The sequence below is a fragment of the Bombus pyrosoma genome, linkage group LG16 (assembly GCF_014825855.1).
Source record: "Bombus pyrosoma isolate SC7728 linkage group LG16, ASM1482585v1, whole genome shotgun sequence".
Taxonomy (NCBI): domain Eukaryota; kingdom Metazoa; phylum Arthropoda; class Insecta; order Hymenoptera; family Apidae; genus Bombus; species Bombus pyrosoma.
Window position 1 is genome coordinate 2,421,299 of NC_057785.1, and position 144,179 is coordinate 2,565,477.

Sequence of the window (144,179 nt, forward strand, 5' to 3'; positions counted from 1 at the left end):
ATGAGATTGGAAAATCAGTGGCATTAGCCGAGAACCCTGCACGAGCTATCCCTAACAACTGATCTTCTTTCTTGCTTTTCGCAACGCTAGGATCGCCGACTGAATGGCCGAATAAAATGTCCCAGCGAATTGCGACCGTGTTACCGGGGATATCCGATCGACGAGTTGCTGTACGCGGTGCGAGTGCAGTGTATCGCGCGAAATGGTCATTAGAGCGACGCATAGAGCAGTCAATAGAGTAATCGTTAGAGGTGTGATTTAATCGTAGCGCAGCAGACCGAAAACGAACTCTCGCGGTCGACAAATAATTCGATCGAACTTTATTCGCGACCGCTGCCGGCCAAATGAGTTTCCGAACACATTTAACGATAATGAGCTTCGACCCCGGTGAGAGGCGGGATTATTTCGCGCGCCGCTTATTCCAAAGGCTGCTTTCGCTAAATCTGGATTATCAGGTGGAGGGTGAGGCAGAAGGGGGATGGTTGTGGTTAAAATACGCGCTCGGTGAAAGTGCAAGTAGTCGCGATAACGTGGCAACCCGATGAACCTAAGGTCACGCGCGTACAGAGACAGAAAATTATCGGCCAATTGCTGCTCTATCGGGTGAAACCCTGATAATAAAGCGAGGATAGAAGCTAGGAATATCGGATAATTATTGAGAAAAAGCTACCGATTTCGTAACCTAAATTCCTATTATTACTCGCTCACCAACCGAACGCGTACGTTAAAAACAGCGTATAATTAGAAACTTTAAGTAGCTGTACGTAACTAAATATTCCGAATGATATTTGTGACGGCACTCGACCACGCAACTTTCCAGTAGCTTCGCGACACAAAGCGCTGTACCTTCAAAACGTGAGGTCGACATGTCTAACGTACCATCGATATCCCTACGGTTCTTTCGCCGAATATTCGGAAGAATGCACATGCGGCAACCGTCGCCGACATCTAATGAACGCGTGCGTAGTGGGGATATCGAGGGGCAACAAAGAAAAGAATCCGTTTGGTTTCGAACAAAATTTTCATTCCGCCCCGAGCTGCGAAGTGCGACAGGTTTAGAGTCATAGCGATGCAAACACAATTCGAGAGACTCTTGATTTTTATTCGTTGATCGTTAATTGTTGTTGATAGTTAATCGTTAATCGTTGATGGTAATTTGTTGATTGTTGATTGTTGATAGTTTAATAAATTCTTTTGTTGATCATCAAGAGTATTTCTTGTGGGCACCTTCACCAGTGACTACCTCACGTTGATCGTTTATTGTTGTTGATAGTTGATCGTTAATCGTTAATCGTTGATGGTAAATTGTTGATTGTTGATTATTAATAGTTTAATAAATTCTTTTGTTGATCATCAAGAGTATTTCTTGTGGGCACCTTCACCAACGACTAGCTCACGTTGATCGTTAATTGTTGTTGATAGTTGATCGTTAATTATTGTTGATAGTTAATCGTTAATTGTTGATGGTAAATCGTTGATGGTAAATAGTTGANCTGTTGATTGCTAATATTTTAATGAATCCTTTTTGTTGAACATGAAGAGTATTTTTTGTGGACACCTTCACCAACGACTACTTCATGTTGATCGTTAATTGTTGATGGTAAATTGTTGACTGTTGATTGCTAATAGTTTAATGTACCTTTTTTGTTGAACATCGAGAATGTTTCTTGTGGGCACCTTCACCAACGACTACCTCACATTGATCGTTAATTGTTGATGGTAAATTGTTGACTGTTGATTGCTAATATTTTTATGAATCCTTTTTGTTGAACATGAAGAGTATTTTTTGTGGACATCTTCACCAACGACTACTTCATGTTGATCATTAATAGTTGATGGTAAATTGTTGACTGTTGATTGCTAATAGTTTAATGAATCTTTTTTGTTGAACATCGAGAGTGTTTCTTGTGGACAGCTTCACCAACAACCGCGGTACTTTGAAAAATACGTTCGCCCGTAAAGTAGCAACCCGAACGACAGAATAAAAATAGGTAGATACCCACTTAGGCGTTTTTGCGCCTAGGTACGTGGGAGACTAAGATCGAGTCGAGATTACAGAGTCGTTTGGACGTTCGGTTCTTGGTACATCGACCTGTTTCACAGTTTTCCAATTCGGTGAGTTGTAATTAGCGAATATCGTGGCTCGCTCGCGTCATAACTCGCAGCTACTTGGAATCAATGGCCGGAGCGCGTCTTCCAGCCGATTTTTATTCGGCTCGCCAGCGGATAAAGTTAGGAGAATGGCCATAGATCAGGTAGCTACGTGAGTCTTCCTGGAGCAAAGATATCGACGCCGATTTATTATTCCGGATGAAGGAGTACGCGGGACGAATAGCTAAGCGCCGCTGGTCGAGCTACTCCATGGGAAACGGAGAATGGACAGGTCAGCGTGGACAAATTACAAGGTCGGATTATCGTTAGGACTATTAGTGGCAATTAGGGGCTAAACGAAGGCCAATTTGGAGAATAGAAAGTCACTCGGAAGCGTATTATCCCGGAAGAATATCCGGCGCTTAGATGATTCACCCTCGTTATCCTCCATCTCCGAACGATCTCTACGATATTTTCCATTTCCGATTTTCCAGATCGAATAACCGCTGGAAATCGAGACGCACGGCCCGTATGTCGGTCGAAGATCCCGAGACTCCTCGGGAAGACGGGAGAACGGCAAAGAGAGAGAGAGAGAGAGAGAGAGAGACAAACAGACACAGAGACAGAACACAGGGGGGAAACAGAGAGAGAGGGGAAGAGAGGGGAAACAAGAGCGGTAAAAATGAATCGATAGGCGGAGTTTTTCATGACGCGGCGCTGGAGGCGCCAGAGGGTGGGGGTCGCGATAGGCGGAGTCTGGCTGATTTAGGGCCGCCATTTTGTGACAATGGACGAGAGGGGGGGTATGCCTATCTGATTGGCTGATCTACGGACTTCTCTCGTCCCGAACAAGCTTCTACAGATTGTTCGGTTGTACTCTCCGTCGGTACTCCAGCCACCCGGCGACCCGGCAACGCCGCCAACCCGTCCACGTCCCTTTCCCCCACCACCGCCACACGCACACCGCGCTTTTACCCCCACCCAGCCGACCCGCAACGCCGTGAAAGCGAGACACGCGTCCTTCCCGCCACGGAATCGAACCGACTTGGCCCGACCACAGAATCACCGAACCCTTTCCTCGCCGAGATGCTTCTTTCGGTAAAGCGCCTATTACGTTGTTCTCGCGATTAGCCGAAAGGCCGAGAGCTTTTTTCGCATCGTCGATCCTAGTTCCGATGGTCGATAACGCAACGAAGGGATATCGTTCGTTGTAAATGGAATTTACATTCCGCCGTTTACGTTATCGTCTCGAGATTATTTATTTTCGATATGTTGGACGATTCTCGCTGTAGCTTTCGGCGAAACTCGTCGTCTATCGCGATGATCGAGTACGCTATCGTCGTATGAGGCAGGAGCGCGATTAACAAGTTGCCTGGAAGGTTGCTACGCGTACGTGTCGCGTACTTGCGTCACAGAGAAGAGAGGCAAGAGAATAAAAGTGTAAGGTGTAGAGATAAGAAAATACGCAGGCACACGTATAAATGGAGAAAAATAGGCGAATACGTGCTACAAAATACAGGGAAATTCCGTCTGAAAGCTAATGTCCCTCGAGAATTTTCCCCAGCCTCGGAGGTAGAAAGCGATCCGGGGAGCGATCGTCGCGTCGAAGGTCGTTGGGCCGTGAACAGATCCCGCGAATCGGATCCGAATCGCAGCGTTTAAAACGCTTTTAGATGGAAGACGAGTCCGAATAGCGGATTGCGTGTAGAGGTTCGAGAGGACAACGTCGAAACCGGTGCAGTAACGTGCGGGTTGTTAACGATCTCACGGAGGAAGCATAAATCAACGATCGGCCTTTTTCCATTCCCATAGAAATGAACTTTGCTAGGAAAAGTATTTCGCCGCAGACTATATTCTTTGGAATTTGAACTGGTTTGGAATTGCGCGATAGGACGAAAGAAAGCTGACGCGTTATCGATGCCTATCGATCGTCAGAGTCAATCGGTTACTCGTTAACGCCGTTTGGCGACGTTATCGACGAGTTCTCGCGGCTGCATCGCGATAGAGCGGATCGGAAAAGTCAGCCGCTATCGGATCGCCCGACCTGGGCCAACTTGTAACGCCAGTCGGTGCACTCTTGTCGTCTCATCTCTCGTTGCTTTCCGGCCTCTGGTTTTCGGAGGAGGGGCGTGTATCTTAATCGTCGTATCTCATCTAGATAGGCCGCCGGCATCGAGATCGGCTCACGGAAACGCGTGCACGCGTGTACCTGTATCTAGGTAGACACGTAAGCTGTGTATGGTCGCCCGACCCGCTCCAAAACCGAGCAACGTACCATCGAATTACCAGCCGATCTCCAACCTGATTCTGTCGCTCGTCATTTTATCGGTCCACATCTCCGACCTACGAAAATTACAATAGCGAATTTGAGTCTCTAACACGTCGACGATCGATCTTTACCTCTCACGATGTCGCGTGGCAGCAAGATTTTCCTACGATACCTGTCTTTCGCGAAATTCAACTTTACCCGCGTGTTTGACACGAGTGCATCACGATACATGTGTCCTGGTAATTTTGGCGTTGTTCGGCCACGTTCGGGGTCGCCGATAATTTAAAATTACGCGTCATGCCGAAGCTGAATCGGCGGATGAAAAATTGGAAGAAACGGCGGGCGAGATTTCTTCGAACGGCACGCGGAATCGCGCAATTATCGGCGGCACGCGGTGAATATCCGCGGCGATAGAACGGGCGCCAGTGGAAAATTCAATGTTCCCGAGCGAATTTAATGCAGTTCTCACCACCGATTGGCAGATACTGCGGCTCGACGCTGCCAAATCGTTCCATCAGACCGTGCACGTACCATATGCTCGTACGGCCTGCTTTGAATACATTAATAACCCCCGGCGACTCGGAATATTTGCACGACAAATTTGCGTAGATCGCCGATAACCGCGCGTCTAACCTAACGTGCAAAGTGTTTTACAATGGAACGCCGGGGAAATTTACAAATGTTTGCTCGTTATAAATATTTCGGCACGTTACCCCTTCGCTACGTGTCTTCAACAGTTTTCGCCAGATCCAGGGACCGCGTTCCATCGTTTTAAGGTCCGTCAAAAAAGAAAAAAAAAATCGTCCAAACTGGCCGAGTCGCGTTGCTGTTACACGGATTTCTACGAGTTTTATCCTACACTCCAACTAACTTTTGTAACAATTTTTGCAATAATTCGCGTGGACAGATACAAAGATCAACCGTGCTAACCCTCGGTGTATTTCTCGTTGCAGTTGATCGAGAGAATCGTTCGCCGAACGAGGGAAACTCAAGTGCGATGGAGACGTACGAACATCTGACAGCGTACGAGGAAGGTGTTCGTACGTCTCCTACGAGAACATCTGGACGAATACCAGGAAGAAATCGAGCCGGGAAACAACGCGAACATCCGAGACTAGGAAATGTGACTGGGAAACGTGGACACCATGGATGATGACGAACACGGTATGGATGATGTTGATACCTAAACTGTTAGGTATAAAACTATAGTAACCAATACGGGTGCGTTGCACGGCCTACACACGGAAACAACATTGCACGGTTCTGTACAAAAAGCACTTTTGTTGCGCGTTGCGTGTTATTCCATACAAATATCTACACACGCGACATGTACCCGTTTTCTAAGAGTCTAGTGCTGCCTCTTGCGATTTAAACGCGCGACCAGATGTTCAGTCGTATAGATACAGATACAGTCCTTTGGTGGTTGACGCGCACTTCGATGAAAATTGAAAGATTTTCCGGTGGTCCGTCGACCGAGCGCCGGCTAACTTGAAATACGTGCAGTGAATCTTTCCAACTTTCGTACTAGAAGTTTATTAGTAAATATAACTCCATGCCACGAAATGATCTTTTTATAATTCTCGTTTGATGAAGTTCCTCTCGATCGGCCACTGTGTATCCGCGTACCTAAGGGAGCGAGAAAATAACAATGAAAAGTGCAGAATCATTCGGCTGAACTAGCTAATTCTCGACCAACAGATAGCAACCGAGCAGCGTTCGACGAGGATTATTGAAAACTCGGTCTGGCGGAAGGCAAAGTGCAAGGGCGAGTGGCTTGCCGGTTCCTAGACTTTGCAAGTACCGTAAAGATGTCCGCCGGTGAAATCCAGCTTATCGAACGAACGAATATCATGTAGATGCGGCCGCTAGCCAGGGAGGTGTTGAATAATTCCGTCGGATCAGTGCGCTGATTTCATCGTTCTCTGTCGCGAGCGTGTGCGAGCGCGTGCCTTTACGCAGGTGTACGCGCGCCTGTGTGCGTTTGTGGCGATGAAAGAGATGCCTTGCGCGATCGGTCGACCCAAATTTAGATCGGATCGAGGAAAACGGGAGGCACGGCGCGTGCCCCGCGCGAAGATCATCGCTCAGATAGACGCTTTCACGCACACTGTCCCTAGCAATGCGATTGAAAAATTTGCTCCGTTAATCGGCCACCTACTCGCCGCTATCCTTCACCGAACCTCCGATCCAGATTCGTCTGCGATGGATTTTCCAGCGCTGTTTTTTTTTTTTTTTCAAATAATGTAGGTATGTAGGTAGATAGCGTGTTTCGATAATAGGTTACTATGGATACGACGTTTGGCCGCGGTTCGCACTGGCAATATTAATTAAGCACACGTCTCTCGTTTACGACGTTCGTGACAAGAAAAAGGAAAAACACGTGTAACCGTTATCGGTCGCTGAAGAGAGTCTGTCACGTGCGTACGCGCGTTCACACACAGACGTCGCGATTATGCTAATTGCGATTCATTTTCCGACAGTTCGTCCCGCTCGTTGTGCGCTCAATCTGCCCGACGTTAAGAAAGTATCGAGCAACTGCGACAGGATCGTGGTCGGTGTGCACGATTTCTCGGCGTATCGATTTCCTCTGATATATCTCGCTGAAGGGTAACTGAGTCCTTTTGCGAGGGAGAAAGGCGGAGATGAAAAGATTGGGGAACGTCGCTAAAGGAGCATAGGGATGTTTCAGCCGGGTACGTAAATTTGCCGGCTGCTGTTGACGGATCGACCGGAAAGCAAGAAACTGGAATCGCAAACTCGTTAGCGGCTCTGTCAAACGTATTAACCGCGAATCCTCGGATTCCGTGCACATCGTCGATTCGGCAAACGAGTGTAAAGAGGGCAGCCCTAGAACGAACAAGGGAAAGAAAAAAAGGTGAAATCGCGGTTGGAAAAACAAGAGGCTAGGCACCGCGGAAAAAGGAGCGCCGCTAGGGTCCTGCTGGAAAGAAGGGAGAGGCTCGGTGTTGACAGGAGAAGCAACACGAACGCTGCTGGGTCGTTCTCGTTGGTTCTATGGTGGGGAGGGAGTAAACGCCCGCTAGTAGGTTGGTCCGTGGCGGTGGGCGTGACCGGGTCGTGCCGAGTCGTGCCGAACGCTGGCGAACGCTAACGAACGCTGGTGAACGCGAGGGGAACGCCGAGACCGGTGTTTTCGTTCGCCTTAGTTCCGCGCCGGGTGCCACGACAGTCGCATCGACTCGAGTTTACGTGCGCGCGCGCGCGTGCTTCCAAAAATCTTTCTCTCTCTTTCTCTCTCTCTCTCTCTATCTGTCTCCCCTCCCAACGCGGATCGAGCAGTCGAGCGAGAGGAAAACAGACGGCAGAAGGAAAGCCAGGGGAACTCGCGGAGACACGCGAACCTGACATCCCGACGACCCGGTTCGAGCACCAAGCCCAGCAGCTTTCCGTGCACGATTCACCGTGCTCGTTTTCCCTGTGCATCGGTTTCGTTACATCGTACTGTTGTTTCTCACGAACGGCTCGGCCACGACTTGGACGACGACTTGGACGACGACTTGGACGACGCGCGCGATACACAGGGGCCCAGCTATCGACGCGGGCAACCATCCGAACGCCACGATGTGCTGTGTGTGTGTACTGTGCAGTGTCTTCTTGGTGCTAACTTAGTGATAACGATATTGAAACACGCCCACAGAGCGACGAGACGCCGCGCGGCGACATACCGCGCCACTCGGAATTCATAACTGTTCAGGTAAGCGTGTTTGGCTCGTAACGATCGCGAACCGCCGCTCCACCGACCGCCCACTCATTTCCAGAGAGGAGCAGCGTGTGCCACTTTGTTCCGCGGTCCACGTTCCATCCTTTTATCGGTGTAACGAACGCCAAGTCGAATTTCCACTGGATTCCCTGACAATTTCCAGCGAATACCTGCTAAGAGCCAGATCGCCGCACGCTTTTCCTCTGGCGCCTCCATTCGATCGTCCTCCGAGTGTGCAATAGTTCGATAGTCGGTTGTTTTTTCTTCCACTGTACAGGGTCGTTGTAGAGGGTCGTTGTACATCGCCCAAGGAGAGATGTTTCTGTTCGTGTTTCTCAGTGCGATGGACGGACAAACGGAGTCGAGAGCGGAGTGAAAATCCGGTCGCTGTGGAGAAAAATCGGCGTCGTAGCGTCGACGTATCGCGATAGAGTTGCGATCGGTCCGTAGGTCGAATTCTCTTAGGATCGAACGTCGGAGAAATCGGAATTGTAGAGATCCGTGTGACAGAGTTTTCGGAGTCGTAGCGATACTCCGGTTCCCTTTTTGGTAGAGAAAGTACGACTTTGGAATTTAGGAAGTCTCAGATCCTTACACAGGTGAAATTCAAGTTGTCGGTAGGTTGCTTTCGAAGTTCGTCCCTCTGACGTTTACCTGCCTTTGCGTGGAAAATGTAACGGCTTAGAATCGAGCGCCCGCGATTCCATACAAAAACAGCGGCGCCTTTTTATTCGGATAGGTCGTTGACTTCGGTCTATTTAGAGGTCGAAGGAATTGCTTGTTTGCTCGCGGCAGTGGGACGAAAAGATGGCGCCGACGGTCGCTAATTCTCTTTCACGTTCCGCTGTTTATCTTCAGCTTGCGTACACACCACCCTACGAAACTAAAAGTTAACTCGAATCTTAGGAAAATTCGCTTGGCGTTACGATCTCGCGGTCGGAGAGCGACAGAAACTTCCTATTCGATTCGGAATTTTAGGTTCCCAGGGGAAACCGCGGCATAGGAGAGTCGAGTTTTTCCGATCGATCGGGTTACCGGCTTTCCATGGCAAATTAGAAACCCGATGCACGAATAATACTCGTGTAACTCGTTACGGTTGATTGCGTAACAGTTTCATTTCCACGAAAACAGGCAGAAAGATAGAGTCGGTGTGTGTGTGTGTGTGTGTGTATTAGGCTACCGGAGTCGATCGAACTCCGACGGCGCAGGTAGATCGACCAATTCACCGGAAGAAACCCGGCGAGAACGCGTGGTGAGTCAGGACTTTCCGCGACTCAGGATTTTCCTTTGTTCTTGCAACGGCCGTTTGCCTGGCCTAGCTAAATCTGTTGAATTGCGGAAATGAAAATTACGAGCGTCGTTAGTGCCTGTCGTAGGTATCGTCTTTGAGAAGCAAACAACTCCGTTTGAAAAATTGCTCCGTTGTTGCTAGCTCTTTTCCGATCGATTGGCGAGTAAAGGACGATCGATTCGTGGATGACGTCAGCGGAATGATTTAAAATTGCTATAGCTAAATCCCTGCAGGGACATAGCGTGACGATTCGCCGCTTCGTAAACGAAGACAATCGTCTCTCAAATTTATCAAAATCTCTACGATGGCGAGGAGTTGGGACTCGAAAGAGTCGAATATTCGTGGCTTTCCGAGTGCAAGTTTCATCGTATCGCCATCGATTCGTGTCGTTTACGCGGCTCGACCAGTTGCGTTTAGTTTCCATGTACGTTCCACTTAGCAGCTTATTAACATACGTTAACGTCAATCATATTTTCTTTCCAACCATCAAGTTGACAACTGCGGCGACCAATTGTCACGTCGGGTCGATTGCATTCTCCGTAAACACAGGCCGTCGTTCGTCTCCTTTCAAATTGTAAATATGTCGTTCGGTACGCGTTTGTAGAATTCCATTGAGTGAGGATGTCGAGTAAACAGGGAAAAAATCGCAGGTCAAAGCATAATCTGTGTGTTGCCACCGTTTCCAATTTGCCAGTCGGACGCTGGCAATTGAATTTTTCGGAGCGACAGGTAGAAAATTGGAGGACAGGACGACGAGTCGGCGAGAAAGTGGATGATTTTCAAAGGGAATTCACCCCTTGCAGAAGGGAGGCGATATCGGCCGATGGTTTGCGCGCGGCCTATAATTGCTAATTTGCAAGTATAATAAACGACCGTCGGTTTCTGTTTTCATTTATTAGCCGCGAAATGCCTCCGCTTATTAGCGCAACCATGCATTCGAAGCAATTCGCTCGTTTCTTCGCGATAAACATTCTCTTCGCCGACGAAACGCCGGCTGCGTTGCTTCCTCCTCTTCGTCCTCATCCTCCTTCTCTTCCTCCTCCCGCCTCACCATCCATCGATTCTCCTTACTCGAATTTTTATTTAATTATTCTTCGTCCTTCGTTCCTTCTATGGAGCTGCGTATTTAATGGAAAATCACGACGGTGCTTTGCGATGGAATTTTTCCAGCGGATTTCGCGTCCTACCATCTTTAAACGCAAGGAATCGACTCCGTCATCGATAGACCGCGCATTTTCCCTCGATTTCGTATCTCTGCCAATTGCTGCAACTGAAAAGGAATAGAAGAAGACGAGAAACAGCGTGGAAACAGGCGTTTGATTTATTAAATATCGCGATGAGTATTCTACTTTGGGTATCTCGCGCATCTTCCAGACATCGCGCACGAATTGTGTGCAGTGTTCTACACCCTCGAATTTCTTGTAAACGTGCAAGAAGCCGCGGTCTAGTCATCGATAAATCGAACGATATCGTAGATCACGAACGTGTGCTCCATTGTTTCTGTAATGAACAATCGAATTATTGGCCGACACGATATCGAACAAGATCTTCGTATTGCGAAAATTCTTGGTAACGTTGCCTCCAAGCATCTACGCGTTTTTCTGTTCATCGGAAATCATCGAATCCGGTATTTCCCATTTATCAGCTTCGATGTGAATTACGAGATCGGAGAATTCTTCGTAAAGACGACCGACGTTGGATTCTGCTTGCCACTCGTCGTCGTCGTCGTCGTCGTCCACTTTGCAACAAACGTACAGTGTTTTATTCGACAAATTTCGCCTCCAGAGGATCGCAGGTCTGCGAGCATCGCGTTTCCCTGTTGCAGCCTCGATCCGACGGCTGAGAATCGCACGCGCGTCGACCATCTCCATCGTCGTCGAGTTTCCACTCCTTGCGACTTCTCTGCCAATCCGAATCTGCAGCTACCGCATTATCAAAATTCGCGCTCGATTTTGTAGTGGCTGGGCAAGTGGCGAACGAAAGGAAAGTTTCTAAGACGAAAGATACAAAAAGACATTGTAGTTTTGCGAAACGTACTTGGCAAGAGCAACGAGTAAACGTAATACGTACGTAGCAAACGATTGTTGTTTTTATGGTGAAGCTACCGATAAGAAACTTACGGTGTATCAACGTGAAACTTTCTTTCATCCGACGATGAAAGTCGAATTTCGGTCAACAGCGTAGCATTTTCTGCGTCGCTGTTTTTCGCTCACGTTTCTGAAACGTCCAAACCAATTCTACTTCCTCGCTGATCCCTCAACAGAGATTCTAACAGCATATCGGAAATCTATAACACCTGATGCGATCTTCCGTGGTAATTTAAATATTATTCCATTACCGTAATACTTGCGATTCCGACTTACGCTGCTTCGTCAGAGAATGAATTTTCCGATCTCGGTCGGACCGATGTGACTCGAAACGGATGCTACGCTTCCACAGACGCCGTTCGAATACGCGCAGTTTCCAAATATTTGCTTTTTCCATGCGATACGATTTTCTGTTTGCGACCGAAATAAAGTAGCAGAAAGAAAGAAGATCTGGAAAGAGACGAGCGAGCAGCGGTCCGAGAGGCGCGCGATTAATTCAGGCTCGTGAAAAGATCGGCCGGAAAAGGACAAAGATACGTTTCGCGATGCTTCGGGGACGATTAATCCGGCTGGATACATTTTTTTCCACGTTGAACGCGAGTCTTTGGTGGACTTTGGTCCAAGTTCGAGGCCGCCGATTAACGATTTTCGACGCGGTGTCACGAAATTGGCGGCGATTTGCTCGCACGTGCAACGCGACGCCGTTCTTTTTTTTTTTTCGGACGGAACAAGATTAACAAATCTCGATAAGATTAGTCTACGCGATACGTGATCGGCCGGCTCGCTTCGATGGAGGTGTTTTTTTCGCCGCGATGATGTAACGTCGTCACCTCTTGCGATAAATCGTGGAACGTCGCGTCGCCGCGATTTTCACGCCGATGACGCGGCGATGACCACGATGGAAGTTAACCAGGTTCTATGCCGAACCTTCCGGGCAAAAATCTTATCTCTGCCTCGCTGATAAAACCAGATAAGATCCATTGCCTTGCATCTTTTCGCGATTTTTCGAAATATCGTCGTTCTTGCACGAATTCGCCACATTTGATAACAACAGAGTTGGACTATGAACTGCCAACGACTTGAACTTCGACGATTCCACCGTCCGTCGAACTTCACCTTCTCCAGCGACGTCCTTCGAGCTTTAAACCTTCATTTCGTCTCTGTATCTCTCGAGATACCTGGACTTTTTTCAATTATTCTATCGATAAAAGGAGATATAGTACACGAGAGGTGGAGAAATTACGTGGTTAGGTTCTGCATTCCAACTGCTGCGTCTATGATTGAAGATTCAGGTTGGAAAAGGTGCGACGAAAAATGCGTAAAACGCAGCAGCGTAGATTCTCTTGGGTTATTTTCGACTCGTCTAATCTCGTCTAAAGTCATTTGGTAGTTTTCTTATCGGCTGGCGAGGTTGCTTATCTCGATGGTCGGAACATTCAGGCCCACCTCACGATTTTAAGGAGTGATCAGCCGAAAATATCGACGCCGGCGATCGCGATCGCCTTTCCGCTTGTCTCCCGCCATCTCTGGTGTTTGCTTTCGCGCGATCCGCTTTCTCCAGCGACCCTTCGTCGTCGCGCAAACGGAAAAACCGCAGTTGGGCCGGCGAGTTCTCTCGTTTCTCCATCCTCCGCTCCACCCGTTTCCACGAGCCCCGCAATTTTTCTTATCTTTCGGTAGAATCACCGCAAGACTCTGGGTATCTTTAGATTTTAGTCGGAATTTATGCAAATGCTTCAGATATTAAGCATCGTCCGAGACACTTGGCCGTACAGTTTTTCGATTTTCCAAACGCAAAGTTTGACGAATAGCCGCGAGAAAAGTAGCCGTCGATCGACGCGCTTTTCCCTTGCATTTGCGACCGAGTACTGTGGACGTGCAATAACTCGAACAGGAGGATCGCCTCGCGTATTTGCCTGCAGTTTCGATATCAACGATATCGCAGACGATCATTGCTCGCAGGTTACAAACTGGAACGTTGTGCGATTTTCCCTAAATAGTGGAAAAATTGGCGATAATCACGAGCGTAATTATTGAGTTACAATTAGCGTAGAAAGTAGCGGGAGGCACGAAGAATTATTGGTACCGCGTAGAGGCCGATTTCGTGCTGTTAATCTTATCGCCAGGCTTTTTTGTGTATATCTTATCGGATCTCGTTCTCGAGTATTTTGTTTGGCCTGGACATGTAATTTTGAAAACGCCTCGTCCCTCTGTCATCGACTACCTGTACGTACGTAATATATTTTTCTAGCATTTCTACCGACCGTTAAAAACGTCTATTTCCACGAATTTTTATCAAACCCGCCGCGTTTCCGAGGGACCACGAAGGAGGGACGATCCTCTGTGACGATCTTACCGAGAAGGAGCCAAGTTCTTGAAACCGGCGTATTATCATTTTCACGCGTAATATGTACAGTTACGTATCGTTGCCTACAGCCGACTGGCCGCAATCGAATTTTCCAGCAAACGGTTCTACAGCTGTAAATAAATAGACGAAAAAAGACATTGTCCATTGCGGTGGTTTTCCGATCGTTCAACGCTCTATCGATATCGGGCGATCGGTCCTTTTGGTTACGTCATCCACGACCTTGATCATCGACTGTGTACCCGGGCCGATTGATAAATCATTTGGAGGCACTCGATGGTCGAGTGGGCCGAGCACACATCAGTGTCGCCTGGCTGAAGCGCGCAGATCGGGAGCTAATTAACCGAGATCTGTCGGAGCGATCGGCTATCGTGATCGCGGACGGGTGAGTCTGGCCGCGAATTTCTTGGTTTGTTCGCGCGTTTATCTGCGAAGATCTGGCCGAGAGATCGACCCGCCACCCCTGCCGCAGCCGGCCGGAAGGAAGAGCCGTGGAAATTGGCCGGTCGATCGACGCCACTGCGACCAACATCCGATTACCATGTTGCGCGCGCGGCATCTCAGATCGGTTGTTCGCTCTGCTAGTGCCTTTTCCCTCTCGTTATCTCGCTCCTTTTCACGAAATTCGCCGAGGACCGCGTGCATCCTGGCGCGTATTTGCACGCGGCAGAAGAAAACGGCGACGTTTCTGTGTCTTCGATCATCCGCGTCTAATCGCCTAACCAGATAAACCGACTGTTCGCAACCGGATCCCGCGGTTTTCGACGGCCACGTCCCCAGTTTCGGTGATGTTCGTGTTACGTAACCCGCGAATGACATGTTTTTTTTTTAGTAGCAGCCGGAGCGGAGTTACGCGTGCACGCGTAATTTTCGACGAAACGACGTACGGCAACTTTGACCTTGCGCAATTTCAACGTTTCGCGCCAATGCCTCGCTTCGTTTCGCGATACACGCGGCCTCGTAGTTTCGTAAAATCGTTCGCGAACGAGTAAGAAAATCGACGTACGTTGCCACGAACGAAGTGAGCGACTAACTTACGGACCACGCTGTGTACGTACCTTTCCTCCGTCCACTAACCGCACACGCTTTTCTTCTTTGTCGTTGCAGAAGGCGGGGTCAGAGACAGATTTTCCTCGCGATCGTGAACGAAGCGCCAGGATTACCTATGACCTGGCCGAGCGTCTTCAGTAGGACCACGCTTCCGGCAGAGAGGCGTTTTTGGCAGCGTTCCTAATCCTCTTTCCATCTCCCTTCCCCCTTCGCGTCCCCCTACCACCGTGCATCCTTCCTGGTTCTCCCCCTGCTGGAGCAACCCCCTCTGAACGATCCGATCGTCGACCTTTCACCCTTCCGCTAGTCGCAAGAACAGCATTCTCGACAGGATGGACATGAGCAGCGAGTCGAGCGCGGCTAGGTGGTACGAGCCCCCTAGGTCCACGCTGGAGCCGCCCTCGGGGGGCGCAGGAGTCGCCGGAGTCGTCGGCAATCCCACCGATTACAGGGGTTACTACCCCCACGCAGGACCAACCGCCCATCACCCCGCAGCCGCCGCACATTACGCTCACAGTAAGTGTAATCATTTTGTTCTTTTTCTCAGAAGAGCTTCGAGTACGCTTCGTTGCCGGACTGCGAATTTTCACGCGAATTCACATTTTCGACAGTGTAACGAAGCGTCCTCACCGAAGCGAGTATTTACAGAAAACGACGTACTATCAGGTTGTCGGAAAAGCGTCTTTTGCAACGTGAAACCAAGTGCGTGAAATATCGCGGTGTTTATCGTACGGTAATTCGAGAAAATGATATAAAAGAAACAACATTGTGCGTCTATTATTTCCTCACAAAACGAAAGACAGTTTTCGGCCAACCTAATAGTTCAGACGTCCATGTGTCTTCGATATTTCGTTGGTTCGGGTCGCGCGCTTTCCAGTTTCGCGCGGTGTATTCGACGAAGGCGATTTTCGGGTGTTTTTTTTTTTTTTTTTTTTTTGAGACTAGCGCTGCCGAGTTACAGTCAGTTGATCCAATTAACGAGTCATTAGCGATCCTATTTTACGATTTATACACTGTACGAGCGTCTCTGCGAATATAGCGAGTACACAAATTTATCATTCCAAATATATCGGACGGTTCAACAGGAAGCAACGATATTTAATAAATCTGACGATCAAACATTCTCCACACAAGTCCTGTACATTGGAAGGTTGGAATTATTCCGCTTCTTTGGGCAAGATCGTGCAGGGTGCTGGCCGAATTTACAGATAAGATATCGTTACGTTTGCTTAGGCAAATACACCCGCGGCACGTAACCTGTATCTTATCGTCGTCTTCGCCGAATTCTTCTCGCTTTTCGGTGAAAAGAGACACTCGATTTCCAGTTGATCGATCGATAGATAAAGCTAAAGGAAGCTTCTTTATCGCGGCCGATCCTACTCGAATCTGGATTTCTTCTTCTTTTTTTTTTTTTTTTTTGCACGTTAACCTTCGGTGTAATCGACGAAAATGTTCAAACGGCCTATTCGCGAAACGCCAGATGTACAGCGATAATTCTGCTCTCAATTTTCCCTTACCGTAACGAGTACCGTCTCGACGTATCAGCTCGAGCGAAAAGTCATTCGAAATTGCGATATAATTTCACGATGAAGTCGATGGTTCTTTCGCGTACGTGCGTGACACGCATTGCTACGCGTTCACCTTGCCTCTTCCGTCGTTGCTTGGTAATTGTAATTTATTCTATCGATAATTGCTATATAATACATACATATATATATATGTATATGTAATAATTATTACGTTAATGATTATAATTCGTAGCTTGGACGCTAATAAACAAGTAGCTCCGGAACGCGACACTTTGTATAATCTCGTAAAACTTCCCTTCGTAACTCCAACCATAATTTACTCCGTATGGGATAAGTGTATGGGGTAGCCGGTTAACCGCTTGTGTAAAGAGCGTCGGTATAAATAAGTTTGTCAAGCTTCGTTATACAAAATATTTTGCATACGTTCTTCTCGAAAGGAACGAGGAGGAAACGTTGTTTCACGATATTTTTGAACGTTGACGATTGTCCAAGGGAATGTGAAAATTGCTTATCCACACACAGGGGTTAAGGATTAAAAATTGGCGGAGGGAAGGGGTTGCCGCTGGCGTGCGGCGGTGTTTCCACCCCCAACAGTCGTAAAGCTGGCCGACATACTCGCACGGGGTAGAGTACGCGGGTCGCGTCGGCTGGTTTTTTCGCGTGTCTCTCGTGACTCGGTTCAACGATCGGCTAATGGCGTCTTGGTCTAGCTCGTTAATTACCACGCGGATATTTAATTATGTCGTCGTGTCCAGGCTGCCCTCCGGGGCACTAAAAAATTCCTGGAAATTTTGCAAAACATCAGCCCGGCTGCACGAAACTCTCTCCTCTTAAATTCTTTCGGCGGCGTTCTTTTTTCGCGGTTAACGATTCCCATGGTCGACGGCTTCTTTCGAAACTGTTGGCCATCGTTTCACGCTAAGGCGGACGATCGCGTACTCGCCGGAAGTGGATGGTACGCCGGCGTCGAATTAGAGGCGAGTACGGCGATTGAAAACTAACATGCTGCTTCTTAACCTCGAGGCCGGCATCTCGGTGCGCAATCGAGCCTCGATTATCCACTTTCGAGCACGCGAGCGCGTACGCCGAAACGGCGGCTCTCTTTCTCTCTGTCTGCTGGTCGCCGGTTCTCTCCAACCCTGCACACCTTTGGCAAATGACTTTTCGTTTCCAGTCGACTATTTCACCGCGGTCGTCAGAACGACCTCTACCCGGTTAACTCAACCCTGCGGCGATCCTCGAAATTTTATGTCGCGGTTCTACCATCGGCGAAAACACCTTTAAAACACGTTGACTGCCGCGGCACCCATATTCGGCTGACAGCAAAGTTTCCGGTAGGACCGCGTCACTCGTATTCGGGTGGCGCTTATTCGACTACTTGCGAAGGATCGTCGTAAGTTTTTGAAGATAACAAAATAACAAAGTTATTGAATTGTTGTAAAAATAATGTGGCGGCACTCGACAACAAATACCACCGGACGACACCAACCAGTGTCGAACGACGACAGCGCAGTGGTTAGCGCTTTAGGTTACGAACGCTGGGGACCTGGGTTCAAATCCCGACACCCGTAGTCCGATTTTTCTTGCGCGAGAAAATGAGAAGAAAAGCAGCAATATCCCAGCAGTGACATCTACACCAAAGCAGCTACAACTATCACGACCTTACCCATCTGAGTAATACGGAAATTGTTTATTAAAAATATTATTTACTCGCATTGCTAAAATATGGATGGGATCAGCTACTAAAACACGCGTGTGCCAGTCGACGTGTTAACCTTCAAAAATCGAAAGAAGAATTCACACGCGTGTATCGATAACGATTCTCTGGTATTTCGCTGAAGACTGTGACACACAGGTGATAGTTCTCCATATCGAAGGAAATAGAATAATCTGAGCGAAAGAACGCCGGGTTAACCAAGCCTGGCGAAGTTTGAACGGGGCTCCATTCTCTCGTCGTTGGTTGTCTGTTTGCGCGTCGCTTTTCGCCCGTGTGTGTAACGACGAGGCCGAGAAAAAGCGATAGCGCGTACGGTCTAGGTAACGCCGATAGTTCTCGGTTCTCCGTCGCTGGCCAAGCATGAAAAAGCAGAGAAGAGAGAGAGAGAGAGAAGGGGGAGAAGCTGAGAGAAAAAGAGCGCAAAAGGGACAGAGAGATGGCGGTGGGACAGAGGAGGGAAAGGAGCCAAAAAGTGCACGAAGAGGCACGAAACTCGATACAGCCGGTCGGATCTCGAGGCCCTGGAACGCGATATCCCTGATTCTTGCCGACGTGCATGGATCATACTCGGTCCTCTGTTAACTCGTGCTGCGCTAAAAAACCAGCGCCCTAATCGGAATCAAATCTCTATCTGTCGTTGGAGCCGCGGCTGCTCGCCATCCCTGCGACTTCTTTACGACTTCTCTCCGCTCTTCTTTCCCTCTTTCCTCCTTCTTGCGCTGGCTACGTCGGTGCTTGACCCCCTGACACCGCCGGCCACGGTCCTCAGGAATTCCTGCTGGCCGTGTGAGAACGTGTTTCCAGAGCAAGCAGAGTCGTTTCTCCGTCTTACCAACCTCTGATTATCGCCTCCGATTGAAACGTCACTACCTGTATCCTCCCCGTCATCCATCAGTGTACCAGTCGCTGTTTTGACAGCCGAAGCCTCGCCAACCTCGCGAGCAACAGACTCGAGCACGCGTATCGTCCCACACGGATTCTTCCACTCGATCGAATCGAATCCTGTTTCACGAAACGACTGCCACGCCAGGAATTTCTTGCAGGGAATGTGGTCGTTGAGAATTTTTGACGAAAGTTTGACGCGTTTTTAGCGAAAATCCTCTTCGTGCACGATTAACGCCAGATCCTGCACCCCTCTATGTCTGTGGGAAATGTATTATATTTCAATTACCTGGGCATATTTTATTGCTCGAAAGTGAGTTTAACTTGTTTAATATTAGCATAACGCTAGAGCTACCGATTGAAACGTGTAACGATTGCATAGGGAGAAAATTAGCGTGGAAGATAGGCAGGAAAATAGGCGAATAATCGAAGACAGAAGGCAAAAAAGTTGTCCGTTTATTTTACAAAGAATCGTTCAAAGTTTCAAATCGTCGTTGCGAGCCTACGAAACTCCCGTGAAAAATCGCAAGTTGATCGCTTTGACCAGCCTCTGGCGTATACCTGGTTGCGCTAAATGACGCGAAAGGACGAGGTAACATAATATCTCTGCTCTCTGTAACAGTTGTTGGGTAGAACAACTGCGTATCAGTGGCACCACTTGTTCCATCGCTATTTTAAAAAAGTACTTGTCGGCGTAAAAAATGCGCAGTCCGGTCGTTGGAAACGTACGATCGCTTGCAATGTCGGGTCGTCCGAATCTGCCAGCCTGCAGACTCGTTAGAGAAACGGTTCCCGGAGGATGTTTCTGTCCGCGAGTGATCGATCGAGGAAAGTGCCACGCGGATCGGGGGCGTGCAGGGCGATGGGTAAAAAATAAACAAGACAGGCGGACGCTCGCGCTCCCCGGGATGCATAATACACACAGTGGTTGCGGCAGACAGGAAGGAAGCGCAGCCAACCGCGAAGCCCACGGGCTCTCAGAGAGGTGCATACGTAATTGCAGGCCACGCGGGAGGCGCTGCTTTTGTAGGTTACCCTCTCCTCTCTTTCTTTCTCACTCTCTCTTTCTGTCTTTTTCCCTCTTTCTGACTCCCTCCCTGTCCTCCTCCTCCTCTCTCTCTCTCTCTCTCTCTCTATTCCTCCATCTCTTCCTATCTCCGTTCTCGACCTGCCGATCCTCCCGCTGCGCTCTTCTCGTGCGTGTTTATCTCGGTCGTTTTATCTGGCTGGCGTTGCACCGCGCGTTTTTCCGTCTATCCGCTCCGTCTCTCGCATTTTTCCTTCTCGCTTTCCTTCGTCTACCTGCGGCCGCTTAATTGCTCTATTTACCCCCTGCTCGCTTCGGTCTCCTGGCTGCGTACGACCCCGTCGAAAGTTTCGCCGTGCAACAACGAGCGCGGAGTCTCGTTTCGTGCGAGCAAACTGTGGAGGCCCGCCGCGACGAACAAGCCGGAGGATCCGCCGGTCGAACACGGCGCACAGGTCGTGCAAAACTCGCGACCGCCGCCATCTTGCGCAAATGCACACGCCAACCGAAGGCGGAGCCTCTCCCGGGGCTCTCTCTTTCTCTCTTTCCCGGTTGCGTCTGTCTTGCTGGCCTCTCTCTCCCCCGGAGAGACCAGAGTCTCGCGAAGCAGATGCAACTCGCGATGCAGCTTCGCCGCGATCAATCTTCCTCCTCGTTGTTGCTTCTCTCTCTCTCTCTCTCTTTCTCTCTCTCTCTCGCCCGCCTCTGGCTAAGAGGGTTCCTCCGGAGTCTCGAGTCGAGTGCAGCGAGTCGGTAGCCCCCTCTCGGTGTCACGATTCGACGGCGCGCAGGCTACGCTCGCCCTCCGCCTGGCAGATTTTTTACTTTTATCCAGAGGTCAGCCAGTTTCCTGGACCCGCGGCCCGTTTTCTTTCGAGCTGTCGCGAGCGCTCGGGGCTTCTCGACGTGGATTTTCGATTTCCAGCTGCGCTCCGTTTACCCGTCGGTGACGGCGACCAGAAAATAAGAGACGAAAAATCGATCTCGTGGTTTCTTCTTGCGAATAATTGGCGAGCGCTTAAGACAGCTCGCGGCGAGGAAAAAAGAATCGATAAAGCCGGGGCAAGCGTATGGGGTGAAATTGCATGTTATTACGAGAAAGCCGCTGGTGGCGGTCGACGACCAAATGAGACGTTATTTTCTCCTGGAATTTCGTACACGCCGTGAATCTTATTACGACCGAGGCGCGGTCTCCCTCCGCCCCTCCCTGCTTCCGCCGCTCCGTCTCTGGCCTTTTTCTTTTTCCCTTTGTTTGCCATCGTAATTCGGCGATTTACGACGTGCCGTGCCGAAGTATTTTCGCGAAAATAACTATGCTTAATCTTTACGTGTCTTTAATGATGGCAGATAAGTCGCGTTTCGTCGGTAGCGTTCGATGAACTCGAAAACTCTGCCTGCCAGCTGTTGCCAACGAAAATCGCGTGAAAAATCGCCAGACGATTACGTCGGTTAAACGAGTGGTCGGTGGATTCGTGGAATCGCGGACTGTTAAGGGCGATAGATGGCTTAATCGCGGAACGGTGCGCGACGATTGCTCGATGACTTACTCGAGCAAAGAAGAGGCGACGTAACGAGGGAATAATTAGCTGGGACTGTAGAAACTTGGAGGCGACGGGGCCTTTCCTTGAAATAGCGACGAGAGCGGCGCATAATTCACGCGATTTCCTTTCTCGACGCGATTTTCTCCTGGCTGGCTCGCAGTGAATGAAATGGCCGCGCTCGTTATCCGCCGCGATCTCTCGCCTGAATGGAAAACAAGCGTCCGCGAAATGGCCGCCAGAAATCAATTTCCACGCATTGGCCGGTGTTGAATCAGCGTGGTTAAAAATTCGTGCATCGACAGGCTTCCTTGCTCTCTCGTTACGTCTTTTTATACCTTTGTACACGTCGATAGGGAAAGCCTCGTCCTTTGAAAGCGACGGCTCGACGCTTTGAATCCTTTCCAGCCTTTCACACTCGTCGCTCGTTCACGACGCCTGTGCACAAAAGCGACGCGGCCACAGCCAACGCGGTCACCTCGGGGCGGCTAATTATTTGGAGTGCAGCCGCTTTGATGTCGAATGCCGACCCAAAACGGAGATACCACGCGTGTCGCGGCGCTTTCCATTCACCGGATAAATCGCGCAGAGAAGATTTCGCGCCTTTGGAAACTCCACCGATGAATGAGAGAATCTTCCGCTTTTTCCATCGCGCCGCTCGCGCGAATCTCGCAGTCGCCCGCAAGGATCCCGGCGCTTGGTGCAATCCAATTAAAAGATTGATATCTTTATTGTATTTTCAAGCTTATGGAGATCGTATACGTAATGTCGGATATCCGCCGGCTTGCGAGATCGCACCGCGTTCGACCTTGAAACGTCTCATCACGCGCTAACTTGTCTTCTTCTCTTGCGTGGTAAACTCGTATCGCTTCTGACCGAAGCCACCGTGCGCGAGTATTTGGACACCCGGTGCAGCGATCCGATCGAACGACCTGGTACTTTTGTCACATTTTCCACGTTAGGAAAATCGTCGTGTACGTAACGTGGGACACGCTGGCTCGCGAGATTGCACCGCGTTGGACATCGAGACGTCTCATCTCGCGCTGATTTATCTTCTCTTCGGGGAATAAATTCAATAAACTCGACGTACCGCGTTGCTTCTGACACGTATAATCGCGCGGAGGTATTAGAACACTTGGTACAATTTAATCGGCAGATTGGTCTTTGTTGAAGTGGGTTCCACTTTGAGGAAAGCTTCACGTCTTTTCTAAAGTTTGGTTTTCTTGGCCCGAGAACCCATTGAGTATTTTTTGGCACTAAATCAATTTGATGGGTTTCTTGGTGTCGTAGTTTTCTAGCAACATGCGTTGCACGGATGATGCAACGGGGTATAGACAGGTCAGTTTTCCGTAATTTTATAAACACCCATAGACCCCCATGGCTTTGAAGCTCTTTCGTAAAGCAACGCTCTGCAAGCAACATTCTACTTGCAATTAGACTATTATTCAATTTGTATTTTACAATTTGTCCAGCTGGACACTTGGTAAATTTGTATAGTTTAGTTGATAAATAAGACGCAAGCTACCCCCAACGGGATGCCATTTTCACACCAGTCAAATCGACTAGTTTTACAATTTTATTTTAAAATTCCTGCTTCGTGTTATATGTTTTTCCACAATGATGTAATGACTTTCGCAAGGATAACTAAAAGAATAATGTAATGAATTTTATTTTGCTTTCTGTGTATTCAAACTGAAAATAATTTCGTATCGAGGCTACTTGTACCAATAGCAGTCAAAATGTCTGGTACTTGCCAAAGTGTAAAAGGGTGCTGCAGTCTGTTTATCGAACCCCAATTAACCAGTTTCCTCGTTTCTACAATTTGCCATAATTTTTCAAATTTTTACCGCGTATCATTCGATATGACGATATCAGTTATCAGGAAAATTCCAGATCGATCGCTAGATGCTAACGATAGAAATACCACAGCAGTTAAAATGACTGGTTCTACAATTTTATAAATATGCCAACCCTCGTTTAGAGATCCCAGATGGATTAATAATAGCAAAAATGTACCACACAACGTGGAATTGCTTCTGTAAGAAAGCAATAAATCAATAAATATAAAAATATTATTTATTATCGCTTAGTCCGTACCTTTCGGTTTTGGACGAGCTTTAGGTTTTACATCTCGTTCACCTATTTCGCTTCTTATTTATCTACCTCCCCTCTTATCCACTCTATTATATTGTACTCCCTTAATTATTCTGTCTGCAAAACTATGGCAACTTTTGGGCTTTTGCCTCCTTGCTGCGCTTCCTTATTGTCGTTCCTCCCCGTCTTGTATCGCCCTTCTCTTCTCTATTATTGTTTTTAGTTCTGCCAGTCCTTCTCCAGTCTCGTTTAGTATCTTTTCTGCGTCCTGTGGTCCTCCCGTTATTTCGCATTCTTCCATTACACGTGTCAGGTCTTCCTCTTTCCTTTTACATAGCCTGCATCTTTTTCCTCCCTCCTCTTTCCAGTATTCCCTTGCTTTGGTCTCGTTTCCACATCAGAATCTCGCTAATATCTTTCTGTCTTTCCACCTCATCCTCCCTTCTAAGTATTTTGGTGACTCTTCTTTGGCGTGTAAAAAGATTCCATTATTAGGTACTTTTGAAAGACCAGTCGTTTTCACTGGTTTCGGTAGAAATAGCTTCGTCTTCATCCACGTATTTCCTCTCTCTCTCTCTCCCTTTCTCTCTATCTATTACAAGATAAAAGCTTAACAATATTTCTATCAGATAGGTTCGCGACTCTTCGTTAGAAGAATCTTCCTCTGCTGCTAATTCCTCGCTTCTTGCCATAACCGCGATATTAACTGCTGCTCTGAATTGCAAGTAAAACGTGCGGTATCGATCAAGTTCCGTATTTATCTTTGATAAATAGCCGACACTTGATCGAATCTGCAAGAACTTGCGGAACGTGGTTGGAAACACATAAGTATTCCACTTATTCCAAGATCTCGGCATTCAACAAATACGTTCATATTCGCTGAATTTAGATATTTCCGTGCAACCAATGTTATCCACTTTCGATTATCGCTTGCTTATTTATAGCAATTAACACGAGCTATTTATTTCTATGAATGTTATTAACCGTATCTATTAGTTTGGCAACTAAGTGATTGCGGGTTTTGTCATTAGTTGGCAATCACTTAGTTGCCAACCCGATAGATATGATCTACGTACGTGACGCGTACGAGATGAGAAGATGAGAAAATCAGCGCTGTATAAAAGTATCTGCTTAAAACTACGGAAAACTCTTATGCACACATCGCACGCGTTATATAACACGTTTTGCAATTTCATTAACACTGCAACGACTCGCACGACTGTCGTGATTCATCGAACTTGAAATCGACGTTAGTTGAAAAAGTGTACAGAAATTGCAAGCTGTTTATTGCCGACGTGAATTTACTACAAAATTCTCAAACAGCGCGAATAATCATCTTGTAACATGAATATCGAATATTATCCTACTAAATAAATTTACAGATTTATCAACATGACGATTGGCCGAATCGTTTGAATTAAATTAAACATCTTTAGTCCAGGTATACTTATCGATAGTTTCCACGTGACCAGCTATAGTTATGCGCGTTCTGTACGCGGAAACGTCGGAATTAGGAGCGAAAGTCTGGAAAAGAGGCAGGCGTGATCGTTCTAATTAATCTCGGTTCGAATTAGTATGCGCATAGTGCGCGATATTCGCATCTATAGGTGCGCATCTATGCCACGTAGGAAACGAGCTGTGGAAAAGTGCGCTCGAGGGCCAGCAACAATCGCACGCAAATTCGTCTGCTCGAATCGAAAGGAACACAGCGGCGAGCTATGCCGATCCGGTTGCTAGATATTCAGCCGACGAGTCAATTATCATATTAACAGCCGGAATGTCGTATCGCGACCGGTGTGACTTATTGCATCGAATATTTTCAACGCGCGTGGGCGTAGTCTGGCGAGGAGTCGTCGCGATCGAGTAAGCGATTAATGGATCCGATCTAGATTGCGCGTAGATCTGGCCGCTTTATCGCCGACCGATCGTGTAGCAGTAGCCACGGCTCTAGTCGAGAACGTACGTCGCGTCGTTCGAGGACGTCGAATTCCTTCCGCGAAAACAGGTTTCCACCGAGAGACGAACGAACCACGTTCTTTTCCCCTTTTCCATTATTCCTGCCATTTCGTGCTTTTCAAAAGAGTTTTAAAAAGATCCACCGCCATCGCAAATCCACCGACGCACCGACGTTCTCTCGCCGGTGTATCCTGTCGCCCATTAGCTCCGATAGCAATTCTTCTATCCCTAAGGTGCGGGTGTCTAAGGTGCGGATTTGCCAGCTTAGCTTAACCGACGATTCCTCTAGCGGACTATGTCCGTTTATCGCGCTCTTTACATTTGGCGTGGAAAAGTGCCCAGTACATTTGCACGCTGACGACTCGTGGTATTTTGTATTTCATTGTTATCTTGTCAGTAATTTTTATCGAAGAAAACTTGGAATATTCATAAAATAATAGCACGCATATTTAATAATGTAGACGTATTTGACAAAGTATGAAATATGACGAATGTTATCGCGTCGCTTGTTGCTCTTCGCAATCGATTAAGACGATTAATCGATTAACGTTACCGCGCTGTTCAGAATTTTTCGAGCCTGTTTCTTCAAAGACCCCCGGAACCCAAACGGATATTCTGCCTCACGCTGGGGTTTTTCCTGGGTTTTCGGTCTTCTCAGCGACTGCCTCTGGCTCGTTGTGTTTTACGCTTTTGTCCGATTGACGATGGCTTAGCTATATCTTACGTCTATCCTATTTCACCATGCACTTGTCTCTCTATTCTACGTTTTACCGTTTTCGTGTAGCCGATGGCGTCCGACCTTGCAGCTTCCCGGACTATCTTCTTCGGTTTCCGTGTCTGTACGTAGTTTCCAGTATCGCAGGTTTCGCTTGTTCACTTTCCACGCGTTTTCCTTGCTTTTCCCGACGCTCTTCTCCGACATTCGAGTGTCAGCCCCATGGGAGGTTCTTCGTTGCAGTTCGGCGAAAAAATTCGTTAGCATAACGCGAATAACGCGTGCAAGTTGGGCATCGGGAAAAAGGAAAAAAGGCACCGTGCGAGGTGGAAAAGCGGCGCCATATTAGAAGCGACCTGTTTCCGAACGACCGCCTTGGGAATCGACGCCTAAGCAGCTCCTCGCGACTGCCTTAACGAGACCTCTTCGCCTTTTTCTTCTTTTCCCGGCGTCGCGACGTTTGCCAATCTCGTTGCCGGTGAAATTCACGCGTCGATCGCTCGCCCCACAGAAAAACTTACGCTCGGCCGTGGGTGGAGGAGAAGCGAGCGTGAACGTGAATGAGAATGTCTCGGGGATAACGAGAGACGCGGCAGCTTGCGAGATGGCGGCCGCAAAAAGCGGAGAGGACCGGCGCGCAAACGAGCGAAAAAGAGCGAACGTCTCGCGGAGAAAGGAGAGGCAGCGGCATGATAAATATCCCTTAGCGCGAAAGTTTTTACCGAAGGAAGTGCGAACTGGCTTCTGTCCCTCGTTCCATCCGCCACGTTGCAAAAATTAACCCGTGAAAATGACGGATTTCCGATTTCCCGTTCTTCCAGCTGCTGCAGACATCGACGTATTTCTGCAGCAACATTTTCATCATGAATTATAATGATTTACGCGTGGAATGTTTAACACTAGGTTTACGGGACCCGTCAATTTGACAGGAAATATCTTAAAAACCACAGCACCAATTTCAACCATTTTGCATCGTAAATTAATCGTTTCATCTGAAGAATTTATACACAAAATTATTTCTTCCTAGGCTTTCTAAATAGGTATTTTAGTTTAAAATGTCGATTTATTTGAATTAAGTCTGAAAGGGACAATATTAGGCTTCACGTTTAAATCAATTGTTAATAAATAGAAAGTCTTTCTTCTTTAATTATCATTAAAAAAATAACGATATCATTAAATTACACGTATCCGGACACTCATTTGCTGATCTTGCCGGTTTAGTTTCTTTCGTGAATTTATCGCGTCGTTCCACGATCTCGTTGTTATTTTTGTACGACTTTTGTAATTGATGTTGATTAACAAACAACGTTGATGAAACTATATCTAGAGATGTGTCGCTACGTAGAGTAAAATTATCTGAACGTCTGCATCGCTCTGCTTTCTGCTTTTCTGCTGTGAAAAGGCACAGAAATGCGTTGAAAGGTACAGAATCGGACTTTACGACAAGCGAACGTATCAAATGGATTGCACGGTGGAAAAAAGGCAGATAAAATCAGCTGAGAGCTTCTTGTATCGTTTGCATACCTTCGTGTCTCTCCTATAGGCACCTCTTCGCTTACCTGCCTTTATGATAATTAACCCTTTGCACTCCTATGTCGAGTGCGACTCGATATCAGTTTTTATCTGTGGAGCTCCTTTGTCGAGTCCCACTCGACATCCTTTCATGTCCAAATCGATAGATGTCCTAGAAAAGCAGGATTGCATCCTGGAAATTGTTTCAGGATATATCGTACACTTAAAAATTACAAAATATAACGATAGAATAAAACTATTATTTAAGTGAATTTGTTTCTTCCTTTATTTACTTAAAATTGTTTCATTTTTTAGTTGAAGTAAATTTCAAATAAAACACTTAAAAGCGTTGGGGGTTGCTGGTAACGAAATTGAAATGAAATTCGCAGTGCAAAGGGTTAATCATTGCATCCTGGAAATTCTTTCAGGATATATCGTACACTTAAAAATTACAAAATACAACGATAGAATAAAACTGGTATTTGAGAGAATTTCTTTCTTTATTTATTTATTTAAAATTGTCTTATTTTTTAGTTGAAGTAAATTTCAAATGAAACGATTAAAACCTGCTGGTAAGGAAATTGAAATAAAATTCGCGGTGCAAAGGGTTAATTATATGTACGTGCGAAGGAAAAGCAGGATTGCATCCTGGAAATTGTTTCAGGATACATCGTACACTTGAAAATTACAAAATTCAACGATAGAATAAAACTGGTATTTAAGTGAATTTGTTTCTTCCTTTATTTACTTAAAACTGTCTTATTTTTTAGTTGAAGTAAACTTCAAATAAAACACTTAAAAGCGTTGGGGGTTGCTGGTAACGAAATTGAAATGAAATTCGCAGTGCAAAGGGTTAATCATTGCATCCTGGAAATTGTTTCAGGATATATCGTACACTTGAAAATTACAAAATACAACGATAGAATAAAACTGGTATTTAAGTGAATTTCTTTCTTTATTTATTTACTTAAAATTGTCTCATTTTCGAGTTGAAGTAAATTTCAAATAAAACACTTAAAAGCGTTGGGGGTTGCTGGCAGCGAAATTGAAACAAAATTCAGAGTGCAAAGGGTTAATATCAACATCTGTCGATTTCTTCTCGAAAAATAACTCAGAAATGGCGAGGCGACATGGGAAATGCGTAAAACAAAGTACCGAATACAAAGGTGCAGATATTGACGAACAGCAACGAAGAATGTGGCGCGAGGTATTTTGCAAAATCGGCGATCGCGAGCTTTCACCGAAATCTTGCTCTCTTGTTTACTTTCCATCTAATGCACGAGATCCAATTACAGGCGGGGCATCGCTGCATTCGATTAATTGCATGACGCTGCAGCTGCTCGTCCCGTGCTCTCCCCCTTGATATTACGTTTCATGCTCCTAAATTTAGACGACTTTCCACAGCAGAACCACGTGCATCTTCAACTCGTCGTTCGTTCCCAACTAAAACGATCATCTCGATACGATCTCTGCCGATTCTCGATGATTTCGGCCCACTTCCCTTCTGTCGGACGACAAAATTTCTGACGACCAAGTGGCGGCTACGAGAACCGTAAGGCCACAGGTAGAGTCGTAAGTTCAGCGAGGAATACGGAGCGTGACGTCGACTCGAAGCTCGAATTAACGGTCGTAATTCAGCTGCGCTAAGGGGTGCAACGGGGTGGAGTTTGGCAAAACATTCGCTCGTTATCAGCGTATGCCGCCGAGGTGGCGGAGCAACGCCGGCAAGAACCATTCGATATATCGATCGTGTTCGTGCAACTTGCACCCGACGTAAGCAGGCTTGCGCCCGAGTCACGAATTTGCACGAAACGATTCCTTTTCGCGGAACCGGGCGGAGGCAATGGTTGGAGGAAACGCGAATCCTGGATAGGCAACGTTGCAACGTTGAAATCGTTAATGAACGTCTAATTATACCTAGCCAGAGGCGGAGTCAATCTTCTCTCTCTCTCTCTCTCTCTCTCTTTCTGGTATAAGGATGCACGGAATATAAGGGTGAATGCACGATGGCGTACGTTAGAGGGTGGAAAAAAGGGGGAGAAGCGATGATAGCGCGCGTGTCAAGCGAGAGCGGGCTTTGCGCGCGTAATTAAGATATCCTCGGCAATTAGCCGCCTTTACGATCGACGTAAAAGCCGATCATTCCGCGCACGCACGAATCAGGTTCTTCTCTCGGGCGCAGCAAACGATCGCGTCGTTACGAGACTCGTGGAGCACGTCGCGTCGCGACCGTCTCTGTCTTTAGGCGTGCAATTGGCGCGTTTGATAGTAGATCGACCTCGTGCAACGATGAGTTTGCGGTTGAAACTGGAACGCGAATACGATCGTGTTTTGCTCCCAACGAGATATCGTGCGAGGTATCGTCGATTCTTTTCTTTTCTCGTCGAGATATCTGCGGTGTTTCGTACGAGGCACAGCTTAGATCTATGTAGATAGGCTGCCTGTACATAGAAGATTGAGAAGGAAAAGAGCGAAGAGTCGTTTAACCAATCCGTTTGCGTGCGTTCTTTCAGCAAGGATGTCGAGCAGCGGCGTGACGAGCGGACCGGTGAGCCAGGTCTGTCGGCCGCACTTCCACAGTTCCGTGCTGCATCCGTGGCTATCGGGCAGCGGGGCGGACACCTCGAAGACGCCCTGGGGATTCCCGACGACGACAGGCTCGAGCGGCGGCGGCGCGGTCAGCGACGATAAACCGCAGAGCCCCCTGGGCTCGTCCCTGCCGCCGACCACCGGCAGCCTGTCGAGTCACGGCGGTGCCGGGGCTGGCCACCATCTGTTTTCCTTCCCGCCGACGCCGCCGAAGGACGCCACCCCCGACAGCATCACCGCCAGCACCACCTCCAGCACTACCAACAACAATAACAACAACACCAGTAGCGCAAACAACAACAACAACACGAGCAATCCTCTGTCAGGGTTAGGTGGCGGAGCGAGCAGCGAGTATCAGGCGGCGGTGGCCCACGCGGCGGCGATGGGCGTGTTCATGCACCATCAGGACGCGCTGGGTGCAGGGGGTGCGAGCTCCTGCGACGTAAAACCGAGCGTGATGCTAGGCCACCATCACGGAGCACCATCGCCGCCGCATCAGCAACACAACGGGACGACGAACACAGGAAACGCTGGGAACGGGACGAACGGCGGAGCGACCGGTCAGGTGAAGCAACGAGAAGGTAATAACCAGTCGGGCAGCGTGTCCGGCAGCCAACAGGCGAGCACCACGCAACAGCAACAGCAGCAGCAGCAACAGCAACAACAGCAACAAGAGGCTGCGTATCAGGGGAACAACGTGGCGGCGGGCGGTGGTGGCGGTGGTGGCGGTGGTGCGAGTTCACCGTCGTGTAGGGACAGTTACGCGGCCGCTGCCGCCGCCGCCGCCGCAGCCGCGGCCGCGGCTGCCTCCAACACCCACCATGCCACCTCCGGATCCCAGTACGACCCGGCAACCAGCGCGTATAACATGTACCAGCACCTGCAGTATCCTAGTACCACCCACCACCATCACCATCACCATCATCACGGCGCCTCCTCGTCGTCTTCTTCGTCTTCGTCCCACAACCCGCACAACGGGACCGCGGTTTCCGGTATTTTCGGTCATCACGCCGCCGCAGCCGGGGCCGGCAACGCGACCGGCGTGGCCGGCGTTAACGTCGACTCGAAGTTGTTGGTCGGTCACGCGCACGCCAACACGCCGAGCTCGCCTTCCGCGCAGCAGCAGCAGCAGCAAAAGCCCAGGAACAAGTCGAGGACGTCCGCCGGTAAGCGGCACGCCTACCACCTTTCCCTCTTACTTTCTCTTTTCTTTCTTTCGGTTTTCTTTTCTTATCCTTTGGGTTCTCCTTGATTTTCGGAATTCCTCGGTTTTCAAAACCCAACCGCCTAGTCTCCGCAAGTTTCTAGCCAGATTTCGGAAGATCCAAGCCGCGCTTCCAGACCACGATAGAGAACTAAGAACATGACATAGCCACACGTCGGTCTGATGGATTATGTCTCATAGGCCATCGCTATTGTATCGTTTGACCAGATTTACGATTCACCGACGCGTTACTGCACGCAGTCTAATCGCAAAAGTACTACACTGTCGGCGACGATCGACCGACCGTTTAGGATCATCGCTATTCGGCATAAATTACTCGCTCTCAATGGATTTTGCTTTCTAGTAATACCATTGTGAATCTATTGCATTCGTATGAGCCGCGTCTTGTAACGTAAAATGCTAAGCGAGGTAAAATTCCTTGGAATTGTTCGACGGTGGCCACAAAAAGTAGCGGCACAGCATTGTATCGTAGCATTTACATAACCATTTACGCGGAAGGTGTTTGTACACCGTGGTATTTATTACAACGTATTATTTATTATCGTTGTACGTATTATTCACAATTAGTCAGCTATATCGAAGCATATGAAACGGAACTGCGCAAGCTGACAAAATGCGCTTCGTCGTAAACCACAGGCGTGTGCGTGCCAATATGTTTTGTAGCCACTGTAGGTACCTGATACTAATGGCCGGCAGTGTGAGCACGCGTATTGGCCGAAAGTGGCAACGTATACAAGTAGAATAACATAGCAACGCGTGACAGTGAGCGATAGAGAACAGAGTATCTACCTCGATCGTCTTTCTTTCGGTTATCTTGGTAGCTGCGCGAGTACCAACGTACTTACGGAGACGAGGCTGTCGGTGCGAGTGCTGTCGTTTCTGGTCTTGGACTTTTTCCCTGCTGCGCGTGCAACGTAGCAAGTTCCACGCAGTAGAATGGCCAGTTCGTGATCGGACGAGCCTCGTTCCCACCGAAACGGCCGCACCCCGTTTCACTTTTTCTTTCCTTTGGTTTCACGTTAACGCTTTTGGTTTCCTTAATTTTGCTTGCACGCACGAACCCCGGTGTACTCGACTATCCGCAAGCACTCGAAGCACCGGGATTCGCGCGGTTTTTCGCTTTCAGTTCCAATATCCTTCGTTTGCTTTCACTTTTGTCACACCGGGTACTTTTTCCTTGGTTTTATTTATCGACTCGAGGTTCGCCTGCACGGCGTTCCTCGCGCCAATCGATATTCCTCGAGCACTCGTTCCTAGAATATAGCGAGGCACGAAGAACACCATTTCTTTTTCCAAGGAGAGAAACCTCGAGTCGTCTTTCTTTTTTTTCTTTTTTATTTTTCAATTTCGTTCCGTTTTTTCATCCCCGAACGAGCTTTTGGTGGCGGTCGTCTTTCGCTTACGGTTCGTTGATACGAACGACCAACACGTCTCTCTCTCTCTCTATATATATATATTTTCTCTTTGTTTTTTTATCGAAACGAGCTGAGTGTTGTCGGCGAGAGGGAGACACACCGACGTGTATTTTTGTATTTTTGCCTCACCGATGTGTTTTTTGAGTGGCACCCGCGAGACGTCGAGCGTGAACAGCACCACACCTGATTGATTTTTATGACGAACGTGGATGCACAGGGTGGGACACCGAGAACGGCAACGCCTAGACGTCTCTGATTCCAAACGTATGAGAATCTCGTTTATTTTTTTGAACAACGTCTATGCTACCGCAGACGGTGAACGGTAATGTCTCTCGATAATTGTCCGAAAATGGACACAAGCGCCGAGCAATTATCGGATCGTGGAATTGTTTCCGAAGCTACGGATGCCATTTTCCATGGAACGAGAAAGAGGACAGCGCGAGTGAAAAAGGAAGAGACCCGAGGATTGGCTTTGGAAAACGAACGATATCGGCGAGACAATATTAACTTCGATGACGAAAGATTTTCAATCTTGTCATATACGTTGATCTCTTAGCAACGCGATATCGATCGCAGCGTATTTCCATATTTAATGACGTTAACTTATTTTCCGTCGTTAAACGCGATTTAAACTATACCGTGTTTGGTGTCGTTTTAATCAGAAAAGTCTGGCAAACTGGTTAGTCAAGGTTTAATTGAAGAAAAACGTCACAGGTAAAAGAGTCTCGTTATTGCGTTAGTATTGTCACGCTGACGTTTAAATTCGGATCGGATTACGCTGGTCAGCGGACGAGATTCGCGCTGCGTCAAAGGAAACTCTTGGGAGAAGCTGGTCTAGCGATGCAGATGACGACCGGACATTTATCAAGTATGTACACCACGGTGGGCAATTATCGAGACGTTACTGTTGCTCTTATTTTTTTCGAGGCGTCGGAGACGCTCGAGCGTCCGCTTGCAGGCGACTCGACTCGGCGCATTCCTTTCTCCGTGCCTTTCTCTCTGTATAGTTCTATTATATATATATATATTTTTTATAAATACACACAGGTGTAAGACACACACGCGCGGGCGAATCAGCACACACGTACCTGTTTTTTTTTTTTTCTATGTATCTCTCTATCTCGATGTGGTGTGGCTACATGCTACTCGTTTTTTGGTTTTGTCACTGGCAAAAATCTCCCTCTCGAAAAGAGTCTGCGGACCAACGTTTTTGCCGTGCTTTCTCGCACGATTTTTCTCTGCGCCACGTTGCAACGAAGCGTTCGACCGATCAACTCAACGGCCAATTCTTCGATTCGGAGAAACTGTGCCGCGGATATTCGAGCCGTTTGACGGAAAACTAAAGGGCGGCCAGTCGGAAAGCGGCAGGAAAATCGGGCAAAACGGAAATCTGGGTCGTCGCTGGCGATCGAAGGGGAGGTAGAAAGGGGCGAAGGGGAACGGGAATGGGAATGAAACGGTTGAAAAATGCCGGATACGTTGATTGCGGTAATAATAGCCGGTCTGCGGCGAGGACGGCGCGGCGTGGTAAAAATCCTAATTCCGGGAACAATGGCCCGACTTCGCGGCGTGGAAGTCCGCTAATTAAATCGACTTACGACACACACAACGCACAGCGTGCCAGCCTCGATGACGGCGAAGCCAGACAAATCCGTGGATCTCGTACAAAGCTACGACCAAATGTATCCAAACGCTCTTTTATATCGCTAGAATTCCAACCGTATTAATTACAAGGAATATAATTTATACAGGGTGTTTTCTAATAAACGATCAATGTTCGAGTAATCGTTGCGGTGTCTAAAAGCGACAAGAACATAGCTCGTATCCACTTGCGTTTCTTCGATCTCGTTTACGAGATGCAGCGAATTTTCTGTTCCATCGTTTCGTATCTAATTTGTCTTCAGATATGCTGCAAACGATTCTCTTGCTTTGGAACGGGTGTCCCGCTATCGATGCGCGACTCCTTCGATACAGCCAGATATTTCTTAAATTTGTCGAAATCCTCGTCCAATTTTATGGCCGCGTGTTCCAAGAACTTGAAGAGGTGTGGATTATACGAGAGACTTCGAGTACGCCCACGAGGAAATATGCAACGTACGCGCGCATTGAGACGCAAGGAAGTAAATTTGAGTACGAAGGTAATCAGATACGAAATGATAGAACGCCAAACTCGTTACGCAAGTATATCTCGTAAACAAGATCAAACGGCGTCGATTGGAAGGCTTTTTTTTATCGTTCTTGAACGCTGTATCCGTTGCTGAAATATCGCTCGGTTGTTATGAAACACCCCGTATACGTTATAGTTGTATGGTTTCGGTAATTGGAAAAAGAAAAAAGGAAAATGTAAAAATTCTTCGTTTTGACGAGTTGTTGTGGCGCGAAGGCTGTCTGCGAGGAGAACGGACAGCTTTTGCGCGAAAGAACCGCGTCACGCCGCGCCTATCGAGTCGAAAGTAAAAATTTAGCATTTCTAATTCGCGAGAGTTACGAGTCTCGAAATACACGCGACGCGGTATAATTTTCATCTTCGTTAGAATGTTTCTGTCGGCTAATAGCCGTAAAGAGATTTCTCTGCCGCGGATGCTTTTATTAATTAATCGTTAACGAAGACGCGTGTTTTTGCCACAAGTGAAAATTGCAATTAACGAGCCAGCTCATATTCCGTGGCTTTTCTCCTCGCAACGTTTCATGCTCTTTAATTCGAGCGTCGTTTTCGTAAAAAAGATCTTCGTAGGCCTGGCGATTCGAAAGTTTAGACGACAACGTTTCATCCGCAACCATTTTCGCATCGTTCGAAATCGGAATTGCGAAGGAGAAGAGGAAGAAGAAGAAGAAGAAGAAGAAGAAGAAGAAGAAGAAGAAGAAGAAGCAGCAGCAGCAACAAGAGTCGCCGGGCCAAATTCGTGACGGAACGCCGGTTTCCTCGTCCTGGATCATAATTCATCCGTTTATGGCAAAAGTGGCACGGCTTCCATCGGTCTCGTTCTCCCGGTCGAACTCGTCTTTTCGTCGAAACAATCCGCCTCTTTCTCGTAAACATCGTTTTCTCGGACGCGATACCGAGACGTTAACGATCAGCGATCGCAATTAAAACAATCTCGAGTAGTCGTCTCTGAATGAACGTCTGGACTTGCGACACGATAAATCGCGTTAAAAGAGCAAAGATTACGATTAAATTAGAAATCGTCGGATCTATCTTTTTTTCTTCTTTTTTTTTCTTTTTTTTTTTTCTTCTAACATTTTCCTGCCCCCCTACCCCCTGATTAATCGAAGAGTTCTCGAATCGCTCTTTGGCCACGTCGGTTGCGTAAGATTCGATACGAAAAACGCCTGGGCGCAGTCTACAGATCTTTTGCAGTCATGGCGAACGCTCGGTTCAATCTCGAGGAGGATGCAGCTCGAAGGACCACTTCGAGAGACGCGGATTTCACGGCTCGAGGAAAATTCTTGCCTTTTCATCGGATAAAATTCTCCCCTCCCTTCTCTTCTCTTCTCTTCTCCCGTCGCTCGATTCCCAAAACTTTCAGGCTCGTTCCTCGTTAGGCAAAGCAATAAAAAATTAGGTTTGATCGATTTATGGCGAGTACACAGCGCATTACGATTTTTATCAATGCGTACGAATGAACGATCGGTTATTATCTAATTAGGAGCAACGACTATTACTTTTTCATGAAATCATGCCATAAATCTGTAATTGCTTTAAAAAAAAACGTAGCAGTAACGTGCTTTGATATTTATTATACGTAGGCACTGCTGTAATTAACTACGGTTAATTGCCGCTGTAATTAAGGAATTTGAAAAATCTGAAGACGAAGGATTTGTTAGGTAACAAATTAATTTTATACGTCCTGGGAATTGCACACGTCGCTTTTATCATTGCACATTGATTTGCAGTAATCGGTTAAACCGGTTGTAGTATTAGTATCATACGTAGTTGCCACGATTATAAGAAACATAGTCATCGCCGTTTAATTTCTCTCTAACTCTATAACTACATATTTTACAACTATAACTGTCCTACTTGTTTCTTCTTCGCGACCCTATCTCTTCAGACGTCTCTTCTTCTTCGTCTATTTTACTCGTAGAACGGTCCGTATCTCTTCGCACGTCTTCTCTACTTAGACCATTTTGCTCGTGACCAGCGTGAAATACACAAAAGATAGGAAGATCGCGTTAAATGGTAAAACCAAATACTCGAAAGCTACGCGTATCGCGATACATCTCGGGTCGCGACAGACCCCGAGTAGAATTAAACGGACGATAATTAATCACGGGAAAAGAATACGACGCCTGAAACTTTTGATCCTTCCCTTTCCGTGTGCTGTCTGGTGGGGGTTAGAACTAACGATACCAGGTCTGTTCATCCTTCGTCGTGCAATCCCATCTGAAACGTCGTCCCCGCTATTAACAAGCCGCTATCGGACGATCGTGTTCGATCCACGAGTCCTTCGAACGGCCACGGTCCTAAAGAGACTCTGCTTTTGCTCTGGTAATCGCTTGATATGGTATGTCTGCAACTGCATGCGACTTCCATCACCGATCTTCGTGACTTGGTGTCCGCGTCGGGCACGCTGACTCGTCGAAATCCTTCCACTTTCTTCTTAAACGATCTTCGCAGACCTTCGAATTTTCCAGTTGTTCGGTCGTTTCGAGAAGCCAGCGTGCTCGAGCTTTTTCCCGATACGTTCGATCGGACGATATTTGAACGGAATTCTTCCAAACGAGATAATTCACCAGCCTCTTGTAAATCGTCAACTTACCTTTGCATGGTCGGAGCTTAGTCCAAAGTGTAGTTTCAGTGCGTTTGAAAGGAATCGAAGTGAAATGTAACGCAGGAAGAATCCCATTGCTGTTCGTTCGATCGACGTCACCGAACGTAGCTTCTCTTTGACACGAAGCGTTCGAACACCGAAGGATTAATCAATTTGTTGTTTTGACGGTGCGACACCGACAGAGGGCCGCGAGTGTGTGAATTGCGGCGCGACTTCCACGCCTCTGTGGAGACGAGACGGCACCGGTCACTACCTCTGCAACGCTTGCGGACTCTACTACAAGATGAACGGACAAAACCGACCTCTCATCAAGCCGAAACGACGCCTGGTAAGTACCTAAGCTGAATCATTTTGCTACACTGGCGTGCGCAAGTACTTGGACACCTGGTGCGATCGAAAAATTCGCTATATTTTCAACAAGCAGTGATTCTTCGATTAACCGCAATCAAACGGTCCGCCAAGTCGAAGTTGAAAGAAGGAATACGCGCGCGTCTATCGAGTTTTATATTCATCTGCGATAATAAAATTTTCGAACCTGTTATTCTCTGATCGCAACGTGAAACGGTTGCAGTGCAAGCGCACGATTTTCGTTGCTCTTTTATCTACACTAATTAATATTAACTAACGTTTTCATCAATATGTACCAAGCGTACATGGCCGTTGTACGTTTTATTTATCTGCGATAATTCGTGAGTGTCGAAATGCTTATGCATGCCGGTGTATTTTTACTGGGGAAGGATCGAACACGCACACAGCCTTCGTGGTGCCATTTGCATTGTAAAGTCGTGGAAAGGAAACTTTACGTAACGACGAGGCGTCGTCGAAAAATGTTAGTTGGAACCTTGGCTAAGCGGTTTGACCTGTGCGCGTATCGGAAATCCGAGATTACAGCGCCGCTTGCAAAACTGTCAGTGGGTTTTCGTTCGGAGTAAAGCGCAGGCAACCGACGAATCGTCTAGGAGGTGGTGCACCTGTCTGCCTCGTAAAAGCGTGTCCTTGATCGTTTCCTTGGTGCGCATCGAGCTGCACATTACACTTAATTAATACACGCTCGCGATACACGCCAGTTGTGTGTTTCTCGCGATATGCAGATGCAGTCATCAGAATGCAAGATAAAACAAGGCCAAGCTAATTTCCTATATGCGCGGCTATCAACGCCCCACGTGCCCGTCCTCGTATTCTTCGTCGATTTCAGCGTCCGAAAATCGCGCACAGACGATTTTCCGCCGAACGAAAATGGTGTCACGGTAGGGCAGGTCTGTTTCGCGGGGCAAAACGATTATTAGCCCGTTGAATGCGTTGAAACGAGCGAAGCTTCGATTTGAACGCGGCTTGTCCGTTCTCCAACGATTCGTAGTTTGTTTCCGACGAGTATCTTTCGATAAAGAAAACTGCTGACTTTGAAAGTGCACTGTAGCAAATAGTAACAGGAAGATATATGCAGGTTGGCCGTGAGATACGATCAATCTGGTTCGATCAAATGCCATGAATATCCATTAGCGCGCAGCCGCAAAAAATTCTAATTTATCGTTTCCCAGCTTTGCACCTTTCTCGAATGAATTATTTGTTGCTTGCGACGAGTTTGACAAAATTGAGTCTCAGCCAGCAGCGAATATACCACCGTGCGACGCGTTAGAAATGGAAATTTCGGATCACCAGGTATCGGTAGGGGCGGATCGATAACGCGAAGGGTAACCGGGGCTTTCGTGCGATCGGCCCGTACGACTCGTGCGAATTCCATCTATTTTCGTCGAGCAGACGCTCTGGCACTTACGCAGACGGAATGGCGAAACTCGATATCTTCCCTCCTTTCTACGTCAGATTCATAAATTCGCGGTCGCGTTTCTACGGAATAGTTGGCTTTGGGAAAAACGTTTGGCCGACGAAATCGCTGAAGAATCGTCGATTCGAAGTGAAAGTGTAGGCTTTCGGCCAGTGGATCGAGGCGAGTCGCGTTCGCCAGAGAAGAGTCTGCATTCCGCGGATGCAAAAGCGCATAGCACGGTGACGTTTCACTATCCCTCTCGCGCGCTTTCTCTCGTGCGCGATAGAGCAAAGCTGATGGATTCAAGCTTTTTCTCGCCGCCACCTGCTCCTCTAATTACGCCGCTCACGCACGCACTAGATTTATTAATCGTCGCGTTTTTGCCATCATTTGTCGGCCGGCTGCCTCGGCCTATCAACTCGCCAAGCGCCATCTCCAGCTTTTGTTCGGGTTCGCGCGCAGATCGACAAATCCAAGCGGTTTCCAACGTGTCTGACTTTTTGTCCAGTGAAATTCCATTGATTCTCGAAGTAGGTGTATGTTTTAGCGATAGGAAACTGTCGCAGGGAAACGGGCAAAGCGAGAAATACATCCGCTCGCGACCGCGTTGCTCATCCCCAGGGCGCACACGTGAACAAAGATCGCGTCGCCGTTACACGTTTCTGCTCGTTTTATTTATCGTTTCATCGGTTTCCACGTGGAAGATAGTCATCAAGACACGAAGATTTATTCCTTCGTTGATCATAGTGTTTAGTAAAAAACTGCTGCTAAAGAGACGCGTGTAATGCGAGGTATGTAAATACGGAGCTGATCGCTGGCGGAGTGCGCGCGGATGGCAGAAAATTCGAAGCGCGTGTTTCAAACGCTGCAACATCGTACGGAAAAACGCTCGATACGATGGAACAGTGGCCTGAATAATTCGTCCCCGATATGGTAGGTTTTCCCGGAAACAGCGAGGGTCTAACGATCGCCGCGTAGTCGGCGTCAGCTCAAATATTATGACAGCGCGACGAGCCGAGCCCGCCCACCTATCACTCACACAGCGAGGACGTACTCGCGTAGATCGGTAGGCGCGAGCCGAACCTATAAAATATGTATCGGTTTAAACCGGTAGGCGTCGCCTGATCGCCGGCACGCGAGTCACATTTTCGGCCCGACGCTATAATTTTCTTGCCGTGGCCATTTCCTCGGGCATCAGCAGGCTTTCTCCGCGCTGTGTGTTTTAATAATCGACCACCGGTCTCCACGAAACTTTGCCCTCCATGTTACGCGAAAGCACCGGTCACGTCGAATAAATCATTCAATAGCGTCGTGTTTTTTGGCAATTGCTGCGAGCCTTGTTCCTTCGCTCGCCTTTTGCCCCCGTTGCTTCTCACATTTCGAGCTTCGACTCCTTCGACTTGCGATCGAACTCGGAAAACGATTAATTTTTGCTTAGAAATATGTACAAGACGTAATATTTGAATTCCTTGAAGGTTTGTCCCGAGTGCAACGAAACGCTATATTCCCCTAGCGCACGCGTTTATTTACGTCGATCCAGAGTATCCATTTAACTGCACTGTAATTTCCAGCTGCTCTTAGGCGTTTACAATATGTAAATCCGCACTGTCACCAGGTAGAATTCTACCATTTTCTGTACTAATTTCATATGACAATTGATGAGGCAATAGATTTGTGACGGCACTCGACAACAAATACCACCACTCGACACTAAGTAGAGTCGCACGACGGTAGCGCAGTGGTTAGCGCCTTAAGTTACGAACGTTGGGAACCCGGGTTCAAATCCCGGCGATCGTAGTCCGATTTTTCTTTCCATGATTCTTAAATGAAAAGAAAATGCGACATTCATACTCGCAGCAGACACTAACTCGACCTCTACACGAGCAGTTGGCGCACTAACTATAACAAACTAACTATAATCATAACACTACTCCACCTCAGATTGGTTAATGTGAGAGAGAGAGAGAGATAAGAAGCCATCACTTTATAGTGTGTGCTACTAGTAGCATTTGACTCATATCCAATGGATAAATTATCCCTCATCACTGCTATGCTCATTCCACAAAACAGATTGATTTAAAAACGGTATAATTGAATCATTCATTTCCGGTTATAATTCGGAACGTAGCTAAATATATTGGATTAGCTCTACAAGTGATACGATTTTCTATAACTTGTTAACGGTTTCTTAACCCATTTGCATCATGGCGCTTCTTAAGAGGACTGGTCCCAATGACCGTGCACGGTCGTTCGTAGGTGCAGTAAATGACATCCGAATTCTTCATGGAGTTTATCGAAAATTTACCGTTCAAAACGATTCGTAGACAATGTTACTTCGCAAACATCGCATCTTACATTCTTTACAACAGAGGAAAAAAGAAAAATTATTTATTTAAAAAATAAGAAATTAAATCATATTTCTCGTGGAATTCTTTAAAACTGACATAGGCGAGATGCTGACAAACGGACCAAACGTGATCTCTCACGTCTGAAGAATACTTAGCGACTGAAATAAAAAGCAGTCGCAGCGTGCGTAATAATTCGCGCTTGCATGCAAATGGGTTAACTATGGTCCAATCTATTGTTTCTGTACAGTATCCAAACAAATTGTTCAAGTTTTGATAGATTTTTAAGTACATTTGTACCCCGGTGTGCGTATATCGTTGGTAGGTTTTAGCGTAACGTGTTACATTATACAGGCAAATCGCGAAGCGAACAGGATGCGATAAGTGGGAAACGTGAGTTATAATTGGAAGGGAAATTTTGAAATACGATACCGTGGAAGGAAAAGATGGGAATCGTTAGTTACACCGAAACTGAAGGCTGCGCTGTGAAATACAAATTAAAAATGGAAATACCACCACAAGCTGGGTATTAAGGGGGAAGAGGTGTGTGCGCTATAGGAGGAAGACCAAGAATCGTCCAATGTGTGGTACAAGGTTGAAAATAAGCAAGTTATGGAATTACAAAGTAGCGAATTAATCAGTAGCCTTGTAACACGGTGTATAACTTTGTAAATAACGTCGATAAATTAGCATTTTCCACTTGGAATCTCTCAATACGCGGTTCATTCGCACCGGCCACGGTGTCGCCTCACAATTCTGCAGCCCTTCGACGGTCCCATGAAATTTATAGTTTCGATACAAAAAACCTGTATGTTTCCTACGTTGCAATATACTTTTGTTGGTGATAAACAGCGTGAAAAAGAAAGCAGAGAGTGTGACCGGGACGTACAAGTTGGTCGTAACAAGGCGGCGTCGAGGAGGGACAGGGGTCGATCGACCCCCTCGCGGGACATCGTGGAAAAAGGCCCCGAAAAATAGGAGGAGCCACCCAGGCCATATGCTTTTCGCACAATATGTCGCGTTTTTACGGGGCCGAGCCATGGGAGCGAATCCGGTCGCAGATGTGACGAGAGAGGAGAGAAAGAGGGCCGCCGATACGATCAGCGAAACAAAGGGCGGCCACCACCAGGTATTCACCCCCTTCTTCCCCGTACTCTGTCTCTGCGCCGAAATAATAAAGTCGTGGCACATATCGGGCCACGTGAAAACGCATTGTGCCGACGTGTCTCTTCCACGGAAATTCCAGCCGTGCGTTATTATGAACGGGTACGGTCTAACGTGCTCGAAAGCCCCGATGGGCCAGATAGCAAGGGTTGAAACCCTCTCTTCGTCGCTCGGCGCGTCGTCCCGCTCAGCCGACCGCCGCCATCTTTGATTCGTTGCGCAGATAGCCTGGAACAGCTGGCAAGTTTTCGCTGCTGCCTTTTTTTTCCTCTCTTCCTTTCTGTCCGCGCCGCGTTTCTGCCTTCTGTTTTTTCTTTTTTGCCGGTTCCTTGCCCGGCTGGATGTCTCTGTTTTATCGGGCCGCAACAGGGGCGAGAACCACCCCTGCTGTCATTGCTTACGGTTACCTTCGCAGCGAACGTGCGTTTGATTATAAAACTATGGCGGGGAATTTAGTTTTATTTGTTCGAACGAGATTTCGCTCAACTCGACTTTTGCAAGCTTCAGTCAAGCTATTGGGTCGTCCGAGAAGTTTCTTTCGTTTTGTAACGTAATAAATTGTTTTATATTGGTTTGTTGAATTATGCACGAACATGATAATAGAAATGGATCGTACCTGATTCAATGAAATAATATAAAACAGAAATTGTCCTTCGTCTATTTCATTTTATAAAACGAAAGAAACTTATCGGACAAGCTAATACTTAACGGAGCGCGAGCTTCTGTCGTGCGGAGAAATAATACAAAACGAGGAAAATTGGCGAGTTTCTATTACGAAAACTCCGGTTGTGTAGAAGACAAGTTCAGACAAATAGAGTTTTATCGCAGTGGACACCGCGTTCAGATTATTCGCGTCAGTATCCGAACCACTGTCGACGCAGCTTACGAGGAACACTGTCGAGAGCAGCTCGTGATAGTTTCAAGCTGCAGATCCTGCCACGAGCTACGTTCAGCCAAATTCGAGAACGTTCGCTTCGCATCTGTACGAAACCCTGTGCACCGGAAGCACCAATTATAGCAAAATGTAAGATAACGATCACGTCTAGTCCGACTTACTGGGCGCAGTTTTCTGTACGAAATCGCAGTGATTCAAATTTCATCAATTAAAATGATCAAGACTCAAGCAGAACTGTAAGAGCAAACGTAACTCAATCTATGAAGCAGATTTAGTAAGTTCGTGGACGCGTTTGCGAGGTGAAAGATGGTCGCAGGAGGAAAATAATTCTGTTGCTTCGAATTGTGAACGTTGCACGCAAAATTGCAACACGTCATTTCCTGACTGACGTTAAACGTACCTTTCGTCTCAGGCGCAAACGCATTTTCTACGTTCACGTTTAAACAGAAAATTATGTCAAATGTGTCTGATTATTAACTGTATCTATTTTATTTTTTATTTATTATTGCTTAGTCCGTGCCTTTCGGTTTATATCTACCTCCCCTTTAAAAATTCTATTATATCGCAGTCCCTTAATTATTCTGTCTGCAAAATTATGGCAACTTTTGGGCTTTTGCCTCCTTGCTGCGCTTCCTTATTGTCGTTCCTCCCCGTCTTGTATCGTCCTTCTCTTCTCTATTATTGTTTTTAGTTCTGCCAGTTCTTCTCCAGTCTCGTTTAGTATCTTTTCTGTGTCCTTTGGTCCTCCCGTTATTTCGCATTCTTCCATTACACGTTTCAGGTCTTCTTCTTTTCTTTTACATAGTCTGCATCGTTTTTCTCCCTCTTCTTTCCAGCATTCCCTTGCTTTGGTCTCGTTTCCACGTCAGAATCTCGCAAATATTTTTCTGTCCTTCCACTTCGTCCTCCCTTCTAAGTATTTTGGCGATTTTTCTCTAATGTATGTTATAGTACCTATTTTATTATTATTTATTATTGCGTGGCAGAAAATATTTTCAACTTTGCTCGGTTCGACTCGCCGTTGAACCTCCGGCTTGGGATACGCCGAACTCGACGCGTGTTGCGTTCAACGAGAGAAGAGGAATCGCGAGGGCGAAGATACTCGGCGGAAGATTTTCCAACGAGCGAATCCTCGAGAACGTCGTGCAGCCACGAGCAGAGAGGCAGAGGGCATGTGGGGCAGCGGAGGGGCCAGGCTTCTGCGAGGAATCGCTCGTTAACGGCTGTCCTACACGCTCTCCCTTTTCTTCCCCCTCGTCCTGGCGATGGTTATCGTGCGCGCCATGCCACGCCGCGCCGTGCAACGCCGAGTTACGGTCCTCCGGGCGTTCCTGGACATTCCGGTGGCAACAGAAGCGCCAGCGTCGCTCGCGGCACCCGTTAATCCGGCCGCAGGAATTTTTTCCCCGAACTCGCCGTCGTCTCGCGTGCCCTTTGACATTTTTTTCGCCGAGTCCGTGGTATCTCGAAGGGGAGGGGGAAACTCGAGAAGAAAATTCGTTTCTCCGTTTCCTCTGGCTCGGCAACGCTCATGGCGGCTTTCCTATGGCTCGCAAACACGCACGGCACAGACGGAGTACAGTACCTGACGTCGAGGTACCGGAAAGTACGCGAAGAAACAGGAAGTGAAAGTTTGATGGGAAACGCAAGATGCGAAAATCGGGAAGAAGCAAATGCTGGGAAACCCGGTTGTTGCTGGGAGCAGCTGGACGGAGTTCGCGAAACGTCTGAGCCGCAGATGGGATCGTTGAAACGTTTAAGAAGACGTAGAAACAGCCAGGAATCTGAAAGATTGTGTAGGTACGAGAAAAGTGGACGTGAGAATAAAATATCGAGACGCGATACATCGGAGGATGTAGCGAACTGATCGAGATGCGATTGATTGCTACGCTTAAAGAAAGCAATGAGAAAATAAGCCACGTAATGCTAGTTCATCGAGCGAGGAATTGAGCGAGTGTGAGAAGAGTAGATGAATATGTGTGAGCATGTGTTGCACCATAGTCCTGCTTCTCTCTCGCGAGGTTCGAATCGAATGAACATCCGACGAACGTCCAATCTTTCTCCACGTCTCGTGATCGTCTCTTACAGCTACGCGCAATCTTGCGCGCTGTGCTGCGAAGATTTTCGAGTATCGAGTTGCGAGAGACGGCCACGTGTCGCGAGCAGAAATCGGCCAGCGACTCTTCCGAGAAAAGAATCCGCTCCGCTTGGCGCGGAATCTCGAACGAGTCGACGAAGAAAACGTCGTTCGCAATCGCACAATGCGACTAGGTGTCGTCGTTATCCGAGACAAGCATCTACACCGCCATTGTTGCGATTCGCGCGTACAGTTGAATTCGTGAAAGCGTCGTCGCTCGATTTTCCTGTCCGTCGAAAGTAAAGCGAGTTTTCCGAGAACCATCGCGCGTTAATTATTATACGCAAGTGGACGTGCCAATGGAAGAAGCAATTGCTGGATGCTCGTCGTGGAAGCTTCGAAGCTACGAAACAGAAGAAATAAACCTGAGGAGGGAGAGGAGGCGGGGACGAAGAGGAAAAAAAAGGCGATTTCCCTGGCAGGCGGATTTCGTGAGATCGGCACGGTGGTTTATGAGCAGCACACGCAGCCATGGTCGGGGGCAGAAACGTCGACTGAATTATGTACCAGATGCAAATGTCGTCGTATTGTCCGGTGCCGGCGGCGTGCTCCATCCATCTTTCAGCTTCCTTGAAAATTCCGCTCATGAGAGACGAGATTTGCATCCGTTCACACTTTGAATACGTCGCTGTCCACCACCGGAGATCCAACCGCGCTCCACTGCTCTCTTTTTCTTTCTCTTTTTTTTTCCTCGAACGAGAAGGCAAAAAAAGAAGAAGAAGATCGTGTCGCGATTCGAGATCTTCCTGTCGATTTCTTCGCCCCTTTATTTCTTCGTTGCTTCTCTGCCAAGTAGAAGTTACTATTTGGTGGAAGGAACAGGTTCCTTCTTCGATGCTCTTCGAATCCTGAAATTCTTATCATCCGCTGGAATCGCGAATTAGACCGACGATCCTCTCCGAAGTTGCGAACGTTTTTGTCGTCTGCGAGCTCAAAGAAACAGGCAAATCGGGCAAAGTTTCAGTCATAAAGCCGCGCGTGATTCCTTGTCGTCGCGACGTTGACGTAGTTTTCAGGCGCAGGCGACGCGATGCAAACGAGCGACCCGCCGATCGACGCGTCTCGTCTCGCCGCACGACAAGCGCCACGATTTATTTCGCGAATTTATGCCCGGCCAGGATTGCCTACGTCTCTCGGCTGCTCCAGTCGGAAGCAATTTACAAGTTAATAGGTTACGCGGTCTTCGACCCTGAATTTATTCCCTGCGATCGCCTAATTGGCTGGTCTACCTCTTTCGTGGCCCAAAGGCGTCCAGCTTCTCATCCAGCTTCACGCTCTGCTGTCGAATTTTCCAATCCAGAAACGGGAATCCCTTTCGCCGGCTGGCAGATCCAGCTTTCTTCCCTTTGATTCTTCTTTTCCTCAAACAGACAGGTACACGCTGCCGTTTAAACATCGAGGCAAAGAGTAAACGCTAGCACATTTATCGCAACATTTACGTTTATTGAAAGTGTCGAGGTTATTAGATGGACGCGTGGATAAATTGTAAAGTAGAAAATATATTCGAGCTGGTGCAGATCCGCACGCTAGCAGCGTTACCCTATAAAACCCCGGAGCCATCGCTTGTCTACTGTCTATGGTCTGCCTTCGTCCCAGTCTATCGTCTACACGCTGTCCATGGCTTCGGCGCCTGAGAAAACTAAAAAGACCGGATGTAGAGTTCTCTTAGAAGCGGTGACCACGTCGACAGAAAGAGCCACTGAAATGTAAGCAAAGTAGCGTGAAACATAGAAAGAAGATCGAGGTGTAAATCACATCGGAGTGTACAGAGAATTGCGATATTGGGTTGGCCTAATCACAGTCCTAATGTCTTTCCTTCTTCCTTATTTCGCATCTAAACATATTTCACCTATCTTTTGTATCTGTTGTGCGTATTTTCTATTGCAATTTAGCTTCTCGTCTATTGGGTTGGCAACTAAGCGATGTCAGGTTTCGTCATTAGGCGGCATACGCATCGCTAAATTGCTAAAATGGCCAAATTGCAATAGAAAATACGCACGCGTGTACACGTGTCCCAAATTATACGATACGAGCGATAGGTAAAATAGGTTTACGATGCTGTAGATGCGAAATAAAGAAGAGGGAAAGACATTGGATTGGTAGGTAGATATTAAACAGCAGGGACCGTGCTAATACTTACGGGCGGCAGTGTATGTTTGGAGAAGGGTGCAGAGTTGGAATTTGAATCGCAATCGATGCGATAATAAGAGAGTGGAATCGAGAGTGGACACCGTTAGCTCGAACAATACTTTTTTCTCGTCGCCGGCCGGCTACTTAAGATTCGGCACGCCACGATTGGATGACCAGTTTCGACTGTCCGACAAGTCGATCGATCATTCACCGACACAAAGAAACAATCGGCCGCTCGATAAACTACCGTGCTGTACAAGCGACGCTCTCGAAATTGATTTACCTCGGCCAATTCGGCTCGCAGCCAGATCGCTCCTCTTTTTACGCCCCACAGATTTGTTGGGAAATTTTCATACGCCGTTTCTTACCTTCATATTTGACGTAGAAAAGAAGAAGAGAAACAAGAGAAAAACGAGAGACGGTTAATCCGACGTAAAAGTGGTTTCCAAAGAAGGTTTCCACGCAACCGAAATGGAATAATACGCGGCGTAGGCAGAAAAATTGCAGGTGAAACGTAGCAAGGAGCAGCGCGTAGGATTTTGCGCGTAAAAGCCGTGCCGCCGTGACCACGCGAGAAAGTACGAAAGAATTTTTCTCGCGTGCGTCGGCTCGCTTCCGTGCTCCGGCCGCTGCTTGAAACGATATTCCCCGGCCGGGAAACCTCGCGGCTAAATAATTAAACCAGCCGACGAAAGAAAATCTTCCGCCTCGATAAACCTTGCCCGCTCGTGAACGATAACGAGGTGGAAAAAGACGAAGAGAAGGGACGGAGGGTTGGCGGCGCAACGAAAGAGAAATTCATTTGCAGGCAAGAAAATGGAGTACCAGTGGATTGTAGCCCGCCCATGGAAAAGTCGATCGTGGCCCGAAGAATGCATTGTTTCGAGGTCAGCGCACCAGCCCGGCGTCGTGCACACAGGTGCGCGATGCAACCATGTTTCACGGTGATCGATCGTGTGTGCAGCTTGCGATTTATATGCAGGAATGTTTACTCGCAAACGAACACTCGCCAGCGTGTAATTAGAGTTTCGCATTTGCAAAAACTCCGTTCCACCTTGCCCGAGACCTAGCAATTCCTTCTATTGTCTGTTCTACTTTCGTTCGCCCCATGTAGCGTCCCCGAAATTGTTATCCTTTGCCACATGTGAACGTGATTAAGGGTAGAATGTTGTGTCGTTAGGGTGGAGAAAGAGGTTGGCAAGGGAAGAGGAGGTAATCCAGGCTCCTATCGTCGTTCCGAGGCGTCAGCCTCGCTGCCCCTCGTCAAAAGGGAGAAGGAGTCTTCCGAGAAGGATTCGTAGATTCCCTAGGGCAGCTGCGCTCGCTATCATTGGTCGCGATCTCGATGGATCCCACCCGAGTCCTGGAAACGACCCCTCCAGCGATCGAGCACCAATCCTATCCCGTGTTTCCCATGCCGAGGGTAGATCCCTGCCTGGGGTGGATTTTTCGGAGCTGCCGTCCCCGGACGAAATTACACGGGGCGAAAGATCGGAATCCTCATGAGAAACGTTAGCCCCGCAACTTTCCAGATATCGCTAGGACTTTCGCCTTATCTTCCTTCTTCTTTCTTTTTCCCAAATTTTCCGCAAGTTGCTAGGCATTCCTAGCGAGACGATGAGACGGCTAAAAGTTTGCCTGCTTCGTCGTTGACGAGGATTTTATTGAGAAACTATGGGTCAATGAAGATGAGGATGAAATAATAATAATTAATAATAATTAACGTTAATCCACAATAATAGCGATCATTTTTCGTACGTAATCGTAGAATCTTATCTTAACTTGTTACGTTTTATCGTTGTTAATCGACCACCGAGGAATTTTGATTTTCTATTGGCAAATGTTCCAAGTAATTGCATAACATATCTCTAGTTTAGAATAAAATTGAAGTGCAATTTCTCTTCCTAAATAGCTGTTAATGATGCTTGAAAATGGCATGAGAACGTCGCCTCTATAGAGAAAAACACAAGTGCCGATAAATAAGAGTTAATTGTTTCTCCACTTTTATCTGTGTCGTCTATCTAAACGAGTGGAACATTGAGTTTCCTTTAGAACTAAGAACCAGCAGGTACAAGCTGCTTCTCTACGGATACTTCAGGCGTTTCTTTTCCACCAATTTCGACCACGTTGTTGCGCAAGTTCTATTTTCACGGTGTTTTCCGCGACCACTTTTCGATCTCCCTTTACGAAACGCATCTCACGCGTTCGTTTCCAACTTACGATCATTCGAAGACAGACAGTCGCATCTATTTCTACTTTCTCGTCGCATTTCCTATAAACAATCGTACGACGCGTCAGGGCTTGCAGGACAAACGTCTTATTAGAAGCCTGTGGATTTCTACGCGTGAAAATGCAAGGACACAACGCGGCTTGCGATTATCTAGCGGACAAAGTAACTGCCATTCTGAATTTAAACATTCTTATTAACAAACCGTCTTTGAATTTCAACCTTTTCGTACTTCTATTCGCAAAAATATGAATCCGCATAGACGTCCGCTGCTTGTTAGAATTTCGAGCTCCTCCGAAGCGCTGTAAAGTTTCACCGATGCTGCTGTTACCGCGATAAATATCCCAATGGCGTTCGCTGTATTTAAACCTCGCGAGGGAAGAATCGGACGCGATACAGAAAATCGGCCAACGACGGGATCGTTGCGTCGGAAATCGCCACGGAGCCGGTGGAAGCTGGCGCGGAACGGCTACCAGAAAAAGGGTCTCGTCGATCTAAAAAGAATCGTCGTGGAAGTCCATAAATCTTGGCGAGGAGGCGGAGAGGCGCGGGTGGACGGGGGTGGTGGTGTAGGCCGACTGGTTGGCTGGCTTCTCCATGGTTGGGGCCCGCGGGCACGAAAAACGCGGCTGCCGGTGGCGCGGTCGAATAAATCAAACTGGCGTGAAAATCAATTGTAAGACACTCGCCTCGCGTGTAGTCGTCCTCTCTCCCTCTCTCTTTCTCTCTCTCTCTCTCTCTCTCTCTCTATCTCTCTTGTGGCGTGCTCTCGTGGCTTTCGTGCGTTATCCGTGAACCGAGTCACCTTCCTTTGTGTCCCCCGCGTTCCCCGCGTACGCTCGTTCCGCGTTCGTTCTTTGTTCCTGCGCGCTCGTGTGGCTCGCGCGGCGAAGGGTGTGCGTGAGCGTGTACGCGCCGACTCGAGCGAACGACACAGAGAAAGCAAAAGAGAGAGAGAGAGAGAGAAGAGAAGCGTCGCGGATGAACGAGGAGGACGAGGGGGAGGGACGCCGGAGTCGCGGGGACGTGAAGAATCGCAGAGGAGAGGGTGTAAAGTCAATACGGGTGGAAAGGCGCGCAGACGCCCGGCGTCGACCAATGCCGATGTCGGGCAGCGCGCATGGCGTCCCTTCGGCGCTGGCGTCGCTCCATCTTGCCATCGGGACGCCGCGGGTAGTTTCTGGTCGACGGGAGCTTGGAATTGCGGCAGAAATATCCTTGGACGACGCGACGCCCTACCATGATCGCGGTATCGCGAGGAAACGTAGGCCAGCGGCATTGTCGGTACAGAACTTTCGCATACGGTGGCGGACAGAGGAAACTTTCAGATTCCTACGCTATGAATTTTGGTAACTTTTCTCCTAACAACATGCATTTTACCATTTTGCCATTCGCTCTATTCGTCCGTTGATTCTATCATATACAGGGTGGCTCGTAATAAGTGGGCGGTATTTAAGAGATTGGACGTCTGAGAACGATGGAAACGGTTCGTACGGGTACAATACGTGCTCCCATTCATTTTGTTTACGGGACACGGCTAGTTCTTTGTGCTCTGTCGTTTCGTATCTGATCACGTGGCCTCGTACGAGACGCTGAAAACGACCTCCTTGCATTTCAATGCACGCGCGCATTGGATTTTTATTTATGCGGGTACTTGGAGTCCGTCGAAAGCGTCGGAGCGCTACTTTGCTATGAAACCGAACGAAAGATTCGACGAATTAGGGGAATATTGGAAATATAGGAATCAGGAAACATGGAAAGCGTATCGACATAGCGGGACAGCAGCGACGTCCCCGCCTTGAAACGCAAAAAAGATTCGTTTTCAGCATCTCGTGCGAAAGTAATAGAAACGATAGAACGCAAAACTCGCTACGTTCTCCTGAAGAAGATCACGCGGAACGTACGTCGGTGTCGTTCTTCAGTTGCTCTAAACGTCCCTTGAATATTTCCCCTTACTACGAAACACCCGGTACAAATCGATCTGACAAAATTCTCGTGTCTCGTTGTACTTTCTTTCTATTTTAGAATCTTCCCCTTGCTCGTCGCTGTGCTACCTACGCATCACCTTGCCCCGAAAGTGTCCTTCGTTTTACAAGGAAATAACAGATGTACATCTTCCCTTTTATATTATTTTATTCGTCCATTTTGTAGCAATGCGACAAAATTGAATTACGTATGACGCATCCTGCGCTAATAGAACAGAATGGGTCATACATAATTCAGTAAAATAACGTCTGTTTGTTATTTGCTTATTATAAAGTGAAAGAAACATTTCGGACAAGCTATTGGGCTGTTGTGTGATTCGTTCTGATGAATACTTGACACACACGTATATCGTTTAGAGATTCTTCAGAGAATGAAGAATATCGTCACAATATCAGAAGATGTCATTCCTGAAAAGCATCCTGGTGCTTTCACGCTTTTGTTACACATGTCGGGCTGGCGTTGGAATTTTCGGCGTTTGACGAATCTTCACTCGAATTGGCCACCGTGGTTATGTACTCCAGCTCTGATCTTTATTGCTACGGATGCGATTGTTACAAGAGTTAACAAGTAATAGCGGCGATCGGACAAACGAGATGTCGATGACTATGAGTTTAGGTTCGATAACGAATCCACGGCCAACGGGATGACCAATGCGAGGTGATACACGACCCTGGTGTGACTCGACGTACAAGTAGAACTTAGCCGGATGAACTGACCCGCAGTCCAAGTGGAACTGCCCTTATGTACTCCTCTCTATACCTCTCGGGTCAGTCTTTGTTTTTAAGGAGAGCCGCATAATTATTCCGTACCTCTGTTAGGTACACGTTCCTCCGGTGACCGTGACTACGTTCAATGACCCATTATGTCACTTGGAGCCCAAGCCCACTGTCATAAACCTCGGGCAACCACGCTCGGATTAGAACGTTGCAACAATTTCTCAGTTTTATCATTTAATTGTAGCTATGATAAAAGCGTGGACTGAAGTATTGGGGGTTCTCCCCAACGTTCCGAAAGAAAGGTCCCGATGTCCTTTCATCTCCGACATATATATTGGGTTGGCAACTAAGTGATTGCGGGTCTTGTCGTTACCACCTAATGACAAAACCCGCAGTCACTTAGTTGCCGACTCAATAATACGAATCTGTTTGGACGCGACAATGCCGCTCGTAACCGTCCACCGGCTCGATTCAAGGACCGGTCAGGTGCGTTCTCGAAAGTACGCTTGACGAAATAATACGTTCACCGGGGAAAAGTGCAGCGACCCCTTCCTCGAACCGTAACAACGTCGCGTTATCGAAGCTAATAACAGCTCGAAACCAGAGTGGTCGTTAACGAAGACAAAAAGCGCAGCGCGCAATTAAGCGATACGATTGGAGCGGCTGCTGCAGCCACGATATTTGCTTGTCACTCTCCGTATCGCAATCGAGACGGCCGCGACCCGGCCGGCCCGCCAGTCAGAACGAGCAGATCGTTTTTTCTTTTTTTTCTTCTCAAGCAGAGTTTTTGCTCGACGTTATCTCGCGCGTTGTAATCCGGTTAGAAGGCAGGCGAAAGCACGGAGAAAGCAAGAGACACAAAGGGAAGGAAAGAGAAGCGCAGGATGCGGAGGGGGTTGATAGGGCCGGTCGCATCCCGCAAGACCAACGAAATATACAAATATTACGTTACCATATGCTTGAAGAACTTGTTTGCTAATTTAACGCCAGTTCATTCAATTATTTATGCTATAGTATCGTAATAAAATGCAAATTAGCAGCGCATTTGAAATCTCGCGGAAGTTTGAAAAATAGAAAGAAGGACTCAGCATCCTTTGCTGGAGCTGTCGCGCGGGATTACCTGGTTACGACGCGATAAGGCTTACTCTTACGAGTTAATACACGTTGAAGGGATCGATATCCGCAAGTGTTATTATTCAAGTAGCTACGTTATCCGCGGGTCATTTGTTCGACGAGCAACGGATAAGATAACGAGGATGCTTCCAAATTGACAGACTGTCGCGCTCCGCTTTATTATAGCAATTAAAAATCTGTTAACACCTCGACGACCCGTGTAGTTCTAATTCCATTTAATGCCATTGCTACGATTTCAAACGAACGTTCTATCACATAGAATACAATTAAATTACAACAAGTTGTAAAATATGCTTTTCATCGTTAGTTTGCCGTCGTACGGTTTAGCGACGATCTTAAGAAAAATTGGACGAAATTCCGTGTACGGTGTTGGAATTGCGATACTTTTACACGTCTCGGCCTGCGCCGAGGAAGCCTCCTGGATCCGCCACTGAGGAGAAGAGCCGGTCAGCCGTGGTCGTGGTTGGTGATCGATTGCAGAGCGTTTCCGGTGGAAAGTCGGGAAAGGAATAATAGCGTGCGCGCGCGGGGGTGGCCGCGCACCCCCAGGAGGAGCCGTGGCAGAGGGTGAGCGACAAGTAATGGCCGCCGCGGCCGTTATTTATCGCTCTGTCCCGGTGCACACGCGAACACGTAGGCGCGCACCGGCAATTTCCAGCGATAAGCGAGCGCGTGCTCGCGCTCGCTCACGCCTGTCCCGGCGATTAGTCGCGCGACTGAATAAACGGCGTGACGACCGCTCTAAACTCGAACAACACCGGCCTCGCCGATTAACCGCGCGCCTCCTCTTCGTCTTGTCGTCGGCCGCCTGAAATCGCGCGCACCCATCGAATCTTTCGCATCTTTCTGGACGCAATTCTTATCCATCGAAATAAAATACGACGCAGTGGTCGAGTCGGCCATAGGTTGATCAGGACACGCCTATCGAGATCTTGGAATAAATTACACGCTTTACGTAGCTTTTATTGTTTTCTAGTAATTTTCCTGTAGATTTGTTATTCCGTTCGTGCGTCGTATTTCGTCGTTTTAACTCTCAGTCGGTCTGGTTGCGTTGCATTAAAAAAGAATGTAATTAATCGAATGTTTGGTGCGAAGAGTGCAAGTTGATAACGCGATGGAAATTCTACGTAGAAAGCGACGAGCTTCCCTTTCTTTGAATCGCTGGCTTCGAAAATCCGTTTCTCAGTTTAGTTTCAAGTTTTACGTCCGATACGTTTCTCGTTTAATCTCGACCAAATGCAACGATATAAAATCGTAAGCAGCTTTTTAGTTGGTCGAAGGATATTTAATTTCTTGTTATTATTTATTTAATTTCTGCCCGACTAGATTCAATTCAGCTTAGAGAAATGGACTTCGCTCGCGATTCCTTTCATTCTTATCGTATCTGCCTTACTATCGCTCCTTATACAACGCCAGTTGCCTATTTACTTTCAAACCGTTCTACTTTTATTCCTACTTTATTGCTGCCTAACCATATCGTTGATTTTGCTCGTCCAGACGATATTTTACTTCCTTATTTTCCTATTTCTATAAAATTAAACCGCGCAAACTGCAGACTCAATTTCCTCGATTTACAAGCTGGTGGGATAGAACGATGTTGGACAAGTGGAGCGACGATACGCGTCTTGTCACGCAGAACTCTAAACGGAGTATTCGTTAGAATCGTGGAGCAAACACGACAAATGGGTATCCTAATTACATGCGGCCGGCACTGTGAGAGTATGCGAGCCTCGAGGACGATGTTGGTCGGAAGATGGGAAGCCAGGTTTCTTTAGCGGACCACGCTGCTGGGAAACAGCTGGGCGCCACGATTGCAGGATCGATGGAGTCGCGGATGTTGGGAAGTCTGCGGGTGCAACCGCGACGAACGTAATTTATCGCGACCATATAAACGCGTACGAACGCGCAACAGCTATTCCCGGCGACAGTCATGGGTTTTACTGCCTAAGATACAACACTTACCATTCTCATCATTAAAACGTCGGCCGGTTGGCCGACGCTCGGGGAATAAACCACGCGCAGAATGTAAGCTACGTACCTAGTCGACCAAAGCGAACACATGTAGCGATAAGCGCTGCCGGTATAAATTACGACCGATAAAAAGCTTTTACGGTAAATATTAATCCAAGTATTGGCTCATTAAGACGAGCAATCTGTTTCGTTCGAGCGCTGCCTTTTATTTCACCGTTACGCGGAATAAATTTACACGCCGCCACCTTTCCACGGTCCACGATCGATTCCCGACCGTGCTAACCGGTGTATCCACTTTCTTCCTTGCAATTTTACATCCTGCCTCTTACGCTTTACCTCCTCCTTGTCCTTTTTCCCGATAGAATTTCCATGGAGACCGCGTCGCGTGGAAAATCGCGCGCGCCGCTGATTCAGCCCGAACGATTCTTTAATTCACCCATTACACTTACGTAAATAATAACCGCGATTGCGTGGACGGCACGGCCGAGCCTTGAATATTAAAACAATCGTCCCGACGATACCAGCCGATCTATCCCGCCAGCGGTGCAGTTTTATTTGTTCGTCGGCTTCGAGGGCAACTTTCTCCGGCGATTAAAACGTTCTATAACCGGATCACAGCGTGCACCGTGGAGGATGGCAATTTTTCGGAGGAATAATCGCTTCTTTTTCCAAGATCCGCAGCCGTTGGAGCGTGCCCAGACCTCGGCGGAATAATAAACGCGAGGCAAGTGGGTACGCCGCAACAAAGAGCCTTTCTACCGTGCTTAGACCGTGGCATTATTATTTATTTATAGCGTCATTATGTTGTCTCTATTGTTGTTGCGGCTCGAGAGCGTATGGTAAATGTTGACCGGGTCTCTCTCCCTCTTTTTCTCTCACTCTGTCTCTCTCTATCTCTCTATCCTTTCGTCCTCGCGCCCCCACCTCTCTCCCTCTCTCTTCGACCGCTGCCTCTCGAGCCACACGATCGAGAATACATAATTATCGAACGCTTTTGCCGACGGCAGGAATCAAGGACGATACACGTGTATTTTTTCTTCCATTAACAATTATAATGGACTGGACCGAGAGGTTCGAGATCGAGCGATTCCAGAGAGAGGAACGACGACGATTAGCAGTTACGACGATTAGAGGAAAAGTTGCACGGAGCATGGAAAATCGGCGGCGGAGAAACTGCCTCAGCCCGGTGTTTTTAACCCTCGTGGTAGACACGTTTTTGGATTAATTGGTCGATTAAATTCGTATTGGCGAAATGTTCTACGCGCGCAATTATTGTCATTTTGTCATTACCACCTAATGACAAAACCCGCAATCACTTAGTTGTCAAGCTGATATTTTCTTCGTATTTACTCGAGCGACGATCCTACAATTATTCGAATAATTCGCCGTAATACGAATAATTATTTCCGCCTAATTTCAGACGCCAGCACGACTCTTGCTATTGATTTAGCAAATAATTAATTAAACAGGGACGATCAACTTTGTAATCGGTGGTCTGAAAAAGGTTGATTGTAAAAGGCAATGTGGCGACAGCCGGGCAGCTTGGAAATATATCTCACGTTCGGTACCATGTCCATACGCCACGTAGCGCATAAATATTTATGCATAATACATAATTTTATCCGAATAAGCTCTTATCTGAATAAGTTATTCGATGAAACTTTTATTAGGATAAATTCTTACACGAATTTCTTGTTCGAATAAATCCTTATTCCCTGCGATATTTATTCATTAGCGACGAATAACATTTTATTTCTTCTTTTTCTTCGCTATCTGTTGCTCGAATAAAGCTTTGCCCAACACTGTCACCACCTCGTACCCGATACGTTCACGTTGTTCGTTTTCCATATACATCGAAGTTTCGCTTTAACGCGCGTAACGATGTCTCGTTCTCGTGAAATGTGTTTAGTAATTATAACAGTTTTATACGTATATATATAGCTTAGTAGTTGTCATAGAAAATATTTCAATCGTGGAATATGTACCTTTCAACAAGCAAAGTTCGCTTTGACAAGTGTAGTGAAAAACGCGTGTTTGCCATGATATTTCCGAACGGTACGTGGAAAACTTGTAGCAAGAGGGTTAATACAATTAACCGGGCGAACGTGACAACCCAAGACGGATTGTCACGAGCCACCGTGGATGACAGCGGTTGAATAATTACCGGCAGCTAGTCTGGTTTTATCGTCGACCGAACAAATAACAGAGGCCTGAGTGTGCTTAATGCGGTCGAAAAAGGGAGGAAAAAAGGAAGAACGGAGGTGATGAATGACCGGCACGTGGAAACGCGGCGTGTTTTCCAGCTACGCGGAAAACGCAGGAGAAAAATCGCCGCCGCTTTTTTCCTCATATCGTTAGAAATGTAAATCCACTGACACCGAAGCCACATAATCACGACGCAGGCGAATGATTAATTCAAATTCGATACGGATCGTTGGATAGGCTGTCGTTTTTATCGAGAAACGGAAGTCGATCAGGCCACTTCTTCCTTAGACTTTGTACCACGAAGAAGCGAACGAGTGGTCCGCGATGGCATCCGAAACGTTTTTCAATTTTCCATTGGAAAGTTTGTCACGAAAGTTTCGATCGCCTTGAACGCCCTTGAAAGTACCGATAGACTTGAAATCAGATCAAATGGAAAAGATTTCCCGGTGATTGCGACGGAGCTTGCTGCATATGCATATCGCTTATTGAATAACATAATCGTGTGTAATGTAACGTAATGTATGCGGTGCAGTAACGTGTGCACTTAAATAAGTCGATGATTAAATAATGACGATTCAGAATACTTTAATGATATATTTATCTGATAAGAAAAACGTATCCACAGTTGTTAATATATGTCGCAGGCTATAAACACAGATAGAACATAAAATAGAATTTACGATGATACGAACTTTCTTTCGTATTTTATATCGATGATGATACACTTGGCTTCTAAGATATTGACCATACGCCAAGCTTTCAACGTTCGTGAAAATAAGCGAGATATTCGAAATCGCGCACTTTCACAAGACTCATCGAAGCAGCCAAGATCCTCAGGATCTTCGTCGGTTTCGATAGTTTCATGAATTCTCGGACCGTCGAATCTTCTCATTCGAAGCTACTCGAATTTTCACGATGTTTGAAAAACATCGGATCTCTTCGAGACTGACGTTCGAACGTTCATCGCTAGCGCTAGCCGAATGGGCTCGCGATGGAGCGTAGCGCTATCGCGCCGCGACCGGTATCAAAGTGGCAAGGCTGGCCACCTTGCCCCAATAAGCCTGAACAGGATATTCAATCCTGTGCCGTTGTCGGCGTGCCGCGTTGTATATTGTCTGACGTGCATACAGCTGGATTGCACAATTCGTGGCACGCTTATGCACGACAAACTCGCGATATATTTACCTGTACACGGTTTTACGTGTATTCGCGCGCCTCGTAACCACTTGCCCGCGACGATCGAGTTGAGTTACTTTGGTTACTCTCGCGGATGATTGGCGTGGACGCAGCGCGCGTTCCTCGTCTCTAGCGTTCCAGCTGTTTCCATGTTTCTCTCCGCTTTCCATATTTTTGTTTATACTTTGCACGGTCATCGCGTACCACTCGTATCGAATAATGCGACTTGCACGAATTTTATTCCTCCGTTTCGTTCTCTCGTTGCTGACGAACATCGGCCAGCACACGGTCGCTTTCTGCATAACCGTAACAGCTCGCCACGGTGCAAGTCTTTGCACACTCGCTGCAATTCGATAGAACGTTTTTCCCTGACGTTGACTCTTCGCTTCCTGCAATAACTGCGACTAGACTTCCCTGTGAATCGGAGCTGAAACGAGCAATACAGCTGCATCGATCGTGTTACTTGTAATAAATAGCCGACGCTTGATCAAATCTATGGAAACTTTTGGAAGACCAGTGTTCGAGACAGATGTTTCAAATTCTAAGATCTCAACGTTTTAAGTGCCCTAACTCGCGTGTGCACGTGTGAACAATTTTCCATCGTTGCTCCTTTATTCCTACCAATTAATATCGACTATCGATCGGTTGCTTTTCATCGATATTTACCAGCTGTGTATATGGTTGCCGGAGATAAGGCGAAATTTAGACCGAGAAGCTTAGCAGCTGGAAGTACGTTTCGCGCGTCTGCAACGATTTGCGTGTGTCAAAATACTTGGAGAAAACTGAAGCGACCGAAGCTGCAGTCAAATCCACGGGATTTGTGGCACTGTCGTGGAAGGGATCGCGTGTAAGTTGGAACGACGGTGTCTAGTTACGAACGCGCGGGCGTCTAGGTGTCGTAGCAAGAGAGCAGCGTTGTAAAACGACTTAAATGCCACACACCAGCGGCGTTACACACCTGGATAGCGATACTCGTCCGTTGGTGAGGTAGGCGACGCGCGAGCGCGCTGCCGCATACGAACGCGCACGTGCACCAACAAGGACGCACGTGTACTACAAGAGACAAGAAGAGAGACAGAGGGTCGTGTACGCGGCGTTATACGCGTCGGCGGTGGCGAAGTTTTGTCCAGTGACGTAATTAATGCACTGGCTAGGCTGGAACTTTCTCGTGTCGAGGCCGGTGTAACACCCGCCAATTCCGCCTAACGCTGATTATATTTTGGATGTCCCACACCTGGATCTCTAGCTCGCCTAGGGCTTCTAAAAATACCAACAGCCGAGCTCATTCATTTCCAACATTTCTCAAGTATTCGTTCCTCAAATTACGAGTAGATTTATCCACGTTATACCGTGACGAGTTAGATTGCGTTAGATCATTGCGTTTATCGATACGTCAAGCTTGTACGCGATCGCCGTTATGATTCAACAGTGGAAAATATAGCAGCCAGAAGTATGTACGTATATGGGAAGGTATCATCGTGTATGGGATAGGTATGGGGTCATGGTGCAGCGTCGTCGATGAAATCCGAACCCGACAGTAAAGAGCGTAGGTCTCGTGGAGGAACCAGACTCGCGTGGTTCTTCGAATAAAGCGCATCTTCAAAATATCCAACTATGGGGAACAGCGTGTAACTCCAACATAGGAATTCTCCAACGATTCCAATCGAAAACTCTGAGATTCTTAATACATGCACCTTGGTATGTCAGCGACGAAACAATACACCGCGACCTTGAGATATCCACAGTTAGAGAAGACATATCGAAATTCAGTAACAGATATAACATAAGAGTTAACAACCACCAAAACCCATTAGTTGCCCAATTACTTGACACGACGGATCAGATCCGCAGACCCTTTAGATTTAATCATCGGATTCAACTAGAATCAAACATACTATAAATTCTTGTAATGCAAGTTACAGTACGGCGGCAAAATAATTTATTTATAATTCTCAATGAGAATTGATTGTAGAAAGTCTACCAAATAAAAAAAAATCTTCAGAATATATATATTGCATGAAGGAGCATTTAAAAAGGACCGTAATTGGCGCCAAAACTACCGACAGAGATAAGGTAGGAAGCTGGTACGCGTCGATGAAAGCGCAGAGAATAGGAAAATGTTTGCAAAGCAAAAGACGCGATGTTTCTGTTGTTCGTGCGTTTTATAGAAAATGAAAAGTTACGAATCGACCATGTTGACCATGGACAGAATGAAAATTGTGTACGCGCGATGCGACGAATTTTAGGTTAGGTGACAAGCAATGGAAGATGGAGCGCCGATCCAACGGCATTTTCCTCTGGCGAACGCGTAGATCCCGTGGAAACGGCTTCTCCTCGCGCGGCAATGTAACGGATAAACGTTAGCCGGACACGGCATTAATATACAGCGATAATGAGGCTCGTGAAGGAGGGGAAACGATTAACGTTCGATCGAAAGTAACGCGGCTCGCTACTCGCATACATCGTACAGACAAGATAATTTTTCCTTGCAACATAGTCGTAGCCGCGGTAAAAAAAACGTCTCTAATTGGATCGGGCAATTTGTCACGATCGACGACCACACGGAGAAATCATCGCGTAAGCCAGCTACGATTTTCAATTATCGGCTGATCTTGTCTTTCACGTTGATCGCGTCTACCATGTAATAGCCGGTAAACGACATTGCAATTTTCTGATAACGGGAATTGATTTTAATTCGAGCCGTAACGATGCTCGTTTAGAAGCCACGGGCGCCCGCACCCGTCCAAACCTTGCCATATATTTCCAGCGGAGAATTCGCACGTTCAAGGTTGAACGAATTGCCCATCTCCATAAACAGCGAAAACGATCGATCGGTAAATTGAACGCGTTCGAAATTGCAATCTCGCTCCAGCTTTCCCACGCCGGTATCAACTTTTTTCTACTTCTCCGCACGAGTTTCCAGCTCGTCCTTTTTCCATCCGACACCCGTTACATCGGATACGCCCGGACGAAAGTACACGGTCGAGTGTGGGTGTGTGTAAGAGGTCCAGCCTTGCCTCGGACGGAGGCTGGGTGTGGCCGTGACTAAAAGTTCACTAGAGCACACTTAACACACTTAACACGCGGTTTCTCCGCGCGATAGACGAAGGCCCCCGACCGATATGCAGGTACACGCTGCTAAGAGAAACCGTTTCTTCGCCATCCATCTTACAATTACAGTCTTCTGTTATCGTTCATCCTCCACCAGCTTCGCCGATGCCCACCACTTCCAATCGCGCCGAATGTCCGCACGCGCCGCGCAATTACGATCGTTGTTGTACTATACTCGGAGTAGCAACCGATACGCTAAGATACCTGAAAGTGTTGGAAATTTTGGTCATTTAGAAAGTCTCGCGAGACACGAAGGTCTTGGCTATTTCGGTTAGCCTTTTGAAAGCTTGGCGCGCGGTCAATATTTCGCGAGCATCTAGAAAATATCCAAATATCGTATTAATTTCGAATTTTCAACGTGATATTGATATTTCGTCCATTTCATTTCATCGTTTCTATATATATTGTTTATTACTTGAGTCGATAGTATGCTATGTAGCGTCATTGACGTAAATGTCGGAGAAAATGTAACAAGCTCGAGATATCGGAAATGCATTACGCCAGCCACTTCCAAGACTTTCGACACTTTCGGCGATTTTGCGGCATAGAATCGTTTCCAAACTGAGATCTAAGCGACGAGGTCGGTCGCCGGGCAACTCTTTTTATCGCTCGCCGAGCTAAAATTCTCTAGAAAATCGAGCAAACTTCCCACAGCAAATTCTTCAACTCGCGGAAAAATCAACGAATTATGAAACTCTTGCGCAGTTATTTTCTGCTACTCGAAATTACCCCCGAGAGACGAAATACTCTTCGATTTTGCGATAAAAAGAAAACTACTTTCTTTAATTGGAACAAATATTCGCCGTTACGGCGATTCGCAGCTTAAAATTGGTAAATAGCTTGCTGTTCGAGACTCTCATCCCTCGAGAATAAATTTGGACAGCAAAAATAAATCGCGTAACGCACGTCTGTATATTCTCTGCATATTCGCAAAGTTTCGCAACTTTTTGAATTCGCGGATCGAACAGGCATCTTCCCTCGTTGGCGTGAAAGATCGAAACCAAATGGAAAGCTCGTAGGTGGTTGATTGGTGCGAGGGAAAATAGCCGATTGGAATGAATAATCGGCTCGATGGACGAGTTTCTACGGCGGTTTTTTGCCCGCAGAGAAATTAATATCGCGTCCTGATCGAGTGGAGAGCATTTGCATATCGACACGTGGAAGATCGCGTCGACTCCCGTTCGAACGCGGCTCCATCTCGTTCACAGCAAAATTGATGCGGCTGTGATCGCGAAAACTCGACCACCCAGTATCCCGCAGCCTTGCGAGCGAATTTTTATCGAATTTTTCCAAGCCTGGCGTACGCGAAATCGACGCCTCTCTGATTTACAGCTTCACTGACGATGATGACGACATTAACGTTATCGATCGTTGGCGATCTTTCGCGGATACTCGAGAAGTTGTATCCACGTCCTCTCGGAGCGATTAATAGCCTTGTCGCTAGTCGTTTTTCAAGCGCGCGTCGAGGAAAGCGTATTTCGTTGATTCACGAGAGAATATTTTCATTTTCCGCGACGTTTACGTTCGGATCTCGGATCGCGTAAAACATCACGATAGCGATCGCGATGGTATTTCGACTGTCCAGCAGTTGCTTAATGGCTGTCCATTTAGCTGGCAAACATCTTCTTCCCATAAAAAGGGAAAAGCAAAAAGAAAAGAGTGGGAAAAAGGGGGAAAAACAGGTTAATAGCGTGGAACGCTGGTGTGATTTTTTCCAACCGAGCGTTACGGATTGACTGGTGAAACGAGAGAATATTCAGCTGGATCGACGCGACATTAACGATATCGTTAGCGTAAGAAACGACGGCCGATACGCGCGGCGTTTGCTCGCTCGATCGACAATTTATTCGCTCCGGACGCCGATCGTTAATTACAAAATTACAGAAATCAGTTAAGTCAATGAAATCGCGTAACATAGTGTTTGAGGCCCTGAACGAGCAGGATGATGATGCCATTAAAGTGGCATCGAGCCTCCGTGAGGCAGAGAGAACGGCGCTCGCGCGCACCGGCCACAGACCACACACGCCTGTCTACACGTGTCTATACGCCAGCCAACTGTATGGTAATCGTGGCCAGGCTGCCAGCCATCCTATCATACCGTATATTATCTAACTGCGGATTACGGCCGGCGAATCGCAATTATCCCGCGTCGCCTCGTGCCTATCGTTTCGCGCGCCTCACCGAAAGCCACCATTTTACCGATCATTAGACAACGTTTGTCCGTGATTAGTAGGCTGCGGATATTTACGCGAAATTACATTTTTATAGCAACGATCGAGCAGATGGCAGCTAACCAGACACGTATTTATTAAGTATCCCGATGAATACTCAACACACGCGTATACCGTTTACAGATTCTTCAGAGAATGAAGAATACCGTCGCAATATCAGAAGGATGTCACTCGCGAGAAGCATCCTGGTGCTTTCACGCTTTTGCTATATGTGTGTTGCATTGGCAACTAAGTGATTGCGGTATTTTTCATTAGCTGGTATTGGCCAAATCCGCAATCACTTAGTTGCCAATCCAATAGTATACCTTTGAACTTCATCATACGCGTGTTGTTAGCAGATTGTCAAATTTAGCGAACGAATTCGGAGAGTTTCTTTGGTCCACGTGCTCTTTTCGATCAAACGTACGAAAAACTTTCGCAGGTGGACTGAACAATCGGACGATTAGCTTGTCCGGAAAGTTTCTTTCCTTTTACGAGGAAATAATCGATGCAGGTTCTTCTTTTATATTATTTTGTCGAATTACGTACGATCGATTTTGTTCTGTTGAGATGAACACCGCGACATTTCGCACACTTGGTTTCGCGTTTGCACGGAGGTGCATTGTTGTAGGAAACACGTTTGCGAAAGAAAGACACTTTCCGGACAACCTAATATATCAGCATCGAGCATGTAGCTTGCGACGTTATAAACAAACAGTGTTGTGTATTTTTCCACCGTCAGATTTTTCTCACAAATACACCAGTCATTAACCAGTTTCGACGATGTTTACAGAGAATGGAACGATGGAAATAGAGAAATTGTCAACGAGTTTTCTCGTCACCTCTGTCTGTCTGTTCGTCTCTCTGTCTCTCGTCTATTTCATCTTTTTCTTTGCAATTCAACGAGAACCCGACGAGCAGGGACAGTGATCCGTGGAATTTCACTTGGTAATCGCGGTGCAGTCACTTCACAATTCTCCCGATCTCGATATTCTAATTCGGCCGCGGTGAGAAACCGTATCTATTCAAATTGCCCGCCGTCCCATCGGTCGGCGGCGTGGCCAGTGAATTTAAAAAGACGCGTATACGCGCTGGTGGGCGGTGGAAAAGGTTAAGAGTATTCACCACACGTTTTCTGCGTGCACGCGTCCGACGTGGGAATTCGTAAAAGCTGCGGCGCCCTACGATTTTCGTTGGCGATCGACGTTCCTTGAAAAAATCGCCGCGCCAACGAGACAAACGTGTCTGCAGAAGTTGTTCGCCGAGACACGCAGCGGCGGGTGGCCCCGTACAGTAAAAAATTGCTCCTTGTTGATGCACCGAGGACGAAGCTCGAGGGAGCAATGGGATCTGTCGTTGGAGAAGAAAGAAAGGAGGAAAACCGCCGAATCTCCAGGCGAACGCATTCTCCTCCGTCTCGAATATTCATCGGAATTCGATTGCGCAAGCTTCACCTGCCGATCGCGAAGGAAAAGATCAAGGTGGAAAGAAGGCGACCGGTGGACTGCGAGAATACGTGGAAATCCGTGTCGAACCAAGTTCGCTATTGAAAGATCGAGCCGGTGGAGATTTATGTCGTGTCGGGACCGTTTACTTGTAACGCCTTGAATCGTAGATGGCTATCCTTGCGGAAAGCCGCATACGCGCCACTATCCAGCGCCAGCAACCAGCCGTTGAGGTTGAAATCGAGCCGCGATTCCGTGTCATACGAGAGCCACGAGCGGTTCTCTTATTCCACTCGCTCCGCGACAATTCCAAATTTCCACGTTTCTACGAAATCCCAGAAATCACAGATTCCTCGAACGTTCCGCGGATTCGGTTCCGCGGATTCTCGGATTCCAGCAATTTGCGAGGTTATTTGTATCGGTGGAAAGGCGCGGTAATTACGGCGAGATACGGCGATCGCGGACAACCGGCGAGGAGACGAGACGAGAGGAGAGGAGAGGAGAGAAGAGTCGTCGGGCGGGTCGTATGCGTTAGCATTTAAGCGCGGGTCCGTTGGACTGGCAAGGGCAGCAGCCGGGGGCTGCCGGCCTCTGAGCAGTTAGCCAAAGTCATAAATCGAGTTTCGAGAGCTGAATCGCGGCCACGGGACGCACACGCACTCGGAACGCGCGTGCTTTATGCATTGTACGCGCGTAGATAGGGGTGGCCCGCCATAATTCACCCTGCTTCTTCCCTCTTGGGATTTTTGTTTCGTTCGACTTTATATAATACATCGGCCACTCTCTCCGACCTGCTATATCCTACCTCGTTATTCCCCGTTTATTCCACGAAATGTGAAACAGAAAGTCTCTCCAAATAACACGATCGTTTATTCCACGCTATCCGCTGCCTTCTACGATCTGGAAAAAATTGTTCCGTTCGCGGGAAATGTAAGTAGATCGGGTCGTGCTTTGTCCCGCGTGCTCACTTCCGGCCGTGGTTTTAGCCAGGGAAAATTAATTTGGAATTTAGTATGCGACCTTAATGGCCGTGTCCCATATACACGTGCGTATGTGTACGTAGGTAGGCGACGTGTACACGTGCAGCGAGATGCATTTGAACGCATCCTGGTGTAACTGGCAGCATTGTGGCGGGCCGGTCGATCGTGCCGGCGCCGCTTCCTGCTGGCGTAATAATTAACGAACAGACCGGCCAGCTTTATGTTTGTTTAGGCAGCTGAACGAGCTTCGCGTGAACTCTCGCCATCTCGGGAAAACTATAATGAATCTCGTGTCACCTCGTTGAGTGCATAAAGAGCTGACCTTAATTGCGCGCCGGCTCGCCGCGACGCCGCGCCACCAGGAAACCAACTCGTTTGCCGCGCCGCGTCCGTCCCTTCCTTATTTCCATCAATTCCTTCGGACGAACTTCTCCCTCGGTTCGTTCGTTCTAATTGCTAGCTGCGATTCAAGTCGCTCGCATGTTCCAGCGACGAGGATGATGCACGTTCGCTCATCAAAGCGGCACAATTCTTCGCAACTGTTGCGATTTCAATTACGTTCTACTCGGTTTTTGAACGAAATTATCCCCGCGAAAGGACAGAGATAAATCGTATTAAGAAGAAACTATGAAAGATGGTGTTTCTATGCAAGCGGACAGGACGAAATGATCGTAGGAACTGGAAGGACGTGGAAGCGGAGACCACGCCGCTTCGAAGATTCTTTTCGAATCGCAAAGCAGATTCCACGACGAGGACACGGTCGAACGAGTGGCAGTTTCGCAAAACGCCCAAGATCCTAATCGTTTGTTGCATATAGCGAGGAAAGCACCGCGGCGCTCTCCCAGGCACACGTTATTAACCCATTGTTTAGCGCATGGTAGCACTTAGAGGCAAGTGGAAGATGCAGTAATTTAAACGTCCTTTGATCCGCGAGAGTTGTTTTCAACTATCGCCCCGTAAATCATCTCGCGCTCCATAAAGCTGCGGCCTCCGTCTCGCTCTCTACTCCACTTTTCTCGCTCGTTCGCCCCCGCTCCGCGGCCAAATAACAGGCCACGATTTACAGCGTAGTAATTTACAGCCGAACGTAAGCGTTGCATACCGCGGCCTCATCGTGTAAATACGCCACTTTATTTCGCCTGGGTCTGCCCCTTCCATGCGGCCGTCTTCCACGCGATTCCGTCCATTTCTGAATTGTCTGGCAGTGTGCGCGCATAGAAAGTACAGTCAACCGAGAAATTCCTTGCTAGAGAGAAAGAATGTGAGATATTTGCGCGAGCGCAGCGTCCAGCTGGCCGAAAACGCGATGGAAATGCCGGAGAAAAAAGTTGTGTTAGACGATGAGTGGCAGAGGCAAGAGGAGCGCGGCATCTGCAACGAACCGATTGCAATTAGCAGGTAGACAGTTCAATAATGCCAGGAGAATTCCATACGCCGACTAATTATCGGTTGCTTTATTTCGCCGGTTCGACGCGTACCGTTATTCGCCAGCTTTCTGCGCTGTAATTTTCATCCCGAAAGCTCTGTCCGTCGTGCTTGCTCCCTCCGAGCGGACGGCAAGAGAGAGGAGGACGCGCGAAACTTCATCTTCCTCGAGTTTCTCTCGATAGGCTGCCGATAAATTGCTAGGGCTACGAAAAATCGAAGGTATAATTGTTAGTTCCGCGTTGCGATCCAATTAATAATCGGCGGTGAGGAGGCCGTGCGAGGCGGATACGCTCTCGGGACCGGTGCAATCAAGCGGTGCACAGCACGCGTAAGCCGGAAACCGGCTCGATGGCTTCTGGGTATCTATTTAACGACGTTACTGCGTGGCCCGTTGGCAAAAATCGCCACTACCGTTCCTTGTACCTTCTCGTTGCTCCTTTTATTGCCAACTCTTATAATCTCGCCGATAATAATTCTTCGTACAAGTAATTCCCTCTGGCGGTTCCCGCGGCAATTCCAGGCTACCCTCGAAGGGGCGAGTCCGGTCGTTGGTTGTCGTTGGTGTTCGCGTCGTGCCGTGCGGTCGTTTAAAGTTTTAAGCGGAACCGTGGCGCGGAGTGTCGAAAAGAGTAGAAAAAACGCGTGGCAGAGAGAAACGAAGGGGGCCGAGGGTGGGAAGAGCAGCGGAGGTGGTTCAGTGGCGTTGTCCCACGGGGCGACCCACCGTTCGACTTCTCCCCGCCTTATATAAACCGGCGATCCAGCACGCTTTGCTGCTCGTTTTGCTCGATTTCGATTGCGCCGGCCCAGAAGAAGCTGCTGAACACGCTGGAACATTGCTCGCAATTTAAATAAATTCACCGTGTCGTCCCCGTGGCTCTGCTCCAACCGTTCCTACCTCTCCTCCTCCTCCCTCTCCTTCTTCCACGCTCCTCTTCTCAGCTTCGTTCAGCGACGACTCTCGATTTTTCGAGCCGGACAAAGTAGAAACGCAGAGACGTCGCGATCCTACGATGCCAAGTAACGAGCGTTCGTACGAGTTGGCGAACTCGCTGAACGATAAGGAACGCGGCTGGTTCGGCGTAAACGTCGAGGCGGCCGAGTCAGGACGACGAATTAAGACTGGTCGGTGATCGCAGTGATTAGAAAGGCAGAGAGGAGCGTTGGATCGACGGAACGCCGCGGCGTGGTCGGCTACGTCATGGCGCGTATCGGGTACGCGGTGAAAATCCTTTGCCACGTCGCGTCGCGTCGATCCGCGTGCCGCGTTCAGCGGATAGAAGATGAGTGAAAGGTTGCCTGGTCGGACCAAGGTCTGTTCAATGTCTCGTGCCGGCTTCACCGGAATAGCCGTAGAAAACGGGTCGTTGCATCGAACCCGGTCGCCAACGAAATTTACTGGCTCGATAGCTGGCGATCGGAATTCGCAATTTGAAAGGAAACGCCAGTTTACAGATAATTCCAATCTCAAGGGGCAACCGATGGACTTGGCTAGCGTTAAATCTTATTCCTTCCACTCGCACGCGCACTTTTTTACATCTATCGCGTTTGAAGCTTCTCCTGTTTTACTTCGTCCTATTTACACGTTCTTCCACCTTGCGCGATCTTCTCTCCGCTGTTCTTAACCAATTAACTACCGTCCGCTTTTCGCTTCCCTTCCTCGTCGCCTTTCAGTGCGCAATTTCCTTTTCCTGCTCTTCTATTTGGCAGAAGCGTAATTGGAGAATTAATCGAGTCTCGGCTTCAGAAAATCAAGCTTCTTCTTTTCCAGGAGTTGCTCTGTCTAAAGGAAAAACGTTGCTCTATTTTCCGCGAGCTCGCCGATTAATTGCATGCCACGTGAATTCCTCTCGGCGAATTTGTTTTCGCGCCGGATCCGCTATGACGTGCTTCTTCCCTTCTTCCTCCGCAACATCGACCAACGTTTCGCTCGGCCGAGAGGGTCCGAGTTTCTCAAGGATAGGCGAGGCTGTTTAATCGCGCGACACAAAGAGACTGTTACGATGTCCTTTGCTTCGTTAAATACCAGCGACCAAGCATCTTCCCTTAATAGAATATTATTCATCGGTGAATCGCGCGTGGCGAGAGAAAAGCGGCTCTTCGCGCCACTCGTTCCTGCAGCGTCGCTTTTCTAATTTGCTGCGCGCCGATCGTTTCGACCGGAAGCGCGAGAAACGCGTCGAAGACCGCAGGCAAAAAAAGCGGCGGCGCGATATAAGCGGCGGGTTATCACGGCGAGCCGGGAAAAATCCGGCTGGAAAACCTGTCGGCGAGACATCGGATACGGCGGTCATTAATATTAATCGAATAAATCCAGACGCGTTTACGTGGCAGGTAGCCGTTGCGATTTTCGCACGACCTCGTCAAGGCGACATCGCGTTTCCTCGCTGCGTTCTCTTAGAAAAATACGCAAAGTATGCGCGAAATAATCTTCTCTCGAAAGCGTGTCGCTGGTTTAACTAGCTGACGCGTGACTAGCCGACAGCGGCCATCCTTCGTTCGCTCGTCTGCCCTCGCGAGCCAGCAATTCTAATAAATTCTAATCGTATGAGTTTCAAACGCATAAACCTACAATCGCTCGCGGCAAACGCGATGGGAAAGTTGGAAGTTTCTTTGAAAGTTTGAATAATGGGAACGAAAGGAAAAAGAAACGCGGTTAAAGTTGAATATTGCAAAGCGGAATCGTGCGTTTTAATTGCACCAATCGTCCAAGTCACCGGCTCCTACACGGTAGAAGCGACGAATATCGGCGGGCCGAGCTCATCTCGCACCACGGTTTCACGTTAAATCGCGTGTGGCGAAATTGCGAATTGAGAATGTTTAGGCGTTTTGCACGAACCCTCGCATCGTTCGTATCCTTCTCTAGCCGGTGGCCAGGACTCGTGGAACGGAAAACGGTGAACAGGGGAGGAAAGAGACGGGGGAAGAGAGACAAAAGGGGAAGGAGAAGGTGCACCGAGAGCGGGTCGAGCGCGCGCTAGTGTTAGGAATGTGGTACCACTGCTTGTCACAGTCACAAGCGCACGCTGCACGGTACCACCGGTACCTTGTATTATGCGGCTGCGGTTGCATATAAGTGCAGCGCGAGTAGTGGCCCGGTAGGCGTACGACGCCTCGTGCGTTCGTCTATAGTTTATATTGTATATCGAGCGGCTTGCCGAACGCTGGCCACGTAGCCGCTTGCTTACCTGTGCTTGCCTTCGCTTCTGCGCGTCCAACGACCTACGATAATTGGCCCTGGCGTAACAGGTTTCGCAAATCCCCTCCACTTTCTGTCCCTTCGAATTTCGGAAAATTCGAAAACTTTCTGCTACGTTCGAATTTCGCGCGCCTCGCTACTTGTCGCTTCACCTCGCTCGATCGCCAATGGTCGGTCGGTCCGCCGGTCAACCGAGACAATCGGCGAAGTTGTGTTATTGTCGTTTTATTATCATTATTATTGTTATTATTATTATGGCAATTCGCAGGCGATTAAATACAAACGTAACATCTTCCTCGAAGGTCCAAGCGCGCGACTAAATCCGAAACGCGATTCGGTTTGCGAACACGAAGCTCGAGGTGTATCGCGCATAACCGGCATAGTTTCGCCTGGCTGAAATCACGAGGCATAAATTATCGCGCATATCACCGTGGCGATGCAATCGGCGTGCACGTAGGATCGGAAACGCAATTAAAATAAAATCAGGGTCCCGGACGGTGCGCTCGCTGGCCGCTCGCCGCCAGGGAACTGCGCGTCGAATCGATGCCCCTCCCATTGTTTTCAAAGAGAATTGCTGTAAATCGGAGGATTACCAGGCCGGCCGGAGAGATCGAGACTTTTCCGGCCGGATCGTACGAGTACGAGTAAACGATCGTTTTACGAGCGTAGCCCCGATAACGATCTCCGTGTATCCTTGACTAAATCGTGACTAGAAGCGGAGGGAGTGCGCCGATACAACCTCGATACAAACATTGTTCTCATCGGGATACAAATTGCTCGTATGCCGATGCGGTTCGGCCCGTGGTAGGGGAATAAATAAAATCGAAGGAGAAAGGGAGGGAGGGAGAGAGAGAGAGAGAGAGCCCGGACAGCCACGTCCTTAAGCAGCCTGTTCCTAGAACAATTGCATCGGCGATTCCAGGATTTTTAACATCCTCCGCTTAATTCCTTCGACGAACTTTCAACTATGTGTGTACGCATGTACATAAATCTATTGTATACGCCGAGACACGAAAATATTCGCACAATTGGAATATGGAAATAAAAAGAGGAACCTTGTCCGTGTTATCAAATATATTCAGATACGCGTAATTGTAAAACACAGACGTTTACATTACACTGTACAAGCTGTTTTAATAAGCTCGATAAGAGAATAATTTAATTAACAATTTGTTCGCAGTGACATATACAACGTAACGGTTAACATAGTAATTTGCAGTAAGAAATGTAGGAATTGTGATAAACAGATGGATATTCAAGCGGAAATATTTCTCTGTTTTCACGTTACGAATACCCTCGTCTCTCGTTGCACGGTACGCGGCTGTTCACAACGTTCACTCGCCGTTATCTCGACCCTTTGTTTAACCCTTTGCACTCCGAATTTTATTTCAATTTCGTTACCAGCAGCTTTTAAGCGTTTCGTTTGAAATTTACTTTAAGTAGGAAAGAGACAATTTTAAATAAATAAATTAAGAAAGAAACTCACTTAAATACCAGTTTTATTCTACTGTTGTGTTTTGTAGTTTTTAAGCGTACGATATATTCTGAAAGAATTTCCAGGATGCGATGATTAACCCTTTGCACTGCGAATTTTACTTCAATTTCGTTACGAGCAGCTCCCAACGCTTTTAAGTGTTTTATTTGAAATTTACTTCAACTAAAAAGTAAGACAACTTTAAATAAATAAATTAAGAAAGAAATTCACTTAAATACAAGTTTTATATACGCTATTGTTATATTTTGTAATTTTTACAAAAAATAACACTTTTCCTATGCACGTACATATAATTAACCCTTTGCTCCGCGAATTTTATTTCAATTTCCTTATTAGCAGCTTTTAAGTGTTTCATTTGAAATTTACTTCGACTAAAGAATAAGACAACTTTAAATAAATAAATTAAGAAAGAAATTCACTTAAATACCAGTTTTATTCTATTGTTGTGTTTTGTAATTTTTAAGTGTAACAATTTCCAGGATGCAATCTTGGTTTTCTAGGACGTCTATCGATTTGGACGTAAAAGAATGTCGAGTGGGACTCGACAAAGGAGCTCCTCAGATAAAAACTGACGTCGAGTCGCACTCGACATGGAGTGCAAAGGGTTATTAAAGTCGTTTCGGATTTCTGTAAATAAATCGTACGGCGTATCGCGGCAGAGAATTCGGCAATGATAATTCTATCGGCGAGTGAGATCCGGCTGCGATTTCGGGACAACGGCTGCAGCGGTAGCGCGATAACGGGACAAGAGGAAAAGGAAACGAGAGTCGGCTACCGATACCTCGGCGAGAGCCACGCAAGATGCGTCTGTCGGCCGATCGAGCGTTATTAATTAACCCGATAGGCTGATTAACGAGCGGACTCACGACCGCCGGTGCGCGCACAGTGTACGTCTTTCATCCGGATCGATTCCGCCTTTCGCCGAATCGGCCGGTTTTCGCGGAATCGCTCGACGATCGGGGACACGCGCGCCGCTCCGCAGGAAGTTCGCCGCCCAAGATTTATCGAAGCGCGAGTTTACGACGAGCGAATATAACAGCAGGCGCGGACTACCTACACGTACGCTACCGTGCTCAAGCGTCTGGACACTTATGAATTATGACAAACATATAGAACGATAAAAATAATGCCCTGTTGTATAGATTTCGTATTAAGAAGATACGTTAGATAAGCTAGAAAAATTTGCCGACAAATTGTAAAGCGCAAACTAAATATCAACCCTTTGCACTCGAGGACTCTTTCGGTGGGGCGTAGCAGCTACTCCGGATGATTCAGCGTATACGAGACGCGTGTCTTACAGTTAGCGTGAAATGATTTTAGATAGAAATTAATTTACAAAAGAAAGAATTATATTCTAACAATTTATCTATATTTACATGTTTGGAAATGTGATTTTGTAATATTAATCTCTGTATTTTTTTTATGATAATTTACGAAGCATTCAGCAAGATGCACCCTTCGATATGATTGATCTCATTTCTCAACAGTTCAAAATCAACTTCATCTTCGTTTCAGCTAATTTCACTTCCGAAAATCATTTTTTAAGCGTTTCTTAACTACAATACTTTTGCCATGATCGTCGAATCCAAACTAACTTTGCAGACGTTGTCAGAGCCATAGTTTCGCAGGCATATGGGATTAAATATTTTATCTCCGTTTTAAAGTCTAGCACTTTACGCTTCCTAACAAAGAGCATAAGGAGCTAAGGAACCAAGATACCGACCAATATTGCACTCTCATCAATCGCAGATGTCGAAATCTAACATAAACAGGAACGCCGTGCTGAGAGTCGCCTTTCCAGTGCAAAGGGTTAATAATTAAACAAAAATATAAACACCGCGATCCCCGTAAATTTTATTTAAGTACAAATCGGTACTTAAATAAATGCGCATTATTTTGTGCGCATCGAAGTGTAGGTATTTCGGTTCGCGCGATTTCCCCCCGTGTTATTCCAGTAAACTGTAAATTGTACATCGAACTACTCTAAATCTTTTGTTAATCACGCAATCTCCGAGGTTCCCTGGATATTTGTGTATTAAAAGTCGTATGAATTAAATTTTAACGCGCGTGTACGTTACGTTGGGTTGTCGGAAAAGTGTCTTTCCTTCGCAATCGTGTTTTTTGCAACAGTGCAGCTTTATGCAAACGTGAAATGTCGCGGTGTTTGTCTCGACAGAACAAAATGGACCGTACGTAATTCGAGAAAATGATATAAAAGGAAGCACATTGTGCGTCTATTAATTCCTCATAAGAAGAAAGAAACTTTTCGGACAACCTGACTTAGACACTCGTGAAATATTGCACGAGTACGCGTGTAATAAAAGGTGCATGGATTTAATACGCGCGAAATACAAATCTCTGTTAGACAGTCGATAGCGATGGATTTGAATGAAATCATTGGACGGAGAGTTGGAGAACTGGATCGCAAGAAAGTTGATGGTTTCCGTCTCCGATCTTATCGCGGGCAAGCTTGGTAGACACTGATAACGATCATTCATATTAATTGATATAAATAAAAAAAGGCAAAAAGTCAAAGATGGATGAAAATTGCTTGAGATTTTAGAATAAGTGGAGCACGTATTTGCAACGATGTTTCAAAAAGTTTCTATACGTTTGATCGAGCGACAGCTATTAATCGAATATGAATATGGCACTGGATCGACGCAGGTAAACTCCTTCCTGCAATTTCAATTTAACATTGGATCTCAGGTATGGCAAGGAGCGAATAATTAACGTTCTTCCAGCATTAAGCGTTAAAATATCGATCTCACGATTGGATTGCACCAGGTGTCCGAATACTTATGCACGGTTTGCGTACGTCCTAACCGGTACAATATCTCGAGGACTGAATTTATTATCGAACGGAAGAGGATAAATCAGCGTGTGATGAGACGTTTCAAGGTCCGTCACGGTACAGTCTCGTAAGCCAGCAATATCCGACGTTAGGTACACGACAATTTTCAAAATGTTGAGAATGTAACAAACCTATCGATCTGTCCATTGCATTGTATCGGGTGTCCAAATCCAAACGTATGCGCGCCATAGTGTACATCGATGGAGAGAGTGAAGCGCTCGCCACGTTGACTCGATTCCGATGATCGGCTATTATGCAAGCGGTTCCGAGAAATCGAGGCTGGAAAGCGAAAGAAGGACACGAGTGGATGGGCGAGTTCGGCAGAGTCGGATACTGGAGCAGGCAACGGTAATAATTGCTCCCGCGCCGTCTGTCACGAGCGATCGATAACTGGCCGGCAATTAACTTTGAAAAATCGTCCCGAGTCACGTACGATCCGGTTTCCTACGGATCACGCCGCTCTCCTCGTCCCTCTGTTTCTCCGTCAACCACGATATTAGATTCTCCTGGACGAACAGTCTCTCGTGCGCGCGGTCCAACAACCACGCGAACCCTCGTCGTCTTTCAAAACGTGTTCTTACCATTGTTTGAATTTCGCGCGCCTCGATAGCCGGACCCGCGGACCATTAACAGCGAATGGAAGATCGCGCGGATCTTTATCGCGTTATCATCGGTATCGTTGTTATTATCGCGATCGTCTACACGCGAATAAACAGCGCGCAGCAGTTGGACGAGGTTTCGTGGATCGTTCAGCCGAGAGAACGAGCGACTGCTCAACCGGGACACCCGTGCACGCATTGTTGAGCGATTAGGCGGTTGGAACTTGGAACTGCGTAGGATATTCCCCTCGAGAGACGGCCTTGATCGAATTGGCCGCGAGGAGACTGGTTCCGTGGAATCGCGCCACGCTCTCCGGACCTCGGCAGAATAATCGAAAATGCTCGATAGAATAATCGAAAATCCTCGATCTTTACAGAGAAATACCGCTGCGAATCTAAAACCAAAAGAGCAGACTCTGCTACCGTGCGAACGCGGAGGGGTTGAAAGAGTTCCTCGGTCGAGATTGGCCTCTTCTCCGCAAGATTTCTCCTTTCTCGGCGCTAATTTCTTAGGTGTTTCCTTCGAGAGCTCGCGAACGTTCTCGGGAAATTAAAAACGCAGCAATCGCGAAACATTTGCGCCAGGCAGAAAGCCTCACGCGAGCTTAACTCTAGACGACGCACGCAATTATGACAGAAAGGCGGAGATAAGAAATACCCGCAGAAAGATTTCTCGTTGCTTCTGATTGTCTTCCGCGGTCGTTCTGCCTAACGTTGGAATCGGCGTACCGATCAACGGCCCATCGTAACGAGCCGTAACACCCTGGTGTTGTGACGAGGATAAGAGCGACGATAAAATTACGAACGAAGCTTTTGCTTAACGAGTACCCTGACGTGCAAGGGATTTGCAATTCTGAGAATCGTCGCTCACGGGGGTAGGAGAGTGGACGATCGAGGCCTGGCGCACACGGTGCCACCGATTGGCCGTGTAATCGGCGTTTCACAGGGTGGTTAGCAGAGTGGGGACGATACCGACGCGATCCGCGAGCCGGGAACCGGTTGCCTTCGAGGAGGCACACAACCGTGGACACTGACGGATATGACATTTCTGAAGTTCGTGGCCATCTACGTTTCTCTTCTCGTTCGTTTTACCCGCAGCTCGTTCGTTGGCCGTGTGCGAGCGCGCGCGCTCTCCTCGCATCCTCGTCCCTTCGACGTCCTCCTTTTATTTCGATTCGATTTTTCTGCCGGTCTTGTTCCCTTATTATCTCGTTTTGCTCGTCTCCGGGCCACGTCAGTTTCTCTCTCTTTCTCCGGCTCTTACCGCTCGGTGGTTCTCCAGCGTTTCGCGTGCATTTCATTTTGCCCTCCCTGTCCGTTCGCCCGTCCAGAGGGAGGCTCTTCCTTCCACCCAGCGCGGCGCGACGGTTCGGTTCGTGCTTTTATTTCCTGTCGACCTTCTTGCCGCCCCTTTTTCCTTCGACCGGAGGACCGCGCGCGGCTCCTCTTTCACGTCCTGCGAGTCGTTCTCGCGTCATTCCCCAAATTTGTTTTTATTGTTATTTAATTTGCACTTTACAATTTGTCCAGCTGAACATTTGGTAAATTTTTCTAGCTTAATTGTTAAATAAAATGTGGATGGCTACCCCCAGCGGGACACCATCCTCGAGTTTGACTGTTTTATTTCTTTAGGCAGGTCAGTGGGCTGTTTTCTTTTTAGTCTTCGATTCTCCAAACTGAACGCTCTCGTCTCGTGGAAACCATCCACCGTTCTCTTGCAATCGAATTTTGTCCTATCGAGACGGTTAACAATCGAACGAGCAGTTGCAGCAGAACGAGAACCTACCTTGGCGTTAATATTATTTTACCACCGTCCTAATTGTTATTAAGTCAAACAAACGAATTCGTCCGTTGGAAACGGTGCTTCCCCTTCTTTCTCTTTCCCCTGTTCCATCGAATCTCCAACTTTCCCAAACAGCTTTTCCCGATCAATTTGGAAACGGCACAGCTCGGTGGAACGAGCGGCAGCTTCGCTTTTCTCCCTCGTTTAATAACCATTAGACCGACCAGGCCTCGGACGATTTTCAGGCGACTCCACCCCCTCGTGTCGGAGGCCGGCGGGCGCGAAGGTGAAAGGCTGGACGCGGCGAGGGTGTGAAAGATCTAGAGCAGATAGGGGCCTCTATATTGATGAGCTGGCTCTCCGCGTATTGATTGCACGCGGAGGGGCTCCGCCGGGGCCCGGAGCACCCTGCAGACCCCTTTTGCTACGCGCCAGCCCCGATAAGATCCGCCAGATAAGCCATGATTACACACCGCGTCGAGCCACCCCTCTTTCCAACGTTTTTCTCTCCTTCCTGTGCCACCCCGCCACCGACTGTGTAAACAGTCTTCCGCGTTCATGGCTGCTTCGTTCACCTTGTCGTCCAGATAATTCCCAGTTTTCTCTTATATTGTTTTATTCGCACGGACAGTTACCATTACGTTATATTTCCACCGTCTTGCGCAGGTTAACACTGGAACTACCACACCATTCGAATTTATTTTAAAATTCCTACTTCGTGTTATATTTTCTTTCCACGATGATGTAACGACCTTCGCAACGATTACTGAAAGAATAATATAATGAATTTTACTTTGTTTTCTATGTATTCAAAGTGAAAATAACTTTGTACTAAGGCTACTTATACCTGTCGGGTTGGCGTTGGAATTTTCGGCGTTTGACGAATCTTCACTCGAATTGGCCACCGTGGTTATGTACTCCAGCTGATCTTTATTGGTACGGATGCGATTGTTACAAGAGTTAACAAGTAATAGCGGCGATCGGACAAACGAGATGTCGATGACTATGAGTTTAGGTTCGATAACGAATCCACGGCCAACGGGATGAGCAATGCGAGGTGATACACGACCCTAGTGTGACTCGACGTACAAGTAGAACTTAGCCGAATGAACTGACCCGCAGTCCAAGTGGAACTGCCCTTATGTACTCCTCTCTATACCTCTCGGGTCAGTCTTTGTTTTTAAGGAGAGCCGCATAATTATTCCGTACCTCTGTTAGGTACACGTCCCTCCGGTGACCGTGACTACGTTCAATGACCCATTATGTCACTTGGAGCCCAAGCCCACTGTCATAAACCTCGGGCAACCACGCTCGGATTAGAACATTGCAACAATTTCTCAGTTTTATCATTTAATTGTAGCTATGATAAAAGTGTGGACTAAAGTATTGGGGGTTCCCCCAACGTTCCGAAAGAAAGGTCCCGATGTCCTTTCATCTCCGACATACCGATAGCAGTGAAAATGACTGGTGCTTGTCAAAGTGTACAGGAGTCCTGCAATCTGTTTATCGAACCCCAATTAACCAACTTCCTCGTTTTCTACAACTTCGCACGCGTTATCCTTCGATAAGACGATATCAGTTATCAGGAAAATTCCGGATCGATCGCTAGATCACTAGATGGCGACACTGGAAATACCACAGCAATCAAAACGACTGGTTCTACAATTTTATAAATGTGTCAACCCTCGATCATGGTCCTAGATGGATCATTAATATCAAAAATGTACTACGTAACGTGGAATTGCTTCTGTGAGAAAGTAATAAATCAATAAATATAAAAATATTCTATTATTAGGTATTTTTTAAAGACCAGACATTTTCACTGGTTTTGGTAGAAGTAGCTTCGTGTTAACTATCGGTAGTTCTAGCGTTAAAGAGATGCACGCGCAGGGACGAGAAACTAAAGACGAGGAAACCGCGTTTTGGAAAACTGCCTGCCATGACAGAGTGACTTTTATATCGCGGTTTTTCGAAAAAGTAGGGTTGGAATGCTGTTAAGGTAGAACGATAAACTGATGGGAGAAATGGGCCAGCTGCGTTGCGTAAAAATCGTTCGAAACCCGAGATTCGAAATAAACTCGATGTATTAGGTCGTCCGGAAAGTCCCTTTCGTTTTACAAGGAAGTAATATATGCACAAGATTTTTTGCTTTATATTATTTTATTTAATTATATCTGTCCTATTACTACAAAATGGAGCATATATAAATCCGTAAAATAATATAAAATAAAAAATGTTTCACTTATGAAACGAAAGAAACTTTTCGGACAACCTGGTACTTATTACTCGGGAATAAAGCTTCTTTAATTTATTCGCCATTCGCGAATAACAAGTAGCTTGAATTTATTCGTTGCTTGAAATTTTCAACCAAATGGACGATTTATACATTTCCAAGGATATAGTTAAATATAACAAATCAAAATTGTTCGTCATCGTAAACAATTTTAGAGGAGCAGACGCGTCGGTATCGAGCAGGTCGGAGATTGTATCGGCACAAAAGCTAACAGTAAGCGATTACCGCGATAGCCTCGATTGTCCACCTTCGATTCCGGAGATCTTCGATCGTCGAACGAGAAACGAGGATCGAATTATCGAGCTGCTTGCGATTACGAAAATTACGCGTACGCACGGATTCCTGCGCCGTTTTGTCGAAGCAAGACAGGCGAAAACGGTTACATTGTGCGGACGACAAAGGGCGAGACGCACCCTGTTTCTCTCGAGGACTCTCGAGACGAGGACGGGACAGAGACACCGAAGAAAAAGAGGAAAAACAGTTGCGTGGACATTTTATATTCGTGGACACGCGCTCGAGAGACGCATTGTGACGGGGACACAAAGGGGGTGCAATTTCGACGACGCGTTTTCGCTCAAACAGCTTTCAATCGGTTTTCCATTAGAGCCCTCCCTTCCGCCTGCGTCCACAATGCCGGGATCGGGTCTGCTTTTCGTTCGGAGGTTAAGTGGCCGATGAATGGAAAGCGAGAAGGACGATTTCCAAACGAAACTCGTCGCAACCTGACCCTGTGAAGAGCGTGCGACGATCATCGAGGACCTGACAAAAGATATACAATGTTTGCGTAGATTATAGATCATCGATCGCAATAAGGTTCCCGGAATCTCTCGAGACCCAGCGAGATTTAGTACGCTCGATGCCACGCGCGAATTCTTGGAAAAACGTTCGAGTCGAAAAACATACCCCGAGAAGACAAAGTTGCTGGAAGAGTCGATAACGCGTCGCGTTTTTAACAAACTACCGAGCATACTTTTATTCATACATCGATGCTACAGAGTTGCATAGATCGATGCTGTCACGTAAAATCCGTAACTGTCGGGACGACGCGACGCGACGACGAGACGAATCCCTTGGTTCTCGTTCGCCGATGGGGAAACAGGTGTAGCGGAGACGGTCGCCGATCCTTTTACGAGACTGTGATCCGGGCTCACAGGTAAGAACACGGGCTCGCATTTCCAATCCCCGGGACGAGGATTATGGGCGGCCGATTTCACGCGATCCCGGCTCGGTTTCTGGCTTCTTGATTCTGGAAGCTTCTCTCGATTCTCCTCCCACGAATCCCACGACCGGAGAAAAGCTGCAAAGGAATCCCTCTGACCAATTCTGTCGTCGAAAGCTTCGTCCCCCGAGTCCACGGATTAACAGTTTATATCAACTTTTGGCTGCAAGCGGGCCAAATCGTCGATCGTTTCGGTAAACGATACGTTCGTTGGAACAAGTTGGGGGATAAGACAGTTTCGATAATAGAAATTCGCCAGACAGTTCTTATCGAGTTTTTCCAACAGATTCGAATATGCGTCGTGACTTAAGCGTTACGATTTTAATTGTTCCCTCTTCGACGCTCGAGTTTATTTCGAATACGAGTAAATTCCATTAGTTACTCAATTACTTGACACGACGGATCAGATCCGCAGGCTGAAAAGACAGTAGCCTTTAGATTTAAACATTAGGTTCAGCTAGAACCGAATATACGATAATCATTTATTATTCACGTTATAGTAATAATTTACTTATAATTCTCGATGAGAATTGACTGTAAACTACTTCCAAATTAAAAGAAATAGAAAAACAAACGAGTAAAAGACTGCATGTATTAGCGTTTGTACCGCGAATGATATTAATTGATTAGAATGATTAACAGACTATGGTAGCTCGCCATTAACACTAAGCTTACCAGGCTGTAACCTTAGCCAAAAATTGGGAAATCGGACGATATAAGAATTTTCATAAAGTTGGCTAAACGAAGGAAACAACAATTTTAAATTCAATTTTAAATCCGGTCATTTGAGGCCTGGTAAGGTTAGGTTAGGTTAACCCTGAGAACGAAAAATCTGTTGCAAGATCGGTAAGTTCAGGCACCGGTGTACGCAAGGATTATCGGTATTTTCTTTTCCTTTCTTTTATTTAATTTGTACTTTACAATTTGACCAGCTGAACATTTGTTAAATTTTTCTAACCTAATTGCTAAATAACACGTGGATGGCTGCCCCCAGCGAGATACCATCTTCCAGTTTGGCTATTTTATTTCTACGTTTGGATTAACACGATTTTTAAAATTTCTTTTGCTTCTCTATTTTCCCTTATTTCTTGTCTTATATGATTCTTTTATTATTTAATTTGTACTCTACAATTTGTCCAGCTGGACATTTGTTAAATTTTTCTAACCTAATTGCTAAATAACACGTGGATGGCTACCCCCAGCGAGATACCATCTTCCAGTTTGGCTATTTTATTTCTACGTTTGGATTAACACGATTTTTAAAATCTCTTTTGCTTCTCTATTTTTCCTTATTTCTTGTCTTATATGATTCTTTTATTATTTAATTTGTACTCTACAATTTGTCCAGCTGGACATTTGTTAAATTTTTCTAACCTAATTGCTAAATAACACATGGATGGCTACCCCCAGCGAGTTACCATCTTCGAGTTTGACTATTTTATTTCTTTAATGGGGTCAATGGGGTGTTTTCTCTTTAGTCTTCTTTCTATGAGAGTTTATCGGTGTGTGCGTGTTCGATCCTCGAGAGCGTCGCATCGAGCGGAACAGCGACGCAAGCCGAGTCGACCGCGATCTTAGAAGCTCGAGATCGAGCTGGAAGACGGCGAACGACTCGGTTGGTTAATGCGTTACAGGTGTGATATCTGTGTGTTTTCTTTTCCAAAACTGTCGCTGCAGAGCGCGGCGAGGCGGGCGGGCACCAGCTGCGCCAACTGCAAGACCGCGACCACCACGCTGTGGCGGAGGAACCAGGCCGGGGAGCCAGTCTGCAACGCGTGCGGCCTCTACTACAAGCTGCACAACGTAAGTAATCGATCATACATTCCCTCCGTATCGACGTTTCCTCCGCTGGATCCCCAGCCGCGACCAACCAACCAACCAACCAACCAACCAACCATCTTTCCATCGGATTCGACGGTTCAGTCTCGCGTTCGCCACGCCAAACTCCGTAGCACGCCGATGTGTCCCTTTGTCAAACGTCTTTGGAACAAACGGTGCTTGGCTATTATACTTTATTTGCCGACAACTTCCGTTCGGAATCGGGGCGAGCGATCGAAAGCGGAAGATCCGTACCACTCGATACAATGTTTTCGAGAAGGGAGACATCGACAAAAGGGGCCCGGGTATTAAAACGACGGGTACGAGATCCGACGAACGAGAGCGGCCCTTCGATAAACAGCGAAGGCAAAAGGTCGTCCTTTGGCCACCGTCGAAGCCACCGATCGTGAACCCGCCTGTGTAACGTAATATCGGATCGCTATTGTCGCGGCAAGCCTCTCCAGAGTTCCATTGTCGACCCGTGGAACCTAATTCCTCGATCCTCTTTCTGCTGCGAGCCGCGATGGCCGGATTTTCCTCGCATTCTCCGCCACTTTCCAATCTCGTGGCGCGTTACCGCTCCGACATTCCGTCTCTTTTTAACTCGTGTCATGCGCCAATCACTACACGGCGGATTTTTATTAATTGTCCGTTTATTTAACGGGCACAGGGCCTTCGGTGTGGCAGACGAGCTTACGCGAGTCGAAGCGTAAAAGAGCGAGCTCCAATTTTTTAAACTGAGATTTTTATGCAATCTTCGTGAGTATAGTTAGAGTAATGCAATCGGAATAGGCTCTTGCGTCATTTACTGAACGTTATACGATCGTCGCGTAGACGTCTATGAACAGGGCTTAACCTATGACCTGTTTTCGACGAATGTCCTCGTCGCGGTGAAACGACAATATTTCGTGTTGCGCGGAGCCCTGTCGCTAACAAAATTAAGTAAAACAATGATTTAATTCAAACTTAATTTTGTATTATATTTAACAGAGCCACACGTGCTCCGTCATATTCGTCATCGCTTACATTTTGCAACGCGCCTTTCAAAGTCTTCAACGAGGTCGCAACAGCCAACTGGCTGAAAGTTCGACAATTCTCACGACTCGCTTGCGCACATCTCGCCACGCAAATCGCGTGTTTCTTCGCGTATTACGGTTTCCAGAAAGGAACGTAGGAAGCCGCGTAGCCAGCTTGCAACGTGAATCTCGAGGGTGGTTTGTTTGTTTCCGAGAGACGCGAGAGAGCGGGTGGCCACTCGAGTCAGCCCTTCCGCTTACGCGACGCGACCCTCTGTTGTGGCAACAATTAGGGTGCTCGGCGGGTCGCCGGACGTGCGAAGAGTGTCGCCAGGATCCCCTCGAGGCGGTGGCGGCGGCGGGGGTGGAGCGTGCTCAACGGCGTGTGACACAGGAAGCAGCGAGGAAGACAAAGGGAGGAGGGAAAAACGGACATCCTGCGCGCAGTTTTTCTCAGCAACTCGACGTATTTCACGCGGCTAGCGATCGCCCTGTGAAGATGTTCGAACGCGGCTTGGCGTCCATCTATTTAGATCGAACTACGCGTCTCATCGCTCGTTCCAATCCCAGAGACAGCGGCTTTTCTTCGCGAATCGTCTCTCAGGTGTGGCATTTTCTCGCAAGATGACGCAAACTATGGAAATAGAACACGAACGACCATTATTTTTACCACAAACTCGTCGGGTCTTGTTTTATACGCGAGCGAGGTAGAAACTTAGCGCTGATATTATAGTCGTCTGAATATTTAATCCGCTTCGGAGAATTTTCTGTACGTTCAGTTGGAAAGAGGACGCGAAAGAAGTTCGCACCATCGATGAATTTGTTTGTTAAATTTGACAATCCTGCGAGAACAACGGTACGTTCGAAACGCAAAGTACACGTCGTGTAGCAGAAACGCGGACGAGAAACGACCCGGACAATTCCAACGAAGCGCCGTTACCTCGAGTACTCGCGTTCTCTTGGTTTTTAGCGATCGACGTAGCAAATTGAAGCGGTTTTCAAGCTGTAAGCGATCGTACACGAGAAAGAGTCGCTATCTGCCGGACTGCTCGTTTTTCTTCGCCTTGGCGGAGTTTTCGCGGCTCGGAGAGGGCAGGCCAAAAATAAGGCGCGTCTCTCGCGGGATCTCGATAAGGATTCGTTTGCGGCTCGCGCTAATTGGCCCGCGATGACACAACGGCTCCCACTGTCCGCCCCTTCTGCTGAAAGCAAATGGTCCGTTCGAATTTACGCGGCTTTTTTCCCTCCTCTGCCGACTTATCAGCCCATCTTCGCTTCAAATACGAACGCACAGCGAGCTTCTGAGTCCTGTTCGCGATCTGCGTCCCGAGTTATCCAGATTCCACGCAGTTGCAACGCGTACAGTCGCGGACGCCACGTACTTCTCGCTTCGTACTTTGTACTTTCCACTGGAAATTTTTGCTGGACCATCAAATCACCGACGGAAGAGGATCGCGTTTTCTCGCGACGTTTGTCCGATCGAATCGATAACGAAGACGAAGAGAAGGATGAGGCGGGGGTAGGATAGCGGCCAAGGCAGCAACGTACAGCAGCAGCAGCAGCAACATCCTCGCGCTGGTTAATGCCGGGCATAAAGGCCGGGCCCAGACACGTTTCCTGGTAATCATTAATTAAGCGTAGGGCTCCCTTCCGCCCCGTCTAGCGACATGGGACGCCGTGCACGCTCCACCAAGGGGGGGAATAAATTCGGCGACTCTCTCGCTCGATTCTTCCCTTCTTCTGGTGCGGCGTAAAACGTCGAGACGGAAACGCGCGGAACTCGTAGCTCCGTTTCCAAGCGACCTCGTCTTTCTTTCACTCGCGAAGAACCGGGTAAGCCGGAATAGGCGACTGTCTTCGGTGACGTTAAGCCGACACGTTACAGTCTCTCGCGCCGAATCTCGGTTGCCCGGTCCGGCCACTCCGTCGAACAATCGGACGGCGAGGATTAGCCTCGGGGTCCGTGCACTCGTCCAAGGTTCCCTGGATCGGTCGTCGACGATACAGAAAATTCGATGGAGCAACAACTACTCTGGTAGAATCGACGCGCGTACACAACGCAAGGGATCCCGGATCTCGGCTGGACGAAGGAAAGGAGAGCGGGTGAAAGGTGGAAGGAGACGAACGAGGAAGAAAAAGAAGAGAAAGGAAATGAAAGAAGTAAAAGAGGGGAGAGGAAAGAGAATCGATGGCTACCAAGTATGCGTAAGGAGGCTCGGGCGAGAGATCAATCATTTCGAGAGCAACGTCTCCGGCAGTTTCTCTTGTACCTGCCACCAGAGGGTATACGGCTGTTGCCCGGGCTTGTCCCGAGATTCGAGATAGACACCGTTGCTCTGTGGCGCGAGTGGTAGAGCAAGAGAAAGGAGAGGGACGCGGAACGACAGATCTGGCGTCGTTAAGATAGAGCGGACCGATAGCGCGGTCGCGGTGGCGCGCGCGCCATCCAGCCAGCCATCGAGCCACGGCTAGTCGAAAATACACGGATTATTCGTGCTCTCGGCGCCGAGCTACCGGCTGCTCGAAATATGGTAATCGCCGCTCGAAATCCTGGCCGGAGGGTCGCCGGGGTCGCCGGAGAAATTCCTCGAACGAGGACGATACTCGTCCCCCGGAAACCGCGTTCCACGATCAGCAAAGGAGCCGGAGACTGGAGAATTAGACGCGCGAATCTTCGCCTCGCGCCACCGCCGCCTTTTGCCCTCGTGCGCTGCGTACGATTTGCGAACGTTCGATTTGACGGCGATTCGAACGCGTTTAAACGAGTCGCAGGATGTTTAACGTAGCACGAATTACGTATACGCGTTAGATACAGCGCGGTCTTGAATTAAACCATTTAAGGAAGCAACGTTCATTGACGTAGGCGCACCCAGAATCGTGCGCGTTTTGTTAAAGCGTTTGAAATCTTGCACCGCACAACATCCTTGCGAATTGATATTCCGATTACGATCTATCGCTGAAATTACGCCGCGTTGCTTTCCCGCCGTCGATCGCCTCTTCTGCTCGATGCTTCTCCTTACGAATTAGAAAGCGCGTATTTTTCTCCAAAGATGCTCGCAACTGCTGTTTTATATCTGCGCAGGAACCTCGTTATACGCGTTTCCACGCTCCAAACGTACAAATTGTAGCCACTGGCCGATTTTACGATCGGCGCGTCGTTCGCATATCGTATGGCGAACAACAGCTCGAAAGGAGGAAAACGTCGCGTCGATTCCGATCGCCAGCACCGCGCAACTTTAACTTACTTTGTCCCACATGGATTTCGTCGATCGAGTACGCCAGCGTATCGCGAGTTGTCGGAGGAAAGAGGTGGAAGATGTACGCGAGGGGAGAAGCCGCCTGAAATTTGAAATGGAAAAGCGACGGAAATAGCCGAGTCGGGGGATCGTAAACAGTGGGCCGCTGTCTTTTCCCGATACGTATCTCGATGTCAGGTTGAAGATAGGCGCGTGTGTGGCCCGAACGCGCCGATCGACCGATAACACCGGCAATTTTGGTCGTTTCCACGGCAGATCGACAAGGTTCTCACACTTCCTTTTCATTCGAAGCGCGGCTGCGGATAAATCACGCGGACGTTCGACGAACGCAACAGCGCATCGCGTAGCGCGGCTTTGTCCCCCCGAGGAAGTTGTAAAATCGCGCTACGGGGAGGAGGAACGGCGCAAAGGGCCGCCAATTGATATGCCCCCGACGAGCCGGCTACGAGACATTCCTCCGTGCCGCTTTCTGCGAACGTTTTAGCCGAGCTAGAGATCCGAGTCGCCTCCGCTCGCCTCTGTTCCCGTTTTCTACGCCACTTGCGATCTCCTCGCAGAAGACGAAACGCGCGTCGCTTCCGAAAATCGACACGTCCGTCCAGCAATTTTCAAAATTATCGCCAGTCGTCCGCAAAGTGATACGAACAGGACAACTCGCTTCTTAACTTGTTCAGTTGCATTTTCCACAAAACCTGTGATTAATCGATCCACGTGCGTACGTGTCGTTCGTACAAACAATACAAATTCGTAATAATACGATGGGAATTCTACCGGGTGGGCAAGAAATATTCCTAGCACCGTGCAACAATGTCAGACTTTGGAAACTTCAAACTCTGTTTTCTCCGAAGATGTGGAACAGCCGAGAACTAGAGCGACGAAATGCATTCGAAAATCTTTTCTTTATTTCTAGCTAACGTCTTTCGATGTACTCGCGGGCCTTACACCAACGTTTGTCCCAATGTAAAACGAGTATATACGTATACGTACGATATATGCGTAGATATCTCTGTCGCGAGTTTGCATAATTATCGTTGCACGCTGTCCTCTAAATTTAAATCACCGTTTCCTGCGAACCCCCCTTCTCCCAGAAACTCTCTCAGTTTTACGAAACGATGGCCCGTTTGATACGTCGACGCGTTTGGAGTATAAAATCGTAGACACGTTTCTTGATGTTCAGGACGCTTACTATCGCGCACACAGTCCTACCATTCGTATTGAACGCTCGCAACCATCTTCTTACCGATGATTCATCCACAGCCTCGCCGCTATACTGCGAATTTTTATGCACATCCGTATTTTTGTAAACCTAATTAAACAGAGCCTAACTAGAAATTTATACATCCATTATTATAGTGATTGCTATAGCAAATATAGCATCGCTTCTTTTAAGTATATCGCGCGAATTTTCGCAATTTTAAATTTCCTACAAATGTGTACATTGTTGCAATTCGACGGTGAGTTTCTTTGGACGAGCGTTTTCAACGTCTCAAAAGCGCGTGAAAGACATTTGAAAATTAAATTTCCTACAAATGTGTACATTGTTGCAATTCGACGGTGAGTTTCTTTGGACGAGCGTTTTCAACGTCTCAAAAGCGCGTGAAAGACATTTTGAAAAGAAACGATGTTTTATAAGCAGGTTCGATCGTCTCGTAGAAGAAAATTCGTCAACTATACTTGAACGCGGTCAATTGCTGACTGAGATTATGTAAATCGAAAATAGCAGGACGCTCGGTTTCCGAGAGAAATAAATAAAACACTTGGCCATAGATCGTAGATCACAGATTACAGAAGAGATCGTATACGAGGTCAATTCTTAACTAAACACGCGCATGTCCTGTTTTCTCGAAAATGAGTCCGTAAAGCGAGCAATTTTATTTTTCCACTTTTCCACGTCTCCGCTAACACCCAGTTCTTATCGTCGTTATCAGACTGCGCGTGTTCATGCATCGATAGAAGATTTGAAAAGGCGGCAATAATATCGGCAAATATATAAAATGCTCGGAGCTCGAAAACCAATTTTTACCAAAGTTCTGCTTTCTCGATGACTTTGCGTGAAAATCCGCGGAGTAAATATCATCGATTAGGCGAGTTCGAATATACTCGACGAACATTCAAACTCGAAAGCGAAGCCTCGAGACGACAAAAACGTGTCACTGCGCGTCTTCCATCTATTTTTTCACGTAGATTCGCCGGTGTTTTCGCTTGTACGATCGCTTCATCCACATGCCGCGTAACTTCTACGTCGGACCATTAGAAACTTGGAGCTTTGGAAATCCATAAAACTTGTGGAGCGCCTGTTTCGACAGCTGTTCGTTAATTCATGAGTAGCAGACCTCGTATTCGAGGAACGAGCGGGGAATCGGTGTTAGAGAGTGGAGAAGGAAATTCGACCGTAGGTAGGCTCGTCTCCGATCTTTCATTCATTGACCCCACCCGGCGCAGGTTCGCGGCGCGATTTCGTATGCGATCGGTGTGCGGTTGCATCGTGTGTGACCACATCAATCTGCATTCGAATCTCCGCGGATGGGGCCGTCTCTCTCCCTCTGGCTCGCTCCTCTCTCTCTCTCTCTCTTTCTCTCTCTCTCTTTCTCTTTCCCTCTCTTTTGTTTGCACCTCGCGCTCGGTTTCGTCGCTCGGTTCCTATTAAAGCCGCTCGTATTGTATTCAAATCGGTTCGAGCTTTCTTTCGTGTCTGCCTGCCGTTCTGGCTACTTTTGCTCGCTCATTAAGCTTCATCCGTCGATCCGCTAAAATACTGCGTTTTCGAGCCTCCCTCGACTCTCGACCTTCGATCCTCCGCTCGCGCCATCCTTCCCATTCGTTCGTCTCTCGTCCGCGAACGTTATCTCTTTCCACTCGCTCATATTCGCGACACACGCGGATGGATATTCACGTGAAACGCGTCGAAACTTCGCCTTTTCGGAAACGACGACCCTGTGAAATCTTGCACATTTGGCTCGCTGTCGCTTTTAATTTCGTTACAAATCTATCGTTCCGCCGTCGAACGCGTCGAGCAACGAGGAATAAAGTAAAATCCGCTAGAATCCTCGGCCGGTTACGCGAGTAACATGGTGGTCGCGTGTGACAGTGTGACTCGAATCGGCGACGAGAGTCGGAGATCGTTGGCGATTGCGTTTAGCTGGTGGATAATTTCAAGGCGTCCCGGACAAAGCATCTCGATCGTGTTAGCCGATGTAACCGATCGATCGAAAAAGCTGGTCGCAGAGGCGGCAGATTTTCGCGTTGCAGGACCAATTATGCGTGCGTGTGCGCGCGCGGATGCTCGCGGTGCGCGTGCAATGCTTAAGTACGAAATAACTAGGTATGCAAGTGTGGTGTGCCGCATGGTGCGGTGGCGGCCGCGGCGGAGGAGGAAATGCACGGGCGGCGGGCGGAGGGGCAGGCGGCAGGGGTGGAGGAGGAGGCGGAGGCGCGCTTTGTAGTTGCCGCGACGTGACGCAACTGCCAACTTAAGGAAAAGGTTCCTGGTATTGCGGGATGCGCGAACGAGCCTCCGGAGGTGGCGGTCGTGGCATCATCCTCCCTCGTCCTCCGCCTGCCCAGCCCCTCTCGCCTTTTCTCTCTGTCTCTCCGTCGCGTCCTTCTCTCGATCGCTCGTCGCCTCTCCTTCCCTCCGACACCCAAGCCAACGTCCAGACGGTCAACGACTCTTTTCGGAATTACGCGATTGCTCGAATTTGCCGAATTACGCCCGATCCCATTAGAGTCTCGGCACGCTGCGCTGCTTCCCCGTGACCCTACGGCCGCACCGAGCCACCAGCGTATCCTTCGCGAATAGAGCTCTAGCCCTTTCGTTACGGTGCTTTCTGTTCGCCAACACTCTGCCACCGCGTGCGCGTATTTGCGGCACATTCCACGTGCTGTTACATTCGACGAGCGTTCAGCGTTATCGGCCGACCATAGCCAACTATAGCGACGTTAGCAACTTGCTACATAGCGAGCGTGAAAAGTGACTATAGCATTCGGCGACCATAGCCGCAGTTGGCAACGAAAGGATTAGAGGAAAGTTACGGTTGGTCGATCTGCCTCTGAACTGTTGTTAACGCGTACAGAAAACCGAGTTGCACGTTTGCGAAGTTTGACGTTGTTGCACGCACCTGGGACGTGGAGAATATTCGACGCTTCCTATGTGAGCCGCTAATCTTCTAATTGCAAACAGCAGCGTTTCCCTGGCGAGACTCGCATGGGAATTCGCGGCTAGTGACCGACACGCGAATCTCTTAATTACGGGTTGAGGAACGATTGATCGAGCCCGCTCCCTTCTCTCTCCTTGTCTACGTGTATCAGAGGGCTGATTTATTTCCATTTCATGTCACTTGCACATCGGTTGCCCTGGTTGGTGAGAAGCCGCGTTAGATTAAAGCCGATCGACTCAACGAATTGTTGGCTACGACTCTTGCAGGTGAATCGGCCGCTGACGATGAAGAAGGAGGGCATTCAGACGAGGAACAGGAAGCTGTCGTCGAAGAGCAAGAAGAAGAAGGCCGGCGGCTGCCTGGGACTTGGCGGCGTCATGGGCGATATGATCAAGGCCAGTGGTCACCTCGATCTCGACAACAAGCCCTTCCATTCTGGCTTCGGCTCGCCCATGAGTAAGTACTGCACGCTCTGTTCTTAAATTTTCCGACAGATTTTCCTTTACCTTGTCCGCGCGACGATTCCAATTTCATCGGTGAATTTCAGTTTTACCGAGCTCGCATCTTCCGCCTGTTGGCCGACTACCTTCCCAATTTCTTCTTCTTATTCCGAATACGCGTTTATCCGCATACTTGGCAATTATTATTTTACAAATTCACGTTAATTGGAGGCAATTATTATTTTACAAATTCACGTTAATTGGAGGCAAACTCATTCGGTTGTCCGAAAAGTTTCTTCCGTTTTAGTAGGATATAATAGATGCGCAACGTTTCTTGTTTCGTGTTGCTTTATTGAATTACGTATGATCCATTTTGACAACGTTTGGCTCATTATGTTTCATGTTTGTGTAAAGTTACATTGTTGTATTAGGTGTGTTTGTAGAGGAAAAACTCTTTTGGGATGACCTGATACAATTTAACCGCCGACAAACTTATGTATGATCCACTTGTTCTATTTAAAATAAAGACCACAACGTTTGGCTGATTAGGTTTCATGTTTGTGTAAAGCTACATTGTTGTATGAGGTGTGTTTGTAGAGGAAAAACTCTTTTGAGACAACCTGATGCAATTTAACCATCGACAAACTTGAGGTCTGTATTTTAAATAGAACAAAGTGGATCATACATAACGTTTGGCTCATTAGGTTTCATGTTTGTGCAAAGCTACATTGTTGTATGAGGTGTGTTTGTAGAGGAAAGATACTTTTGAGACAACCTGATACAATTTAACCGCCGACAAACTTATGTATGATCCACTTGTTCTATTTAAAATAAAGACCACAACGTTTGGCTGATTAGGTTTCATGTTTGTGTAAAGCTACATTGTTGTATGAGGTGTGTTTGTAGAGGAAAAACTCTTTTGAGACAACCTGATGCAATTTAACCATCGACAAACTTGTAGTCTGTATTTTAAATAGAACAAAGTGGATCATACATAACATTTGGTAGATTAGGTTTCATGTTTGTGTAAAGTTACATTGTTGTATGAGGCGTGTTTGTAGAGGAAAGACTCTTTTGAGACAACCTGATACAATTTAACCGCCGACAAACTTATGTATGATCCACTTGTTCTATTTAAAATAAAGACCACAACGTTTGGCTAATTAGGTTTCATGTTTGTGCAAAGTTACATTGTTGTATGAGGCGTGTTTGTAGAAGAAAGATACTTTTGAGACAACCTGATGCAATTTAACCGTCGACAAACTTGTGGTCTGTATTTTAAATAGAACAAAGTGGATCATACATAACGTTTGGCAGATTAGGTTTCATGTTTGTGCAAAGTTACATTGTTGTATGAGGTGTGTTTGTAGAGGAAAGACTCTTTTGAGACGACCTGATACAATTTAACCGCCGACAAACTTATGTATGATCCACTTGTTCTATTTAAAGATAAAGACCACAACGTTTGGCTGATTAGGTTTCATGTTTGTGCAAAGTTACATTGTTGTATGAGGTGTGTTTGTAGAGGAAAGACACTTTTGAGACAACATGATACAATTTAACCATCGACAAACTTGTGGTCTGTATTTTAAATAGAACAAAGTGGATCATACATAACGTTTGGCAGATTAGATTTCATGTTTGTGCAAAGTTACATTATTTTATGAGGCGTGTTTGTAGAGGAAAGACTCTTTTGAGACAACCTGATACAATTTGATAAACTTAGTTCCAATGACCCGATCGAGAGTTCTCGTAGCTGTAACTTGCCGCAAACCGTCGTACTATAATAATGAACTATGGTTTCTGTATTTTGATTGTATATTTATAATTCGCGTAGCTTGCACCGGATCCGGTTGGCGGCCGGATACCACGATATTTAAATCGACTGTTTTCTCAATTAACGCCACTACAGGCTACCAACTCGTCAAAATAACGGGTTCTCCAGATATTCTATTTTACAATTACTGAAAACATGCCGGTATTTTTACCTCATATTGATCTCTTATTTAGACAGAGACATAATTACATAGATTTATTTGCTTTAATTAATTGCACTTGAAGTCTACTGTCTTGAGTATAGCTATAGCCATAACACTAACTTTATGAGGCGCGGTCAAACGATCGGTTTCAAAGTTTCATTGAAAATTCTGCACTCGTCGTTGTTTCCTTTGCTCGTCTAACTTTATGTAAATCCTTCTATTATCCGATTAATCAATTTCCCAATTTTTCTTAACAGAAGAATCTACATAAGTAAAGTTGGACGAGCAAAAGGAACAACGCAAACGAATCTACAATCTTAAATTGAATTTTGAAACCGGTCGTTTCGCCGCACCTGGTTCCTGTCAAATTGTCCCACCGACGAATATTTTCTCGCAAACTCTCAACATTCGACTGAGCCAACCACCTACGCATATTGCTGACTGTTAGCACCTTCGCTAGCCGCGAAACACTGAATTTCATAGGAGCAGGAAATACGAGACGAAAATGATTTGTGATTGCAGGCACGTCGCAGCATCATCACACGATGCACCCAGCGATGCAACACTACATGTACCACACGGGGGTGGGAGTGGCAGGTGGTCTTCACCAAGGGTTCGCGCCCCCGGCGCCTCCACCGATTCATCCCCACTCGCACTCACACTCCCATTCCCATCACATGACGAGTCTTCAGGGTCTCCAGCTGGCCGCCACGACGAACGCGATGGTGAGTCCTCCATTGGCCGAGTTTCCGCCCTTCTAGCTGCCCTGCTTATAGCCGCGTAGTGGAATTAAAGTAGACGAAGATAGCGGTGGTTCGATGGAAAAGCCACATGGATGTTCTGTTTGTCTGGTTTCAGACCGGTTGGCGATCGGAGTACACATGAATCGCGAGTGATCAGCAGCTCAGGACGCAGCCCACCACTCTAATCTCGTTCTAACGTAATCGCGAGCTCGAGCTCTCCTCTCTTTCTCTCTCCGCGAACGATACCGAGAGACGTTCGAGAGGCGCACACGGACGGGAAAAAAGAGAACGACGCGAACGAAAAAAAAAAGAAAAGAAAAAAAAAGAGAAATTAACGCACGAGTCGCGAACCATTTAGAATGTGCGTTGCCCCCTTTTCTTCTTTTTTTTTCTCCCTTCCTCCCTTCTTTCTTTTCGTTTCTCTCTCTCTCTCTCTGTGTCATCTCGCATCTGTCCCCTTTCGTTTCGCGGTCTCGCGTCGCTGTAAATATGTAAAGTTTCGCACAAAGGTAGGGCCGTCGAGCCCGGGCCCCAAGTACAAACAAAGTCAGCTATAACTTGTATCTGAGTCTAATTAGACGTGCTCTGTACATAGACGACGCTATACCTTAAACCAAGAGTTTCTATTACGTGCGTGGCGTGAGAAACGGGGGTGAGCGCAAGCCACCCCCCTCCTCCTTTGTCGTGTAATCGATCGTCCCTCCGAGGAGGCTTCGAAGACGATTCTTACAGGGTGAACCAGCGGAAAAAATTATTTATTCGAGACGTTCGAAGGTGTTCAATTGTTTTCGAAAGGGTATGAAACCCTCGGGAATCGGAGTCGGTCTTCGGAGGCCGGTGTGAGTAATATTAGATATTAAGCGTGTATCCGTGAGAGAAATCGTGCAATTTTCAAAGTCTTTTTATTAAATCCCGGAGAATCCCGCGTGGGGACCATTGGACGCCGATTTTCTTCCCTCGCTTCTCTACGTTTCTTTCTTTCGATCCTCAGCGCCGTTCTGCCTTTTCCACCGGTCGTCCATCGCTTTCACCCGCGCCACTGCTCCTAAGTGTCCGGACAAGTCGTGACGACAGCACGCAAATTCTACCAGAGTGTACAAATTAATGGGAAGTTAATTATCAGAAGCAGCGTTTTTAAATGTATTTGTAAAAGTGCATTAACCTCTTAGGCACGACGCGCCACTATAGTGGCTTTCGCGGATATTCCACATTACGACGCGCCACTATAGTGGCTTTCGCGGACATCTTACATTACGACGCGCCACTATAGTGGCTTACTCTACTGACTAATTCGTTCACCATTCGAACTAAACGATTCATTTAATTTATCTTGCTTCATACCTTTTTACCCTCGCAATGTTTTTGACAGTGTTAACAATATATAATTTGTTTCTGATACGCCACTGTCAGGTATCAATTGTTGCTTCTCGTTAAAATAAAATACCATCGTTAGACGCTGTTTTTAACATGCTGACCCGTATCCTTCTAATTTTGTAGAATCTTCAAGCTGAAAATATCGCCTCGAAATGGAAAACAAAGAGCAATTTGAAAAACACCATCGCGCTGTGAGCGTGAAAATTCTGACGTTGGTCAATGCGTCGTACGGTGCTTTAAAACACATCGCACTCAATTGTGTCATTAACACTAGGTTTACGGGCATTTCTTATAGAACTGTCTCTACGAGGACCCGTCAAATTGACGGGTAAACGAAAATACGTATTTTCTACAAAAATTCGATTCATTCAAATTAAGTCTGAATTGAAGAACATCGGGCTTCGCGTTTAAACAAATTATTAATAAGTAAAAAGTCTTCTCCTTTTTAAATTATCACGGAAATGATAACAATAATATCAACGCTGCAGGGTAGTCATATTTATTGAGCACATTCTTTACAAATATATTGAATTTTGTTCGTGCAGATTTTACCATCTGTTTGCAATATATACAACAATTATTGCTTCTACTTTTTTTTTTTTTTGCATTAGCCCACTTGGCAACTTTTTCGCACTTCTCACGTTCAAAGTGACAGAAACGAAACGTCTGATCTTTGGCAAAATACGAACTTTCTGAATATTTTCGATCCGGTGCACTCCTTACATAATATCCACGCGTTTATCGCCAAATCTGAAATATTGGAAAAAAACTTGAGGGGGCCATCGGAAACTCCCCCCTTTCACGTTATATTTTGCGTGCCATCTGGTCAACGACGTCCACAACAAATTTTGTTTTATTATAAAAAGCAATGGTTTCTGGAACACGTTTATAATTGTCTTCTACTTGTACATCTGTATGTTTGGTGCTTAGACGGAGGACTTTTAGGTTAGGTTTACTTTATACACGGTGGGCGTGCAGTTTTCCGATTTATCTAAATTTGATGAAAACAAAGTCATCTTGTCCTTTTTTCCCTCGAGCATAAGGTAAATCACTTAAAATATACTTCGTTTGGGCGTCAACTGCAAAGCAAAATTTAATGCCAAATTTACGTGGCTCATTCGGCATATACTGCGTAAACCTGCATCGGGCTTTCGTTGGAAATAATTGTTCATCCATTGAGATATTTTCACATGGCTTGTAACAAGCCTGGCTATTATAAATCTGTTCCATATTTCGGGTATCAGCGCAAATTTATCTGCCTGTAATGTTTCGGAGGCTTTCAATGATCTCGCGTCATATGCGCGCCGGGCATATGGAATTCCTAGAAAACTGCCTAACTCAGCAACTGTGATTTCCCGTCTTTTTTCAAAACTCGATGCGCCTCGGTTTCACTGCAATCTTTTACGTGTTCCATTATGTGTCTGTGAATTATCAATTCGAAAGCACTGGTTGCACAACCCGACATAATATTTTTCTTAGCGTAGCCAGTAGGCCCTGCGATGTCCTTGAACGCCATACGAACGAGCGTCCTACCCCCAGATCCGCCTGCTTTCAGTTTTATCCACCGCGTCCCGTCAATTGCAACTTCAATTTCGCTCATTACATTTTCGGATGCGCTTGGAATGCTCGTCCTTTTACGCATCCTTCTCTTGTTACCGCACACTTTCAGGAAGGTCCTTCTGTCTCTCCACTTTCGGTGTATTCCAAACTTCCACTGTCACCTTCGCTTTGGCCTAATTCATATTCATCTTCTTCGGAGGTATCCTCAGAACAATCTTCATTGATGTTGGCAATTTTCTTCGATATCTTATTATATCTCCTGGATTCACTCGTGATTGCTAGAAAAGGGAGATTGGTCAAAAAAAAAAAAAAAAGGAAAAAAGGAAATTCAGTTCCGAAAATTGCCCAAATTCAATTGTCCTGTTGTAAATACAATAAGCGGAGACAATAATGGGAAATGTCTACAGTAACTGAAACTTTTGCACACTGTGTTTGGAAAACGGTTTGTTTATCGAGTCAACTAGCCCGTCAATTTCACGGGTTTCGTAGTGATAGCTATACCACACGTAGATTTCAAAAATTAGAAAGCCTAGGAGAAAATAATTCTGGGTATAAATTCTTCGGATGAAATGATTAATTTACGATGCAAAATGGTTAAAATTAATGCTATGGTTTTTAGGATATTTCACGTCAAATTGACGGGTCCCGTAAACCTAGTGTTAATTGTTCAAGTAAATTATTCAAGTTAAAGTATATGCATCACATGTTTGAGAGAAATTATAATTTAGTTATCAAACACAACGTTCCAATGTGCTTGCGTAGGAAGCAACATTATCCGCCACACATTGCTGTGCTCTATCATTTACGCGTAATTCGCGTCAAACTCTGCCGTGCAAAGAAACAGTTTCGCGCAAAATTCCTAAGAGGTTAAAGGCGTAACGATCCTATATTTTACTATCCATAGCGTACACTGCCACGTACCTATACCGTTTAAACGTGAAAGTTTAAGCCATTAGAGTTTCGAGTTTCTGTAGCTGCTCGTCGATCCGATTTTAATTCGGCAATCGAAGAACCTGAGGATGAAAAGTCGCGAGATAAAATAATTCTGTGCGGTGTGGCAATAGCAAGTTGCGTGTTTATTATCGATACATCGGCGTTTGAAAATCGATCAAGTTTTCTATTACGAAGAACAAAGTGACCGAATTACAACGTTGGCAACGTAGTTTTATAATTAAAATACGTCGCATCGAAGGGAAGCAAATGTCCGGACGCTTTCGAGCGCTGTATCTGTCTCGGTTTGCGATTATTCACAGCGAAGGCGGAGAAAACGTTTCGACTGGCGAAATAATTCCGCGAAGTCTATAGATTCTCGCAGTCTTGGGCAAATTTCTCACGAACTCGTTACGTTCGTTGACGTTGTGAAACGTTTTCTGTTGCCACGAACATCTCACGTCGATCCGCGGCTTCTCGATCTTCAACTCGTATCACTCGACCATCGAATAGTTCGGGCTCGCGTTTTAATTTTCCCACCTCCGATCGAATTCAATTTTCCTTCGTCGTACAGAAAATCGAAACTGAGAAAGTTAAACGTCCCAAACGCGAATAGTCTGACGTCTAATAAATTATTGTCATCTATGCGAATATTTATGGAAATTCGTATTTTTGTAAATATTATTTACGAAATGGAACTAGGATAGGCAAATGTTTCATCTATATCGTACACAGCCGTATTTTCTACATTTCCATGTTACGTGCATTTTTGTATCCTCAAATTTGCCGCAAGCGAAGACTTAAGAATCCACCGTCTAGTGATCTGTAATCGGTAAATCAACAACACCGTTTTCAGGGTTAATAACACGCGATTTCTCCACTCAGACTTAGTTTCACCGTTCTTTGATCGCGCTCCATTTCTACATTTACTTTTCTACGTTGCCCTCTTCCGATTTTAAACGGCAGAACAGCCTTCCACCACTCGTCGACGATACGCGACAACGCTAAGGGAAACACTCCGGTGACTTTTCAATTTTCTGCATTTCAATCACTCGCTTACGGCCACTAGCCGTTTGCGGACGAGGCCGCTCGACGAGCGAGCGTCGCTGTCGAAGTATTGACGCGCATAGTTGAGAAATTGTACACGCTGATCGTTTTCCTTCTTCGTTGTCCAGGCTTCCATTATTTTTATCAATATTTAATTTATTATCATTATCACTGTTACCAGAAGTATTGAAACGTTTTCTACCCTGTCAGCTTCGAAATAATATTCGTCGTCGCTACTGTCGCTATCGATCATGTTCTTTCTGCATCTTTTAAAAAAATATATGAAATTTACAAAAAGCTTGCTGAGTCGTGTGGCAATGCCATTGAAAGGTTGAAACTCGTTCTGACTCGGCCAGCATTCTGCATCGCGGGCTTACGTTAAACGTAAGAGAAGATTTCTAAGGATCTATAATTTTCTTTCGTCGAAAACGTAATTCTATTTTGTTTGGTAAAAAATATCGGTCAGAAAAGTAGACGTAGGCCAGCTACTTGAAGACAAGTTGAAAATAAGGAACCGTGAACAGAGTCGGGCGGCTATATGACACTCATCCGCAACTGTGAAAAGACTCGCGCGGCTATTTGCCGACACTCGTCCGCAAAGGGCTAGTTGTTCTTTCGTAAGTTCGAACGAGATTTGGCGGATCGCGGAAGAAAGCTCGCGAAACAGGTTTCTTGGCGCGTGGCGCACGCAACGCTCTCCCCAATTTTTCCGCCGGGAAATCGGCGTCCAGTGGTCCGAGCGTCGCGTCGTGTGTCGTACCGGTTTAGCGATAGCGAGCAACAAGTTAGGTGTATAAAGCACACGTAGAGAAGTCGGTAAATTATATGGAACTTCCGGTGATCCAGATCGCGAGTCGGTCGTCCCCGTCGAGAAATCGAAATTCTCGATTGGAGAAAAAAAAAAAAAAAAGAAAAAGGAAAAAAAATACGAGAAGATAGAGAGGATAAAAGAGAAGGAAGACAGGGACTGGACACGAGAGACGGAGCACTGGGCAGAAATGCAAAAGCGAAAATACAAAAAAAAAAAAAAGAGAGATAATTAAATAATAAGGATGAAGAAAACTAGGGTAAAGAAAACGAAAAAATCGCGCTGTAAATTTTGTATCTTCGAGATTGTGTACCGTTATCATTGTAATAATAGTATATATATATAAATATTATAAATATATATATATGAATATAAACGAAAAAAGTCTATATATACAAAGATGAATATAAATATATATATATATATATAAATATAAATATTATAAATATTATAAATAATAGTTGAGGTGTGTGTGGATGGTGGTGTGCGTGCATCATGCGTGCGTGCGTGAGTGGAGGCGCGCGACTGGCGAAAAGCAAAATGAAGTCAAAAGGGTGGGGAGGAAAGAGAGGAGTAAAAGTGATTGTGCATAAATTAGCGGTTAATTGCGCATCGTAAGATTTGCATCTAGATAGTCGGAGCGCGCGATGGTAATTAAAAGGATTTATCGCGAGCGAGAAAGGTTAATAGCCGTGAATGACGATTATCATTATTATTCTTATTACTATTATCGTGGTCGTCGATCGGCCGGTATCGCCGATTATTCATTAATCTCTCCTTCTAATTAATTAATTAATCGCGCGGGCACACTCGGCACGAGCCGGCCAGATTCGTCGCAATTGCGATCCTTTCTTTTCTCGATCTTGCTAGGCCGTGAACATCGAAAAGGCCACCCTCCGTTCTTCGCCATCTCGCCACCCCTTCGAACATCCCATCTATCGTCTCCTGCTTCGCGCAAACGTTCTTTCCAAACTTTTCTTCTTTCCCATCTGTGTCCTCCTCGTTCGATTTTCACTCGCAACGTAGAGTTTTCTCTCTGTGGAAGTACGTTGCCGGCCGTAACATAAGCGCGCGGACAGCCGATGAAAATAGTTTCGCAGAGATACGAACGCCGCTTTCGTTTCTTAATTACTTCATTACTCTTACGCTCGAGCGTTACACACGGGCCTTGTAATTAGACCGCGGTTCTTTGCGCGTTTCTTTCTCTACGCAACATTCAGATTTCGAACATCTACAACACGCGTATGACGCGCAAGAACCTACGATATTTAGAGTACACGTGGTGATACGTTAGTGGGCGAAACGAAATTTCCATTTAAATTTCTGCTCTATTTAGATGCCGTTTGTTCGCGGCCGTAGAAATAGAAAACCACGTAAACAACCACGGTCTACTTATAATTCGACTTGTTCGAGTAAACTTTGTTCCAGCCGTTCGATAGACGTAACCAGCAGCTGTCCCTATGCTTATGACCGGCGATGTACGTAAATGTATCCGTAGATTTCCAATTTTCCAGTAGTTTCGAGCCGCGATGGCCCGCACAAATCTCTTCCAATTATTTTATACCCGAGAAACGATATTTCAAAGAAATTCGAGTAATGCGACGTCGAGCGTATAACGTGACACAGCGAACACTGTGGTACGCGTAGTCGTCCAGTTGCTTGAAATTCTTCGCGATATCGTTTTCGAGATGTAACGTAACGAGAGATAGAGAGATCCATCGGGCTGGAAACTTTTGCTCGTCACCGCGTCGTCCTTGCGGATTCCTCGCGAAATAGATTCGCGCGAAAGCTCTGGAAGCGAAGGTTTGCAAAGCCGATTACTCGGATTCTGTGCGAGTCGATCAGATAGCGAGATTGAAAGGCAGACGCGGTGGATCGATTGTTCGAAGAGATGGCGGGCGACGTGGAACGGCGTGGTGGCTTCGAAAAGCATTGAGACGAGGGAAACGAGAGAAAAGGAGAAGGAAAAAGAAAAGACTGACGAGAAGAGGAGGGAGAAAGGGCGGCGGATATTTTACCGCGGCCCCTTTTTTCGCGGAATGAGACGAAGAGACGCGGACGGCGGAGAGAGGACAGATTATTCTAATAAAATAGTATTATTAGGGAGTAGCGTGTAGACTGTATAAAGAAACACAAAGGCGATCACACAGAAACACAGACACAGGAACGCGGAGGAAACGGAGAGGGGAAAGAGCGCAAGTACGATGATTCGGAAGGCTGGACGTTTGGAAGATGAGCAGGAGGGATGTCACTGGAGGCCGAAAGTGAATTCAACGACACAAGTTTCGTGCAGATACTGATTTCGTGAACATGTATAAAGCGACATTGTAAGATATCGTTGTAAAAAAAGGTTTTAACTTAAAATAAATTAACGATAATTCACGCATAAACGCGCATCTTTTCAGCTTCCGAAGCGTAGTTTCAGCTGACAGGTTCGCTGCCGCCGGTTACCCGCGTTTTCAACGATCGTTAGAACCGGCTAAATCACGCCATCAAGCGAAACACGCAGTGTCGTATTCGCGTTCGATTTCGGTCTCGTTGAGCGTCGCGCGGATCATCTGGTTACCGTTTTACGACAGCGGACGTAATATCTTGGGAAAACCGTAACATTACACCGCAGCGAATTTCAATCGGTCGCGGCTGTCAGACCAGAGCAGAGAAAATTCGCGTGGCAGTCAACGCGTCAGCCGTGTGTTCCAATTGTTTAACCGGCCCTTCGTTCGCTTTCACGGAAACAGCGGGGCTGTCTTGGAAGATAAGCATCGGAAGAGCCGTAGCGTGTTTTTCCAAGACGATTTTCGACTCGGATGCGACACGAGAACCTTATTAATTAGCAGGTGCGAGTTAATTAAGCGTTATCGAGCAGACGCGACGTGTTTACATGTAAATCAAAGGCCGGTGCGCGAGATAAGTCGGCGGCTTTCGCGAAAGCGAATAAATTCCCTGCCGCCGACCGATGGCTATCGATATCCGGCCGAGGGACGTTTCCGAACCGGGGCAATTCCCGTGCGACGCAACAACTGCTGCTTATGCGATCGCTGCGTTCATTTCGCTTCCATACAATTTCACGTGCATAATTGACACAGCAGCTTTGGCTTCTCGGCAACTCGATCCGCGAGCAACCGGTCGACTTAGAAGCTCGCGCAACTAGTACGGACGATGTGAGTTTTCCACCGGGTGGCGAATTTTCTCGAATACGAATTAGCAGTAACAGTTGTCACGAAGGTCTATTCGCCCTACGACGCGAATCTTTCGCCGAACCGATCTCTGGTACAGCGATACACACGGTGTTTTCTCTAGAATCCATCCCCACTATGTTTCTCGTAATTGATCGGTGTCATCTCCGCTACTGGGGGCTTCCCCTTTAGGGGGTCCTCGTGTTCCCTTTGAAACATAACGAAGTTCCACGGCCGAGTGATGTAACCTGATCGAAATCGGTGCAGGAAAAGACGCTTGTTATTTGACCAGACGCTTGCGTGAAGTAATAACGATTGTCCTATTTCGTAAAATGATATCGAGTATCCGTTCGCCTTATTTTTACGATTAATTAATTACTTTACGCAAGCACGAACCCAAAACGCGCCGATGATATATCGTTTTCGGAGGGTATTGTAATGGACGTTTCTTGCTGCCTCGCGTGTGCACGTTGTGCACGGGGCTTTACGCACAGCCATAGCCGGAATTCACCGTAGCGGCACCGACAGTTTTCTCCGAATATCTCGGAAATTGAAAGAGATAGACGGTTATATGTATAGGGAAAAGTTGTTGGAAATTTTGAGCTTTACGACATATTCAAAAATCATCGACGTCGGAGAAAACGGGGCAAAAAAATGTGTAATTTTGCTGTTGTTCATACTTGAACTCTTCTACTTCTACTTCTTCTACTTCTTGGAAATTTATTATTGGGAAATTGGCAAAGAGATGACGAATAAGGGCAATTGTTTTTCGCTTTCAAGGTTAATGTTCCGTTTTTTTCCAACGCTGCCCTGGCGGCAGATACGTTCTATCTTTACCTAATTAAACCTCATATGGCACTTCGATACGAGCAATATTTAACACTTTGCGGTAAAAGATTTTCTTCACTCGCGTTAACCAACTTCCCGAAACAACTTGAGCACAAGGAACATATTTACGTATAGATAGAAATGCGCGTAAAAAAGAGAGCTATAGTTGCGTCGTTCGTGATTGTTGTCGTGATTGATGACGTCATCCATTCGTCGTCGCAGAGTGCAGCGTGATTTTGTTTGGTAATCTGATACTTTTGCCCAATACTCGAGTATATCTTTGCCGTTGTATCTTATCTGTCCGTTATAAAAACACGCGGAATCACTTGCTGTTTTTGTCGCGAGGCTACAAACTGCAAAATTTGCAAATAACCTTAGCATTCTGAACAGCTAAAATAAATAAAAGAGAAAGGTTGGAAGATTGTTTGCGGTGGAAGCGGGCTCCTTGAGTTTGAACGGAAATGTTTAATGGCTCGTACTGGACACCACGAGTTTGAAGACAAATTTCAAATGGCTCCGTAGCGAAGGCAAAAGGTTAAAGAATTCAAGAACGAGTAACACGTGGTTATGAGGGAAATTCGAAGGGTGGAAGCTAATCTGCCCGCAATTATTTCTGCGTGAGGCTTCGAAGGAGGATGTATCGTCAATGGCTGTGTGAACATCAAAATATTTTTAGGTAAGTTTACACAAATCATTTCGATCGCAATCGAAAAATAGTAGAAGATGTTCTAACGCTAATTCCTTGTCGTATATTATTTTTATTATTATTACGCCTCAATATTATTTTTTGTAACGTAGAAAATAAAATAAAGATTGTAAGATCGGTTCCCTCTGTCTTTGTACATAGCTGTTTTATTTCGATAATTGTGCAGCGACTATTTATCAGTTAATTAACGATTTGAGATTTGTTAAAATACTGAATAGTTTTATTATAGTTATTGCACTCGTTTAAGTTGTTGGATAACATCACAGTCGTGTAAAATAGCTTAGACTATTACTTTCATGCAAAAAGAGAAATTCCATGCGACATATTGTTTAAATGGTTTGATTAAATATTAGAAATAAATTGTTTTCTTTTGTATTTGTTACAGGAAAACTACTTTGGAGACAGACACAGCGATCAGGAGATCATAAACAGACAACAACAATCAGGAGATCGCAAACAGGTAGCAGCAATCAACAACAAACAACAGCAACCATGGACAAACATGAACGATCTTCTTGGGAATAATTACATAATACAATAAAAAATGAAATTATTCATTGTAAAATAATTGTACAGAGTGTATTCAGAAGTTTCAACAAACCAGAATAATTTAACAGCATTTTACCATCTTGTTAATTACCCTTTTCATTATCCAATCCCAGGAAGGTTCACAAATAATTCCAAGAAACGACGTCGTTCCCAAAAAACCGGCGAGATTCGCGTCACCTCCTGTATCTTCGTGTTCTCCCGATACAAAATGTGCCACTTCTTGTGTCTTCATGTTCTCCTGATACAAAATCGCAAAATAGGTCGAAAATTTTGGTCGAAATTTCAGAAATCTCGCTTCCATGAATTCCTGGTAAGTGACGTCATTTCAAAGAATCGACAAGATTCGTGTCACCTCCTCTGTCTTCATGTTCCCCTGATACAAAACTGATATTTTCTTTCCACACATTTCACGTTCGAGCGGTAAATTTTGTGCTCCCGGGTTTCTCAGGAAATGACGTCATTTCCAGGAATTATTGCTCAAACCATTGTGAATTGGAAGGACTATAGGGACTATGGATGTTGGATGGACTTCAAATGGTTGAGCTCCTTGCTAATTTGCTCGATTGAGTTAAGTTTTGTTCAATTGAACTTGCGGGTTTACAATAATCGTACAATTTCATAATAAATCCATACTTTACTGCGTAATGAATTCTTTAATTATTTATTTAATATATTACAATAACTATGTATAGCATATAATATACGTTTCGTATGTATGTGTCCTCGTGCAACGAATGCGATGCCTCGCAAGTGAATTTTCATCGAGCCTCTTCAGCGTTGTTTTTGTATACGAACTTCCTGCGAGAAGTTGAGACTCTCCAGGGATCATCCTACGCAGAAAATCATGGAAAAATGCATTATTATACATAATTCCTTGCTACGTTTTATCATGAAGTTTCATTATGAACGTAAACGCGGAGTATCGCGATCAAGGTGCGATAAGTGGAAAACGTAAGTCATAATTGGAAGGGAAATTTCGAAATACGATACCATGGAAGGAAAACATGGGAAGTGGGAATCGTTACTCTGAAACTGAAGGGTGGAGTATGAAATACCAATTAAAAATGGAGATATGACAAGGTAGGTATTAAAAAGGGAAAAATGTGTGTACTCTATAGGAGGTCTGACGGGAAACTGAAGACTAAGAATCGGGGAATGCGTAGTACAAGGTTGAAAATAAGCAAAGGGAATGGAATTATGGAGTTACAAAGTACTAAATTAACCAGTAACGCTTCTAATACGGCGTATAACTTTGCAAATAATCGCAGTGTTAATAAATTAGCATTTTTAACTTCAATACCTTCACTTCAATGCGCAGTTCATTCCGAGCGTGACCAGACGCGTCGTCTCGTCAGAACTGTTCTTATTCCTTCGACAGTCCGATAAAATTAGAAGGTTGGGATTAAAAAACGTATACCTCTCGTATGTTGCAAAATACTTGTATTTATGCTAAAGAGTTTATGACAAAGAGAAATCATGCATTGCATCTAGCTTTGTATAACGACGAACCTTCGTCCATGAAAAAGATTTCGTTTCGATGTAATTTGTCGAATGCATAATTAGTAAAACTTATTTTAAAATTAAATTTTCCAGATTTGGATAATTCCTTCGTACCTGTCGGTTATCGTCCGTAAAATCAACACGAGTTCTCAATGATCGAGAATGAAAAAAGAGACCAGCTATTACATAATATTGTTATATAATATCTATAAAAAAATAACAAAAATTTGTCACACTCGACGCAATTATGAAAAAGCAATTGGTAATTTTATATGAAACTATCGAGGTGAGCTAAGGTTAACTATCGTTCTGTCTCAAATTACCCCTTAAACTATGCAACCAATGGTTTACAGCCGCGGCTCTGAAGAGTCGCGGAGGAATCCAGGCGATTGGCGAGAAATAAGGCGATTCTAAGGGTGGAAGGTCTTTCTGGAGAAGGCAGGGGCTCGTTTCACGGCGAATTAAATCCGTGTATAGGTTTCTACTAAGTCTCGGCAGCTGGCCGGCAAATGGCCGCTTGCGAGCAAGGGGAAGATCCGGAGGAATCGAAAGGAACAGCCACGGGTAATCGTGGTCGAAGAGAAGATGCGTTGGTCTCGGGGAAAACTGGCTGGGATTTCGCGTAATCCCGTTCCCTGGGAAGCTCCTTTACTCCTCGAGGTCCTCGAGTCAACCGACTCCTCGCTTTTGCCTTTGCCTCGCTTTGCCTTTGCGCGGTTCGCCGCAGCTGCCCCGAGATCGTCGTGGGTCGATCGTGGAATCGATAGCGCGATCGTTGACAGAATATTCTTGTCGAGAGACGTTTAAGAGAAGGCTATTTCGAACGTTTGTTATCTTCTTGCGAAAACTTGGAACTATATTGATCGTTTAATTAGCTTTTATCAGTCTGACTTTATTATCGCAGTGACGCGACGATCTATCAGTCAGTCGTATTCTAATTCGCTATTTGTTTGAAAAAGAATATTCAAAGTTGGCGCACTTTACGCTTCTATCGGAAGCAGAACTTCAAAGTTCACAGCAAAAGATAAACAGCTGCTGATTGGCCGCGGCAAGTGTCTGCCAGTGTGGACTGAGCTTTAGGACGGCTCGAATCGAGGTACTTACGCAGATAGCGAGGCGAACTTTCAAACGACGATGGATACCTTCGCTAAAATTCGTTCGAAGCTGCGTTATTCGTCGATCAGACTACGGTCGTCTCGATGTTCTGCGTCAGATCGATGGCCATCCTTAAAGGTCCCCCTAGCCATAAACTCGAAGCGGAGACTCGATCCACGAGCGACTAAAATTCTTACCGATAAAACGGAAAGCCTGGCACAGCGCTGGATTAAACGTATCGAGGTAAATCCGTTGGAAATCGAGTGTTTCCGCGTCGATTGGCAAAAGTGACGCATGGACGCGCGACTCTCGTGCCGAGAATCGGCTGCAAACCCTATGGAAAATCGGTGAATCGAAACCGAAACAGGCTGCACGTAATCCCTGTCGCGTATCCCGCCGCGTGGGTCAAGCGGCTGGGGTCAGTCTCACGTCGAGTGTGAAACTGCGGGATTTCCAACTCCTTGGGGAAGAAACGGGAAATCAATCGGCAGGATTTCCACTCCGGGCACCTTACGGATCGCCTACGGTCACGTCGTTTCTCCGTTGATTGTATGCTTCCACAAGGATGATAGACAGGTACGGAGGATCTCTTTTATCGGTTAGCCATGACATTTGTCCGCTTTCTACTTGGAATCTGTTCGGTGGCAGACCGATGATATAGAAACGGAGAAGAAGACAGAGCGTAATGAGAGGAATCATCGAGCCGTTCTTCGTGATTCGTCGATTTAGATGTGTTCCGATTGTTACCAGCTATGGCACGCAACGCGGTTTAACACGTCACGCACTTTCAAGACGGGAATTAGCTCGGATTTCTACGCGCCGCTTCCACGAAGCCTCGATTCTCTCCACTTGACGATGATTTTTGCCCAGCGCATCGTCGTCATACGGAAGATTGGCGGCCCCTCAACTTCCTGACAGAATCTACGGTTCCAAAATCCGCGAGAGTTTCGTGTAGAAAATATTAGGAAAAGTTTCTTTCGTTTTGTAAGATGATGACAGATGAACAACAATTTCTCTTTTATATTACTTTATCGAATTAGGTATCATCCATTTCGTTCTATTTCTATTATTATTTTCATAATTCAATAAACTAATATAACACGAAAAACATTGTGCGTCTACTATTTCCTTATAAAATAGAAACTTTTCGGACGACCTAATACTTTCTTACGGATAACAAATAATTGCACAGATAAAATAAACTACGGCACAGTTGAGACAACGACCATAACCAAATCCACGCCATTCCGCACTACCTGACAGCGAACCGTTAGGTTTTGACATGAGCTTTGCACATGGCCCAACATTACACTTTCCCCATTACGCAGGACAATCGGGATCCTCTGCTTGACCCTCGACTCCTACAAACGCGACATTTAAAAACTACAAGCATTGGACCACCAGACTAGTCTCGTGTACAGTTTTGGCCGTGATTTGAACAACTATTTTATCTTCGCTACTTCATTGTGATATTTAATAATTTTCGTGAATAAAAGCCTGCAAAATTATAAAAGTCAAGTTAAGTTATTGCTCAGCTGCTCCTTTTTTATCATAAATTTTACGTGACACTGTCTCGACCCGAGTCCCGTTTAACCGAATTTCCGTATTATCCGTGGTGTTTCCTTTCGTTTTTCTTCGAAATGTTCACACCAAAACTACGAAAGCGTAAATAGTCGAGTATCGCGTAATGTACCTCTAACTAGAGTAATTAATCAAATCTAAATGTATTTAACGTACTTGGATAAGTGTAATTAAATCCGTAACAAGCGGCGTTGGGTTGTCAAAACGTTCCGTGCGATTCTATTACGCGAGGTTCGGGTCGCAGCGAATAATCGACCTTCTACCGCAACAAGAATCTATTCAGCTAATTATAAATAACGTGAAAGCAAGCTGTGAAATCCAAGAAAAAGAAGTTGTTACTTTTCAGACAGAGTCGACAAAACAAGCGGCTTTCTAATTTTATTTCGTTTCAAAATACGAGAGAAACTCACCGAGCTACGAATGCGATCACAACGTTCGTACAGATCCTGAAACGCGCTGAAACAAGCTAAGAGGAGCTGCGGTACAAAGCAGCAATTATCAACAATCGAGTAGATTCCACGCACTGGCTGAGTGTTTCCAAGTTTACACGTAAACCTACAGGACGAAGATACATGCACGTTGACGAGTATCCTCGAAGGAGCCTAGAAATTTAGTAATTTTAACAGCTGTGCACAGTGGCCGAAATTCCAGCGGTCTTTTAATTGGCTGTTAACGAGATCCCGAGCAATCAACCGTATGGATTCTACTCTGGCAAAAGTTTCAACTCGGCGTTCGGACCGGTGCAAATTCCAGGCCAATGCTCGAACGAGAAAAATCAGCTCGGACAAGGGGAGATCGATTAGCAGAAAGGCAGCGGTGTATGGAAGAGTGGAACGAAAGGAGGTTAGAATCGAACGAGAGAGTCGGATAGGAAGGAGGAAGGAAGAAGAGGAAGAGGAGCGGGCGCATTGTTTCTGTGGGAGGATCCCATGCATAAGTTAGAAGGGCTCGTACAGGTGTAAAAGAAGAATACTCGCGCGGGTATTATGGGTGGCAGAGCGGGGGCGAGGGAGGCGGCAGGGCTGGTTGGAGGCTGGCGTACAAAGGCGCGAGTTTCGCCAAGTAATCGTGCCCATTAATAACGATGCTGATCCACCTCCTCCGACCCTCCTCCGCCAAAGACCCGGCCGCCCCTTGGACACTATCCCCTCGAAAAGCAACCTTCCATCTGACCGATTCCGCGTTCGTATCGACTGTCACGTCCCGTGCCCCGCACGATCCGTAGCGCGAAAGTAAAATTGGTAATTTCTTTTCAAATCAAGGTAAGTTGAAACGTTTATTTGAAACCGTGTTTACAGTATTTGAAGCGAAAGGCAGTTAAAACCGTTAAAAGCTACATCTTGCTATGAATTTATCCAACTATGTTTTTATAATTACGTAACTATGTTTTTAGAAGGATATTAAGACAGTTTAAAACTGTAAAGAAAGTGGGCAGTTTGAACGAACGTTGGGGATCTTCCCAAACATTTTCGACAGAAAGACACCGATGCTTTTTCATTTCCGACAGATATAAATAAATGTAGCGACTCAGAGAAGTCAATATAATAATTAATTAATTAAAAATATAATAATTAATTACCATTCGTCTATCGAGTGATAATTAATTACAGTTCGTCAACCGAATAATTACCATTGTCTATCGAAGAGTTAGTTACCATTTTGTCTATCCAGAAATTAGTTATCATTTCGTCTACCGAAGAGTTACCATTTTGTCAACCGAAGAATTACCATCTTTCAACCGAGGAGTTGCCATTTTTTCAACCGAAGAATTACCATTGTGACAACCGAAGAATTACCATTGTCTATTGAAGAGTTAACATTTTGTCTATTGAAGAGTTAGTTACCATTTTGTCTATCCAAGCATTAGTTATCATTTTGTCAACCGAAGAATTACCATCTTTCAACCGAGGAGTTGCCATTTTTTCAACCGAAGAATTACCATTGTGACAACCGAAGAATTACCATTGTCTATTGAAGAGTTAACATTTTGTCTATTGAAGAGTTAATTACCATTTTGTCTATCCAAGAATTAGTTATCATTTTGTCAACCGAAGAATTACCATTTTGTCAACCGAGGAGTTACCATTTTTTCAACCGAAGAATTACCATTATATCAACCGAATAATTACCATTGTCTATCGAAGAGTTATCATTTTGTCTATCGAAGAGTTAGTTACCATTTTGTCTATCCAAGAATTAGTTATCATTTTGTCAACCGAAGAATTACCATTTTGTCAACCGGAGAATTACCATTTTGTCAACCGGAGAATTACCATTTTGTCAACCGAAGAATTACCATTTCGTCAACCGAGGAGTTACCATTTTTTCAACCGAAGAATTACCATTTCGTCAACCGAAGTATTTTATATCCGTCAGTCCGTCAATCAATTGTCAATATCGAAATCGAGTAAGATTTGATTAAATCATTACATATTGTAAATTTACTTTCGAACTTTAATCCTCTCCCGTGCCATTATTCCCGCACATAGCAGGTTAGCCGAAAGTGAAACTTATTGCCAGTTGCATTAAACGTCAGTTAACGCTACCGAACGCGGCAACTAAATAGAACGTGACATCGACGATTCCCTCCACCGTCTTCCAATGTCCATTTTTATCCCATTTCGCCGTGTTTCTATATCGCGATAAATCACTGCACACCATGCGCGTTCGCCCGCTTTTCCGATCAGAGCGAGCAGCGTGCAGCAACGAGAGCTTGCGATCGGTAAACGTGCGATCGTTGGAAGCGGATCGGAGGATCGAGGGAGACGGAGGATCGCATTCGTGGACGCTTCTCGCGATGATTCCTCGGCGATTAATTTTAACGGCGAACGGGTCACCAGCGCGCAAGGGGAGGTCGATCCGGATAGCGTTGGCCGATTGGATAGAAGCGCGGAACTTTATCGTTCAATTATCTACGGAGGTTGCAGCGTCGAAATTCAGTTGGCCGATTTAATTGCAGGTTGATCATGAACGTCGGCTCGCGGAGACGAGACGGGAGGCATCGACGCCTCGTAGACGCCCTCGTGCTCGATTTTCGAGCGCAAGATCGCGGCTCTCGATCGCTTCTCGCCCGGCACCTCCCCCGGACCGACCGATCTTTTTTCCCGCCACGCTCTTTCTTCCCCTTTTGCTGCCTGGCCTCTCTTCTCTATACCAATCACCCTCCGTCCTTCTTTTTTTCTTCCAACTCTGGCGATATAGCTGACGGTGCTCGGTTTTCGATCGAGTGGAAGAAGGCGAGCGTTCGATCGGCCACGTCCACCGGATTAATCGCATCAACGGCTGATCCTGTTAATCCAATTCTTCCTTCGGCGCGATAAGATCGAGGTCGATAGGGAAATTTCGCGCGTGGACGTCCGGCTGACGGCTCGACGCCTCCCACCCATCCTGCGCCGCAGTCTCGTTAGCCCGAGGAAACCTCGTTAGTCGCCGCTCGTGGGATGGCGCGCGTCACAGGAAAATTTCCAAGAGAAAACTTTCGGATAGACGAATTTGCTGATACGCGGTTACCCGCAACCTCAGTTTCACTCTGTTTCTCTTTCTCTCTGCCGCGATCGATCGCCTACCGCACAGATACCGTTTGACGAACGACGAACAGAAGCACAGATTGTGGTCGAAACGAAACGAAAAGACACGAATCGAGAAGCCACGGCACGAAGCGTAGATTTCTAAGCTTCGGCCGGAGCTTCGTTTCCTTCTCACATTCGCTTGGCGTTCGAAGGTCTACGCGCGAAAAGTTGCGGGAAATTGACAAGTCCGGGACAGGCCGTGGGGTGGTTGGTCGACTCGGCATGTGGAGCGTGCGGTGGCAGGTCGCGAATAAGAAATCGCACAAATCACGATCGACTAGTTAAGCGAGACCGAGATAAAAGGAAAGAGAGACGGCAGAGGCTTTAATAACGGCAATTATCGGCGCCCTCCCGTTACCGAATCGTTCGATCGTGGCAGCTCGTATTCGGCAGAGATCGAATAAGGTAGGCGCGTGTTAATCACCGACAGGCAGTAAGAGAAAGAGATGCAGAAAGAAAAAAAGAGAGAGACAGAGAAAGAGGCGAGTTAAAACGAAGAAAGAGAGAAAAAAGAGGAAGAAGATGGAAGGTATCCCCGAATACCCGTGGATGACCAGTCATTGTTGCCTCATAAAGCCAGTGAATGCCCTCCCCGTGATTCCTCCTCGATGGGGCAGCCAAAAAACGATCGGGCTAATCGTCCAACGATTGTAATAGCTTTTCTTCACGGTCATTGTCCCGCCTCGGCTCCACTCCCGTGCACGTCGAGTCCAAGAGAACGCGGACTGGCGCGCGAGCCAGTTTCTCTCAGCAGCAACGTAAACGGCAACGCTAATTGGTAATTTCATCGGGATCGTTGAATCGTACGAGAGAAAGAGTAGCATCGGTGAGAGAGAGAGAGGGGGGGGGGCGGAAGTGCGCGCAAAAGGAGAGCGTAAAATCTTATTTGCAAACGAGATTTCGAGTGTCCCACGGACGGGATGGAAAAAAGAGCGGACAATGAGGAGCGTGAAGCGGCTCGGACCGGGAAGGAGGAGCGGGCAAACCGATTTGCCGCATGAGCTGCCCTGTTTGCTCTCCGGATCACCGCCACCTATAATTTCCTCTCGTCCTGCGTCTGCGATTTGATCCTGTTACGTGAATACCGGCGACCAGGAATCCATTCGAGCCCCTAATCTGCCTATTGTCGCGTCTGCTGCGTCGCAACAGGGTCTCCGATCGATCGAGGGATCTGCTTTTCCAGCTTTCTTTGCGAGTCGATCGCGTCGCGCGGTTAGTTAACAAACCCAGGCCGATCCTTTCACAGGATTTCTCAACGGGAGGGGAGCGTGGAACTGGGATGGTCAGGGTTTATGAAGTCTTCGCTTCATCGCGAACGAGCAATCGTTGGAAAAGGAGGGAGACGTAGGTGTTCGGCCGCGCTCTACCCGCTAGTTAGCCTCCCATAAAGCCACGGCGTAAATTATCCGCGAGACTGACACTCCGGGGAGTGTTTGCGATGGTCCACCTCCCGTCGACGCCCTCGAACCTCCGCTCAGGGAACGCGGGCTTGCACGAACACAGAGAGGAGATTTTCTGCGGCCGCGAAATCGGCCCGAGCCTCTCGAAAACGTTTTCCACGGGCCGGATCCGCGACCACAAATTCATTAACGAGCCGAGGATCCCCCGGAGGGAGCGAACAATGCGTCGCCTAATAGAAATCAAATCGCCTCGCCGTTTATAACGACCCGCCTTCCTTTTGTTTCCCCCTCCTCCCCCGCCCGCCATGGACCTCCTTCGCGCCGCTCTTTTTCGCCCATCACGGAATAATCGAACAAGATTGATGAGAGCGGCGTGACTGGCGCTTAGACGGAGACAACAGACGCTCGATTCTCTCCACTATCTTTCTCTATCTCCGCGTAACCTCGTTCCACGGGAGGTTCCCTCCGGTGTCACGGTGCCCCGTGACACTGTGCTTTATACAGACACCAGCTCCCGACGTCCGGAACATCTAGGTTTCACGCCTGGAATTTCCATTGTGGCCGGATGCTTTAGAAAAATCGACTTGCACCCGCGACGTGGCATTCGGCATCGGTGCGTCCTCGCTGTTCCATTCGAATTCGACGGCGATCGCACGATGCGTGGAGATTGTTGTTAGTTCAGATCGACAGATCTGTGTACCACGCGTAGGCTCTTGATCGATGCGATCCGATCGAGACATTGATAGTTTTATTGTATCGTAAGAAACGCGCGTTGTGCGATAGCTAACATCACGTTGGATCAATAGTTCCGTTCGTTTTGTAGGGAAATGACAGGTGCACGACATTTTTCCCTTTATTTCGTCGAATGATTTTACTGATTTTTATCGACTGATCCATTTCGTGGTAATAGAACGAAATGGAAATAGATAATTTAATAAAATAACATTGTAGGATTTTACTACAATTAGTTCATTTACAGTAAATGGATTAAACAGATGTTGGTTGAACAGGAAACGATAACTATTATAATTAGGACAACTAGACGGTTAATTTGCAACTCTCGTCACCACAGATCCAACGCTCCCTCGACAACGCATTTCGCACTCTCTGACCTCTCAACTCAAAATGACTGTTAATCCGTCTTTGTCCCTTAGCAACCCCCTGTTGTCTTTCGTCTCAGCCAAACCAGGAAAATGTTCCGCAACCGCTTGCTTATAATTAGCCCGATATCTCTTAGGCCTTTCAATATAAAAAAGAAGATGCTGCGCGTCTGTCACTTAACCCTTTGCCCTAAAACAACGAGTGAGGCTCGTGGTAAGAAATCTCGGCCAAAAGCACTACATTCAACTAGAATCAAACACGCGGAATATATTATAATTATATTCTGATATTTATGGCGATTTACTTAAAATGAATGGATTGTACAGATGTTGATCAGACAGAAGAACGACGGTTGTTTAACACGAACTAGTCACAATAACGCGCTATAATCTAGACAACTCTCGCCACAACGGATCCAACGTTCTCTCTCACGCGGACCACACTCTCTCGACAACGCAACTCGCACTCTCTGACTCCTCGATTGACTCTCTCCGACTTCTCAACCGACTCTCGCATACCTTCTGTCTTTTCTTAGACCCACCACGCACGTGTTCCGCAACCTCTCGTGTCCAAGGTCGCGTAGGCCTTTTTTACAAAACTGTAGAATTGAAGAACGCCTCGGCTCTCGCGACATTGTATGTGGTTTACCCGCTAACTCCTAGGCCTTTTGCCCGCGATACTACAAACATTTCTCCTCTCTTCAACTTTTCTTCCATGTGGGGCATATCTCTGCTATTTTTACGAACGGTTCCAAATGCGTTGGTTTTGTTTTCGTGTAATAAACTCGTGTACCAATTATCCGCAATTAGTGTGTGGCCCTTTGCAGGATATGGCTGAAGCAGCGTCGTCACAACATCTCCAGAGATTCCAATGGTTATGTTACTTCTACTAATGTTTGCTTTTTGTCCAGTATAAATTAAGAAGTCCAATACATAATTAGTTTTACAGTCACTAAGGAGAAATAATTTAATGCCGAACCCACTTCTCTTGGATGGTATAAACTGTTCAGAATAACATCTGCCCTTGTACAGCAAAAGACTTTCGTCGACGCATAGAGTTTCATAATGTGCAAATGACTGCGAAAAGGAAATCTTTAATTTATCGATTACTGGTCGTATTTTCGCTAAAGGATCGTCACTTGCTGTATTATTATCGTTAAAGTGCGACATTTGTAATAACGCCATGTATCGATCTCGCGCTATTATTTTGCGGAAAATATTGCTTTTCAACAGTTCGTAGACCAATATTCTCTCAAAGACAGTCCAAATTGGACAAATTGTGAATGCAAAGTATTAAAAAAAAAGAAAAGACAGTTTCTTCGAACGCGGCATTAACATTGAAATGCATTTATATTCATCTCGCACAAACGTAATAGTATCACTTGTGCGTAGGTGCAAAAATTGACAAACGCATATATGCGTCCTTAGTTCACACCGATGGCATATATGCGTCCATAGCACTCTAAGGGTTAAACACGACATGGTAACACGCCAGAAGAGTTGACTTATAATTCTCAATGAGAATTGAGATTGTAAAATTCATGCAAATAAAATAAATAAAAGCAATAACCAGGAGCATGACTCGTGGTAAATAAGAAAACACATATTACCTTCGATGGACACCGCTTTACTTCGAGGTTCATTGTCTGCCAGTGTATCTTCGACGGTACAGGATATCCTGAATTAACGAGAACTCGTGGAACGAACTAAGATTTCTCGATCGAAGGGCAGTTTTCGAGTAACTCGAGCGAATCAAGAAAATGCGATTACAAATCGAGTCTTAAACCTGATGAAAATTTTGTAATCGATTTACGTTCGCGTTAATAAACTTTCGTACTGAATATTAAATCTATTCGTTTCTTGCTGTTCTACAAATGTAATAAATAATTATACATTTTTAATAGAATATTTAATATCGAAGCTGCTTGCTGCGCAAAGCTAGAGACAAGATAGCAATTAGCTGCCAAAGATATTTAAGAACAGAATTGTATTTTATTATAATTGTTACTATGACGGTCAACGTATCTAACAATAAATATCTTCCAACCTTCTAGCGTGGAATCATCTTCAATTTCCATAAAACCACGTCCCATTTTCTCCGACCTACCTTTTTCCACGTTCTAACGCGTCTTCGTGTTTTACCTGTGCAAGTGCGTCGTGCATTTCGCAACTTCGTTACACGCAGCTAATTTCCCTGCACACCGCGCGAAACGAAACAGCGTTAAACGAGGTAACGAGAAAGGTGGAAACACCGTTCGATTATAAGATGGAACTGCGTCTTGACGTCGCTGTTCCCAATATTCTCCACCCATCAGCGCGTTTATCGACCGTTTAAACTTTATAGATGGCTTGTGGATTACGATTATATTAAGGTCGGGTCGGCTTTGCTTCGGATCAGTCGAGGAGAATGGCGGGGGTTGGAGAGATCGAAGCGGCTCTCTCCGAGGGACCCCTGGCGCGAAACAACAAGCAGTCAGAAAAATGGATGGGCTGCTAACCGTGCCACACATGGAGCCCTCTCGGTTATTTCGCCTTTTACCTCACCGTCCCGCGGCGCGCAACGCGCTTTAATCGACTGCGTTCTTAATTACGTTTTCACCTGTGTCCCCGATAAACTACCATGGCCCGAGGTTGCTTTAAAATCGCGCGCCAGATACGCGATAGGACATCGCTCCAGTGAGCTTCCTTTAATCGTCGCGCGGATCGTTTCGCTCGTCCGGCTTCGTTTCGGCTTCGATCGCCGCGTCTCATCGACTGCTCCTCCCGCTTCTTCGGCCACGAACGTCGTTCGAAGCAGCGTCGAGGAGAGCTCAATACGTTTTACCTCTCGTACAATGAACGTAATTTGATCGTAGGGCCAACTATTTGTAAAAGAAGCATCCTGTGTGTCGGAACTGATTGTAAATCAGTGCAAAATGCTAATTACAATATGAAGAGCGGACAGAGTTGACTCGTCTAATTCGTTCGAGGGTGTACGAAAGACAATCGAGGAATATTTGCGGGAAATACTGGCAAAATTGAAAAACTTTGATTTTCCTATTGCGAAATGTTCCACATAGCAACGAGAATAACCGCGGTGCAGAATTTCAACGCAATTTTCCTTTCTAGATAGCCGTTAATAACGCTGGTGGCTGGTGTCACCATGTCCCCAATAAATTGGTCAATTGGTTCTTGGCTTTTGTCTATGCCATTCGCATAAACGAACGGAACGTCGTGTTCTGTTTGCGCGTAAGAGCTGGCACGTACAGGCTTTCCTACAAATGCACCCTCTCTTCTCATGAATTTCGACCACACACGGATGCCCAAGTTTTATCTTCCTCGTGAAAAAACTCGTTTCTCGGTACTCACGGTGTTTTTCCACTGTCCAATTATAATTCTCAGCTGGCATGGTCGCGTGTAATTAATACAAAAGCTTGCGATTTACAACATGTAAATGTGTATTTACTTTTCGACCACATTCAAACAGCACAAGTTTTCTCTTCCTCCTGAGAAACTTGTTTCTTCGCATTCACAGCGTTTGCTACGAGCGTTCTTCCATCGTCCTGCGTTACGTTATCTACCAACCATCGTTTCTTTCGACTTCTCCTCAAGCTCAAAAGCGTATTGCCGCTGGAGAAAATAAATAACGAGCTCGCATTGGCAAACGAGTCAGCGGGACTGATCGAAACGAGGCTCGAGTGGGAAAAAAGTAAGGTTCCCTCGGTGAGAGACGGCCGGAGAGCGGATCGATGGCCCTGTTTCCCCGGTATGTGCGAGAAACGCGGTCCTGGCGGTGGACGTTCGTGCCGAAGGCGTGAAACGGCCCCCGCAGGAACTGCACGGGACGGCGTGGTACGGCGGTGACGCCTCGCAGAGTGGCGTCGTTAAGACGCATTGCTTCCACCGTTGGTATCCGGGCATTTGTCCAGGACGACGCGTCCAGGAACTGGACTGCCGGCACACGGGGTTGGGGAGGATTTAGTGGCCGGCTCCCGCGCGTCTCCGGAATCGTGTTAGGATTTTCTTTAGCCCGAGCGCATGTTCTTCCCCGACGTTTCCACTCCTACTGGGATTAACCTCTTCCGTACGCTGCTCGTCCATCTTGTACTGTCATCCGATGCGACTATGATATTTATTTATTTATTTGTTTATTTGTTCACGGCAGAGACCTATCACCGTGGAAGCTCGATAATTCTAACGAAAATGCAATTACACGAATTTGGGTATTGTGTTTTTTAAGATTTTTTCAATTGGAAAACACTTTCGCAATCTTGATTGTTAGTCGCTGTCCAAAATCACGTTACAGTTTTCGTTCTGGTGCAAGCAAACCGCGTACTGTCATCCGATGCGACTTTAATATTTATTTATTTATTTGTTTATTTGTTCACGGCAGAGACCTATCACCGTGGAAGCTCGATAATTCTAATGAAAATGCAATTACACGAATTTGTGTATTGTGTTTTTTAAGATTTTTTCAATTGGAAAACACTTTCGCAATCTTGATTGTTAGTCGCTGTCCAAAATCACGTTACAGTTTTCGTTCTGGTGCAAGCAAACCGGGTACTGTCATCCGATGCGACTATGATATTTATTTATTTATTTGTTTATTTGTTCACGGCAGAGACCTATCACCGTGGAAGCTCGATAATTCTAATGAAAATGCAATTACACGAATTTGTGTATTGTGCTTTTTAAGATTTTTTAAATTGAGAAACACTTTCGCAATCTTGATTATTAGTCGCTGTCGGGATCGTCCAAAATCACGTTCCAGCGTCTTCGTTCAGGTGCAACAAATATTCACTTTCGGTCGTCGAATCAATTTCGCTAACAAATTCGACTTTCTCGATGAATATTAACCCTTTGCACTCCTATGTCGAGTATTACTCGACATCATTTTTTATCTCAGGAGCTCAGAAGCAGGATTGCATCCTGGAAATTGTTTCAAGATACATCATACACTCAAAAATTACAAAATACAACAGTGTGAATAAAACTGGTATTTAAGTGAATTTCTTTCTTCCTTGATTTATTTAAATTGTCTTATTTTTTAGTCAAAGTAAATTTCAAATAAAACACTTAAAAGCAGCTGGTAACGAAATTGAAATAAAATTCCCAATGCAAAGGGTGAATTATATGTATGTGTTGCACGAAGGATCGCGTTATGCGAACATAGTACAGTACAGAAATTTGCGTTATACGGCAGTCTGCCGTATGTGTCAGATACAAAGGCGACTTTCGATGTTGCGCTACAGAAGGCGCACCAGCTAATCGGTACGAGTCAGTCCCGTCAACGGTTGCTTCCGACGTATAGCTGCGGCATAGTGTGACAGGATGCGCGAAACCAATCGTTCGACGCATCGTCTCCTTTCCTGCAGCCGTTGCAATTGTCTGGAACAACAGACCAAGACGACGCAACCGATCTCTTAGTTTCTCCATTATCCATGCAAGCCAGTCGTTTTTCGTCAACCGGACGAACAGTTGTCATCGTCCATTGCGACTGCAACTTGTTGCGTTTACTTTGTATAAAGCGAGTTGCAATAGGAAGCTGAAAACGCCAACGTTTCCCTGAAAGGCGAACGTAATCGAAGTTGCCGGAGAATTTTCATCCGTCGAGTGTCTTTCACGCGGAAACTTGGAATCCTCTGTAACTCGAAGATCCTAGCGCTCCGAGTTGCCGAGGTTCGACCGTGTTACGAGAAGAAAAAGAAGGAAGAAGATTGCAGACGTTTGTCCCCCATCGCAGTGTTTTCTGTGAAATCGAACGATTCAGCCGTGAAGCCTCGCCAATTATCACCGACCGTATAATTGCTAAATAATAATACAAAAGGCTGGCGATACGATCGAGAGCCGGGAGGGAGGACACAATGAGAGAATACGGTACTTTTTCCCTCGCAGCGTTTAATTAATCGGAAAAAGTAGGCGCGCGATAATTTCACGGTAACATCCTACTCGAGACTCGAGACAGACACGCGGTTGCGTAACGAGACAAAGACATCGATCGTAAATCGCCTGATCGGACGCCATTTTGCGGAGCCTGGCGGTGGCGCCTCGGCTTCCGCGACACGACGAACGTCGTAAATCGTGTGCCGTGTACACCAGCGATCGCAGAATAACTCTGGCGGATAATTTTCCGTGAAGCGTAATTTTCCGATCCACCGTTCGTGGAAAAGGTCGTCGAATGGAATATTTTCGTTCACGGTGATTCGCGTTACGTCTGCCATCATTTATTTATTTATTTATTAACAATCTAGCAGATCAGGATACGCGTCGATTCTTCCTCGAATCGAGTTTCTTCCTCACAGACGACAAGAGAATTTGTACGCGGATGTAACGATGCCACTGTCCCGTAGATGGCGGAGGATAATTACATCGGTGACAATGTCAGTGATAACATTGTTACGCTTCGCCTGAGACAGTCTACGTTCAGATTGGCGTAACGGTAAAGCGCGATAGATACTACACGAAGGAAATTTGCAGGAGCGAGCGTACGCGGCGCGAGTTTACCTGGACTTTTCACAGAACCGGAGGCGGCGTTAATTACGAGCAGGATCCACGTCGGAGATTCGTGGACGCGTCGGGATAATGCGATTCCGAGACGATGGTAATCGCTGCCTCATTGTTCGCTGCCTGGCCTTACATAAACGCGCATACAGCCGCCGCAATTACTTAGCGTAATATATAAAGTATCGTGCAATTACTCCGGCAGCCGCGTTGCGCCCCATCTTATCGAGGGAAAATCTGATCGGACTGTTTAACAGTATCGGTTTCATCCAGAGCAAACATCGTAACTCGTCGATGGACGCGCAATGCGTGTAAACGGCTCGCGTCGAATTTTGCCTGTCGGGAGAAACACGCGCACGTTCGCCGATTCCACCGACTACTTTCCAAGGTGAACTCCGTTCGGTAGAGCAGCTCTCCTCTCGGCGTACTTGACCCGCTGGCTATTAATCTCGTGTGCCATCACCCCTCTCGATCCCGCAGGAGGCGTTTCCCAACTAATATACGACGACACGACCCACGCCTCTATCGGCCACGGCCTAACGAGGACTGACTTTAACGGTTAAATAATATTGCTTTGAGCTCTTTCTCCACGACTGCCAGGAAAACATCTACGACGTAACGTTTGCGGATTATTTTCCTCTTGCCTTCTTTTTTCCTTCTCTCGTTCGTTAGCAACGAATTTACAAGCGTCGATATTGCGATCCGCTGCAACGCACGACGAACGATTATCGCGCGGCGGCGGTCAGAAATTCGCGGCCTCGTTATGCTTTACGATCGTCCATGTAAAACAATGGAGCGTTCTGTCGGTTTTACAAGGCAACCGGGCGCGCACAGGTGGATCGTGGTTATTTACCGCGTAGAAATCGTTAACCCCGGCTCGCTCGTGTTGCGCGTATTTCTTCGGCCGACTTCTTGCCACGCCAAAAAACTCCCTGACCTAACCGTGCATCGACCTGTTCCCTGTTCGCGGTAACGTCGTACGAAATTGCGCCGACGAACGCTAGCTTCCTCGTGTTACGCTTCTGTTGGATGTGCCAGCTCGTCGAGACAAGCCGCGGTGATATCATCGCCGTGTCATTAACAGCAAACGCTCGTTTCTTTATACAGTGGCGAACAAGAGTTTCAGAACACTGACTTTCTCATAGATTCTCGCACATGGATTGTAAATTAGCATTCGAATTTGTTCTTACAACTACGCGTATGCTATCTATGAACAGACTTTTGAAACGAACGATATATTTGAGAGGACGAGCGTGAAAGTACTGAGCGGACACTAGTTTGACGTTGACCTTGGCAAACTTGATCAAACAACCGGTTGCAAAATTCAATTTAAAGTTGTATATTCGTTGTCATTGCTTCTGTTCAAACTGCTTTATGCACATTCTTATGTTAATAAAAATTGAGAAATTGATTAATCGAGTAATAGAAAGACTATGAAGAGATTTTTAAAGCGAACGATATATTTGAGAGGATGAGCGTGAAAGTATTGAGCGGACACTAGTTTGACGTTGACCTTGGCAAACTTGATCAAACAACCGGTTGCAAAATTCAATTTAAAGTTGTATATTCGTTGTTATTGCTNCCTGTTCGTTAAGCTTTATGCACATTCTTATGTTAACAAAAATTGAGAAATTGATTAATCGAGTAATAGGAAGACTATGAAGAGATTTTTAAAGCGAACGATATATTTGAGAGGATGAACGTAAAAGTACTGAGCGGACTAGTTTGACGTTGACCTTGGCAAACTTGGTCAAACAACCGGTTAGAAAATTCAATTTAAAATTGTATATTCGTTGTTATTGTTTCTGTTCAAACTGCTTTATGCACATTCTTATGTTAATAAAAATTGAGAAATTGATTAATCGAGTAATAGGAAGACTATGAAGAGATTTTTAAAGCGAACGATATATTTGAGAGGACGAGCGTGAAAGTACTGAGCGGACACTAGTTTGACGTTGACCTTGGCAAACTTGATCAAACAACCGGTTGCAAAATTCAATTTAAAGTTGTATATTCGTTGTCATTGCTTCTGTTCAAACTGCTTTATGCACATTCTTATGTTAATAAAAATTGAGAAATTGATTAATCGAGTAATAGAAAGACTATGAAGAGATTTTTAAAGCGAACGATATATTTGAGAGGATGAGCGTGAAAGTATTGAGCGGACACTAGTTTGACGCTGACCTTAGCAAACTTGGTCAAACAATCGGTTGCAAAATTCAATTTAAAGTTGTATATTCGTTGTTATTGCTCCTGTTCGTTAAGCGTTATGCACATTCCTATGTTAATAAAAATTGAGAAATTGATTAATCGAATAATATAAGGACTTTTATTGAAATAGTGGAATTCGATGGCGAAGGATGTTGGTCATCCATTGCCTGCGATATATCGCGATAATTTGTCAGGAAAGTGGTCTTAAGCTACTGTATATGTAGCTAACTATCGACACGCATTTATGAATCAACCTTAATATGTGCGAGAGCAGACTGTGAATTTCGTTTTGAAACGTACGAGTTCAGCGCGGTTTCTCGAACTAGAACTTTTCGAACGATCGCAAAGCGTAGAGCTGGCAGAGTGGCAGAGTTCCACTACGCGGAATGCGACGCTTTGTATCTCGTTGGAAACTCGTTAAGAAAGATGCGATTAAGAAAAGGGAAGAAAGGCGCGGTCTCGCAGCGAAGTGAAAAGGGAGCCGATATCGACTCTCGATTAGAACAGTTCCGACAAATCACCGTGATTACCGAACGTAATGATAGCTTGGTCGCGTTCCGCGTGATTCATAAGACCGCCGTTCCACGCAGAGGCTGCAGCTTGTGTTCGCTCGCTCGCCGCGCTCGCAGCTTGCCGCTCGTCGCGTGCCGAACGCGCGGCCCTCAATTTCCGATCCGCCGTCCCTTCCGTGACTCAAATCACATTTAACTTCTTTACTTTGGATGAAACGTCAGGAAGAACAACGTTTCTCGTTCGACCCGTGACCACGACGATGGTCCAAAGTAAAAAGGTGCAAATTCCCTTTAAATGGCCGTTTTGCTGTCGGAAGACGACGGACGTAAACGAGACGCGGATCGACTTGGCGAACGAGACTCGAAATAAAGTCGACCATGGCGGTGGCGTGGCTGAGAATGGGAAAGTTTCGTGCAATCGCCGAAACGAATTGTTCCCCCAGGTGAGGGCAAAGGCACGCGGAAGTACGGAGTTAGCGGAATTCCAGAAGTCCCGGAGAATCTGCAGTCGAAGATCGAGGTTGGACGAGCGGTCGTGGCTGCGTCACGAGGGGACGACGCTCCGCGACGACGAGGAAACCGTCTGGCTGGCTTGCATAGTCGCCGAGATAAGTATCGTGGGCGAGATTTATCGCGGTGCACCGACTATGCGCCGACTATATGCTCGATAGTCGCTGCGAAGTTAGCGCGTTTCGCCACTAGCGCAACACCTGCGAATTTAACCGAATATCCGCGACGATCTGCAAGAGGAGGGACTTTTTCGCGCAACTTGCAAATCCACAGTCTCGAGAATTCGAAAGAGGAAATAGTCAGCCAGCCGAGAATTCGAGGATCAACGTGTACGAAGTTTGGAAATTCTAGCGGAAGCGGGCACTTTGATTGCGATATTTTTCTAACTCGATTTGCAATCTAAAGCTGAGGCGCTGAATTTGTCGACTTCTCGTTCGAAGCTTCCACGTGTTACTTTTCTCTCCCATAGCTTTGAATTTCTATTCCAAAATTGTAGCTTGTTTTTTTTTAAATTTGAAATGGAGAGGTTCACGACGGAGCAGCTTGTAAAAATAACTGAATTTTATTTCCAAAATTGACGATTGAATCTTCCAACGCTGTTTCAATGGCAAACGTGGCTTGGGCCAAGAGTTTTCGAGCATCTATCGAAGCAACGTTCTGAAAAATCCAAGTTAGACGTCGATCGTCAATGCTAAAGCTTCCTGAAACTTAAAAGTCCAATGTCAGCCGGTCAACTGCGTTCCACGTGTAAACGCTTTAACTTTATTCCGGTGCGTTTGACGTCCAAAAAATTACCATCTACTATTTACAAAAACTGAAAATTTTAGTAAAAAGCAATGACATTTAATGGTATGTTCCCTTTACACTTTCAGTAAACCTACCATGTATTTTATAAAAAGAAGAATTTGATTATTCGCCATTCCCTTTGCCGCGTGTATCGGCTCTTTTATAGCAACTTTACATAACATTACACCAGCTACATCACCAAAAGCAAATTGACAGGATAAAACACGACGGAATTCGGCGTTTTTTAGATTTTCGCCAATCGATTTCTATCCATTGGATTGGCAACTAAGTGATTGCGGGTTTTGTCAATACCATCTAATGACAAAACCCGCAATCACTTAGTTGCCAAGCCAATACATCTCGCGTCAATGCTGTCTGCCCTAACAGCGGCGAAGAAGCACGCGATAACCGCTCGATAAAAGGGACGATGACGAGGCGACGAGGAGCGAGAGGCGACCTCGTGGCAGTCCTAAATCAAATTTAAAGTGCAACAGCGTGTATGGTTACAGGCGGGCCCGGATGTCTGGAATCGAGCTTAATAGCGGCTTTTTATCGGGGCGGCTCTTTGTCGCCGGTGGTGCGCGCTTACGCTAGCCGCGCGCCCGCGGAGCCTCGTATTTATGAAGGCGTGCGGATCGTCCGGGGCGACAGGTGCAGCTGCAGCACCGAGTACTGGCCACTGGGCACGCGTCTCCGCACGCTGCAGCTGAACTAATTACCGATGGCGCAGGCAAGTAACAGGTACGGTTAATGCGACCGAGAGCTCGTCGCCGTGCCACCTTCCACCGATCGGCCAATACGTAACTTCTGCACACGACTCTTAGTCAGAGACCAGAAATAGCGTGTTTCGTGGCCGAGGCAAAATAACCATTACTTAACCATCTCGTTGAAGCAACGAGACCAACTTACAACGTACATCGTCGGTCGTAAGTATTAGGATGTCTACCTGTCGTATTTAGCGCAGAATTCTAACAACTTTTACTTTATTCAGCGTTTTACGTGTGTAAGCGAGCCTATTTTCAGGCTTTTCGCGAGATCGAAGGAAAAATTGACGGGATGGTTTAGAGGGTTTTATATTATAGCGAAAAATAAAAGCGAGGATACAAGGAATAGAAAAATTGTCTTGTTCCCAAGTCCCAGGGAAATTACATTTTCTTTGAAACTTGCGCCTTGGAAATGGCTGGGAAAAGACATCAACTCGATGTTCACTTTGTTACGTTTTTATTTAACATTCGATGAATTTTTCTTTATTTTCCATCGCTTTTATTAACTCGCGCCTTCGGCTGTGGAAAGACATCAACTCGATGTTCACTTTGTTACGTTTTTATTTAAAATTTCATGGGTTTTTCTTTATTTTTCATCGCTTTTATTAACTCGCGCCTTCGGCTGTGGAAAGACATAAACTCGATGTTCACCTTGTTACGTTTTTATTTAACATTCGATGAATTTTTCTTTATTTTTCATCGCTTTTATTAACTCGCGCCTTCGGCTGTGAAAAGACATAAACTCGATGTTCACTTTGTTACGTTTTTATTTAACATTCGATGAATTTTTCTTTATTTTCCATCGCTTTTATTAACTCGCGCCTTCGGCTGTGGAAAGACATCAACTCGATGTTCACCTTGTTACGTTTTTATTTAAAATTTCATGAGTTTTTCTTTATTTTTCATGGCTTTTATTAACTTGCGCCTTCGGCTGTGGAAAAACATCAACTCGATGTTCACTTTGTTACGTTTTTATTTAACATTCGATGAATTTTTCTTTATTTTTCATCGCTTTTATTAACTCGCGCCTTCGGCTGTGGAAAGACATCAACTCGATGTTCACCTTGTTACGTTTTTATTTAAAATTTCATGAGTTTTTCTTTATTTTTCATCGCTTTTATTAACTCGCGCCTTCGGCTGTGGAAAAACATCAACTCGATGTTCACTTTGTTACGTTTTTATTTAACATTCGATGAATTTTTCTTTATTTTTCATCGCTTTTATTAACTCGCGCCTTCGGCTGTGGAAAAACATCAACTCGATGTTCACTTTGTTACGTTTTTATTTAACATTCGATGAATTTTTCTTTATTTTTCATCGCTTTTATTAACTCGCGCCTTCGGCTGTGGAAAGACATAAAGTCGATGTTCACTTTGTTACGTTTTTATTTAACATTCCATGGGTTTTTCTTTATTTTCCATCGCTTTTATTAACTCGCGCCTTCAGCTGTGAAAAAACATCAACTCAATGTTCACCTTGTTACGTTTTTATTTAAAATTTCATGGGTTTTTCTTTATTTTTCATCGCTTTTATTAATCCGTTGGCTACACTATCTAACTTATTCGTGACTTTTTTTCAATATCCGCCCTCGTGGATTTTATTCATTCTTTTTTAGGGGGGTTGATGGGTATCTTCTAGCGGTGGTTTCGCCTGGTCGTAAACATTTCTTGCTAAAATTCCCCGTCCTCGCTCGTGTTCGGATCAGCGCTCAGTGCTGGCCATGGTAATAATTCTATTCCGTCATCTTGGAACCACTTTTTTGCACTGGCGACTGTATGAATAGGAACATTGTCTCGTTGAAAAATTGCCTTTTTGTCTTCTATTCCGGTTATCAAAGGCAATAATTCGCCGTGCAACATGTGTAGCGTGCAATTTATCCATTACAAAAACAATTTCGCTCAACATATTGAGGCATAATCAGTGGTTTCGTGGAAACACCGAAGAAATAAGGCAGAAAATCCGTTTCAACGTATAATTATTCACAGCACAGTGTACGATAATGCGATAGTGGATTTATAATAAAATTACTAACAAATAGGAGCATGTAATTTTGACTAAATGTCAATAGGTGTCCTAATGTATATAACATACATAATATACTTATGGTCGACGGTGTATGTACAGTGGCAAATAAAAAAGATTGAAAATTGACATGCCACGAATTTTAACAACTTGCGTCCCAACATTTTTCCACCGCAACATTATTTACCGTATTTGTTAACTGTTCTTGTTCCACTCGAATTAAATGGATGGTCCATTTTATAAAATTACGCTACTATTCTACAGTTTTTTACTTTGCAAATTACCTTCCGTCCGCTGCTGTACGTACGTAAATCGTGCGCATACACGCGTGATCTGCGAGTTGCGACGAACTTGTTCCATCGATCACCAACAACGAAGCAGCTTGGTCGAAAAGTGTGGTCCATATTTTCCACGTTGCAGAACAATTAAGAGAAACGTGATGGAAAGGAGGCTGTTGCGGCGATCGAGGCCGGCTTGATACAGCTCCAGCCGGACAGAATGGAAACATAATTTTCGGTCGATTATCATGTAAATAAACCGCGCATCATCCTGCCCTCGTAGTTTCTCCTGCTACGATTAATTATGTATCATCGTGGCCGATCACGCGAGCCCGATAAATCGATTAACCGTGAAAGGGGCTCGAGCCGTTTTTGGTGCGGGTCTCGTTTATTGAGGTTTAACGATTGCCGGTTTAATCGAGACTCCGCTCGACCGGAAAGGAACCGCACGAAGGACAGGGAGGACGTACGAAAGTGGACGTGGAAAGCAGGTGCGAACTTTCGACCGATTAGGAAATAAATGCAAAGTCGCGGAGGCAGGTGAACGTCCCTGGCCGGAAAAGTCTCTGCCTATCGCCTCTCGTTCCTTCGTCGGACAGATTAACGACCGAGTAAATCTCTCCGTGACGTTCACGAACCGCGCCAGCAACACCTGGAAATTCTGCCTTAATTGCTGATTACCGTGTTCCCACTTTTTTTCTCACCGCCACCCAGACGCATAGCTGATAGATACCTCGTCCCTTCTCTTCTAATCTGCTCCGTCTGTCTGGTCGTCTGTCTGGTCGTCTGGGGATACTAGAAAGCCGATCAATTAACCTGTTGATTGGTTGGAAAAAGTTTTTCGAGGCACCCTGGTTCTGTAGGAATCCGCGGATCGGGGGGAATATTAAGGTCGATCCACAGGTAGGAGACGCACCTGCTGGACGACGCGTGGTACAGCGGAGCACGCGACGCGTTTTAAACGACGCGGCGTCGAAAAACTGGGTGAATGGCATGGAGAATGCGCTGCGAACAAACTGCGCTCGATTTTGTCGCTGTCAGTCGGAGTTTGACAAACGCGTCGGCTGTTTTAATGATTCGCAAACACGCTGCTCGCGTTCCTTTCGCAACAAAGGCTTCCAGTTCGAACGCTGCTTAATTAGAAGCTTATAGGTAGCTTGAGATTCGGGCACGCGACTCGGTGATCGGCCATAAAATCGCGATTTAATAGTTGCTTTCGGACTCAGCCGGACTCGCGTCCAAGGAGCGAAAACACCTGCAGCGGAACCAATGAATTACAGGCCCCCGTAACTGCCCCTGCCACTGTCGCGGACAGCAACGGAATCAAGGCGGGATTGTTCGCCTCCTCGACACACTTCCTTTGTCGCCATCCACTATGCAGCGGCGTTCGCCCTCCATTCCACCACAATCCTGTGTTTAACCTGTTAACGGCGCAGTTTAGCTCGGAAAATGCCTGACGGCCTGCGCGGGTAAAATCGAGCAACGACGAGTATACGCGTCTAACGCGGTGTAAATGGCTCAATTGTAAATTTATTATTGCGAATAACGAAAGGGTGAAGCCAAACGAGGGAGGATTATATTTTCGTTGGATAGAAAATTTGCGATTGATCGTTGAAAACGGTATTGCTATCAACATCTTCAAAATTAAAATAATTATCGAGATATGTATAATTTGATGTGCTGGACTAGATTAGATGCGTAGTGGTGATACTTGTACGTGAATATCAGTGTGTGCAAGTAATGTAAACTGTTCACAGTTGGGTATGGAAGAAAGTGCTGAGACGCGTATCGATGAATATCTTTGAAATCGCTCATCAAATAAATAGAGAATTATTCTAATATAAATTCCAAGCGTAAATTTAGTGTTCCTATACCATTATTTCGGCTATTAAGATCCAACATTCGCAATAATAATACAATTCGTAATGGAGGAAAAACGACTGGAACGTTGCGTCTAAGAGGACGCAAAGAGATGGCTCGTGTGCTAGAAAATTACGAATTTTATAAAAATATGTTAACATTGTGCCAGACGTGTCTTTCTTTCAGAAACACGTCTTCTGCAACGACGTATTTGCACGCAAACATGAAACCTAATCCGTCAAATATTTCTACCGCTTTCTACTGCTCCGCAAAGATCTTCGTATCATCGGAATTAATTGAAGATAAACGCGGCGCAAAGTAAGCGACAATTTTTCCAAGTTCTCGACTTAGGCGACTGTCGCGAGAAACGCGACAAGTGTGGACATTTGGCGACCGGTGAAGTACGTTTTTAAATTTCAGAGAGTCCGGCGCTGGAGATACGAAGCGAGCGGATGGACAGAGGCGTAGGAACGCCACGTCCGAAATGATGACATCAGGGAAGGAGGTAACGAGCACTGTCGGCGGTAGGAACACCTCCTTCGAGGGGCAGCCTCTCATTGGCATACGAGTAAATCCACAAGCTCGTGTTTTACAGGATCATTGTCGGTGTTGCCGCGTGCGTGAACCACGCTCCCTCGCGAACAAAACCGTTTGCACGGGTTTACAACCGACTTCCGCTTGTAGCAGCCTGTCCTTCGTGGTTCGTCGTCCGCCGCTAACCGTCCAGACCAGCGATTTTCAACCTTTCTCATCTCGCGGCACGCATAAAGTAATTAGAAAAATTCCCCGCCGAGAAACCTGCTACGCATATTTCCTTCAATATGGTGCGTTCACACCAAACTGTTACCGTTTCTCTATTCGACGATCTATAGAAGAAAGAATCAGCGAGCAAATGGTTAACACTAAGGCTGCCAGGCCAGGTGAAACGACCGGTTTCAAAATCAAATTAAAAATCGCACGTCCGTCGTTATTCCTTTCGTTGGTGCAGTTTTACGTGCATTCTCATCCGATTAATCGATTTCCCAATTTTTGTCAATATACGAGTTTGCATAAAGTCGCAAAATTGCAAAGTTGCAAAATTAAATTTTGAAACCCGCCTGGTAACTTTGTCGCACACGCGGGGGCCTCTCCAATGGCTCATCGCCTAAGGATCGCTGGTCTATGCCGGTGATCGGCTATCTGCAAATCGAAAATCTCCTCGTACATCTTCGAATCTGTCGCTGAGATTAAAACAGTTTAACGTTAGAAGGACAAGACAGCTGTGGAGTAACGAAATTTTCACCGACGAACACGCGCGGACGATGTTGAGCTGGTCAGTGGTCGGATAAATGATACGAAGTTTCTCCGTTCTTCTTTCACCGACGAGTCGCTGTTCCGTGCGCGAGGGCCATCGAGCTAATGGGACGCGCGGCTGCTCTATAATTACAAAGATTGGCCAGTATATGCGCTGGCTAAAGCGGAGGCTCGTGGTCGGTTGCATGTGGCTGCCAGAGAGAGAAAGAGAGAGAGAGAGAGAGAGCGAGAGAGGCCGAGCGTATGGTCAGATTATAGATCGATACGGGGCCGCTTTTATTTGCCGATCGAAGACGAGCTATTGCGAACGCCGCCCGCTGAAAAAAATGGGCCACAGCTGCGCGGAAATTTAGAGGCCTCTTCGCTTTCATTAGTCGCCGGTGAATAGTCTGTCGGCGCTTCGAGGGCCACTCTGTTCCGTCTTTCCATTTCAATTCCACGCTTTCAACGTCTCGCACCTTTTAAGCTTTCGAAAAGTCCGCTTGCGATTTCAATCTTCGGCCACTCTGAAACTTCGTGCTTCGACAACTCTGAGACAGGAGCATTAAAAATCTCCTAGCTACGTCCGAAGGACCAAGGAATTGCGGAATTTCGAGTCGAAGGTTTCGAGATCCTAACCGTCTGTAATTTATACAAACTGAATCGTCTTTTTCTTTTTTTTCGTAACGTAAATTGAAAACAGGAAATATCAATTTGCAGTCATATCGACATGCACCTGCATGTCGATTTACAGGTTTCAAGGATTTGAACGTTTGGAGCGAAAACGGGGTACGAGAGCAGCCGAAAGTAGAATCAAACGGAAACTTGCGTCGTATTACGAGTTACGCAGTTACAGAGCACTCAATTTCGAAATTCCGAACGAACATAGTCGCACGGACGATGCTGGGACATTGAAGTCTGACAAATGCAGAGGACACGCGAATTCGGAAATGCTAAATTTCAGCGTTCGAAGGATACAGAAAATTGGGAATAAAATTGAGAAAATTGCCCGAGCGGACGAAATTTGAATATGGAATTTCATTGGAAAGGAGCACGCGTCGGCTGAAACTCGAAACTATAGATTATAGTTGATGTTCGCCAGTGGCTCGTGCCTGCGGCAAGGAGGGTCGACTCTCGTAAGTCAATCAACCATAATTCGTACAATTGATATCACCTGCCTGTGTCCTCGAAGACACTTTTCCCCGGGCGCGGGCCCCAGTGTCGGATGAGCCTGTATTTTTCTTTACACGTGTCAACGTGCCGTGGCCGTGGGCAGCTTTGTGCGCGAAACCTACGGTGCTCAGGTGAGCCGAGGATTCACCTGCCCGGCCGGGCAGCTGCGCAGGTGTAATCCACTCTGTTTTGTGGACGACCGCGGTCCTTGGGGAGTTGGGCTCCCCAAACGCTGTTTTCGTTTCGAGCAACCGTCTCTCCATCTCCGGCTTTAATTCCACCCGAAATATCCCAGAAATCCTTCTCGTCGATGATGAAACGTTCGCGCGACTCTTCAACCGGTTGGCTGCTGCGACCTCTTCCAACGGCGTGTACTTCAAACGCGTGGCGGGAAGTAAGCGACGACGTAAACGACTGTCTGGCTAAATTCGAAAATTCCTATGGTCCCAAGTTGCTTAATAAACACCATAATAAACCATAATAAACGCGAGAAGCGAAGTGACCCGGCGACAAAAATGGCGAATCCGATCGATTCGCGATACGCAAAACGCTTCCATTTAGGTCGCATTTCTGCGATCGCGTCTGCAAGCGTACGAGTTTGCAGAAATAAAGTATCCGCAGTCTGTTTACGTGCATCGTGTAGACGAGGAGAATTCGTTCCGCTGCGAGGTAGAAACTGTCAGCGATGATGCGTGACGTCCGCGACGCTGGTTTCTGCCGGAGCAAAGGTCACGTTTGCACGGACGGAGATAGGAGGAGCAGGGAAACAGGAGGATTTTTGACGTGCGTGAAACGACCACGATAACCGGAGAAAAGAAGGCAGAAACAAAGTGAGCGCTAAGGATGAGAAGGTTCTCGCGTCCGGCTTTTGTAAAGCAGGTGTAAGCGAGCCTGCCTCGTCCCGGTGTACTTTACCACCCGGTAGTGGCCGTTGGATCGCCGCGCCCGAGAGAGGAAAGAAGAAGACATCGGCAGCAGCTGAATCTTCGAGAAAAGTGGCACCTGAACGCGCTTGTAAAAAGAAGAACCGACGGGACGAACCGGGTTATGGATCGAACGGGCCACTTTGCGCGCCCCGGCGCGCTTCCCCGACGATTATTTAACGAGGTTCTAATTCCGGCGCGGGTAATTGAAGTCCCGCCGCCGGTTAACCGCCGCCAAATGGGGCCGTAAAGGATCCGCCGCGAGCGTTTCGCCCGTCGTGTCTCTGACTTACGAGGAAAACTTAATTTTTCTAGAGAACCGCGGCGCCCCAACTTCCAGTCGGCGAGTACGCGAGAAGGTTAGCTGCGCGCTGACACATGGAACACACGAAATTGTCAACGCGTACATAAACTCACGTAAATCTACGAAACGTACTTTCCACGTTTCGCACAGGCTCGAACGGAAAGTTGTAAAAGCTCGTCCTCCGCTTTTCTCCCGGTGCCTTTGTCCTTTCGTACTTGGCGCGTTCGAACGAATAATATAAACTTGCAGCGAGCCAGAGCCGGACGGTTAAGAATGGCGAAAGAACAACGGCACACGCGACCGTTTCGACGAGTGCGTTGCTCGTCGAACGCCACCCCCTTTTGTCCAACGTTGTGCGCGTTTCTTTGTCCCTTTGATCGTTTTCGTTGCTGAACTCTGTGGTCGGTTGCTCGACTGGCCGGCGACACTCGACGCTCCTTTTCGCGTGGCACGTGGTGGTCGATTAAAAGGGGAATTTCGCACAAGGCGGGAGTAAATAGCGCGTCGTAGAGGTGGAACGTTTCGTTGTTCCCTCGATGGGGATCCTTTGTGGCCGGGAAAAGAGGCTGGAACCGGACGTCTCAATAAATAAGGTGTTAATTAAACGGGCATTTTGTTGAATTTATCCCCGCTGCGTGGCAGGACCTATGTCCGTAAATAAGCCGATATTTATAGCCCGTGGCGGTTTTATGCGCCGATGGTGTGGACACCACACAAAGCTGCATTTTCTGCGGTTTCTGTCTCTCGATGCTAATGTATCGCGCGTTCGTGAGCGTGAAACCGAGGCTGGTCCGCCAGCTTTGTCTCGCTTACGCTTGGCCGCGTGTTGCTGTCTCTGTCTGCGCGGAGGTTCCTCTCGAGCCAAGGGACGAAACCGGGTACCACGGAGGACACCAGAAGGATTATAACGCCGGCTCCTTTTCCTTCGTTGCGCGGCTACTATAAATCTATGCAGAGTTATGGCAGAGGTCGGGTTTTGTCTTAATGGTCAACCGTGTAATTCATGGTGGAGCCTGGCCGCCGAGAATACTCGATTTTCCCCATAACCCGAACGCGACAGGGTATCCCTTTCTATAATTCTGTACTCGTTCTCCGAAATGGCGTGTAGCAGAGTACGCGAGAGTTCTCGGTCGCGCCGGTTACAAATTGGCGAAAGGGACGGAGGAAGCAACGGTTCCGCGAAGTTCATTACGTCGATACGCGATCTGCTTGCCCCTCCGAACAAGAGGCTCAATCTCCGGCGTTGGCCGAAATTCTCACGGCTCTCGTAATTAAAGCCGGTAAAGCGCACGCTTGGAGAACCCGCCTTTGCATTCCGCCGATCGATTAAAGCCGATCCCAAAGCGTATTGCACAGGCTGACCAATCCGGAGAACCGGCGTGCCGGACATTCGGACAGAGGCAGACGAGCAAGAGGCAGAGAAGAATTTCGGCGTCGATCGCGGAAGCGCCGATTACCCGTGAATTTATATTTAATTCGGTAATTGCCGGCCTGGCTGGCCGAGGAAACTCGACATCGTTCGGTGGGCCGATTCTGTGTCAGTGGAGTGTCTGCACCTTTCATCGTGTCGCAATTATCCCCACCGGATAACGCGCGCACTCTTCTTACGCGGCGAACACGGTGCGTGCGTGTCGCGCGCGTAAATCGGCCGCCTCATTTCCCGTTTTCTTTCTCATTTCGCTGCTAACCGACCATACGTACGACTTTTGTATCGACCGCGTAAATAATCGATACGCCGCTGTCTCGGGCACGGACAGTTCTTATTACACGGAAATTTCCCTCGAGATTGGACGACATTAGGAAGACAAGCTGACTGCTATCGACGTACGCGGCAGAGAGCTCGCAGAGTGTAAAAGCTACTAATGTTCGGACAGAATTTTCAGGAACGGAGGGATGGAATCTCGTTAAGGGAGAGATAACCGGGGGAAGAATAGGACCCGTTGAGAGGGAACCTTCCCCATGGCCGTCAGTCGATACCCTTCGATCCCGCGGCATCAATCTCGCGTAAAAATTAATCTTATGGGCCCGCGGTGCTCATGTTTGCCAATAATTACAGGCTTTCGAGAGACGGTTTCCTCCCTGCCCTCCCCCCTCCTCTTTCATTCTGCTCCATGGGCCTGGTTTAATACGGTTTCGCACGAATCTAATATTTCCCTGTATATAAATTATCGGCAATTAAAAGGGGAAAAAATGGAATGGAAAGTTAGATGGGATGGGAGGAACGGCGTTGTCGACGAGTCGGCCGAGCTCCGTCTAGTTTTTACCTGAAACCAACCGGGCCACGGGATCTCGCTCCGACGATAGCGCGATCGGTTTCGTGCATCGCGAGTCGGATCGTGAGGCTGAAAATCCCGGAAGGCGGCCCCCGATAACCCATCGATCCGATCGGTTTCGTCACGGTTTTTCCCCTCTGCTAAAATTTCTCTCGCCGGACGCCAGCCTCCTTTTAACAGTCGGACGAAGCTTCTCGAGGAATCTCGCGATAGCGTAACTTCCCACGAGCGGCTCGGCTTCGTTCGCAGTTTCCCGAACAGAATCGTCCGAACGATAGCCAATCGGTGGATCGATAGGAGGTTCATTTCGATGGAAGATTTCGGCAGTTGCCGGTCGGACAGTCGAAAATCGACGTCCGCACTGATAGAGGAAGAGAAAAGCGCAGGGCGAGGGCTGGGGGCAGAGGCTTGTTTCGCAAAAGTCGAGTACACGAGACACGGACAGGGGGTTCCGAGGGGGCGGCGAGGGGTAGAGATTTAGAACGAGCCAGTGCCTATTGGCGTTCGAGCGGAACGATATCTCGGTGGTGCAGACATAAATCCCGGCACCACGTACACGTAGCACGCCCCCACAGCACGCCCCCCCATTAACTTTTTAATCTCTGGTGCAGGGGCCCGGCCAGCCGCCGTGAAAGAGGAACAGGAAGAGCAGCAGGGGGACGAGGAACCGGCAGAAGAAGAAGAAGAAGAAGAAGAAGAAGAAGAAGAGGAACGGGCTGAGGAGGTGGGGGAGGAAGGAACGAGCCAAGCCAGCAGATCGACCAGCCCTTTTCGGGGTCGAGCATCTAGTTAGCATCCTTTCAGACACGCGGTCTACCAGTCTCCCTTCTCCGGTGCCGCACGATGTATCCGGATATATCGACGATCGGGAACCTGTGTTTTTGTCGGTCGGGCTAAGTACGAGCCAGAGAAATTGTCCACCGAGCAGAATTCCATCCTCGTCCTCCCACCCCCACCCCTTTCTCTCTTCTCCCTCCGCCGCTGTTGATTTACGATTTCGTGATGCGGCAACCTTGAAAATCGCTGCCAGCGTACAATATGGTAGACGGGCAGAGGGGGGCTCGTCAAATTTCCAAAACCCACGAAACCTTCATCCATCAGGTGGGAATCTATTCACGGGATCTCGATGGTTATCGGCAGCGATCATCGAACGAAGATCTATCGTGGGTAGATGGTATCGTCGGAGAAGACAAATCGCGGTTACCGTGAAGCATAACGCGGGCAAAGTGGCAGGCGAGGAGGAGTCGCAGGATTTTTCGTTCGGTAGAAGGTCGATCGGACGCGGAAGGCGCGTGCTGGCCAGACGCGGAAGGCAAGTCGCGTCGAATTAGAGAAAATTACAAAACACCTCGTAAATACATCGTCGGGCTAAGTGGTTGATTGGAGAGATGGTCTGTGGAAGCGGACTACCGCTAAATTATATCCCAAGACAAGAGCGGTTATCGGCGCGATCGCGATCGCTCTTGTAAATTAAGGCACCCGTGGACACCGCGGCCGTTCATCCTCAGATTCTATCTTTTTCAATTTTTCACCAATTTCCTCGTTCCTGCGACGACGATCGCGCGCGATTCAAACAGAAGCTCGTACTCGGCGAGGTGGCAACGGCGAGAATCATCGAGATTAAACGAATCTCGTCTGCGCAAACAGAGATCGTCTCGGCATCGGGTCTCGCGCGCGATATGCAAAACGTTGTACGTTTTACGGTGTCTTTAAGTTGCCCCTGTAAATATCGTAATGGCCGCGATACTGTCGGAGCGTGCCTACGACAGTTAATCGGCTCATTTCTCCCTCGTTTTTTCTTTATCTATCCGCTTCTTCCGCCTGCCTTCTATTAGATAACGACCGACGACCAATTTTCCTTTTTCTAGCAGCTTGCACACAGCGTACGCGTACCAACGGAAAACCGGAGGAAAAGATCCGACGAGGAGGTGGGCCCCGATCGAAATTCTCACGTGGTACCGAGTTTCTCGGTGATCTGATTGAAGTCTCGCCCTTGCTGGCGGCGCGGCAACATAAACATTATGATTGCAGGCAACATAAATACGGGCGCATTGGCGTGCAGATACGAAGCGGTGGAGAGGGGCAGAGGCAGAGGGGGTGGCGTCGCGCGAGTTTCGGTTTCCACGCCGCTGCGGAACGCGGGCCAGGCCGCTTTAATATAATATTATTGGCTATTGATAAATTGTCGATAATGATGGGTTAGCCACCCCCGGGGCCCGCGTGGGAGGGAGGGGAAGCGGAGCTGTTCGTTCTCGGGCCAGCTATCTTCCCAGCTTCTGCACCCCACCCCCGTCCATCTCGCTCGTCTCTTTGCGAGCTCCGAGCGAAATTCTTGTTAAAATCCCGGCCGACCCGCCACCTTCGCCCTCTTTCTTCCACCCCCTGCCCTCTGATCGCTCGCTTTTATTGCTCGCCTCGCGGTCGCAAACGGAACTCGAGGGACGCTGGAATATTCAGGGCCCCGTCTGCGCACGAATTTTCGCACGATCCGAGGAAAGAGAGACGAGCTGTGGCCTTCTCGAGGCTGTGCAACGAACGAGCCCAAGAATCCACCAAGAAATCAACGTATCGAGAAACAGCGTTCTCTTCTAACCATCATGTTATACCTGGCTCGGACTGTTGCAGGAAAATTGTCGAGTAACCGCACGGAAGGCGGGAATTAATTAATTAGCGCGACTTTCGCGTTATCGCGAATGCATCTTGGTCCGGTTAATTGCAACGAGCTCGGCGCATGATAAGCGGACGCGTCGAATTATTCAGTGGCCGGCGGCCACGGAAGGCCGATTGTTGCAGTCTGTAATTGTCAAGAAAGTGCGCACGGCCGACAGGGGGAAATTTCCCTCCAACGAACCGCCTTTGTTCCAAGTAATTCTAACGAAAAAATTGTCGGAGTAAATGGATGTAACTCGACGATAGCCGGGACACGGTAGACGAAACAGCGGCCGGGGATAATTGGCGGCTGGCTGTTTCGCGCGTCGAATCGTTTGCATAGCGCCCGGAGCAACGGGGTTCACGAGGTCCGCGGATCCTGCGTATTCAAACTCGCAGGAATTTAATAACCCGTGAATACGGCCGGTCACAGTCGTTTGCTCGCCGACGGCGTTGATTCGCGATGGAACCGGAGGGAGCATGGCGGCCGGTTCCTGGAACAGCCGAGCAGAACGGTCGGCCGAGCCTGAAACTGGAAATTCACCGGGAATTTCCAAGAACCGTCGGAAATTGCTGAAATCGTAGGCGACTTGAACGAAAGGTCGGATCCAGGTTTCGTTCATCGCGAGTTCGCCAACATCTTCGTGAACTTCCATCGGTGTTTCTCGACTAAGTGGTCGTCAGACTCGTTGCAGCAATAACGCGGTGAATTTCGACGCGTTTAGACGACGCGTATCTCGACGAGTCGATCACGCCGCGCTGACTCGGCGAATCCCGCGGCTTAATTAACATTTAATTATCGCGCTGCAAGGCGACGCCGCGCAGGATGAACAGCTCGACGATTCCGTGCGTTTCCCAGTCTCACCCCCGGCCGATTCTTCTTCTCAATTTTTCCCTTGGAAAATCCACCGAACACGTTGAGAGAAAGACGCGCACAGCAAGAGAGATATCCACGGAAAGCGCGTAATTTGTAATTCACGGGTTTTAATTAATATTTAATTAGCCCGGGCCGAGCGCAGAGACGGCTTATAAATAAGAACGCTGGAGGGTAGGCCGGTGCAGAGGAGGCCAGGGTGGGGGTAAGTTATGACTTAACGAGGGGTTAGCGTGATCCCGGCCACTGGACAAGCCTCGTGGAAGCTTACTGGCTCGTGTTTAAACGGCTGATTCTCTCCGACTTCGTCCTTCTGCGCGGCGAATATATAATCGGTTAGCCACGCCGGAAGTGGCCGCGGCTTTCCGTGAGAGAACGTATATTACCGGACAAGCTTGGCCACCGTGCCGTGGCCGGACGAGAGTTGCCCCGTGTCCCGCTCTTTCGCCTCCTTCGCCTCCTTTGACTTTTCGCCGATTTTCGTCGCCCTACCGCAGCCCGCGCGCTCGCGTGAACCTCTCCCTTGAATATTTAATTTCTAATAGCTGGTATTTTAATGGGTCGCGATAGCCGCACAGCTCTAGCCGCAGGTTCGTTACTCAATTGCCGAGTAATCTACTCGAGGATCGCAGGAATAATGGTAAAAGGAGTTCGAAAGTTCAAGGTTCCAGAGGCCTGCGATCGCAAGTCCGACAGCTTTGGCATTCGAGAAACTCGTACAAAGAAAGGGACGCGTATCGATAAGACGACCAGCTCATCCGAAAGGAATGGAAGAAACGAAGAAACGTTTATTACAAAGGCCAAAGGAGAAACGCGGAAGCTATTTTATTACACGGGTAGCAACGGAGTTACGGAAACGAACGAAGAAATTGTAGCATACGCGATAGCTAGACAGACAAATTCGTATTCTTCCAGACGCGATTAAACCTGAATGGAACCTAAGTGGAAGCCTACTTGCAGGACTGAACGTCGTAGAAAATTTTACTACGGACGTTTTCTCGTCACGATTCCAATTTTCCTACGGACCTGTTCGAAATCCGCGGTCCAGCGAAATTTCCAAACATCGAGGAGAACACGGATACGTGGAATCGGAACAGCGTGCGAGCTACGGTTGGAAGGAAGAATTTCGATATCGTAGAATCGGGGAATCCGAGGAATCCGGAGCACGGAGCAACGAAAGATTTCTGGCCGGTCGTTGCGTCGAATAAACGAGGGAGAGAAAATTTCGAGCGAAAAGGAGGCGAGGTGGTACGGTCGGGCGCGCGTAGCGGCGACACGCGAGCGATATCGAGCCGTTCGAGGCGAGTTTTCGAGATAATTCCCGGCACGTTATCTGATGATAAATAGATATACCTTTGCTCGGTCCGACGCTTAGCCCCGCTAATGGACGCCTCCGCTCGATATCATCGCCGGCCGTTCGTTATCTAAACGTGAATAATTATCTTCCATGGCGGCGCTAGATCACCAGCCCCGATATATTTCTTTTACGAGGACGGGCCGCTGGTTTTCGTGTTGCCCTTTGCCCACAGCTCGAATCTTTTCTTCCGAGAGACCGAGCTGGCCCTTTATCGCGAACTTTCTCATTTTGGAGACGCGCGTTCTTAATCGTCGAATCGATGGAACGTAGGTGAACGATAAACGGCGTACCAGGAAAATAATTTGCTCTTAATCACGTGGAGGATGGTTGGTCGTGCGGTTTAAAATGACGAGATAACTCGAAGTTGAAAGCGTCAGGTGTATTGCTAGAACACTACCACACCAGTTAAATTGACTGGTTTCACAATTTTATTTTAAAATTCCTTATATCATCCTTCCGCAATGATGTAATGACTTTCGCAACGATAACTAAAAGAATAATATAATGAATTTTATTTATTATTTATTCTAGTCCGTGCCTTTCGGCTTTGCACGAACTTTCGATTTACATTTCTTAGATTTATTGTATTGCACTCCTTAGTATATTCTTATCTCTAGTCGCTATAACTAATGACTATAAACTATTGCAGCTTATGACTACACATTATTGTTCTTTGGTCTCTTTCCTCCTTGCTGCGCTACCTTCCTGTCCTTTGACCCCGTCTTGTATTGCCTTTGCCCTTCTTTTCTCTATTATTGCTCTTAAGTTAATGAATTTTATTTTATTTTCTGCGTATTCAAACTGAAAATAATTTCGTATCGAGGCTACTTGTACCAATGGCAGTGAAAATGACTGGTACTTGTGGAAGTGCAAAAAGGTGCTGCGATCTGTTTATCGAACCCCAATTAACCAGTTTCCTCGTTTTCTACAATTTGCCATAATTTTTCAAATTTTTACCGCGTATCATTCGATACGACGATATCAGC

At 46.8% G+C, this 144,179-nt stretch overlaps 1 protein-coding gene and 1 pseudogene across 2 annotated transcripts; one reads left to right on the forward strand and one right to left on the reverse strand.

Moving 5' to 3' along the window:
• Nucleotides 1-7,543: 7,543 nt before the first annotated feature.
• Nucleotides 7,544-96,040, forward strand: LOC122576196 (GATA-binding factor C-like). 2 transcript variants are annotated; one of them, XM_043746116.1, is made up of 8 exons: nucleotides 7,544-8,075; nucleotides 14,932-15,390; nucleotides 30,358-31,599; nucleotides 38,028-38,173; nucleotides 83,981-84,115; nucleotides 92,827-93,016; nucleotides 95,502-95,704; nucleotides 95,838-96,040. In XM_043746116.1, the coding sequence occupies exons 2-8, from the start codon at nucleotides 15,207-15,209 to the stop codon at nucleotides 95,862-95,864; spliced, it is 2,127 nt and encodes a 708-aa protein (XP_043602051.1). In that variant the 5' UTR covers nucleotides 7,544-8,075; nucleotides 14,932-15,206; the 3' UTR covers nucleotides 95,865-96,040. The 2 variants fall into 2 exon arrangements, with proteins under 2 accessions (XP_043602051.1, XP_043602052.1); XM_043746117.1 differs by having other exon boundaries at nucleotides 92,851-93,016.
• A 155-nt stretch (nucleotides 96,041-96,195) lies between these two features.
• LOC122576681 lies at nucleotides 96,196-99,007 on the reverse strand (annotated as a pseudogene).
• Between the last annotated feature and the right edge of the window lie 45,172 nt (nucleotides 99,008-144,179).

Coding starts and splice junctions, on each gene's coding strand:
- LOC122576196 (XM_043746116.1), top strand. CDS start 15,207: ATGGACATGAGCAGCGAGTCGAGCGCGGCTAGGTGGTACGAGCCCCCT. Junction 31,600..38,027: donor CAAGTCGAGGACGTCCGCCG/GTAAGCGGCACG, acceptor CGACACCGACAG/AGGGCCGCGAGTGTGTGAAT. Junction 38,174..83,980: donor TCAAGCCGAAACGACGCCTG/GTAAGTACCTAA, acceptor TTTCCAAAACTG/TCGCTGCAGAGCGCGGCGAG.